Source organism: Lepidochelys kempii, chromosome 12 (genome assembly GCF_965140285.1).
Source record: "Lepidochelys kempii isolate rLepKem1 chromosome 12, rLepKem1.hap1, whole genome shotgun sequence".
NCBI lineage: Eukaryota > Metazoa > Chordata > Testudines > Cheloniidae > Lepidochelys > Lepidochelys kempii.
The window spans coordinates 7,869,084-8,011,198 of NC_136391.1; the positions used below are offsets into that span (position 1 = coordinate 7,869,084).

At 49.4% G+C, this 142,115-nt stretch overlaps 4 protein-coding genes across 5 annotated transcripts in view; all 4 read right to left on the reverse strand.

The window, feature by feature from the left end:
- Positions 1–26,256: 26,256 nt before the first annotated feature.
- Positions 26,257–43,488, reverse strand: LOC140896519 (cell surface A33 antigen). Its single transcript, XM_073308442.2, has 5 exons — positions 43,286–43,488; positions 37,452–37,784; positions 33,138–33,467; positions 27,362–27,475; positions 26,257–26,933 (listed from the first exon to the last, which is right to left on the reverse strand). The coding sequence occupies exons 1-5, from the start codon at positions 43,350–43,352 to the stop codon at positions 26,911–26,913; spliced, it is 867 nt and encodes a 288-aa protein (XP_073164543.2). The 5' UTR covers positions 43,353–43,488; the 3' UTR covers positions 26,257–26,910.
- Positions 43,489–53,589: 10,101 nt separating this feature from the next.
- On the reverse strand, positions 53,590–85,042 carry LOC140896520 (cell adhesion molecule CEACAM2). 2 transcript variants are annotated; one of them, XM_073308444.1, is made up of 9 exons: positions 84,778–85,042; positions 77,535–77,867; positions 72,807–73,124; positions 71,734–72,063; positions 65,145–65,468; positions 64,078–64,407; positions 55,696–55,809; positions 55,181–55,227; positions 53,590–54,629 (listed from the first exon to the last, which is right to left on the reverse strand). In XM_073308444.1, exons 1-9 carry the CDS (start codon positions 84,869–84,871, stop codon positions 54,468–54,470), a joined length of 2,052 nt encoding a protein of 683 aa, XP_073164545.1. In that variant the 5' UTR covers positions 84,872–85,042; the 3' UTR covers positions 53,590–54,467. The 2 variants fall into 2 exon arrangements, with proteins under 2 accessions (XP_073164545.1, XP_073164546.1); XM_073308445.1 differs by lacking the exon at positions 65,145–65,468.
- A 15,718-nt stretch (positions 85,043–100,760) lies between these two features.
- Positions 100,761–103,387, reverse strand: LOC140896521 (C-C motif chemokine 17). The gene is made up of 3 exons (XM_073308446.1): positions 103,242–103,387; positions 101,782–101,896; positions 100,761–101,137 (listed from the first exon to the last, which is right to left on the reverse strand). The coding sequence occupies exons 1-3, from the start codon at positions 103,306–103,308 to the stop codon at positions 101,017–101,019; spliced, it is 303 nt and encodes a 100-aa protein (XP_073164547.1). The 5' UTR covers positions 103,309–103,387; the 3' UTR covers positions 100,761–101,016.
- A 26,171-nt stretch (positions 103,388–129,558) lies between these two features.
- Positions 129,559–142,115, reverse strand: part of LOC140896156 (uncharacterized) — a 14,937-nt gene continuing 2,380 nt past the window's right edge. The window contains exons 2-3 of the mRNA XM_073307426.2: positions 136,062–136,185; positions 129,559–134,219 (exon numbers count right to left, since the gene is read on the reverse strand). Coding sequence (XP_073163527.2) covers positions 132,872–134,219; positions 136,062–136,185 — 1,472 coding nt within the window. The 3' untranslated portion in view covers positions 129,559–132,871. The remainder of the gene's footprint in view (positions 134,220–136,061; positions 136,186–142,115) is intronic.

The window sequence follows — 142,115 nt, forward strand, 5'->3', positions numbered from 1 at the left end:
CACTGCTCCGTGTCGAACTGCTTCGCCAGCCGTCCCGCAAACTGCTCCACAATATATCTTCAGGCTCCCCCACTACTTAACACAACACTCAGTGATTTCAGCGCTTAGGTGAATTCAGCTTATAATAGGGGAGCCCCAGTGCTGGTGCACTGTCAGCCCAAAGTGAGCTCAGCAGCCTATAACTAGACTTCTAATGAAATCAAAATTAGCTCTGATATTCCACACTGGAGAGAGGAGGAAGTGCAATTAGCATGTAAGGCCCTCACCAAGGGGCCCATGCCACCAAGTATTAATACTTGTCCCCAGCCTCTCTCCATTCACACAGTTTTGGAACCCATGACCCTTGCCTAGCGAGTGCTACTTAGATGATGGTGAATCCCTCCATCGTAACAAAAGGCCACGTACAGTTCCAAGCACAGTTCCCATAATCAGGGTAATAACAATTTATTCTTCCTGCCCCAATAACAGAGACACTGGGGATCCCACAGCAGCCAAAGTGACCATTTGGGCAGCTATGGTCTCATTCTAGGCGTGGTGGGTGTGCCTATGCAAATGAGATCGGCCCCTGAAGTTCTTTTCCACAACTTGCCACACCTCACCACCAGATGTCAGGGTGGAGCTCATCCTGACATTGCTTACATCGGTTTCAGGCCCCACAACAACGTTTTGGGCATTGCCCTGTGGTTTGGGTTCAGCATGTGGCTGCGAAGCTGATTGGGGGGGGCAGGAAGTGGACGCGGGGGGGTGATAGGCAGGCAGCAGGAACTGGAGGATAAACAGAAGTGCACAACTGAAGTAACGTGTTGCTGGCCCCTCTCCCTTTTCCATCCCCTCCAGCCGTGTGCTACTAATACTAACTGACCCTGTCCCGTGTTCCCTGGTCATGCTCCCAGTCCCCCTGGGGCAGGTGATGGAGTTCTGATTCCCAGAATGCCTGCAAGGAGATCTACAGACCCCACGCTGGGCAACACAGGGGGAATGAGCTCGTGTGGGCCAAACCAGCACTGCCCTGAGAGGTGCCAGACTTGGAGGGGGGGGTTAAAGGAGAAGACAACACAGCTGGAGTAGACTGCAGAGGACAGAGGCTTCCGGCCCCCAGCTCCCGGGAAAGGGCTGGCTGAAGGCAAGAGCTTCGTGGATGCCCGATGGCTCCCTGAGCTGAACCAGTCCTGGGGGACTATTATTCGCTGCTAGCCTGTGAGCTCAGTTACATTGCTCAGGAAGCGGTGGCTCCCCCTTGCCAATGGAAGAGCTGTTTTGGGGTCGTTGACCACTCCTTTCAGAACCGCTCATCAGTGGCTTGGCCAGAAGGGCTCTTTTGACCACAGCAGAGGGGCAGAGTGCTTGGATGTGGCCGACCAAAGGCCTTGCCCTGGCCCCTCGGGGCATCCTGGGAGAGGAACGTGGTAACAGTACCGCTGTGCTTCCTGCTTTCCCCTCGACTGGTGCACCCGGCCATTTCCCCTCCTCATCCCGCGGGGGCAATGCACTCGGCTGTTCCCTCTCTGGGATGGCAGGCTGGTCTCCCCTGTGCTGGGGCCCTGCTGGGGTGGAAGAGCGACATGGGGCTGGGCCAGGCTGCCTCTGAGGGGGAGGAGCAGTGCACCGGGGAGGGATTCTGCCCTGCTGCGTGGCTGAGAGCAGGGGCCGGGCAGAGGGCCACAGGACGGGTTTATAGAAAATGCCATAAACGAAGGGAGACAAGTTCTCTCTAATGGATTTTATTATCAGTTTCTAAATGGCCCAAAGGGCTGGTCCCTGCTCGATGCCCCAGAGGAAGGCGAAAAACCTCCAGGGTCTCTGGCCAATCTGCCCTGGAGGAAAATTCCTTCCTGACCCCAAACATGGCGATCAGTTTCACCCTGTGCATGCGAGCCAGGACCACAGTGGGGAAAGGACCCACTGGTCACAGTGGTTACACACCCTGTCCCACGCCCCTCCAGGGGTTGTCTGTGTCCCAGTACTAACCAGTGGCCAGTGCTTTCTTCTTTGCTTCCATCCCAGCAGATGGGACCAGCTGCTCCCCTTAGCCCAAGAGGTGATCCCAGGCAACTTTTGAACATAATTTCTTGAATACTGACCACACTGGCTGTGTTTCCTTCATCTGAAAGTCTAACCAAAGCCACGGATGTCACTCAGAAGTGACAAGCAGGCTCATCACCTCCTGATAAAGATGAATCCCCTGAGGTCTGCCATGCCCCTGAGCTCCTCTTAGATCCTGAGATGTGTGATCAGCTGTAACAAACCCTTGATGCAATGGAAGTTAGCAATTTTGTAGAGCTGATTGTATGCTCATTTGGTAGACTTACCAAATGCTGCTTACCTTTACTCAGAGCCAGTTCTTTTCCTTTATTGAATGAAGGGTCTTTTTCATGGTCTCATATATTGTGAGATCCAATTGTCCTTTCAGGTGTTGGATCTGTTCAGCTCCATTCCTATTCCTTTGTGCTCAAATCCTGAGTATCTGTAACTCTTCTCCTAAAAAGACAAATCAGCTTCACAGCTAGTTCCTGCAGAGCACAGCTGTGGCTGTAGAGATCAGCATTTGACAGGTTACTTGTTTGCTTATTATCAGTTTTACAGGCCCATAAATGTACTCGATGCATCATGATCTGCTCCATTGGGCAATAAGAGAATCCTAAGTGCTCACCTCTGTCAGTGATGGTCTCCTGCATGGGTTTGTAATGTGACGGTGATAAGGGATTGTCTTCCTATTCTAGTCAAGGAAGGCAACTTTTTTCCCTCTCTGCAAGTCTGGAAACATGTGTTCCTGTATTCCTAAGTAACATGACTGCTTATCGTCCTCAACCCCTGGGAGATCAGATCAGCTGCATTTCTTTCACCTGAAGGGAAACCAGATCCATTAATTTCTCCATTATGAGGTGAGTTCCTTACCTCTTGGCAGCAGTGTTGAGTTTCACTGGTTTCCTTCCTGTAGATATCTCAGATCTTCTCGGAACTTCCTGAAGTTTTCCACCCTCAAAGTTCAAATCAGCTGCATTTCTCTCATCTGAAAGTATAACAGGATCTATTCATTTCCACCTGAATGTTAAAGAATTGTGCTTTTTTCCTTCCCAACTAACATGCCTGGTTCAGCTAGTTGCATTTGCAGTAATCCATTGCAAGAGCACAACAGCCCTCTGGTCTTCTTCCCTCTGGAGATGTGCGATGTATGACCTATTTATTTGGTCTGTAAGTGTTGCTTTAGCATGAGGTTCATTTGACAACCAGGGAAACTTCAATGCTTACCTCCATGTCTGTGTTCTGCTGACTTGCTTCCTATTCAGATTTGCAACTAGCTGAACTATTTGAAGTGACTGTTTATATTCTGTTTGTTGTTCCTTGAAATAACAGCATCTTCTCATTGGAGTCCTCCATGGATTGAGCAGCTGGCAAGTCCATGTTGCTTTGGCTTGGCTCTGCTTTTCACACTCTCCCCATGACAAGTAAGGTCCACCACAGTTCTTCTCCCTGAAAGAAAACTCCACACCACTTGATATACACATGGATGTTTGGAGACTGGTATTTCTTACCTCCTGGCCCGGGACAGCCACTTACCCTCACTTCTCCCTTGTAGGAATGGCCACCTGATCTGTTCACATCTCAAATTAGCAAAACCTGACAATTATTTATTATTATTCATTACCAGTTATGAAGAGTCATCAATAGAAACGGTTCCTTAGCATCCAGATCGTTAGGCTTCTACAGACTTTCCCGTGCTCACCTACTTGTCAGTGATGTTTCACCACAAGGCTTTGATTCTTCGAGGTACAGCCAGCTACACTGGTTACAACCTGAAGCGTATAATTGGCTGCTTTCCTCTTTCTGAGCTAGAAGTAAAAGATTCTTTTCTTCCCCCTCGCCAGGTAGTGTTACCTGTCTATTAAATTCAGCAACCTCTTATCTTCTCTCCTCCCCCCTTAATGGTCAGACCTTCATTTCACCTGAAAATAGAAATAGAGCCAGTTATTCCTGCCCCTGTGCTGAGAGGAGGTGCGTTCCTTACCTCTTGATAGAAATGATCAATTCCCCTGACTTCTTCTTCACATTTGATAAATAAGCAACAATGATCAATTCTTCACAAAGAGAATCAGCTGGACAACTCATCTCTGTAAATATAAGAGCAGGTTAAATGCTCATCTTCACACTCTGGTTAGTTGCACATTTTCTGTGATACATCCTTGTCGGAGCAACCAACCATTAGCCAGGAAGGAGAAAAGAGCAGATGTCATGATCATCGGTTAGAATTACCGACTTTCCTTACCTCTGAACAGGTAACTCCCACTTTTTTATTGCTTTATTCAGGACAGCAACTTCTTCTGCCCTTTCGAGAGGTGACTGTTTCATCAGTTACATTTCTTCCACCTGAAAGTATGACCAGAACCATTGACTGTTTGTTTGGGCAATGGCGTATTGTATTTCTTACCTCCTTAAAGGGATGGATCCCCTAATTCCTTCCTGTATCCTAAAGCCATCTGTCATCCTTGCATCTCAAAATATGACCTGCTGCAAAGATCAATGTTTGACAGAGTATTTTTGTCAGAGAACAAATGGCTGTACTGCTTTATCCTTTTTCTCTCCTTACAATCAGCTGTTTTCTTACCAATCTCGTAGGTATAAGTGGCTTCCTTAGTCACGTTCCCTTCTTTAGCAATGGAAGCAGGTTGGTCTGAGAAGTTCCAACTCCATCATCCCGGTCCCTGTACTCAGACCAACAGGCAGCAGCCATGTGCTCTGGGCGACATCCTGGTGTAAAATGCTGCAGCCCCTGGTGACCGACCCAACAATCACTGCATCACAACAGTCGCATTTCATTGTCACCACCTCCTCATCTGGGCAAAGTGACTTGCCCCCCATCCCACCAGGGGAGCTGTAGGGGGAAGACTCTGGCTGGCTCTGAACTCTCAAATGAGTCAAATTACACTTTAGATCTAGACTCACCAGCTGGGGCTCTGTCTGTGACAGTGAGTTCTAGGGTCAAGAACGTCTCCTTTCCCTGTGACATGGATGGAGTGGGACTTACGCAGCCCTCACCTATGAAAGCTTACGTCATCGTTCCCTTCCCCTGCCTGTCTCCACCTCTGGGTTTGTCTCGGTCACCACCCCTCCGGTGGAATGTTCCACTCCCATCAGAATGGGCGTATTCTGAGCAGGGCTGAGTTCCTGCATCTCTCTCGGGAACCAGTGGGAGCTGCAGGTGCCCAGCCCCTCTCAGGACTAACCCTGTTGGCTGCATTTCATGGCACCGTGCTGTGCCCTCCATCTTGTGGTCTAGGCCGATCGCTGCAGACCCACCAGGGGACTGACAGCCAGCGCCTCCTGTACAGGGGAATCCAGGCAGGGGTTTCAGTGTTAGCTGGAGATGGGCAGATACCAGACCCATCACTCCACCCTTCCATGGTCGCTGGGGGCTCTGATAAAAGGACACCTGTTATTGGCTGTGTGGGTCTATGCGTTGTCCTGGCTCTGGCCAAGTAGCTGGCCCAGCAGACCTCAGTCAAACTGCCCAAAAGACCACAGACTCGTTCAAAGCTGGCTAAGCGCCTTTGCCACCGTTGTCAACAAAGCTCTTGTACTCGCACCCCATAGACTCTGCGTGGACACTGGGACACGGACGCCCATGAGAATGGACCAGCTCAGTCAGCAGTGGGACTTTCCACTGCCCCCTTGGCCAGATGTGCCTTCTGTGACCTCTCTTTTATACACTGATACAGACAAGTTGTGTATTACCCCTCTCACGTGGTTAGGTACCATCCTGTAGCTGTGGGTTTGAACCCTAGGAGGGGTCAGTGTGTCCCTGTAAGATCTTTGGGGAGTGACTCTCCTGAAGCGGGGGAAGGGAGTGCTGACACAGCCCATGCAGCAGGGGAGCTGTAGCCACAAGCAGGCTGTGGAGCGGAGGCCCTGGAGGACTCGGCAGCACAAATGGCATTTGTAGCCACGGCTGGTGGTGCCTCTTGTAGGGGGAGAGGCAGAGAAGTGATGGGCTTTCCCTGTGCTAATTCAGGAAGGAGCAGTGAGTGCCCAGTAAAAAGGGCTCTTCGCTGAATTTCCCAAAATCATGTCTCTGAAAAACCAGCTCTGTCCTGTCTCCAGAGGACACTGCTTAATACTTTTAAAGTTTTAGAGTTCATGAAAAGGGGTTCCCTGACCCAGGCAGCGCTCAGAGCTCCGTGTGTGTGGTGGGGTGGGGGACATGGGGACCCAGGTGGAGCCTCCAGAGCCAAGGCGAAAGCAATGATCCTTTGCAGAAGGGGAAATGGGACACGCGTTTTATGGTTCCCGTAGTGAGGGCGGGAGGTGCCCCAGGAGCACTGGAGGCTGCAGGATGGAGGTACCGATGGTTCAGCGACAGAAGGAGCAGCTGTCTGCAGGACATCAGGCCACGGGGGAGGAGAGGGGTGGCCTGAACCTGACGGTCAGGAACTTGAGGCAGAGCTGGAGACACTGTGTGCAGAGACCTCGAAACCCTGCAGAAGATGAAACTCTTGCGACTGACTGAGACGAAGACTGGCGTTAAGGAGTGTTAATGAAGGGGGCAAGGCAGCATCTGGGCCTCTAAAGGGCAGAGGGCATTCCCGAGAGGGAGGGGCTGTGAGGAGGAACTGGCTGAGGGAGACTTAGGTAGGAAATGGCAGGAAGCATCTGCCAGAGTCCCCGGAGATGCAGAAAGTGAGCTGAGAAACTGTCTTGATTTGTTCCGCTTTGGGACTAAACTGAATCAGAGCCTGGGTGTGGCAGTGAGCCCTTGTCAAGCGGGGGAGAAGCCTGGCCGTGCGATGGTTCCCATTGCGTCCTCTGGAAGCAGCTTCATGTAGTCCTAGGCTGTGACAGACGCTGCCTTCAATCCAATCTCCCCTCCCCTGCCGGGGTCTCCATCACTCTCCCCACACATGTGTCTCTGTCCCTGTGTCACTGGCCACACGCTGAGCTCCTGCATCTCCCTCTGAAACCAAAAGGGAGCTGCAGGTGCCCAGCCTCTGTGTCTGCCCTGTGCCTTTGTGCCGTCAGCCCCCTTCTGCTTTCTGTCTTGAGGTGTTTGACCCTGGCTAATGCTTAGGGCTGCAGTTTGTGTGGAAGCCTGATGCACAGTTAAGCTCTGCCCGTCTCCATGAAGGGAGGGAGCAGCTCTTTGTGTTGTCGGTGGGGCTGTGATCATCAACGCGCAGAATGTGTCACGTGTTGGGCTCTGGGGTTTTAACTGGTGGTTTTATAGCCCTGCAGCCAGCTCCTCCTAGGCAGGCCACGTACAGACCGTGGTGCCGTGATCGGGCCAGGCTGAGAGAGGCCGGAATCATCACTCCACCGCTCCATGATCTCTGGGGGGTTATAATAAAATGAAACCCTGATCTGACCTTCCTCCCTCCACCCTAGGTTTGGGTTCATTTTGCCAAATAGAAGCTGAAAAACAAGACCACAGCCTGCCCCCATTTTGTTCTTCTCTACTTTTAGGTTCCCTCCTGCACTGCAGTTTGTGAGCCACACCTACAATTCCCATGGTATCTTAGCACAGGATGTCGCATTCTCCCCCCAACCGCCTTCCCAAGGTACGAGTCACTCCTATTGACTTCACCTTGGAGATGCTGTTTCCCTGGAGGGAGAATCGGGCCCCAATAGCTTTCAGGACACGGGTTTATAGATGTTTTAGACCCCACAACGACGTTTTGGGCATTGCCTTGTTGTTTGGGTTCAGCGTGCGGCTGCAAAGCTGATTGCTAGGGGGCAGGAAGTGGACGCAGGGGGGGTGATAGGCAGGCAGCAGGAACTGGAGGTTAAACAGAAATGCACAACTGAAGTAACGTGTTGCTGGCCCCTGTCCCTTTTCCATCCCCTCCAGCCGTGTGCTACTGATACTAACTGACCCTGTCCCGTGTCCCCTGGTCGTGCTCCCAGTCCCCCTGGGGCAGATGATGGAGTTCTGATTCCCAGAATGCCTGCAAGGAGATCTACAGACCCCACGCTGGGCAATACAGAGGGAATGAGCTTGTGTGGGCCAAACCAACACTGCCCTGAGAGGTGCCAGACTTAGAGGGCGAGTTAAGGGAGAAGACAACATAACTGGAGCAGACTGCAGAGGACAGAGGCTTCCGGCCCCCAGCTCCCGGGAAAGGGCTGGCTGAAGGCAAGAGCTTCGTGGATGCCCGATGGCTCCCTGAGCTGAACCAGTCCTGGGGGACTATTATTCGCTGCTAGCCTGTGAGCTCAGTTACATTGCTCAGGAAGCGGTGGCTCCCCCTTGCCAATGGAAGAGCTGTTTTGGGGTCGTTGACCACTCCTTTCAGAACCGCTCATCAGTGGCTTGGCCAGAAGGGCTCTTTTGACCGCAGCAGAGGGGCAGAGTGCTTGGATGTGGCCGAGCAAAGGCCTTGCCCTGGCCCCTCGGGGCATCCTGGGAGAGGAACGTGGTAACAGTGCCTCTGTACTTCCTGCTTTCCCCTCGACCGGTGCACCCGGCCATTTCCCCTCCCCATCCCGTGGGGGCCATGCACACGGCTGTTCCCTCTCTGGGATGGCAGGCTGGTCTCCCCTGTGCTGGGGCCCTGCTGGGGTGGAAGAGCGACATGGGGCTGGGCCAGGCTCGCTCTGAGGGGGGAAGTATTGCACCAGGGAGGGACTCTGCCCTGCTGTGTGGATGGAAGCAGGGGCCTGGCAGAGGGCCACAAGACGGGTTTATAGAAAATGCCATAAACGAAGGGAGACAAGTTCTCTCTAATGGATTTTATTGTCAGTTTCTAAATGGCCCAAAGGGCTGGTCCCTGCTCGATGCCCCAGAGGAAGGCGAAAAACCTCCAGGGTCTCTGGCCAATCTGCCCTGGAGGAAAATTCCTTCCTGACCCCAAACATGGCGATCAGTTTCACCCTGTGCATGCGAGCCAGGACCACAGTGGGGAAAGGACCCACTGGTCACTGTGGTTACACACCCTGTCCCAGGCCCCTCCAGGATATTGTCTGTGTCCCAGTACTAACCAGTGGCTAGTGCTTTCTTCTTTGCTTCCATCCCAGCAGATGGGACCAGCTGCTCCCCTTAGCCCAAGAGGTGACCCCAGGCAACTTTTGAACATAATTTCTTGAATACTGACCACACTGGCTGTGTTTCCTTCATCTGAAAGTCTAACCAAAGCCACGGATGTCACTCAGAAGTGACAAGCAGGTTCATCACCTCCTGATAAAGATGAATCCCCTGAGGTCTGCCCTGAGCTCCTCTTTGATGCTGAGATGTGTGATCAGCTGTAACAAACCCTTTGACACAACATAAGTTAGCAACTTTGTAGAGTTGATTGTATGCTCATTTGGTAGACTTACCAAATGCTGCCTACCTCTCCTCAGAGCCTGTTCTGTTGCTTTATTGAATGAAGGGTCTTTTTCATGGTTTCATATCTTAGGAGCTCCAATTGTCCTTTCAGGTGTTGGATCTATTCAGCTCCATTCCTATTCCTTTGTGCTCAAATCCTGAGTATCTGTAAATCTTCTCCTGAAAAGACAAATCAGCTTCACAAGCTAGTTCCTGCAACGCACAGCTGTGGCTGTAGAGATCAGCATTTGACAGGTAACTTGTTTGATTATTATCAGTTTTACCGGCCCATAAATGTACACGATGCGTCATGATCTGCTCCTTTTGCAATAAGAGAATCCTAAGCGCTCACCTCTGTCAGTGACAGTCTCCTGCATTGTGGGTTTGAAACATGACGGTGATAAGGGATTGTCTTCCCATTCTAGTCAAGGAAGGCAACTTTTTTCCCCTCTCTGCAGGTCTGGGAACATGTGTTCCTGTATTCTTCAGTAACATGACTGCTTATAGTCCTCAACCCCTCGGAGATCAGATCAGCTGCATTTCTTTCACCTGAAGGGAAACCAGATCCATTAATTTCTCCATTATGAGGTGAGTTCCTTACCTCTTGGCAGCAGTGATGAGTTTCACTGGTTTCCTTCCTGCAGATATCTCAGATCTTCTCGCAACTTCCTGAAGTTTTCACACCCTCAAAGTTCAAATCAGCTGCATTTCTCTCGTCTGAAAGTATCACAGGATCTATTCATTTCCACCTGAATGTTAAAGGAATGTACTTTTTTCCTTCCCAACTGACATGCCTGGTTCAGCTAGTTGCATTTGCAGTAATCCCTACAAGAGCACAACAGCCCTCTGGTCATCTTCCATCTGGAGATGTGCGATGTGTGACCTATTTATTTGGTCTGTAAGTGTTGCTTTTGCATGAAGTTCAAAATTATGACAACCAGGGAAAATTAAATGCTTACCTCCATGTCTGTGTTCTGCTGACTTGCCTCATATTCAGATTTGCAACTAGCTGAACTATTTGAAGTGACTGTTTATATTCTGTTTGTTGTTCCTTGAAATAACAGCATCTTCTCATTGGAGACCTCCATGGATTGAGCAGCTGGCAAGTGCATGTTGCTTTGTCTTGCCTCTGCTTTTCACACTCTCCACATGACAAGTAAGGTCCACCACAGTTCTTCTCCCTGAAAGTAAACTCCACACCACTTGATATACACATGGATGTTTGGAGACTGGTATTGCTTACCTCCTTGCCCGGGACAGCCACTTACCCTCACTTCTCCCTGGTAGGAATGGCCACCTGGTCTGTTCATATCTCCAATTAGCAAAACCTGACAATTATTTATTATTATTCATTACCAGTTATGAAGAGTCATCAATAGAAACGGTTCCTTAGCATCCAGATCGTTAGGCTTCTACAGACTTTCCAGTGCTCACCTACTTGTCAGTGATGTTTCACCACAAGGCTTTGATTCTTCGAGGTACAGCCAGCTACACTGGCTACAACCTGAAGCGTATAATTGGCTGCTTTCCTCTTTCTGAGCTAGAAGTAAAAGATTCTTTTCTTCCCCCTGGCCAGGTAGTGTTACCTGTCTATTAAATTCAGCAACCTCTTATCTTCTCTTCTCCCCCCTTAATGGTCAGACCTTCATTTCACCTGAAAATAGAAATAGAGCCAGTTATTCCTACCCCTGTGCTGAGAGGAGGTGCGTTCCTTACCTCTTGATAGAAATGATCAATTCCCCTGACGACTTCTTCACATTTGATAAATAAGCAACAATGATCAATTCTTCACAAAGAGAATCAGCTGGACAACTCATCTCTGCAAATGTAAGAGCAGGATAAATGCTCATCTTCACACTCTGGTTAGTTGCACATTTTCTGTGATACATCCTTGTCGGAGCAACCAACCATTAGCCAGGAAGGAGAAAAGAGCAGATGTCATGATCATCGGTTAGAATTACCGACTTTCCTTACCTCTGAACAGGTAACTCCCACTTTTTTATTGCTTTATTCAGGACAACAACTTCTTCTGCCCTTTCGAGAGATGACTATTTCATCAGTTACATTTCTTCCACCTGAAAGTATGACCAGAACCATTGACTGTTTGTTTGGGCAATGGCGTATTGTATTTCTTACCTCCTTAAAGGGATGGATCCGCTAATTCCTTCCTGTATCCTAAAGCCATCTGTCATCCTTGCATCTCAAAATATGACCTGCTGCAAAGATCAATCTTTGACAGAGTATTTTTGTCAGAGAACAAATGGTTGTACTGCTTTATCCTTTTTCTCTCCTTACAATCAGCTGTTTTCTTACCAATCTCGTAGGTATAAGTGGCTTCCTTAGTCACGTTCCCTTCTTTAGCAATGGAAGCAGGTTGGTCTGAGAAGTTCCAACTCTATCACCCCGGTCCCTGTACTCAGACCAACAGGCAGCAGCCATGTGCTCTGGGCGACATCCTGGTGTGAAATGCTGCAGCCCCTGGTGACCGACCCAACAATCACTGCATCACAACAGTCGCATTTCATTGTCACCACCTCCTCATCTGGGCAAAGTGACTTGCCCCCCATCCCACCAGGGGAGCTGTAGGGGGAAGGCTCTGGCTGGCTCTGAACTCTCAAATGAGTCAAATTACACTTTAGATCTAGAGTCACCAGCTGGGGCTCTGTCTGTGACAGTGAGTTTCAGGGCCAAGAACGGCTCCTTTCCCTGTGACGTGGATGGAGTGGGACTTACGCAGCCCTCACCTATGAAAGCTTACGTCATCGTTCCCTTCCCCTGCCTGTCTCCACCTCTGGGTTTGTCTCGGTCACCACCCCTCCGGTGGAATGTTCCACTCCCATCAGAATGGGCGAATTCTGAGCAGGGCCGAGTTCCTGCATCTCTCTCGGGAACCAGTGGGAGCTGCAGGTGCCCAGCCCCTCTCAGGACTAACCCTGTTGGCTGCATTTCATGGCACCGTGCTGTGCCCTCCATCTTGTGGTCTAGGCCGATCGCTGCAGACCCACCAGGGGACTGACAGCCAGCGCCTCCTGTACAGGGGAATCCAGGCAGGGGTTTCAGTGTTAGCTGGAGATGGGCAGATACCAGACCCATCACTCCACCCTTCTATGGTCGCTGGGGGCTCTGATAAAAGGACACCTGTTATTGGCTGTGTGGGTCTATGCGTTGTCCTGGCTCTGGCCAGGTAGCTGGCCCAGCAGACCTCAGTCAAACTGCCCAAAAGACCACGGACTCGTTCAAAGCTGGCTAAGCGCCTTTGCCACCGTTGTCAACAAAGCTCTTGTACTCGCACCCCATAGACTCTGCGTGGACACTGGGACACGGACGCCCATGAGAATGGACCAGCTCAGTCAGCAGTGGGACTTTCCACTGCCCCCTTGGCCAGATGTGCCTTCCGTGACCTCTCTTTTATACACTGATACAGACAAGTTGTGTATTACCCCTCTCACGTGGTTAGGTACCATCCTGTAGCTGTGGGTTTGAACCCTAGGAGGGGTCAGTGTGTCCCTGTAAGATCTTTGGGGAGTGACTCTCCTGAAGCGGGGGAAGGGAGTGCTGACACAGCCCATGCAGCAGGGGAGCTGTAGCCACAAGCAGGCTGTGGAGCGGAGGCCCTGGAGGACTCGGCAGCACAAATGGCATTTGTAGCCACGGCTGGTGGTGCCTCTTGTAGGGGGAGAGGCAGAGAAGTGATGGGCTTTCCCTGTGCTAATTCAGGAAGGAGCAGTGAGTGCCCAGTAAAAAGGGCTCTTCGCTGAATTTCCCAAAATCATGTCTCTGAAAAACCAGCTCTGTCCTGTCTCCAGAGGACACTGCTTAATACTTTTGAAGATTTAGGGTTCATGAGAAGGGGTTCCCTGACCCAGGCAGAGCTCAGAGCTCCATGTGTGTGGTGGGGTGGGGGACATGGGGACCCAGGTGGAGCCTCCAGAGCCAAGGCGAAAGCAATGATCCTTTGCAGAAGGGGAAATGGGACACGCGTTTTATGGTTCCCGTAGTGAGGGCGGGAGGTGCCCCAGGAGCACTGGAGGCTGCAGGATGGAGGTACCGATGGTTCAGCGACAGAAGGAGCAGCTGTCTGCAGGACATCAGGCCACGGGGGAGGAGAGGGGTGGCCTGAACCTGACGGTCAGGAACTTGAGGCAGAGCTGGAGACACTGTGTGCAGAGACCTCGAAACCCTGCAGAAGATGAAACTCTTTCGACTGACTGAGACGAAGACTGGCGTTAAGGAGTGTTAATGAAGGGGGCAAGGCAGCACCTGGGCCTCTAAAGGGCAGAGGGCATTCCCGAGAGGGAGGGGCTGTGAGGAGGAACTGGCTGAGGGAGACTTAGGTAGGAAATGGCAGGAAGCATCTGCCAGAGTCCCCGGAGATGCAGAAAGTGAGCTGAGAAACTGTCTTGATTTGTTCCGCTTTGGGACTAAACTGAATCAGAGCCTGGGTGTGGCAGTGAGCCCTTGTCAAGCGGGGGAGAAGCCTGGCCGTGCGATGGTTCCCATTGCGTCCTCTGGAAGCAGCCTCATGTAGTCCTAGGCTGTGACAGACGCTGCCTTCAATCCGATCTCCCCTCCCCTGCCGGGGTCTCCATCACTCTCCCCACACATGTGTCTCTGTCCCTGTGTCACTGGCCACACGCTGAGCTCCTGCATCTCCCTCTGAAACGAAAACGGAGCTGCAGGTGCCCAGCCTCTGTGTCTGCCCTGTGCCTTGGTGCCGTCAGCCCCCCTCTGCTTTCTGTCTTGAGGTGTTTGACCCTGGCTAATGCTTAGGGCTGCAGTTTGTGTGGAAGCCTGATGCACAGTTAAGCTCTGCCCGTCTCCATGAAGGGAGGGAGCAGCTCTTTGTGTTGTCGGTGGGGCTGTGATCATCAACGCGCAGAATGTGTCACGTGTTGGGCTCTGGGGTTTTAACTGGTGGTTTTATAGCCCTACAGCCAGCTCCTCCTAGGCAGGGCATGTACAGACCATGGTGCCCTGTTAAGGCCAGGCTGAGATGGGCCAGAACCATCACTCCACCACTCCATGATCTCTGGGGGGTTACAATAAAATAACACCCTGATCTGACCTTCCTCCCTCCACCCTAGGTTTGGGTTCATTTTGCCAAATAGAAGCTGAAAAACAAGACCACAGCCTGCCCCCATTTTGTTCTTCTCTACTGTTAGGTTCCCTCCTGCACTGCAGTTTGTGAGCCACACCTACAATTCCCATGGTATCTTAGCCCAGGATGTCGCATTCTCCCCGCAACCGCCTTCCCAAGGTACGAGTCACTCCTATTGACTTCACCTTGGAGATGCTGTTTCCCTGGAGGGAGAATCGGGCCCCAATGGCTTTCAGGACACGGGTTTATAGATGTTTTAGACCCCACAACGACGTTTTGGGCATTGCCTTGTTGTTTGGGTTCAGCGTGCGGCTGCAAAGCTGATTGCTGGGGGGCAGGAAGTGGACGCGGGGGGGGGTGATAGGCAGGCAGCAGGAACTGGAGATTAAACAGAAGTGCACAACTGAAGTAACGTGTTGCTGGCCCCTCTCCCTTTTCCATCCCCTCCAGCCGTGTGCTACTGATACTAACAGACCCTGTCCCGTGACCCCTGGTCGTGCTCCCAGTCCCCCTGGGGCAGGTGATGGAGTTCTGATTTCCCAGAATGCCTGCAAGGAGATCTACAGACCCCACGCTGGGCAATACAGAGGGAATGAGCTTGTGTGGGCCAAACCAACACTGCCCTGAGAGGTGCCAGACTTAGAGGGCGAGTTAAGGGAGAAGACAACATAACTGGAGCAGACTGCAGAGGACAGAGGCTTCTGGCCCCCAGCTCCCGGGAAAGGGCTGGCTGAAGGCAAGAGCTTCGTGGATGCCCGATGGCTCCCTGAGCTGAACCAGTCCTGGGGGACTATTATTCGCTGCTAGCCTGTGAGCTCAGTTACATTGCTCAGGAAGCGGTGGCTCCCCCTTGCCAATGGAAGAGCTGTTTTGGGGTCGTTGACCACTCCTTTCAGAACCGCTCATCAGTGGCTTGGCCAGAAGGGCTCTTTTGACCACAGCAGAGGGGTAGAGTGCTTGGATGTGGCCGACCAAAGGCCTTGCCCTGGCCCCTCAGGGCATCCTGGGAGAGGAACGTGGTAACAGTACCGCTGTGCTCCCTGCTTTCCCCTCGACCAGTGCACCCGGCCATTTCCCCTCCTCATCCCGCGGGGGCCATGCACTCGGCTGTTCCCTCTCTGGGATGGCAGGCTGGTCGCCCCTGTGCTGGGGCCCTGCTGGGGTGGAAGAGCGACATAGGGCTGGGCCAGGCTCGCTCTGAGGGGGGAAGTATTGCACCAGGGAGGGACTCTGCCCTGCTGTGTGGATGGAAGCAGGGGCCTGGCAGAGGGCCACAAGACGGGTTTATAGAAAATGCCATAAACGAAGGGAGACAAGTTCTCTCTAATGGATTTTATTGTCAGTTTCTAAATGGCCCAAAGGGCTGGTCCCTGCTCGATGCCCCAGAGGAAGGCGAAAAACCTCCAGGGTCTCTGGCCAATCTGCCCTGGAGGAAAATTCCTTCCTGACCCCAAACATGGCGATCAGTTTCACCCTGTGCATGCGAGCCAGGACCACAGTGGGGAAAGGACCCACTGGTCACTGTGGTTACACACCCTGTCCCAGGCCCCTCCAGGATATTGTCTGTGTCCCAGTCCTAACCAGTGGCTAGTGCTTTCTTCTTTGCTTCCATCCCAGCAGATGGGACCAGCTGCTCCCCTTAGCCCAAGAGGTGACCCCAGGCAACTTTTGAACATTATTTCTTGAATACTGACCACACTGGCTGTGTTTCCTTCATCTGAAAGTCTAACCAAAGCCACGGATGTCACTCAGAAGTGACAAGCAGGTTCATCACCTCCTGATAAAGATGAATCCCCTGAGGTCTGCCATGCACCTGAGCTCCTCTTTGATGCTGAGATGTGTGATCAGCTGTAACAAACCCTTTGACACAACATAAGTTAGCAACTTTGTAGAGTTGATTGTATGCTCATTTGGTAGACTTACCAAATGCTGCCTACCTCTCCTCAGAGCCTGTTCTGTTACTTTATTGAATGAAGGGTCTTTTTCATGGTTTCATATCTTAGGAGCTCCAATTGTCCTTTCAGGTGTTGGATCTATTCAGCTCCATTCCTATTCCTTTGTGCTCAAATCCTGAGTATCTGTAACTCTTCTCCTGAAAAGACAAATCAGCTTCACAAACTAGTTCCTGCAGAGCACAGCTGTGGCTGTAGAGATCAGCATTTGACAGGTAACTTGTTTGCTTATTATCAGTTTTACCGGCCCATAAATGTACACGATGCGTCATGATCTGCTCCTTTTGCAATAAGAGAATCCTAAGCGCTCACCTCTGTCAGTGACAGTCTCCTGCATTGTGGGTTTGAAACATGACGGTGATAATGGATTGTCTTCCCATTCTAGTCAAGGAAGGCAACTTTTTTCCCCTCTCTGCAGGTCTGGGAACATGTGTTCCTGTATTCTTCAGTAACATGACTGCTTATAGTCCTCAACCCCTCGGAGATCAGATCAGCTGCATTTCTTTCACCTGAAGGGAAACCAGATCCATTAATTTCTCCATTATGAGGTGAGTTCCTTACCTCTTGGCAGCAGTGATGAGTTTCACTGGTTTCCTTCCTGCAGACATCTCAGATCTTCTCGCAACTTCCTGAAGTTTTCACACCCTCAAAGTTCAAATCAGCTGCATTTCTTTCATCTGAAAGTATCACAGGATCTATTCATTTCCACCTGAATGTTAAAGGAATGTGCTTTTTTTCCTTCCCAATTGACATGCCTGGTTCAGCTAGTTGCATTTGCAGTAATCCCTACAAGAGCACAACAGCCCTCTGGTCATCTTCCATCTGGAGATGTGCGATGTGTGACCTATTTATTTGGTCTGTAAGTGTAGCTTTTGCATGAGGTTCAAAATTATGACAACCAGGGAAAATTAAATGCTTACCTCCATGTCTGTGTTCTGCTGACTTGTCTCATATTCAGATTTGCAACTAGCTGAACTATTTGAAGTGATTGCTTGTTTTCTGTTTGTTGTTCCTTGAAATAACAACGTCTTCTCATTGGAGTCCTCCATGGATTGAGTAGCTGGCAAGTGCATGTTGCTTTGTCTTGCCTCTGCTTTTCACACTCTCCACATGACAAGTAAGGTCCACCACAGTTCTTCTCCCTGAAAGTCAACTCCACACCACTTGATATACACATGGATGTTTGGAGACTGGTATTTCTTACCTCCTTGCCCGGGACAGCCACTTACCCTCACTTCTCCCTGGTAGGAATGGCCACCTGGTCTGTTCATATCTCCAATTAGCAAAACCTGACAATTATTTATTATTATTCATTACCAGTTATGAAGAGTCATCAATAGAAACGGTTCCTTAGCATCCAGATCGTTAGGCTTCTACAGACTTTCCAGTGCTCACCTACTTGTCAGTGATGTTTCACCACAAGGCTTTGATTCTTCGAGGTACAGCCAGCTACACTGGTTACATCTTGAAGCGTATAATTGGCTGCTTTCCTCTTTCTGAGCTAGAAGTAAAAGATTCTTTTCTTCCCCCTGGCCAGGTAGTGTTACCTGTCTATTAAATTCAGCAACCTCTTATCTTCTCTTCTCCCCCCTTAATGGTCAGACCTTCATTTCACCTGAAAATAGAAATAGAGCCAGTTATTCCTACCCCTGTGCTGAGAGGAGGTGCGTTTCTTACCTCTTGATAGAAATGATCAATTCCACTGACTTCTTCTTGACATTTGATAAATAAGCAACAATGATCAATTCTTCACAAAGAGAATCAGCTGGACAACTCATCTCTGCAAATGTAAGAGCAGGTTAAATGCTCCTCTTCAGACTCTGGTTAGTTGCACGTTTTGTGTGAAACGTCCTTGTCAGAGCAACCAACCATTAGCCGGGAAGGGGAAAGGAGCAGATGTCATGATCATCGGTTAGAATTACCAACTTTCCTTACCTCTGAACAGGTAACTCCCACTTTTTATTGCTTTATTCAGGACAGCAACTTCATTTCTTCCACCTGAAAGTATGACCAGGACCATTTACTGTTATGGCAATGGCGTATTGTATTTCTTACCTCCTTAAAGGGATGGATCCGCTAATTCCTTCCTGTATCCTACAGCCATTTGTCATCCTTGCCTCTCAAAATATGACCTGCTGCAAAGATCAATGTTGACAGAGTATTTTTGTCAGACAACAAATGTCAATGATTTGTCACTGGATTCGTTTTGTAACGGTGAGTATAAATGCACATCTTCTGTGGGATGAATGGCTGTATTGCTTTATCCTTTTTCTCTCCTTACAATCAGCTGTTTTCTTACCAATCTAGTAGGTATAAGTGGCTTCCTTAGTCACGTTCCCTTCTTTAGCAATGGAAGCAGGTTGGTCTGAGAAGTTCCAACTCTATCACCCCGGTCCCTGTACTCAGACCAACAGGCAGCAGCCATGTGCTCTGGGCGACATCCTGGTGTGAAATGCTGCAGCCCCTGGTGACCGACCCAACAATCACTGCATCACAACAGTCGCATTTCATTGTCACCATCTCCTCATCTGGACAAAGTGACCTGCCCCCCATCCCACCAGGGGAGCTGTAGGGGGAAGGCTCTGGCTGGCTCTGAACTCTCAAATGAGTCAAATTACACTTTAGATCTAGAGTCACCATCTGGGGCTCTGTCTGTGACAGTGAGTTTCAGGGTCAAGAACGGCTCCTTTCCCTGTGACATGGATGGAGTGGGACTTACGCAGCCCTCACCTATGAAAGCTTACGTCATAGTTCCCTTCCCCTGCCTGTCTCCACCTCTGGGTTTGTCTCGGTCACCACCCCTCCGGTGGAATGTTCCACTCCCATCAGAATGGGCGAATTCTGAGCAGGGCTGAGTTCCTGCATCTCTCTCGGGAACCAGTGGGAGCTGCAGGTGCCCAGCCCCGCTCAGGACTAACCCTGTTGGCTGCATTTCATAGCACTGTGCTGTGCCCTCCATCTTGTGGTCTAGGCCGATCGCTGCAGACCCACCAGGGGACTGACAGCCAGCGCCTCCTGTACAGGGGAATCCAGGCAGGGGTTTCAGTGTTAGCTGGAGATGGGCAGATACCAGACCCATCACTCCACCCTTCCATGATCACTGGGGGCTCTGATAAAAGGACACCTGTTATTGGCTGTGTGGGTCTATGCGTTGTCCTGGCTCTGGCCAGGTAGCTGGCCCAGCAGACCTCAGTCAAACTGCCCGAAAGACCACGGACTCGTTTGGTGGCAAAGGCGTTTGGCCAGGTTTCTTGTCGACAAAGCTCTTATACTAGCACCCCATAGACTCTGCGTGGACACTAGGACATGGACGCCCATGAGACTGGACCAGCTCATTCAGCAGTGGGACTTTCCACTGCCCCCCTTGGCCAGATGTGCCTTCCATGACCCCTCTTTTATAGACTAATAGAGACAAGTTGTGTATTACCTGTCTCATGTGGTTACTTACCACCTTATACCCTGTAGCTGTTGGTTAAAACCCTAGGAGGGGTCAATGTGTCCCTGTACCATCTTTGGGGAGTGTATTTATTCTATAACTCTGTAGCGGGGTATTCCTGTTCTACCCTTCTCAAAGGTTTTTACTGACCAGCTAGTGCCTAGTATTTATTAGGAGTGTCTGTGTTTTAGCAACACCAACTACATCTTTACCAAGTTCATGTACTGGACAGTGAAGGTGTAAGCAGTCATTTGCTTTGTAGCATGGCCTGGCTCTTACTCATAGTCTGACTTTGGCTGATTTTTGGTTCAGGCCTCATCTTGTACCAGGCCCTGTGTTTCAGGCTTTTTCTGCTACAATACCCATATCTAAACCATCCCAGGTTTGGCTTTGGTTTTTCCAGCCTATGAGTTTGCAAAACCAAGCCCCAAACCATCTCCCCTCTTGTTCTTTAGTGTTAGGGCCTCTCCAGCCTTGTCTGTGAGTGACCCCCCTGTAACTTGGGTTGCCTTGAACTCCCAGATCTGTTGTTCACCCTGATCCCCCAGGCAGGAGCAACCCCCATTGATTTCCACTTGGAGATACTCTTACCCTCCAGTCAGCATCAAGCCCCAGCATTGCTGGCCTGAACCTCTCAGAAGGTTGGGCTTATAGAGTTTGCAAGTGAGCAAAGAGTCAGCTCTGCAAACTAATTCTACCACAACCATTTGTACTTCACTGTGTGGTTTGGGTTCAGTCTGTGAGAATTAGAGATGTGGTCAGAGGCTATTGAGCGTCAACAGGAAGTGAAGATGAAATAGAGTTCTTCAGCTATATTGTAGAGGGGATCTTAATAAGAGCTAGAACTGAAGGGAAGGGAGAAGGAAAGACAGATCTCTCAATGGTCTCTGATTATCTCACTCAGAAACCTAAATCCATAAAACACAAGCAGGAAAGAAGATAGAAGCAAGCAAAATGCCACTTCTAACAGTTCAGGATGTGCCCCAGTGTTCCTTATGACCGATTTATGGAAATATTCGACAGTATGAGGTTGATGCATGGGGCATATTTATATCCTTACTCATTGTTTTTCAGTGTGAAGGATTTTGGTAACTGTGGAAGACCTAAAGACTTTGAAACCAAACTAACCATTATGGATAAGGTCTTTAGAACTAATTAGGGCCCTGGTTACTCCAGGGCCAGCTGGATCTATTCTGTGGCAAAATCCTTGTGCTCTGCGTGGGTCGAGCAGGTCGGAAAATTTTGCAGAAGCTTCATTCACCCTGTTAACAATTAATATTTTAAGTGAATTGGAGTATAACAGAATCAGGGCAGCAGCCCCTGCCCGGGTCAGGTTTTCCATTCCATTATCTCACCCTGCCCTTGTGTTTTCAGCTTCAGTCTTCCGAAGACTCTTGACAACATGTAACCGCAGGCAAGAAGCTGGAGGGTAAGCACATCAGCCAGCTGTTTTCTGCTAGAACAATCGAGTCAAATAGATAGCAGTGTGGACACTTATATTGTCCTATTTAGAGCTGTAGGCCTAGAGTTTAAGGCCAGAAGGGACCATACATCATCTAATCTGACCTCCTATAGATCACAGGCTACTAAACAGCACCCTGAACCCGCGCCCTTGGCTTTGGGCCAAGAAACAGAGCCCTGGTCATAACCATAATAACCTTGAAGATGGACGATCTGGTCCTGTGTTTGTCCAAAGCACAAGGAGAACAGGTCAGGGCAACTGTACCAGTATTCCCCTCCCCTGGTCCACCAAGGGCACCTGTTCTAGGCTCCAAGCTCCCAGCCGTCACTGCTGTTGGGGAGACTATTTTCCCCCCTGCAGCGAAGTTGAGACTCACGGGGATGGAACCTCCTGCTGGTCCTCTCAGGAATTAGCTCTCCAGCATATGGAGCGCCCTCTGCAGGCCAATGTCTCACCTGCTGCTGGCCCCCGTGTCCATCCCTGACCCCGGTGCCCCTTTCCTCAGGGTTCTGCCCCTAGCAGTACCCCCTTACTCTGGGTCTCACCTCCCAGGGGAAGCCCCAACCCTCTCACCCACCTTGCCTCAGTGGCTACTGCCAGTCATCATCTAGCCCCTGCTCACTGGGGCAAACTGCAGTCTGTCATGGCTACTTATCATTGGCAAGGAGGTTGGACCAGTTGCCTCTGCCTAACCCCAGGCTGCTCCTCCCAGCCTCCGTAGGCCTCTGTCAAGGCCTGCAGCCTAGGGCATTGCCAGGCTGGAGCTCCCCAGCTGCTCCTCCCTTTCCCCAGCACTGCTCTGTCGCAAGTACCCTGCTCCCAGGCAGCTAGGTCCTTCTCCTTCCACTGCTAGAGAGAGATTCCTTCAGCTCCTGGCCCACAGCCCTCTTATCAGGGCCAGCTGGGCCCTGACTGAGCTGGCCACACCTGTGGTCAGCTACTCAGGTGCTTTCACTCCTTTTCCCAGCTATAGCCTTCTCTAAGGCTGCTTTTAACCCCCATTCTGTGGGAGTGGAGCAGCCACCCCACTTCAACCCCCCCACACACTCCCCCTTGACTGGCATGTTAAGACTGAAGAGCCCCCCCTGATTTACACTTTGATATTCTTCACAACCCAGCCTTCTTCCTCTCACTAGGCTATGTCCAGTGTATTTCCCACAATTACAAGTTACCAAACAGCTCTTTCTAAGCAAGCACCGATATTCCTAAGTTGAAAGCATTACAAAAAACATTAACAACACTAAAGGAACCAACACCCATGCTAAGACGTTTACCAGAGGTCATCCCAACTTCAGTCTTGGGCTCTGGTAGCGGTCAGTCCTTCCAAACCCACAACTGGGTTTTCCCCATGGAAGAGTGGGGGGTAGAGACACTGGCTGAATAAAGGGACAGAAGTGAAAAGGGAGAGAGAAGAACTAGGTTGAAGATGAAGAAATAATTGATAATGGGGTGCACTGGTATTTACCTAGCTGGGGATGACTGTTGCATGAACAAACTCCAGAAAGGAAGAGAGAAGAATGGACAAAGGAAGGGGTGGATAAAGGAGGGAAAAGAATAATGACTCAATTTAAACTCTTGGAAAACAATAAAATCTATTCAGAACTGGAACAGATTTTGCTTCTAGCTCTTGTTCTAGGTGTCAACCTATAAAGGCTAAGAGCTGCTGGCTGCAGTTCAATATCTTAGCTAAGATGGTATAAAATAAGAGACAATGGCTTTCCTAGATGCTGTCCTCCCCATCTCAACACATGGCAGCAAGAGCATGTGAAAGACAAAGGACCATCACTGAAGTGTGTCTGGGGGAGAGGGAGTGGAAGGTCTTTTTTTATACCCTCCCCCTCTCTGCGAGGATTACCTCCACCTCTTGCTGGGGTGCAGACAATCCATCTGTGGTTTATGGGAGATTTGAAGCATCTTCCAGGTGAACTGTAAATCTTTTGTTCACGCTGTCTTTGTACGTGAGGGATGACATGCAAATCTTTTGTTTACATTCCCCACTCCCCACTGCTAGCAAATGGTTGCTTCAATAGGTAATAGTTTTCTAACACCCGTGGTCAGTCCTTTGTTGACACTGGGGAGCTAGTCTGTGGGCATTCTCCAGAATTACAACATGTTTCAGTAACCAACAGAACAAAAGTTGTATAATGCCATATACATTGTTGATACACACATCTTAACAGGACAATGATGCTCAGCAGATTATGAGTTTTCAACTGATACCTCACAAGGCCTACTTTGTACAAAATCTATCATAACCCTATAGAAGTGGTGAACATGGGGTACAGGGTCTCACACGCAAGCAGTGCTGTTTGGTATCTTATAGATATAGCAATTACACCTATTATCTTCCTCTGAAAGGAGGCAAGCAGATCTCCTTGGCCGACCTGTCTGTGCTGGGAAATATAGTGAAGGCAGGACATTGCACAGCCTGGAAATACCCTGGTCAGAGGGGAGAAGGCTGCAGTCTCCACCCAAGAGGTGATAGCTGGGGAACAGGTGCCCTTGCTGGGCCACTGAAGTCTAGGTGCAGTTGCCTGAACTGTGACTGTGCAGATATTTTTGTTCTCAGGAGTAAAGTAACCCCAGGCTGAATCCCACTCTCTCCTCACTTCCCCATCCGTGCTGTGTCTTGCTAATTCTTCTCTTTGGGGCATTTTTGCAGGCTGATTCTCTCTTCTGCATCTGGGTTTCCTGTTGTCTTTTACAGCATCCCGTGTCTCTCTGCAGGGCTGTATACTGTGAAAAATTGAACCCAAATCATGGGGAAGAGCAAAAACTTTTGTTGCTCAACTTCTACCGCTTCCTTTCTTCTCGGGGGAATCCTGCATGAATCCAGCCTTGCCAAAGCTTAATGGTATCAGGCCATCCCTGCGCAGGGCCCTCATTCTCTCCCCCCAAGTTACGAGTAACCCCCATTCAACTTGTGTCCCAGGGCATGTGGGGAAATAGCCCCCAAGATGGTAACGATGACACTTAAACTACAAACCGCTTAGGGTGCGGGGAGAGGGGGGATCTGAATGCTAAAGAAGAGCAAAATGATGCACAGCCCTAGTTCAGGGTTTCAAAAGTCTCGTCAGTTTACGGTCTGTTTTGTAAACTCAGAGTTGGCTGGGCTCTTTCTCCCATTTTATCTGGCACCTTAGAGACTAACACATTTATTTGGGCATAAGCTTTCATGGTCTAAAACCCACTTCATCAGATGCATGGAGGGAAAAATACAGAGGCAGGTATAAATACACAGCACATGAAAAGATGGGAGTTGCCTTACCAAGTGCGGGGGGGTCAGTGCTAACAAGCCAATTCAGTTGAGGTGGAAGTGGGCTATTCTCAATAGTTGACAAGAAGGGAGGAAAATTACTTTTGTAGTGCTAATGAGTTCAATGCAATCAAGGTGGCCCATTTCAAACAGTTGACAAGAAGGGGTGAGTATGAGCAGGGGGAAATTAGTTTTGTAGTGACCCCCACCCAATCCCAGTCTTTATTCAGGCCTAATTTGATGGTGTCCAGTTTGCAAATTAATTCCAGTTCTGCACCTTTCTCGTTGGACTCTGTTTTTGAAGTATTTTTTGTTGAAGAATGGCCACTTTTAAGTCTGTTATTGAGCGTCCAGGGAGATTGAAGTGTTCTCCTACTGGTTTATGAATGTTACAATTCTTGATGTCAGATTTGTGTCCATTTATTCTTTTGCATAGAGACTGTCAAGTTTGGCCAATGTACATGGCAGAGGGGTGTAGTTGCTGGTGACTATTTGCTTCAGGTTCTGGGGCTGTGAGGACTGGTTTGTCTCCCAAGGTCTGTGAGAGTGAGGGATCGTTCTTCAGGATAGGTTTAGGAAAGAGTTTGCTCTGTTTAACAGGAACAGCGCCGCACACCCATTGGTAGATGAGCAATGCCCTTGGAATGCAAGGGGGTCAAACTTGGGAAGGGAGAAAAATAGTGGTTATATTATCAAGTGATAAGCGGCCTCAGGCTAACCCAGGACTCTTGTTACCCTATGGCCTGATGTATCTAAATGCTGTGAGAGGGACCCTGGATTCTGCAGTGCTCAGGTGTAGCAGGTTGGAAATCCCTCAGCTGCTTCATTCATGTTTTACTGAATTCAGGGTGAAGGGGGGAATGGTGTGATGCTTTTTTAGTGGAAATGTAGAGGCTGGAGCACAGTTCTGCAGCAAGGTGAGGGCAGGGGCTGGAGTCTGTGAATATAGAAGCATGGAATACACAGGGACCCAGTCATAGCCATGGTAACCTTGGAGGGAGGGGTGTTGAGAGAGGTGGGGTTGTTGGTTTTTTTTTGGTCTGGGGAGGGATTGAAATTAATGGGAGCAGGATCTGGCCCAATATTTGTACTGAGTACAAGTCAATACAATCCTTGTGCCATGGGACCTGCCATCTGTGAAGCCACTTGCCACTGTTCAAAGAGTGACCCAGCAGAAATCTTTCTGGTTAGGATGCAGAAAGAAGAGGATGGTGAATAATGCAAACAAAATTATAATGCTTTTATATACATCCATGGTGCAGCCTCATCTGAAATATTATTTTCAGTCTGTCACCTGCTCTCAAAAACGATATGGGGGCGGTTTTCAGAGAACAGCGGTGAGGGAGATCCAGGTCACTGAAAAACTCTACTAGGAGGAGAAATTGAAAAGACTGAGATTGTTTTCCTTTGAAAGGTGATTGAATAGGAGGGGACATGTAAAATGCTAACTGGTCTAGTGAAGGTAGATTGGAAACTTCTGTTCTCCCTGTCATGCAACATGAGAACAAGAGGAAATTAAACTAAATTAGAAGGTGGGAAATTCAAACTGATAAAGGGAAATACTATAACATAATGAGTGATTAAACTGTGGAACTCACTGCCACAAGAAATCAGTGCAGGCAAGAGCATAGAAAGATTCAAAAAAGGATTGCATATTTATAGGGACATCAAGAATAGCCAGAGTTATCAGAATTTTATTAAAACACGTTGGAAGTGCATAGCCTTAGGCCTCGGGTGTAAGACAACCTAACTATTAGAGCAGCATAAATGTAAAACAATTAACAAAACCTGTTGTAAAATCATGGTCCTTTTATACAGGCTTCAATCCTGCAAACCAGTTAAGCACATGCTTAAGGTACACTAATAACTAGTTGACTTCAGCAAGGGGGCCATCTGAACCCATGGAACAGCAATTCCCAGCGAATGTGTTTCCATTTCCTCTTTGACGGACAAGCAGCTGAACCAATTATAGGGAAGAGTTTTTCGCCCTTGTTCTGAGCATCTTCACTTCAAGGGTTCCATGAGCCTATAAAGCAGGGGCGGGCAAACCTTTTGGCCCGAGGGCCACATTTGGGTGGGGAAATTGTATGCAGGGCCATGAATGGTGAGGTGTGGGAGGGGGTGCAGTGTGCAGGAAGGGGGTGCAGGGTGCCGCAGGGGGCTCAGGCCATCAGCAATCACCGGGTTCTACTGCCTCACAGAGGGGTGTCAGAGAGGAGTCTTTTTATTCTGAACCCCTGTGAACTCCCTTTCCAGTTATCCAGCATCTCCTCCCCTCCCTTCCATGCAGTTCAAGGTTTATTTGCAGATGCAGAATCTGGCAGGCTGGTTGGTCAACACGGTGTTTGTGGGAATGACTGGGTAACCGGTGTCTGAGAGCTCCATCTCCAGGTGTACGCTGCAACAGCTGATCATCATATTGTCCGGCTGACAGCAGCTGTGGAAAAATGAGACTCGGTAAGTTAGAACCTAAAGAATACTCCTGCAGTACGTGCATCACATTTGGCCAAGTGGTGGCACTAGCCAGCCAGAAATAAACATGGCCCATTGGACAGACGCAGCGATAGGGAAAGATCGTCGGTGCTGTGAAAGGGAGACCTGCGAGCTAAAGGCCTTCAGGAACATTTACAAGAAGGAGACCTAAACTCTGTGCTTCTAATTCTGAGAGACACAGATTTAACGTTAGGCACAAACTAGAACAGACAGGCTGAGAAAACAGTCCCAGCCAGGTCTGAAACAGCTTTTAGATTTCAACGCAGTGGGACTGGGAAGATGTCCAGAAAGGAAAGGCAGAAGGACCTCGTGTATAACTCAAGCTCTGTGGCTGACTCTGCACAGTGACTGCGTTGAAGACATTTCACTCACCCCTCTTTTCTGAAATCGCACACTCTGTAACAATAATCACAGCCAAGGTTATAACAAGGGCCCCGAGAACCATCCGGATGATGAGAACAACGTGGGAGGCATTGCTCCTTTTATCTGAAATCAAGAAAAACCTGTCAATGTGGGATGCAGGGACCGAGAGAGGGACAGATTTGCCTCTAAAGGAGGGATAGAGTCGGATGGATAAATAGAGACAGCAGAGACAGTTTAAAGATGAAAAACTCTCTCTCTTCCCCCGCCCGCTTAATTTCCCATCCCCCTTCTGTGTCACAGCCAGTTTGCTTGGCCTCCCTTTTTGCCAGCAGGTTCCTCTTCATATGCCAGCTGCTGGGACCTGTGGGGTCGTCGGGATGGGTTCAGCCCTCCGCCTAGGGGAACCTTTCCATGAGACCAGCCAGCATGCTGACTCTGCCGCAGGAGTAGGAAATCCCTGGCAGAGCAAGACACTAGAGGCCTGGCCAGAGCCCTTACCGAGAGCAACGCTCCCTTAGCTGACCCCATCTATGGATTCCACCCTAGACTCACAAAAACTCTACCAATTCCCCTGATCCCAAGGGGAAATGGCTTCATTAACCCTGCACCTACCAATCCAAAGGATAAACGTGACTCCATACCTAGGCTAGGGGAATGGATCTGTCACTGGGCAGGGATTGGCTCAGTAGGGGAGGAGGGAAACCAGAAACCCTGCAAGGTTTATATCTCTTAACAGAACAATAGAATAACAGGGGGATTCTGAATGTACACATTATCTAAAGCTCCTTGCCAGTGGTCGCCATTACAAAATCAGCATTTACCCCAGTCAGCACACAGCAGTGCTGAGATGCCACTCTGCTTCCTGATGCTTGGAACTGGCACCAGATTGCAGCACTAACTAGACCCTTCACCTCCTCCACAAAACAGTAATTCTGTTGACAACTGCTGAACGTGTGTCTTTACACAAGCATCAGGTTCAGCTGTGGGAGTCAGTTAAATGCATTAAAAAAACCCCACTCTAAAAGCTCCACTGCGCAAACACTTCCCCCTCCTGGGAGAGGATGAGCGAGACTGGACCACACCGGGCAGATGCTCATCACATTGCTTGATCCATGGCTGGAAGCTGATCAAGCCCCGATTTTTTTTAGCGGTATTTACGCATGGCAGTGAGAGTGGAGCAAAGTCTATGTGATGTAGCAGCCTGCATTCCATTTTCAAAAGTGACTTAGTGCCCCATTCTCTTCCAGTGAGAAAGGCTCCTAAGTCACTTAGGCCTATTGAGTGCAGCAATGCCTCAATACCTTTGCAAATCTGGGCCTCAGATACTGCAGTAAAAGAACCTATGTAGAGAAGAGGAACAGATTCTCAGGTGCACCGAGGGTTGCTCCAGATGCCTTTATGCCCTGCCCTGCCCAGTCTTTGGGGGGCTGTCATAAAGAAGCTTAGTCCTGGGCATAACATAGAGCAGCTTAAAGGAATCCTTGCCAGTGTCTGTCTCTGGGGCTCTCAGGCAGGGCTTAACTTGTCATGAAAGAGGTGCCGGGGCTCAAGCAATTTTTGTTTTTACATTCATAACTGATGCAGCAAGCCCAGGAGTGCCGGGGCTATGGATTTCCAAGCCTGGCAAGCCCTGGCACAGATTAAGCACTGCTCTCAGCACTGCTTTGCCTGCTCCTGCTCCATCTCTCTGTAGGAAACTGATAGTATCTGGATCTCATAGTAGGAAACACATAGGAGACTGCTGACACTTACTGATGGTCACCTGGGTTCCGGCTCCTGACACAGACAGGTTCCTTGCTGTGTTCCCCACCTCACACATGTAGGTTCCTGTATTAGATGAATTCTCATTCTTCAAAGTGAGAGAGGCAAACCCATTGACAAATGCAGGGTTGTGATCACATCGCTCTCATTTACCAGCTCTTTCTTTAGTCTCTCCATCCCATAGTTATACCATCGCACACACATGGTGCTGTGGTTGACTGTCTTGAATGTACATGGTAAGTTCTGAGCCTTCTAAATCACTGAAACTGGCCGGGGCTGCTGAGGGTGGTTCTTTGGTTGTAGGCATGGAGACTTCTCAGGTACTTGTATTGTCTCCTCAGTCCCAGCACCTCCCTCTAGTCTCTCTGAGGTTCCCCCTTAGAGGTCGGTCGTGACTCTGAGTCTGAGAGATGGGGGATGATGAACTTGCAGATTCTGAACCCCCTGCGGGGAGATATACCCAGACACTATGGGTAGGTTTCTGGATGAGACTAAGGAGAAACGTGGAGTAGAGGTGGCAGATTGGTTTCCTGACCTTAATCCATTTTTGTTGTCTGCTCAGTATAGGATGAGATGTGTCCCTGTATCTGAGTTTGACAGATGGAAGAAGTGTAGATTGAAAAAACTGATGACCAAAGTGCATGTCTCTTTTACCAATGGAAATGTTGGGAATTAAAGTATATAGGAGAATTTGGTGGTTTTGTTTGAGGTTGGGAGCAGAGGGGGTGTTTTGACTTTTTCTTGCTTTTTCTGATGAGTACTGGTCTGATGGATAATTTTATATGGGGCTCTCTGAATGTGAATGGGTGCAGAGACATTTTAAAAATGTATGGCTCTTTGAATACCTATCCCAGAAAAAGGGGGACGTTTCATTTTTTCAAGAGACTCACACAGATGCTGCAACCAAACTGATGTCTTGCTGATTGGAGAGAGGAGATTTTTCTGAGTCATGGTTCCACAAGCACCATTCTGTTTGCGGATTTGGTGAAACCTCATTCGATGGCTGTGCCAGGCTGTTTGTTGATGGTTTGAGCTATTTTAGAGCAATCTCGTCTTTTTTTGATGAATGTCTATTCTCCTACTGTAGGAAAAGACCGGGTGTATTTTTTTCCCAGAGCTTGGATGCTCTTTTGACAAATTGTTTGACAAGTGATATTTTAATTTGGGGGGGGGCGGTTGATTTTAATTTTACTCTTAATTCCTACCTAATCTCTCATTATCTGGAACCACATCCACTGAGTGCTCAGGAATTCTCTATGGCCTGTTTGGACCGTTTTTCTGTTTTTACTCATCACTTGTCTCATTTGCTAGCTAGTTGTATTGTCCCTACTGGGATTTCAGATCATGGTTTGGTCTTATTTGTGTTGTCTCTTCCTTCTGTGCCAGACCACTGTCCATACTTACATTTTAACACTCGCCTTTTACAAGATGTGCACTTTTAGCAGCCTGGGTTGCCTCAAAGAATGTTTTCTCTCCTTGTGGCAATGGTGGGAGGGGGGTAAAGTTAATATTTCAATGTTTTTGTCAGCAAAACATGAAGCAGACCTCCCTAGGCCTTTGCTGGAGTATGGAGAAGTTAGAGTTGGGGATCATGGAACTGGAAAAAGCCTTTCATGGCAGTAATGATGCTGGGTTGCATGAAAGCTTGAAATATGAAAACCAGCACTTGTGAGACCTGTTTGATAGCAAAGTTCAGGGTGCACTGGTAAGGAGCCCGATATCAGGGCCTTTCCAAATGGATGCACCTACTCGGTTTTTCTTCAGCCTGGAAAAGGAACATGTGGAGCAGAAAATGATTGGCCACCTCAAGACGTCAACAGGCAGAGAGCTTTCAGATCCTGCGGAGATTAGGAACTTTGCTGTGAATTTTTTTCCTCAGACCTGTATGCAGCAGAGCCAGTGTCCATCTGAGACTTGATGGTTCCTCAAGGCTCTACCTAGGGTCTCAGCGTTGGATGTGGACAGACTTGAGCACAACCTGACACTCTCACAATTGACTTCTGCCCTAAATGGCTTTGTTCCAGGGAAGGCACCTGGTATTGATGGTTTGCTTGTTGAGTTTTTTAAGGCCTTTTGGACCCTTCTTGGGCCTGACTTACTCCAGGTGTTTCAGGAGAGCATCAAAGAGAAGATTCTGCCACTCAGTTCTCATCAAGTGGTTCTTACCCTGTTGCCTAAGAAGGGGGACCTTGGGGAGGTGGAATAATTGTGGACCTGTATGGTCTAAGCAAAGCAGGGACAAACTTTTTTCAAAGGCCTTGACAAATAATAGAAAACTGTGATTGGTTCGGTCATGCAACCTTATCAGATATCTTGCATTGCCAGCAGGTCCATTTTTGATAAACTTTTCCTATTGCCGGATGTAATTTCAGCCTCAAAAATGTATGATTTGCACATTGGGTTGATTTCCCTTGGTCAAGAGAAGGCTTTTGATCATGTAGATCGTGGATATTTGTTTCGTATCCTTTGTGCTTTTGGTTTTGGGCCCACGTCTGTCTCCTGCATTCAGGTACAGTAGAACCTCAGAATTATGAACACCTGAGTTATGAACTGACTGGTCAATCACATACCTCCTTTGGAACTGAAAGTACACAATCAGGCAGCTAATTTTAGCTGGGTCTCATGGATATCTCAGCTGCCAAGCTCAGTTTTCATTCTGTTCACTGGGTTTCTCCGTTTTTATCAGAGGTGGAATCTGCCCTTCCTAGGGGTGGTATTGCCCATCTGTTAGGTGCCTCCTTGAGCGAGCCATTCCGGATTATACTAATGTTTCTATACTCTGCTTATAGGATAGCGAGAGTATTTCAACCATTCTTTAGCACAGATTTTACCAGTGGAAACCGAAGTACCTCCAGGGCTAGTTGGCAGCTGAGTAGGAGTTTTGAGGATCATAGTGGCACCTAACCAATGGACTAAGGCCTAAACCCCTTTGTGGATGTAGTCTTTAATCTCTCTGTCTCACTTCCCAATCTACTGTTAGTACGTCTGCCCATTTCTCCCACCCTTTGTCTGTTGTCCTGTTTATTTAGATTGTAAATTCTCTGGCATGGGGATTCCCACTATGTACAGCAGAGCTGATGGCAAATTTTCTAGCAAAACTTAGATTTGTTGGGAAAAGCCAAGGCGCACTGAAGCAAAAGGTTTCACTGACTCTCTTACAAATTCAACTAAATGTTCACCGTGCTCTGTGTGCACCCCCATCCCAGGTTCCCCCTTTCTCCCCCCCATGCCAGGAGTTTTGGGTGCACCCCCGTTCCATCCATACCCCCATTCCAGAGTCACCCACTCCCAACCCCGATGACAGGGTCTCTGTGACTGCCCTTTGTCCCTTCCTCCACCATTATTATTTCTCCTCTTTCTGACTGGGAGATAAATCATTCTGGGTGTCAACATGTTACACTCCATTGGTGGAATGAGCAGAGATGAGACACGAATGTTGTTCTACTGGAAAGTGTTAATTGGTGCCATCAATTTAGTGTGACCACATGTCTGGCCTTTATAGGGATAGTCCCAATATTCAGGGCTTTGTCTTATAGGCACCTATTACCTCCCACCCCACCCCGTCCCGATTTTTCACACTTGCTATCTGGTCACTCTGCATCAACTGGTTCTTTGATCTAGACAGTTACAGAGGTGGCTTTGCTGGAAATTTTCCAAAGTCCCTACGTGACTTAGGAGCCTAAGTCCTGTTGGCAAAAGTGACTGATTTCAATGGGAGTTAGGTGCTGAGATGCTTTTGAAAATCCGAACGACAACTTTTGGTGCCTAAATGCTTTTAAAAATGTGGCCCTGAGTGCCTAAGACCCCTCTGAAACTTGGAGGCTCCTAAAACACTTAGGTACTTTGAATTATGTTACCTTCAATTTCTTACAGGCTGGAGCCCATATTTTGTATGGGTTACTTGTACACACCTGAGAATTCATACCTGCTTTTGCCAGAAACAGTCGTTTACTCTCTGTCCTTTAGGCTGTCATTTGCTACCTCTCACCCCATGAAGATCAGATAGGAAAATCCTGGTACTTACGAGTAATGGTCACTTGGGTTCCGGCTCCTGACGCAGACCAGTTCCTTGCTGTGCTCCCCACCTCACACACGTGGGTTCCTGTATCGGTTATGTTCACGTTCTTCAGAGCAACAGAAACAAAACCCTCTTCCAAAGCCAGGGCTGCTGAGCCCCAGCCTCTTTCACTCATCAGCTCCTTCTTCGTTCCCCCAGTTCCGTTGTGTTTATACCATTTCACATACAAGGTGTTGTGTTTTTTCAATACCGTGAATCTACACTCCATGGTGAGATCTGACCCTTCAGACACCTCGATATTGACTGGGGTCTGATTCACCGTCAGCTTGGGAAAATCTGCAGGAGAGAAACACAGACGATTGCAGGAGAATTTCAGTGGCAAAGGCTGATGACTGGGGATGTATTAAATAAATGTCTCCCCCTCCAGTATTTTGTGTTCTTTTCCCAGCCTGGCCATTTAACATCCCCTTCTTATCAGAGGTTAAAGTGATGGTTTCACATAGTTCAATTCATAGCTTTATGATGCATGGCAAGACTTCTGTTTCTGGCCAGGAACCAGCAAACCATCCCCTCATACCCACCCCCACCCCCACCCCGAATGTTCAGTCTGGAGAAGTTGCCTCCTGCAATATGGATCAAGGGCTGTCACTCTTGTCTGTTTAGAGTGTAAATTCGTTGGCAAAGGGGCTCTCTCACTATGTCCATGTACAGTGGAGCTGATTGCAGATGTTCTGGGAAAACTTAGCTGAGACTGAACATGCCAATGCGCTGAAGGGAACCGATTTACCAAATCTTCTACAGATTTGACTCTACTTTCGTCAAAACACACACAGGTTTCTGTTGGTGTTCCAAGCTCCACAGGGTTCAAAAAAGAACTAGATAAGTTCCTGAAGGATAGGTCCATCAATGGCTATGAGCCAGGATGGGCGGGGATGGGGATGCCAGAAGCTGGGAATGGGTGACAGGGGATGGATCACTGGATGATTGCCTGCTCTGTTCATTCCCTCTGGGGCACCTGTCAGAAGACAGGAACTGGGCTAGATGGACCTTTGATCTCACCCAATAGGGCTGTTCTTATGTCCCACGAGCCTCAGCTCGGGGAGTCAGGGAGTCGAGTCTCGGGGCAGATAGGCTCCCCACTCTGTGGCAGAGCCAGGTCTCTAGGGGCTCTTGTTGTCTGCTAGGCTCCCTGCTTGAGCCAGGGCTCTTGGCACTTCCAGTGTCCCTGCCATGGAGCTGAAAGCCTGGAAGTTCTAGGACCAGCTCCCAGGGGGTGCAGCTGTGGGGTAGATCCACCATGCAGACTGCCCCGGGCTGGGGATCCCAGGGCTCCTAGAGTCCTGGGCCAGTGACTCCCCAGGTTGCTCTACTCCTGAGCAGGCAGCTTGTAACTGGCCTCTGGGACTCTGGAAGCCCTTGGGTCCCTGGCCCTGGTGCAGTCCTTATCCGTCTTGATTTGGAATGAAAGCCAGTTCTGAAATAATGAAACTTCTCACAAACTGAACCCGCCAGCTCTAGTGTACAGGGCCTAGCTCAGTGGGCCTGACATGTTGGTTGAGGACTCTAAGCACTATTGCAAAGCAAACGTTCAATAATAACCTATTACTGATCATACAACTTCATCCTGACTCTGCTAAACCCTTTGTGGGTTTGGGTTAGACTCTTTGCAGGCTAAACTAGAGGGATGCCCACATTTTGTTACATCTGTAGGTCAAGCACATTGCATGCACCAGGGACTCTTTGCATCCCTCTGTCCCCCACAAGGTCCCTGGGTACCACCCTCCCATTCCCCTCTATTTCAGGGACTCCCTAGCCCCCACCCTCATGCCAGGAGCTCTGTGTGTCCCCCATTTCTTCCCCTGCCCCCACCCTGTGCTACAGTCCCCAATTCTGCTCCAAGCCAGGAGCTCTGTGCCCTAATTTTCTCCCTTACCACCATTCCAGAGTCCCCCATTCTCCCTGCATGCTCGGGCCTTTGGATGTACCCTCACTCCAGCGTTATTCCCAGACCAGGTCCCCCATCCTCCCCATGTCAGGGGCTTTGTGTGCTTTCCCCTCCTCCCTTCCCCACTATTGTTATTTCTCCTCTTTCTGACCGGGACATAAATCATCCAGAGTGTCAGCATGTTACACTCTACTGGGGAAAGGAGCAGAGATGAGATGGGAATGTTTTTCTACTGGAAAGTGTTAATTGGTGCCATAAACTGGTTCTTTGATTTACACAGTTACAGAGGTGGCTTTGCTCCAAGCTGTTACTCTGCTAAACGGGGAGCAGGTACTCTGTGTCCCCCGCTTTTCCCCTTTGGGTTTTCTGATTTCCCCAATATCAACAGAGTTCTGCCCAGTGATGCCTTCAATACTCCCTGAAATTTTGGAATTGATGGGCTGCGGTGTTCCAAATTATTGCGTCACAGACAAAGAGAAATGCCATCAAGTTGAGTGCACTGTAGCTGTGTCAGTCCCAGGATATTAGAGCGACAAGGTGGGTGAGGAAATAGCTATTATTGGACCAACTTCTGTTGGTGAGAGAGATGAGCTTCCAAGCTACATAGAGCTCTTCCTCAGGTCTGGGAGAGGTCCTCCCAGCATCACAGCAAAATGCAGTGCTTAAACTCCTGCATAGATTTCCACCACAACTTCAACAACCAACACCTGGACAGCCAGACATTAAACTCTGTGGAACACTCCCACACTAGCATCAACTTCCTGGACACCACCACCAGGTTCAACAATGGAACCCTACAGACAACCCTAGACAAGAAACCACAGATCACCCTACCTCGCTCCCTTCATAAACCCCGTAACCACCCCAAACAACCAAGAAATCTGTAATCTACAACCAGGCATTCAGATAGCACAGAATACGCTCCTAGGAGAAAGTCTGGGATACACATCTTAATGCATTCAAAACTGCCTGCACCAACTCAGGGCATTCTACTAGAGCAGTAGATTGCATCCTAGAATGGGCTGTCCAAGTACCCTGAGAGCACATGCTTAAAGAAAGAAATAAAGCCCCCTCTGACTGCACACCAGTTGCTACCTACCATGCTATGCTGGAACCCATACGGGGTATCCTCAAACAACTATAACCCAGACTCGATGGGGACCACATCCTGAAAAGTCTTTCCTGAACCCCCACTTCTGACCTTCAAACAACCCCCCAGCCTCTCCAAGGGCAACATCAGAAGCAAGCTCCCCACAGACCAGGACAGACGACTCAAAGCAGCACCAGATCCTGCCAGAACAACAGCTGCAAAATCTGCGGACATATCTCCACTGCTACAATGATCAACACCCCCCACAACACACCTTTCAAGATCCTACACAAGCCTATCACAACCTGTGGGGTACCTCATCCCACGCACTAAATGCCCCAACAACAACTATGTGGGTGAAACCAGACAATCACACAGGAAAATGATACAAGACAAAACCACCTTGTCTCCTGCGGGGAACACTTCTCACAGGTCAGATACAGGGTAGTCCTCGTCCTCAAAGGGAGCCTACACAACACTTTCAAAAGACGAGCCTGGGAGCTTAAATTCATAACTCTGCTAGACAATAAAAATCATGGACTGAACAGACACTGGATTTATGGGTTATTACAACAATCTGTAACCCCCTAACCCCTCTTTTTGTCCTATGACCCCAGAAGTGTTAACGGGCCACCCCGCCTTGAATGGTCCCTTGAAATGTGTTAACTACTTATACTAAACCAGCCATTCAACCTTGTATTTACCTGGGACACTCTGAGTAAGGGCACGTCTACACTGAAAACACTTCATCAGCACAGATGCACCACTGTCTACACAGGAGGTTCAGTCGGTGTAACTAATGACGTCGCTCAGGGGTGTGGATTTTTCACACCCCTGAGCAACGTAGTTATTCTGACATAGGTCTGTAGTGTAGACCAGACCTAAGTTTCCAAGAGCTGAAGACAAGCTCTGTGTAAGCTTGAAAGCTTGTCTCTCTCACCAAGAGCAGTTGGTCCAATAGACGATATTCCCTCACCCACCTTGTTTCTCAAGTTGCATGTAAGACCTCACAGGCGTAGCCAATTAGAAACCTCCCCCCACACCTAATCTCAAAACAGTTTTTTAATATATGGGGCTTGACCCTGCATTCCTTGTGCAAACAAAACCCCCACAGAAATCAGTGGAATGCAGGATTAGGACCATTGTACGTACCACAGAATGTCCCCCAGTTTTGCCCACTGCTCTGCCCTTTTCACCACCTGCCCCAGCTCTCTGGGACAAGGCCAGTGTCCTGAGCACCCCCAGAAGGGTTTTGTAGAACAGAGAAGGAAATGCTGGTATTTACCATCGATGGTCACTTGGGTTCCATTCCCAAGAGATATCCCATGTCTATTCCCAACCCCACACACGTAGGTTCCAGAATCTGTGACGTCGGCTTTCTTCACAGTGAGGGAAAGAGATCGCTTTTCTTTATCTGCTGATAATATGATTTGATCTGTTCCATTGCACACCTCTTCTGTTACATTGTTTCTGGTTTTATTCCATGCAGCAAACCACTTGACTGAATTATTGCTTGTGTTGAATGTACACTCGATGGTGAACTCTGACCCTTCCATTGCACGGATATAAGGGGGCGTCTGATTCACCACTAAGACAACAGTAGTATTTTCTGCAGCTCCTGAAACACAAAGTTCAGTGTCACTAGATGAAATTATTGTAACAGGAGGAAGAATTAAATCAAACATGATTTGGAAATGATCCACTGCAAAATGTTTCCATTTCTCTATAAGGAAACCAAGTGCACGAGCATGAACTCTCTACTGAAGGCCATGGCATGAAGTTCAGAGTGGGAAGGGCTCAGACTGGGCAGTTTGCACAGGCCTGCCCTACTGGCACTGTTAGCCGGCCTGCCCCACTGGCTACAGCCTGCCATACGGGCTCCATGGGGCCTCTCCCTAAGTGCCATCGAGAGAGCACTGGCTGGATCCTAAGGATCTAGAGAGAAGCCCAGATGCAGAGAATTGGGCCTGCAGGCCCCAGGGTGGAGTGTCTGCTCCAGGGAGGCAAATCTCAACAACAATGGGCCAAACAAAGACTTGGGGGGAGGGTTCAATGAAGGGAGATAGAGATGGGAGACAGGAGACAAAAGGAAGGTGGAGGGGGGAGAAGACTGAGGGAAAGAGAGAGCTGGGAGTGGAGAAGAGCGGATGGGAGAGAAAAAAGAGAATGTGTGCAAAGGAGGGGAGAGGGATAGAAAGATGGAGGGGGCCTAAGGAAAGGGGAAGTAAAATAGACAAAGAGAAAGGAATTGTGGTGAGGAAGGAAGTATGAGATGGAAGGAAAGGACAGTTCATGTTATTATTTATTCCCATTGCACCTAGAGTCCTCAACCATCAGTAGAGCCCCACTGTTGTAGGCCCTGTACGTACGTACTGTAAGAGACCATCCCTGCCCTGAGGAGCTCACTGTCTAAACAAAGAATGGGAGAAGAAAGACACAAGGGGGGAGTCTACATAGTCCCTATGCACCGGGGCACCGCCAGCCTGTTCCTGGTGTGGGGGCTTTGGTGGACGAGACAGAAAATTGGAGAGCTGTGCCACCCCCTTGCCACAAGGCCCCACCCCTCTCGATGGCCCTGCCTCCTGGCCAGGTCAGAGGCAAGGATCGGGCAGTGCGGGGCGCTGGCTGTTCACAGCCAGTAAGAGCTGCCGAGGTGGGGGGGGGATCTGACTCCAGGGCCAGCAGAGTCCTTGGGGAGCAGCGATTGTGGGGCCGCGGCCCAGGAGCCTGGGCTGGAGCAGGTCAGTCTGGTCTGCTGAGGGGAGCCCTGAACCCTCCACCTGCCCTGGGCAGTGCCCCCTGGTGAGCGAGGACACGGGGCAGGGGCTGCTTTCAGGCCCCCCGGTCCCTCACTCAGGCTTACTTCTCTGCTGCTGCTGGAGCTGGGTGCCTGGCCAGCAGCCACTGCTTTCCCCACTCTGCCGTCAGAGCTGGGCAGCTGGAGAGCAGCAGAAGCTACTGGGGAACTAAGGGAAATTTTGGGGATGGCTACAGCCCCTGAAAGCCTGCCCCAGTGCTGCCCCGCCTATGCACTAGACCATACCACCTCCTCCTAATTATTATTATTTATTATTAAGCAGTACTGCTAATGAGCACAGCACTCTGCAGAACAAAGAGCAGGACGATGAGTGGTATCATCTGCAAACTTTATAAGTGTACCCTCGATGCCATTATTTAAATAATTTAAGAACATATTGAATATCACTGGACCCAGAATTGATCCCTGTGACACCTGTAACAGGGTTGAGACTCGCCGGTGTGGCACCTCCTTCTGGTCGTTCGGGAATTGCCTCATCCAGCAGTCGACACGCCTCCTGGTGGCCAGTGTCTCACTTGCCAGGCCCCTGTGTCCCTCCTGGACCCTGGTTTCCCTTACCCTGGGGTTCTGCACGCCCCGATGGTCCCCACGCTCTGGGTCTTCCCTCCCAGAGGAACCCCCAACCCACTACGCCCCCGTTGCCTCAGTGGCTACTGCCAGGCATCATCTAGCCCCCGCTCACTGGGGCAGACTGCAGTCTGTTATGGCCACTCATCATTGGCAAGGAGGTTGGACCAGCTGCCTCTGCCTAACCCTGGGCTGCACCTCCCAGCCCCAGGACCTGCGTAGGCCTCTGTCAAGGCCTTAGCCTGGGGAGTTGCCAAGCTGGAGATCCCCAGCTCCTCCTGCCTTTCCCCAGCCCTGCTCTGCATCAAGAACCCTATTCCCAGGCAGCTAAGTCCTTCTCTCTCTAAGGCTGGAGAGAAACTCTGACCCAGCTCCTCCCTTAACTCTTAACCTAGGTAGGGTGACCAGAAGTCCCGATTCTACAGGGACAGTCCCGATATTCAGGGCTTTTTCTTATATGGGCGCCTATTATCCCCTACCCCTGTCCTGATTTTTCACACTTACTGTCTGGTCAACCTATAACAGGGGTAGGTGTGGCCTGATTGGGTGTGGCCCCAGTTGTGGCTGCTTCCCCAATCAGCCTAGCCTCTTTCCATCAGAACGGGGTAACTGCCCCGCTATAGACCCCACTAGATATGCCCTTGCACCATGACTATGAACCACTGATAATAACTACTCTCTGGGAATGGTTTTCCAATCAGTTATGCGCCCGCCTTATAGTAGCTTCATCTAGGTTGTATTTCCCTAGTTTGTTTATGAGAGACTCATGGGAGACGATATCAAAAGCCTTACTAAAGTCCAGATATACCACATCTACTGCTTCTCCCCTATTCACAAGGCTTGCTAACCTGTCAAAGAAAGCTATTAGGTGGGTTTGACATGATTTGTTCTTGACAAATCCATGCTGACTGTTACTTATCACCTTATTATCTTCTAGGTATTTGCAAATTGATTGCTTAATTATTTGCTCCATTATCTTTCTGGGTACTGAAGTTAAGCTGATTGGCCTGTAATTCCCCAAGTTGTCCTTATTTCCCTTTTTATAGAATGGCACTATATTTGCTCTCTTCCAGTCCTCTGGAATCTCTCCCGTCTTCCATGACATCTCAAAGATAATCGCTAATGGCTCAGATACCTCCTGAGTCAGCTCCTTGAGTATTCTGGGATGTATTTCATCAGGCCCTGGTGACCTGAAGACATCTAACTTGTCTAAGTAATTTTTAACTTGTTCTTTCCCTATTTTAGCCTTAGATCCTACCTCATGTTCACTGGCATTCACTATGTTAGACGTCCAATCACTACTAACCTTTTTGGTGAAAACTGAAACCAAAAAGTTGTTTAGCACTTCTGCCATTTCCACACTTTCTGTTACTGTTCTCCCCACCCCCCTTTTCCCCCACTGAGTAACAGGCCTGCCCTGTCCTTGGTCTTCTTGCTTCTAATGTGATTTAGCTCAAAGAAGTTCTGGGCTTGATGCAGGAATTACGAAGTGAGATTCTATGACCTGTGTTATGCAGGAGGTCAGTGTAGATGTTCATAATGGTCCCTCCCTGGCCTTAAAAATCTATGAAACTATGAATGCCTGAAACACAGGCCATTATTCTGCTGCACCTTCTGCAGTCAGTTCTACTGTGCAAAGTGTGTGTAAAATACAGCAATTCTGCTTTGTTTCCTTTGCACAGGTGCAAATGATGACACAAGATGCAGGCTTAGACGCGGGACGGGGGACGGGGGGCGGTGTCAGGTTCACAGTGTCTGCCCAAAGAAGCACAGGCCTGATTGAGATCTTAACACCAATTGTACCCCAGGTCATGTCTACACAGCACACCAAGCCCGGGCTCTGACTCAGGTTTAAGCCCAAGCCCCCCTTCCATCCCCACAGAAATATGTCTGACTCTGGCTCACAGACCCTGCTAGGGGGTGAGTCAGAGCCTGAGTCCCACTGTGACACAGGTCAAAGCCCAGGAGTGTTGCAGTCTGGATGCAGCTGAAGTCTGGGTCACCAGACTCTGGTCTGGAGGATCCACCAACACTATCCCACAACCCCATGGGGCTGTGCTTCTCAGCCCTTCCATCCCCAAACTTCCCTTTTGCTTCCAGGGAACCAGAAGCAACCTCCTGGTCCAGATGCAGCTGCCTGGCGTTTAACCCTTCATTTCTACGTGGACTGCTCACCTGGAGACACAATCAACCCCAATGTGCATTGGCTATGGCCAGTACTAAGGAGCACCACATCAAACTCGCCGCTAGCTGGCCAAAGGAACAGAGCCCGATTCTGGTTCACTTCTGGTGCAAGGTGAGCAAGAGGTTCGACGTCAGCAAGAGCACGAGAAATGATGGTGTCTACAAAACTGTGAGCAGCTGACGGCACTGGGCCGCAGAACCATGCGGAGAGCGTGGCCTGTCTGAGAGGAACGGTTAACGGAACGGGGGCAGTGAGGGAGGCTTGTTACAGGTCAATGCACTGTGACTGTGATATAAAGTGGTCCCAAGCAGGGTGGTACTGAGGCCAGGGAGCCTGTTGTGGGGTCCTTAGGGCAGTGGGCCCCAAACTGTACAGGAATGTTCGGCAGGAGGGGCTAGGTGGGGCCAAGGCCAGTCCCCATGGGGGTCAGGGAGGGGGTGCTCCCCAGCCACAGCTAGGGCCCTGGGCCCCAAACTATACAGGAATGTTCGGCGGGAGGGGCTAGGTGGGGCCAAGGTCAGCCCCCATGGGGGTCAGGGAGGGGGCGCTCCCCAGCCACAGCTAGGGCCCTGGCTGCAGCCCCACTCCCAGCCCCAGGGGCAGGTCCACTCTGAGCCTTATCCCCAGCCGCAGCCCCGGCTTCAGCCCCCAACTCCCAGCCCTGCAGCCTGGGCCACAACCATGGCTCCACTCCCAGCCCCAGCCCCAGCTGCAGCTCTGACCCCGCCCTTGGCTCCCGGCCCCGATTGCAGCTCAGCTCTCCGCTCCCAGCTGCGGCTCCCAACCACGATTCCCGGAGAGGACCCAGACACGTTCCATCTGGGTACGGGGGTGCAATGGAAAAAGTCTGGGGACCCTGCCTTAGGGTGCTGGCAGGGGAAGTGGGATGGGAACCCTGGAGTTAGCTGCAAAAGGGGACTGGGGCAAGGTGGAATCGTTCACAATGGGGCTCCTCAGCACGAGCAGGAGTGGCAGAATCTAGGGTGATCATAAAACAGCTTCTTTACCAGCTTTTCTGACACAGCAGCCACTGATTTGTGTCCACAGACATCAGTGGAGTTCTGCCAGCCGGGAATTCAGATCAGTACGTTGTTTTTTCAGCTATGACCTGGTCTGTGCGAGAAAAGCTTTGCGACTCTAACTATACCAGCAAACCCTCCTCGAGGAGACACGGCTTATGGCAGGGGGGGAAAGTGCTCTTGCTAAATCCAGCTCCCACCAGTTCCTTCATCAAAATAAGCTACTCTGGGAACAGCACTTTCCGGCTGGTATCACATCTACACTGGGGCTTTTGCTGATACAGAGCATCTTCATAAAAATCACACCTCTCATTGACAGTGCTGTCCTGGCAAGAGTTTCTAGCGTAGACCTGGCATAAGAAGAAAATGCTGTCAATTGATTTTTTTAATGGTGATGCTCAGACCAAAACCAATACCACAGTCGTTACCTCTCTACGCCCTTTAATTCCATAGAAATATTTGTTACAGTTCATCCCTCCTTTCCCTCCGAACACTCGCTCCTCTGAAAGCGTCAAACCCCACAAACTCACCCATCCTCAGAGACAGGAGAAGTGGCCAAAGCAGAGAGAGCCTTTCCAGCTGGGCTCTCATGTTCATTAGAGAACCTTTCCCTGGGCAGCACTGTCAGGGTCCCTAATTGAGGAGGTGTCAGATCTGCTGCTAAAACAGCCGGTGCTCTTATTTCTTGCAGCTCATTGTCTGAGGTAACACCAGAGCCGTTGTTGCACTCTCTCTCCCCGTCCCCTTTCCGCGCTGGCTCTTGGGAACTCTCCTCTGCTCTATGGTATTTTTTTCTGCAGATTCTTTGTTCCACGTGTGAATTTCCTGCTAGTATCCCCTGCCCACTTCCCTATTCTGTCACACTGAACGTTCTCAAATCACACGGTGAATTTAAAAATATTGCGGTTGAATAAATTTTTTAAACTTCCTCTCTTCTCTAGAAAACTCTTTACTAACCCAAAAAGAAAAGGAGTACTTGTGGCACCTTAGAGACTAACCAATTTATTTGAGCATGAGCTTTCGTGAGCTACAGCTCACTTCATCGGATGCATCTAACCCAGTCTTCCCAAAGTTTGAACGTATCAGACCAGCAATGCCCGTGGCCCTGAATCTCCCTCTGCAAGGTCTGAGTAATTTCTATTCCAGTTGTGTCCTCTCAGGCGGGGCATGGATCGGGGTCCCGAATAAAAAATATACCATTTAAAATACAGGTGTCATTCCCAAAGAGTGGTGCAGAGGGGTTGTAGTACAAAGAACGAGCAAAATGGAGGGGCAGGTTTAACTTTGCTTTTGAAAATCTCATCAGGTTCTATTCCCCTCTGCAAAACTAAACCCCCAACCCAGACATGGGTCACACCTGAATCCTATCTTATCTGAGCCCCCAAAGATCATGAAGGGTTTGGGTGGGCAGTTCTGCTGTTGGCCCATCAGTCCCTCAGACTGACATGCTGCCTGCATATGGAAGGCTTTGGTAGCTGCGGCATTAAATCCATGATTAAGAATGGAAATCCCTGATGCCTAATACATGCCACCACGTCCAGGAGATGGCAGACCCAGGTGCACCGATGTGAGGTCCCTTCATACAAAATGATGCAACTTAACTCTGCATAGGAAATGACTAACACCTGGCAATCTAAGTTTAAAATGAAGAGTATGTTTTACTTAACAAGAAGAGCAGGGCGGCATCCACTGGTAAATAAGCAATGCCCCAAATGGAGGGTAAGCAAAGCAAGGGGTCACAGCTGTGAAGGGAAGAGGAGAGCCGATGTGACAGGGAATGTCCCTGGTGATAGTGTTTGGGAAGAAGGCAGCACCGTTGGCCATGCGTGTGTAGATGTGAGCAATGCAACAGGTGTCAGCTGTCACGATGGAGGCAACGAAGTATGCCACACCTGTCAAGAGGAAGGCAGTGCAGATGGGCAAAAGGAAATCTCACGTTACTTCAGACAGACTAAGGCGAGATCTACACTAGGGGCTGTCTTCCGTGTCTAGGCCTGTGGTTGTGCAATCACCCCCCATTGTCGCCCAGAACCAAGTGTCTGCAGGAAACAGAGAGCGAGGGAGCTAGGCCACCTGAGGGGTGTGGTGTACATGCCTCCGGCTGTGGCCTGGCCCCGTTCCCATGCCAACTGGCAGCATGGACGGGAGGTGGGGGGGGGCGGGAAGGGAGTATACCAGATCTCGCGTTTCAATCGTCCTCCACCGCCAGCCCCACAATGCACTGAATCCTTTTCTGCCTGGTCCTTACCCAAGCTATAAAGGGCCAAGTCCCTCGTTTTCACCCGTAGGCATGAACTGTGCTGATCACATCAGCTTTCCGCTGCACTCTTTTGATCAGCACAGGTGAACCTGGCTCCTCCAAGAGCAGCCACCTGGCTCACCGGCCACGCGTGCGTGATGCTGATCAGCGTGCGGTCGGAGTACACCGTCCTCCCCGACATTGCCCAGAGCAGCGGGAACATTCGCCTGTATCAGGACTCTCCAGGGAGGCTGGAGCAAGTCAGACACTTGAGGCTCCTGCAGCAGAGAGCAAAAGGCTCCAGCAGTTGCTGCGGGAGGACTCGTCATCGTCCATGGCCCCCTCTATGACGACCTGGACCCGGTGCTGTCAAGGGCTCCCAGTCCACAGCTCACGACCCCTTCCTCAGCCCTGCGGCCTCATTGGCTGACGGGATGCTGATGAGGGCCAGGGCAAGGAGGCAGCAGGAGCTGCAGAGGAGAGGACTGGAAGAGCCGGAGGATGAGGACCATGTGATTCTGCACCTCTACCCAGAGAAGGTGGATGAGGAAGCCCCCCCCCCTCCCCCCACAACAAGCCCAAGGAGAACCTAGAACTGGTAAGTTTCAATGGACCCCCCCCACCCCAATATCCTTCTTGCTCTGGTGCTACATTCCTGATTTTAAGCCCGACTCCACTTCAGTCCTTAAATGGCCCCTGAGCAAGACGCGGCTATAGATCAATGATTTTATTGATTTCCAATCAACCATTATTAGACCTTTCGCAGAAGCTATAAAGCAGATTATTAATGAACAATCGTGCCCGGCTGTCTGGGCATTTCTTGGCCAGCACGCTGGCGGTGACATCCTGGGGCTGCACAGACTGGGCAAAGGGAGGGGGTGGGTTTAGAAGAGTTCCCGTTGTAGAAAACGTACAGTTGTTTGTCTAATAGCCGTTTCCTTTGTCCTTTCAGTTTCAGTGTTTCAGTTCTCTCCTCCCGCCTCCCCTGCTGCACTCTTTCTATCCACTTACAAAGAGGAGCTGCACAGAACAGAGGTGGAGTTAGGTCCAGGGAGGGAAAGCGGACACTGGTTATCTGAGAAAACGTTAGTCCCAGCCGTCCTTTCTCCCTTGGAAGATTACAAAATCCTACTACCCCTGTCCCTGGTGTCTGGCTTCTCCCCGCACTGAGCCATGCTGCACAAGTTCGGAAATGAGGGTGTGTAAGGAAGCCGGTCTGGCAGTTGGAGAAACACAGTGTGATGTCCCTTTGCTCTGGAGAGGTGAGGGGCTTGTGGTGTGGCGCCGAAGCTCCAGGGAACCAAATAAAGGAGCAGTGTCTCTTTCTTTCCCTGTGCTTTCCCCTGTTGTTAGGCAGGCACAGAGGCAGGATTGCTGGAGCTAGAGGAGGGCACAGGGTGCTCCTGGCTGGCCAGAGGGAACTGCAGCACCACAGAGAGCTCAGTGCTGGCAGGGACTGGGGGAGCGAGAAAGGGCTCCTGGCTGGCTGCTGGGCCTGAACTTAGGTGAGCCCTGAGGTAAGGGTGAAGCTTTGGCAAAGGCTGGGGCCATGGGAAAGTGGCCCAGGGAACTGAAAGCAGTGTAGTTAAAGGGACACGGTGGCATGTGGCTGCTATCCTTAAGATCCCTGGACTGGGACCCAGAGTAGTGGGTGGGCCTGGGTCTCCCCCAACCCTCCAATAGGCCACTGTGGAATTGGCTTACAGTCAGACAGTGAGAAACCCCCAGAAGGGGAACTGAGCTACTTTGTGGCCCAGCTGGGGCCAGAGTAGACCAAAAGGGCGAAACCTTTGCCTCCAGGGAGGAAGCCTTGGAGGTACGGCCTGATACCAGGGCGGGGACTATTTAAAGGTTGCAGACACACCCAACCAGAAGGGGGCGCCCATGAGAGGTGGGTGCCATGCCATTACACACCGATGAACCCGTTCATGGAGCAGACGGCACACCATAGGGAAGGGGGCATTCCCTAATGGAGAGACTGAGAGAGCTGGTAGCCAAACAAGTTTGGGGTCCATCTGCTACCGTGGCCACTGCACCTGTCTGAACCACTACCACCATCCCCCTACTTCAGCCCCCGGGTGTGTGCCAATGTTCCCTCAGGAGCTTTTCCAGCAGCTGGACAGGGTGTGATGGTGTCCCTTGGCACAGGCAGATGTCATCCTTTGCCTCCCTGCTGTGCCAAGATACATGCGTATATCGCATCCCTGATTTCCCTTGCATGCTGGGAACCAGGACCAGTCTGCACATGGGTGGGATCCGGCTGTCTGTACGGAGTTTATAAACCTCCAACCTCCGGAGTTTATAAATTCCAACTGACTTCAATAAGGTCAGGATTTCACCCATTATGCATCCAGGTCTGAGGCTGCTCAGAGAGGGCAAATTAGACATTGCCCTAATGTCTATATCTAAGCTTCAACCCTGGCTGCATATTCACTCTTAGCATCAGCTCTGAGTCAGTTTTGTCCGTCTATCATCAGTTGCCCCTGCCCCTGCCCCTCTGCTCTGCCAGCTCCTGGCATCAACTGCCGCCGCAGGGTCCTAGCATCCCCCAACACTCATGCCAGGGCAGGCTGCCCCAGGCTGCCCCATGCTGCCCCTGCCCTTCCCCCTCTGATGGACCCTTCCCTTTTCCGGCAGGACCTTCCACCAGCACAGTCCCCTCCAACCCCCGCCTACAGTCACTGCTCCTGCCCTATGCTGGGCAAGGGGCAGCCCCACCCCCCACCCTCCAGTGAGGCTACAGTAGGGGAGAAGACACACATGTGATGGCAGCCCCCCGCCCTGCACCTATGATAGGGGATTCGAGGGGGCTTCCAGGACCTGAGAGGGGCCTTAGGAGCACATGCAGTGACAGTGATGCAAGGTGAGTGTCCTCCTCTCTTTCCCCAGCCAGGGGCAGCCTGCCTGCACCCCAAACTCCTCATCCCCCACCCCGCAGCCAGAGCTCTCACCCCCCTCCCCCGCACTCCAACCCTCTGCCCCAACCCTAAGCCCCCTCCTGCACCATGAACCCCTCGTACCCAGCCCCATCCCGCAGTCCTCAGCCCCGCACCTCAACCCTCTGCCCTAGCCCTGAGCCCCCTCCCACAGCCCAAACCCGTCATCCCCAGTCCACCCAGAGCCCTCAAATTTTTACATTATTTTAAAATATATATATCGGCTTACAAGGCAGGTATGTGTGGGGGCGGGACCCATTCTGGGCACCACCAAAAATTACACAAACCTGCCACCCCTAGTGCCAACTTGCCCTAGGCATTTTCAGAACGTGGTCCGGGGCAGGGTGGGAGGGTGGGGAGTGGATCCCGCTGTAGTCCCCTATGAGGCCTGTATCCTCATCCTCCTACTCCCCGTAGATTACTGCTTGAAAGAAGCCTTTCCGGGCAATCACAAACATTTCTTCTTTTTACTTCTTCCGCTGTATCCGCTGGTTTTTTAATGTTTATTTGCACACAGGAAATATTAGCAAGTTAGCTCTCAGAGCCCCTTGACGTCTGTTCTCTAACAAAGAAAAGTGCAATTGAACAAATAACGTCAGTGAAGTTTCATAAAATTGCTGGATCAGGAACAAAATGGCTACACGGTCATAGCTACGTCGGTAAAAGCGAGAACGCGAATAGCCAACCATCCTTCATTACAGTGGTAATATCACGGCAACAGTGTCACTCCAAAGGAGAACCTGTGCCAGAAGGGCAAAGCCTGCTCGCAAGCGTTCAGGCCCAGATCCTCCAAGGTTGCAGGTGCCTAACGCCCAGTGATTTCTCTGGGCATTAGGTGGCTAAGCGCCTTGGAGGATCTGTGCTTATCGCCCTCCCGGTGCAGGGCGCTGCATGTGTAATGGGACAGGAGAACTTGAGCCTGCCTTTTTGGAAGAGCTGCTCTGTAGCTGCCGAGTCCTTCCTACCCAGCTGCAGTAGCCAGCTGTGCACTTAGCTCCGTGCTCCCCTTTTACCGGAGCGCTGTACAAACGCGACGTGTAGGCAGCGTTGGTGTAGCCACGCGGGTCCCAGGGTATCAGCGAGACAAGGCAGGTGAGGTCATATCTTTTATCCGCTCAGCTTCTGTTGGTGAGAGACAAAAGTTTTGGAACTACCCAGAGCTCTTCTTCACCACATATTCTGGGGGGACTGTGCCTCGCTCTCTCACCAACAGAAGTTGGTCCAATAAAAGACAATTGACCGGTCCCTTAGAATCTGTGCTAACTGCTTATGCTAAACTATTGGTTTGCTCTTGTTCTTTGCGGTGACACTCTCAGCACCTTGCCCAGGCCCGAGGAAGAGCTTGGTGCAACTGGAACGCTCGTCTCTCTCTCTCACCAGCAGACGTTGGTCCAGGAAAAGACATCACCTCGCCCAGCTGTGTGTGTATTAGGAGACAGTCAAGGCAAAAAGCGCCACCTACTGGCACATAAGCTATTCATTTAGGATCAGTACTACCTATACTTCAATAAGGGCGATGTTCTTCACCGGAAATGAGCGCTGATTCCAGCTCTTCCCAGTCTCTGCCTCATTAACATGATGTGGAATGAGTGTGTTCTCATACGTGACTATCTGCCCACACCCTGCTCCTTTTATACCCTGTGAACAGAGGCCATGCGCAGGGGTGCTGGAACTAGGGGTGCTGGGGGGGGGTGTGACAACACCCCCTGGCTTGAAGTGGTTTCCATCACATATGGGGTTTACAGTTTTGTTCAATGGCTTTCAGCCCCCCCACTATACAAATTGTTCCGATATCACTGGTGACGTATGGCGGGGGGGGGGGTGGCACACGGGGTCACATGCCCCCCAGATTTGCTGCTTGGTTTGTACTGAGCATGCTCAGTAACATCTGCTGAAGCCGCTGCCCTCACTCTGTGCCCCCCCACACTGTCAGCAGGTCCGAGTCATTTCTGCTTGTGAATAAGGGTGAGGGCATGCCAAGGCCTGGCGAGTTCCTGCTGTTCAGTGCATGGGACTCTGCTCAACCTCTAACTCTTCTTCTCCCCTCCCCCTCTTGGATGCCAGAGCAAAACCTGATACAGCTCAGTGGAGTCAAGGCCTTTGTGAAAAAGGCAGCAGCCCGGGCCAGTGCTTCGGGAGAGGGTCGGGGTGCACAGGGCGGAGAACCCAAAAGGAGGAGAAAGCACAGATGGCAGGAGAAGGTGTGAAAACTCCTCCCTCTGGTTTCACTTTTGAGCAGCCTCATCCTCTAGGTAAGGGCAGCAGCAGAGGCAAAGAGCAGGTAAAGGTACAGGAAACCAGCTGATGTCTCCTACCAACCTGTCTACTGCCCGCAACAGAAACACCCACAGTGTGGGAGAAGCAGGGATAGCCTGTGAATTGACTCCAGGGCAGGAACTTTTACAGGCAGGCAGACAGAGACTATGCAGATGAGATTCTCCACTCTGGGGAACTTGCAATCGAAGGAATATCCTTGATTTTTGCCCAGGAGCCGTGCGGAAAGTTCCCAACCCCATTCTCCAGTTGGAGCACCGGAGCGGGGCAAGACCCCAACCCCGCTGCCTGGTGGGAGCTCAAGGGATGGATTAAAAGTTCTGATGGGCTGGACACGGCCTGCGGGCTGTAGTTTGCCCACCCCTGTTTTAGACAATCAGCTGGATATGCAGCAAGATCTCTGCACACTTGCAGTGTGTTCATTTTCATTTGCCTCTGTGTTACTTTTAAAGGTTGGCAGATCATAGTTTCTGTGAGACCTTGGAAGCCAAAAAATCCTGCCACACCAGTAGATCCAGGATGATGGTTACGGGCACCTCTGTCCGAGAGCATTTAGAAAGCGTCTTGTTTACAAAATCCTCTTTAAATGTTATGGAACCAGATCCTCGTCAGTTATGACTCCATGGAGGCTCTGACCCAAACTACAGTCAATGTACGTAGCTTTGGCCTTAGCCTGGGGATGTCAACAGGATATAATGTAGCTTGGTGCTCAGCTCCCTTGGCTTTCACTGAGAGTTGTGCCTAAAACTCACACTGGACTTTTTAGAAATCCTACATTTTATTCAAATATGCTGCTTTTTAAAATAATGGCATAATTAATTTCCTAGTGGAAAGAAGAAAGACCAAAAATAAAAGAATTTTTTTTTCTAGTTAGTTGTTTTCATCAACATTGCTCAACTTCTGATTTCTTGCCAAACTCTCCCTCTTCAGATAGGCTGATACAGATTCTGGTTCAGTTAAGACTAAAAAAGCCCTGGCAGCAGCAGGAATTTACCCTTTGACTTTACTTCCCCCTTTCACGGTGACTCATAAACTTCACTTTCCCACAGCAAACAGCAGTAGTCTTTGCTGAGCAGGATCTGGCTTTTGCTAATGGCAAAAATAAGAATAACGCACTGTCTTGTCCATAACCGAAGTTGGCTATTTCCAATCTTGTGGCATTTGAGGCATTTTAAGAAGCCCTTAAGTGGAAGTATTTGGTGTGGTAAGAAGTCTATGCAGTGTTGCACAGCAATGGCCTAAACCATCAGCAGTAATTCCGCTGTAAGCTGTAGTGTTTAGGGCAACCACTGTATATTCTGTATACAGCTTAGTCATTCAGTGTGGTGTCTCTCAACCTCCAACTGTCATAAGGGGGGACTAGACAACAGGGGATAGATCACTTGAAATTGCCCTGTACTGTTCATTCCCTCTGAAGCATCTGGCACTGGTCAAAGACAGGACACTGGGCTAGATGAACCATTGATCTGACCCAGGATGGTCATTCTTATCTATATTGTAAGGCACATGTACAGTCTTGGTGTAAATGTGTGAAAAACTTAATGACTTCAGCCAGGCTTGAATTTGGTCTCCACCCAGCATATGTGGTGTTGGTGATGGGTAATTAGTCACCCAATTCTTCTTCTGGAAGGACTGCCTCTGCAGATTTGCCCTGGGTGGATCTGCAGAGGTGATATACCCAATGAACAACAGTTACCACTGAATAACCCATCATTCGCATTCATGAAACTGATGTGGCTAAAGACCTACCCCACATAAGGGGCCCAAGCCCCTTATGCAATTTGATAGCTGCCTTTTCTTTTGGGAGTTCAGTCTTGAAAATGGCTGATGCCATGTCTTAGTTAATAATGAATTGATGCAGGTGTAAGCAGAGTCAGGATGAGCTTCACCCTGACACCTGCTGGTGAGGTGTGGCAAGTTGTAGAAAAGAACTTCAGGGGCTGATCTCATTTGCATAGGCACAGCCACCCTGCCTAGAATGAGGCCATAGCTGCCCAAATGGTCACTTTGGCTGCTGTGGGATCCCCAGTGTCTCTGTTATTAGGGCAGGAAGAATAAATTGTTATTACCCTGATTATGGGAACTGTGCTTGGAACTGTACTTGGCCTTTTGTTATGATGGAGGGACTCACCATCAACTAAGTAGCACTCGCTAGGCAAGGGTCATGGGTTCCAAAACTCTGTGAATTGAGAGAGATTGTGATAAGTATTAATACTCAGTGGCATAGATCCCTTGGTGAGGGCCTTACATGCTAATTGCACTTCCTCTTCTCTCTACTGTGGAATATCAGAGCTACTTTTTATTCTATTAGGAGTCTCGTTACAGACTGCTGAGCTCACTTTGGGCTAATGGTGCGCCAGCACTGAGGCTCCCCTAGTACAAGCTGAATTCACCAAAGAGCTGAACTGACTAAGAGCTGAAATCACTGAGCGTTGTGTTAAGTAGTGGGGGAGCCTGAAGATCTATTGTGGAGCAGTTCGTGGGGCGGCGGGAGCTGCTTGTGGAATGCGGAGCTGGTGGAGCGGCGCGGAGCCCTATGGAGCTGTGGGGCAGTCAGCTTCAGATCATATAAGGTGCCCCTTACATCGCTCCCCCCCCCATCTCCACCCAGGTTGGGAGGTAAAGCTCCGCAGTTAAACTTTCAAACTCTGGGGCTGCCCTGACCAGGGACAGAGACTTTTGGGTCATTGGACTTTTGGGTGATTTCGGGTTGCTGGACTCAAGAACCAAAGGGAAAGGACACGACTCAATTTGCTTGGGGTGGGTTTTTGCTCATGGGTTGTGTTGTGAATCCTGTTGGTGGTGTTTCCCCAACATAATGCCACATTGTTTCTCTCTATTATTAAAAGGCTTTTTTGCCACACTCAGACTCTGTGCTTGCGAGAGGGGAAGTATTGCCTCTTGGAGGTGCCCAGCGGGGGTGGTATATATTTGTCCCAGGTCACTGGGTGGGAGCTCGAGCCAGTTTTGCATTGCGTTATTGGAATGGAACCCCTAGATACTGAACCCGGCCCTTGTTGCTGCCAATTCTGATGGGCAGAAGGGTTACACAGGTATTAATAATAAGCAGAACATTCTACAGGTGTTCACACGGTTGCTATGCTGTTTCTTCTGGTTGTATCCTTATGGCCATCCATGAGTTGTGGTCTGCACGGGTTATATCTCATTCATCTGCAGAAGTCATAAAAATCAATGCATTATGGGGAGACTTTAAAAGGCACTCCTGTTGATTTTTTGGGGTCTCTCCATTTTTGGGAGCCCAACAGCCCCTTTGGTTATTTTTTCTGGGGGTTTATCTAAAATTATTGGGGATATTTTCAAAAGCACAATCTACTTAAACCGCTAGAAATGATGGCATGTTTTTTTTTAAATTACACATTTCCTTTTTAAATTTACAATAAAGCCACGCAGACACAAGGGGACAGATCCATTCCTGGTGTAAGTAGGTATAACTCCATTTATATCAGTGCAATTGCACACACTTAATCCTGAGCTAAACTTGCTGTAAAAGCTTTAGTTAATATTTAAAATCTGCTTGCAAAGCAATTCATATTGTTGTTGTTCGGCTCTTAAGTGGGTGGAATCCAGGGAAGCTTAATTCACTCCCAACAGAGAAACCTACTTTGTGCTTAGAAAGATGAAACAATCGTGTCAGTCTTATTCATGAAAGTATGGGAAATTGCTCTTGAGCATTTTCAGCATTACTGTACATTCTTCAGTGTAGGGAGCATGGCTCTTCGGAGGCTTTTCCTTCCTCATTCAGCACACTTGGCACCTTCACTGGAGGACAGGGCTTCCCGCAACAAGATGGCAACATATTCCATACTTGGGTGGCTCAAGGGCTTGGCTCTCGGTCACTTGTTCAAATACAGTGCTGGTAAATAGCAACTAAAAGTTGCAACACTCTGATGGCTGGTGAGTTCGTTAAATGAATTTCTGGTCTCGACTCAGTTCCTAGTGAACCACTGTCCACAGCCCGGCCCATTTCCTGGCTACAATCACGGCACATAGGCCAAGAGTAGGTGGGTTAGAAGAACTCGCCATTTGCTCACAGAATTGGTCTCTCCACATCAGAGTTGAGGCATGTTGGTGGAGCAGGAAACGAGGGAATCTTGCGTTGCTGCCTGTTCTGTTCATAACTAGAGGACTTTGATCTCCAAGGACCATCATTTACTAAGAACTAATTCGTTGTTTCATGGAGACTTGCATTTAACAGACGTGAAATACTGGTCACCCCTCTGTTAATTCCCACTAGCTCTTCCCCTAGCGATGATGAGGGTTGACTTTTGCGTAGATGACATTGTCATCTCTCTGTTTTGGCCGTATCTTCACTTCCGTGTAAACAACATCTTCCTCCGCTTTTGCGTCCCTTTTGTGGAAGTTCAAGTCAACGTAAGTCACCTCATCGGCTGGTGGAGGGGAAGACTGCAAAGCAAGAGGAAAATGAGTGAAGACTGCTCGTTCCTTTCATGCCCATATCATACTGTTATAATGCTAGACCATCTTCCACTGACACAGGCACTATAAAAGGGTGTGCTGACTTTTTAGGAAGCTGTATTCTGATTATGAGATACCTCTAAAGTTCATGGAACAAATGCAGCATTCTCCAGTATTTTGAGGTTTCTGGAGCTGCATAAGATTCCCCCTGCCTTGAACTTCCCAGTCCAACTGCCTGGAACCAATGCTGCATTCTCTATTATCGCTGAAGATCCTGCGCAATCGCTAATTTATGTGCTCTTTATCTTTGCTCTAAGGCTAATTAATTCTTGATTCCCCTCTAGCTTTTTAAATGTCGTACCACCCCTGATCCTATTCAGGACTAGTGCTGCATTTTCTGTTACTCTGAAGTTCTTGGAGCAGTCTGTAAAAGGAGAACCGATTTCTTTATTACCTTGTATTCCTGGAGTTGATGCTCAATACCCCTATGCTAGAGAGAAAAATTAAATGCAGCTCTTACGATAAGCTCTCCAACTCACCGTCTCCATCTGAGTCATCTCTGCCTCTGACCTGCTTTGAAGTGGTTCTGGAAAAAAAATGAAGTTGTGGCCAAGCTGGTAATTCTCTGATGACCTTTGGGTCACTTCAATGAAGGAGGTAGTTGTCAGTCTAGTTAGTTCATAGTGGAGCAGTATCTACATCCCACACGTTCCCACCAAGCAATTGCCAATAATTGGCGGCTTTGTTGGCAATCCAGCCAAAGGTGGAATAGACGTGGAGACTGAATCCACCTTTCACACCTTGAGGTGCTTCCTCAGGTCAGGGAGGAGACATAGAATAGTCCTACCATTGCCCAGGCGGTATCTGTGCTTAGGTATGAGACTTCACTAACTAGGGCTGCCTGTTCACCACCGCTGCTGTACATTCACGGCCAAAAATTCCCCAAATTACTCCTTATTCAGCTAAAGGAAGGACACAAAGAAGAATCTATCGGCATCCTATGAGCTCCCTTCATACAGAAATTGCTTGCATTTATTGTCCAAGTAAATCTTACCTTTGGAGCACTGTCTCCATCTCCACAAAAGGATACCGAGCACCAGCAAGAAGAGAATTGTCCCAGCCGCAGCTCCAGCAGCAATGTAAGAGCTCATTAGCCATTGGTAATGTGCTGTTGAAAGAAACATTCATTAGCTGCTGTCCTACTAGACAGGCGCTACAGAGGCAGGGCAAGTTGAGTTATTGCACTCCCATCACCACTAGTTCTAGGGAAAGACAACACAGGTTGGGTCATGCATTACCACCTCTACAGGAGTCCTGCTGCAGAGTGGCAGGGGAAGATGCTGTGAGCTAGGTCACTAGACCACCACTACCTGAGGCATCCCGCAGCAGAACAGCCAAAGGAGAAAAAGGAAGCCGGGTCTCTGCTCCACCACTACTGGAAGAATGATAACTGACACCATCCTGGTGGATTCATTTGTCAGAAGATGATATTTGCAATGGGCTAATCAGTTAGGATAAAGTACGGACTTGCTTACACCCTCACCCAGAATCAAACTGGAACCTGTGCTGAGGTTCCACAAGATTTCTCTTATTTTAAAAAAAAAAATACAGTATTCTACAGTTATGGTCCAAACCACGGCAGTTTACAATAGTGGTACTGCAGTGAGTGGGTTTTTAGGACTGTCCTCTGTCTAGACACTTCTTGTTTTTGTCCAAGACTGAAAGCAGAACCAGCAATATACTGAGAGGCATTTCCATCCTGCTCAAAATGTGGAAACACTGGAAATCTTCTTACAAGAGAGCCTATCATGGTGAAATTGACTGTTCAACATGGGCGAGAAGAGCTTCTGAACCTGGAGGTGCTTCTCCGAACCTCTGAACCTTTTGTGATTCGCCCGTCACCACATGGCTCAGAGAATTCTGGTGGGCAGCAATGCTGTGCTGCTGTGCGAAGGACATCAGGAAAAGGGGAGGGTTGCAAGTACTTGAATGACAAAAAAAAAAAAAGAAAGGAAAAAGAGATGGGCAGGATCTGGAAAGCCACCGGGAATCACTGACTTCTCACTGCAAATCTTTCCATAGCTTTGCCTTCTCCTTCTGTTTGCCAGCAACTCCTGTCCAATCACTATCACACCATGCAAAGTATTAGCATTAGCTCTTCCTTTCCTGGTCCTTATTCTTCCCTAGGAAATACAGTGAAGATCTGAGAGGACAATGCTGCTATTTACCCTGGATGGTCACTCTGGATCCATTTCCAACACCATTTTTACCAAAGTCACATCTGTAGAGCCCGGAGTCGTTCCTATTGATTTTGATCAAGGTGAGAGAGGCCAGGCCCTTTGAGGAGTCTAGGACTGTTGTGACAATGCCTGTTCCATTCTTCAGCTCATTCTCGTGTCCATCAGCCCCCTTCTTATACCACGTAACACTGTACATGGTGCTGGAGTCTTTCACCACCTTGAACCTACACTCTATAGTGAGCTTTTTTCCTTCTAATCCATTCATTACGGCAGGCGTCTGATTCACCAGCAGGTCAACAGCTGCAAAGAGAGAAGCACAAGTGACTGTACCTTGGTGCAGGAACATTTCAGTTGATTGGTGTGTGTATATATACACATATGATTTATATAAAATTATATATACACATATATTTTAAATGTCATGGATAAAGATGACTGGGCAAGATCTCCAATGGGAGGAAGCAAGATTGCTACTGTGCGTGGAGAGTGTTTCTGCAGGGCTCTGCCAGTAATTTGTTCTCATTTGTTTGCTTTTGGTTCCTCTTTAATCAAGAAGCATGTTGAGATTCTTGGGTGCCTTGTGTTTCGGTGTGGCTAGAATTACAGGTCTTTCGTAGAAAATAGGTTCTGTTTTTCACACTCAGAGGCTCGGGAGGAGTTCTTGCTACAGCCCTCGCACCTGGGGTGGGGGTAATTTAAGAAACTCTCTGTGACAGCCTCATTCAGGGTTTCTTCCTATCCTGGTTGTGAAGTTCCAGAACCAGAGCCTTTTCTGGTGTAAATCAGCATCACTCCTTTGGTGTCAGCTGAGGATTTGGCTCACAGATCTGATGTGAAGGACACTCTTTGCAAGCAGGACTTACCAGTACAGAACATTCATTGAAATGTTCTCAAATGCTCTGGTCTTGCTATTTCAACCCAATTTACTCACCATCATCCAAAACAAACTGCACTACCCTGGAAGTTCTTCCCGTTTTTGGTTGTGGATCTAAGTTTTGTTTTGATTTTTGGGCAGAGGGAAGCTACTGACTCACATGATCAAAAGAAATCCTGACCCCTTGCTTCCTACAGCATCAAGAGATCAGAACGAAGGGGAAGCTTTTCCAATGTCCCTCTGGCCCCATCCCTTCTTGTTCATGCTTTTTACTTAAAAAAAATTAGACCTCACGTTTAAACGTGGAGCTCTGATATCCATGGAAAAACAATACCTTCCTGCAAGCAAAGAAGGATTGTATTAGGCATTGTAATACATTCTTCCTCTTAAGTCAGCCCCAGTGGTACGTGGGCATAGCTCATAATGCCCCATTATGGATCCATATAGAACAGGAACCCCCGCTCCATTGTGGTGCTTAAGGTCCATATATTACAGATATTCACAGGAACGATCACTGGCAAATGATGTTACGCAAAGAATCTAGCAGCTAGACTAAAATGTCATCCATTGACATATGACTAGTCAATACTCTTGGGCAATTCAGCCTCGCTAATTGGAGTCAAATCAATGATGGGGAAGCAGGGGATAGAGAAGAGTCCTCTATTCCCATCCCAAGTCCCCCCACGCCCCAATGATCATTTAAAGACCTCTAAGGAGCTGCAGGGTTGGCAATTCCTCCAGATGAGACATTGGTTAGTCAATAGCAACCCAATGCAGCAGAAGCCCTGGTATATACAGACTTATAAGAATAATAGGGCAGCATGCCAAGCCCAATACATCTATACAGCCTTATTTAACGAAGGCCAGTGGCAAATATTCAGAAATGCTTCAACAGAGCTGGAGTCAGGAATTCCCCCACCAACACCACAATGACAAAATTACTGTGTAGATTATGGGTCTGTTCAACAGCGGCAGGTGAGAAGCCAGACAATTTAATATTCTAGTAACATGAGAATTCTGAATAGGCAGTAATATAATAAACTATTTTCTCATGGTCACTATTAAAATGTCAGTACTTACCCATAAGGTGGGTGAGGTAATATCTTTTACTGGGACAACTTGAGAGAGACAAGGTTTTTGAACTTACTCAGAGCTCATCTTCAGCTTTGGGAAACTTAGCCTTTGTCTACATTACCACTTTTGCTGATGAAACTTATGTCATCATAAGTCGTCATCGACATGAAACTTATGTCGATTAAGGGGATATTTTTTTCACACCCGTGACTGACAAAAATTTTACCAGCAAAAGTGTAGGTGTGGAGAGCACTATGTCCGCAGGAGAGCTTCTCCTGCCGACATAGCTAACAGTGCTCATTGGCATAGGATAGGTGGTGGAACTAGGAGTGCCTGCTCTGGTATAGGGCGGTGCCCCCCGGGCTTTCTCCCTGGAGACTCTTTGCCTTATCAGTTCTTATTGCCCCAGCTAGGTCACGCCTTCAAGTTCAGTCCTCTTCTGGGGTAACAAAGTCCAGCAAATGGCCCTCTGCGGGGTCTTCAGCCCTTTAAATTCCAGCTCTGTGCTTGGGCTTCTAAATAAACTTGTCCCCTTCTCAGGGCTTTGGCCACCCTGACCCAGCCCCCCCCCCCACTACTCCGGGTCCCAAGCCAGGGACTCTACAAATAGCAGCCACGTGCTGCTTCCTGTCAAGCTGCTGTTGTTCCCTGGGCTGCTTCCCATGTAGTCCCTTCCACTTCACCCTTATCTCAGGGCTGAAGTTCTTAACTCCTCTTTTTCTATACCAAATGCCAGTGCCACCAGAACCCACCTCCTGGTTCTCCCTTGAGCTTCATCAAGGAGCACCCTTCCTTACTCCTCTGGACCCTGCCAGGAACTGACCTGCTCAGGCCCAGCAGTTCCTTTTAACTGAGCCTGCTGAGCTCTGATTGGCTGCTACCCTGCAGCCTTTCTAGGTAGGTCTGGAGGACCCACCTTCACTGCTCCTTTTCTGGGGCCTGGTGCACTCCCTCACACTGACCCACATTGTCTCTCTAATATCCAGGGACCCACACGGCTACAAGAACACTCCATAATTTACACACAGCCTATCTCTGAGATACCACTGCATCTCCCTGTCCTAGACTAGGAAGTAGCTGTGGGGTTTCAGTTACCATGTGGGAAGTGTGAGTCCGTGGTGACCACAGTGTACTATCCTAACAATGCAGATCAGAGAAGATAATGCTGCTGTTTACCCTGGTAAACTCTGGTTCCATTCCCACAGCCATTTTTGCCGAAGTCACATCCGTAGAACCCAGAATCACTCATGCTGGCTTTAGTCAAGGTGAGAGAAGCCAGGCCCGCTGAGAAATCTAGAGTTATTGTGACTGAGCCGGCTTAGTTTTTCAGCTCCTTCTCGTGTCCGTCAGCCCCTGTTTTATACCATTTAACAGAGTACTTGGTGCCGGGTTTCTCCAGAGCCCTGCATCTACATGCTATGTTCAGCTGTTTCCCTTCCTCCTCATTGACAAAGACAGGGCTCTGATTCACCAGCAGGTCAACAGCTGCAGAGAGAGAGAAACACAAGTGACTTCACCTTGATGCAGAAACATGTCAATCAGCTGAAGTATTTAAAGAAACAGTTTTTCTCTCCAGCATTTCAGGCCCCTTTATGAAGCTTGGCCATTAAAATATCCCCTGTAGGTGTTAAGAAGTTAACTGATGCGCTCCAGTTTGTAGCCACAGCAAGATTTCTGTGTTTCCCAGAAACAATTCTGGCCATTGACAAAAAGCAGGAAAATTACAGCTTCCTAAACATCATCTTCAAACGTCTTTTCCTATAAAGCCTTTTGATACAAAGTCATAAGCAGGACTCCACAGAAGAAGAGGCAAAGTGCCATAGCAAGCTCTGTATGTACTGTAGAATTCCTCTAGTCATGTGCTGGGATGATAACTCCTCTTCTGAGTCGCACAATGAGTGAATCTGATCTCTTTGCTGTCTTGTGTTCTAATTTCAGTGGAGACTTCATTTTTTCCCTCTGGAGAGTATTCCTGAACTTTTAGAATCATACGTGCTTTGAAGAGAACAACAGGAATTTATCTTGTTAGTGCCACAGAGGAAGAACCACAAAAAACCCTTCTGGGTACATGCCACTTCCAGCTACACTTACAGATCACTACAAGGGGAAATGAGGCTCCCATTAATGTGGCTTTGAAGCTCAATTTCCCTTCACATGGGAGGAGAGGTTTAGAAATAGGAGGTGTCACCAAACCCATCCCAAGAGATTAGCAAAGACAGCTGAGTGTACTTGGAGAAAGGGAAGAAGGAAGAGGACTAACTTAGGGTATGCTGACACAGCAAAGAAAAAGCCGCAGCTGGCCCATGCCAGCCAACTTGAGCTCTCGGGGATGAGGCTGCGGGGCGGTTTCATTGCTGTGTAGACTTCTGGGCTCGAGCTGTGGTCCAGGCTCTAGGGCCCTGCAGCGTGGGAGGGCAGTGAGGGGGAACTATAAGCTGCAGAGACTGAAAACAACCTCCTAAAAGTTCAGATCAGATAATATTCAGATAAGCATCCCGAGTGTGAAGGAATACACCAAATCTTTCGAGCTTTGTCCACCACCCCTGAGCTCGCATCTCACGCGCTCTCAAAAGGTGAAAAAACCTACCATAATATTAATGGTGTTATCTATGGTTATGGTGACGCTCAGAGAAATTAGTGGATTCCTGTGTTACACACTTAGATATGGGTGAGAGGGAAACTTGAGCTCAATATAGTTACTGGGGAGCGTTAGAGCACAAGGGGGCAAATGGCAATGAGGAAATTAAAACTGGCTGACGTTGGAAAGATGCTTGAGAACAGTTACTGAGCCTGGAGTGTGGGATGGGATTCGGGTCTTTGGATCTTTGAGGTTTGCACACTCTATCAGCTGCTTCAGTAGAACAGAGGAGACAAAGGAACTGCAAATTGAGAACCCAACTCCATTTCTCTTGTTTTAGAGTTGCGGACAAATTGTCCTCAGACTAATGTGTCTGGAAACAAACTCGAATTCGCATGTACAAACAAATCATCATTTCTGTACATGCATTAAACTGCCCCATGCTGGCATTTCCAGTTGTGACTCAGAACTATCACAGGTGAATACCGACATGCCAGGCTTCAGAGCATTTGCCAAGCACACCCTGATCTTGTGCTAGCTGTGTACATAGATGTAGAGAGCCAGTACCTGCCCAAGGAGTTTAAAATCGAAATAGACAAGACAGACAGAATCTGGGAAAGGAAATATTATCTCCATTTTACAGACGGAGGCTCAGGGAGACCAAATGACTTGCCTGAGGTCATACAGAGAGTCTGTGACAGTCAGAAATAAAATGAAAACAACCTAATTCCTAGTCTCCTGCTCGAACCACTACAATATACTGCCTTTCCGCACTGCCTCTGCTGTACCCATCTGCAACAAGGAGGCCTGCCCCATGGGATGGAGAGCCTGGGCTAAGCTAACCCTGATTACAGGATAAGTCCCACCTGAGCAGAATCAGGTGCTTCCAGTACAAAAGAAGCAGGAAGTTGCTGAGAAGGGGGCAAGCCCAGGAAATGGTGGCCAAGTCTGTGGACACTGCAGCGAGTGAGACAATGCCTGCAAGGTTCTGAGCCAGCAGGGGGAAAGCTCAAGAAGCAGGAGAAAGTGAGGAAAGGTCTCCAGGTGGGGAGGCCTGGGAGAGACCCAGTCCAAGCAGGGGAGAGACTGCCAAGGCCCAGTGGGAAAGGCCTGTGGAGGAGGACAAAGAGGAGGTGCTTTTTTTGAAGCAGGAAGACAGTCCCTCGGGGAGGTAGGGCTGTGCCCAGCTGAAGTTGGGATGAAGACAGGGTGAGTTTGTGTTGTGTTGTTTTGGAGTATCAGGAGCAACACACTGCACTGGGGCCTAGAGGGCCAATATGCCCCTGGGGACTCAAGTTACTGGACTGCAGGAGGTGATGGTTTGAACTAACTTTAAACTGAGTGAGTTGTTAAAGGGTCCTGAAGAGGGGGAAATGGGTCCGGTGCTGAAAAGTGGCCTCTGGCCACAAGTTGCTGCTAGAGAGCTGTCCGTGTTACACTCTCCCGTTCATAATCTCAGGGTGTCAACTGAGCATCTTCCACTTGCACCAGAAATCATCAGACCAATACACACAATATGTATTGCCGCTCCCTTTTCCCAGCACCATGTGCTCACCCCGTTGCCGGTAGTGAGAATTGTGAGCTCAGACGCAGCAATCGGCAGTAGAAATGTTGGGTCTATCATGACCGGGATGTGGGGTTTTCAAATGAGCTTTTTCCTTTTCACTTGGCAGATGGGAAGGATCCTTTAGAGCTACAACCAGCTCGGTGGATGGCCATCGAGAGTTACAGCAGAAGCTCTCTCTGTACGTATTGCCATGCCCCCACATTGCAGATGCCCCCTTGGCATAGAATCCTAGAGCCACAGGGTTAGATGGGACTGCAAGGGTCAGCTAGTCTTCCCCCCACCCCCCGCCAAGATGCAGCATTTGTTGTGTCTAAACCAGGGCGTCTGACACTTCACTGCACCGCGACCCCCTTCTGACCACAAAAATTACTACACAATGCCAGGAAGGGGGTACCGAAGCCTGAGCCTGAGCCCCATTGGCCCAGGCATGGGGAGGCGGGGGGCAAAGCCCAAGGGCTTCAGCCTCAGGCAGAGGGCCCGTAACCTGAGCCCCGCTGCCCAGGGCTGAAGCCCTCAGGTTTTGGCCCCAGGCAGTGGGGCTCGGGCTTTTGCTTTGGCCCCAGGCCCCAGCAAGTCTAAGCCAGCCCTAGCGACCCCATTAAAATGCAGTTGCAACCCACTTTGGGGTCCTGTCCCACAGTTTGACAACCGCTAAACCATCCAAGACAGATGCTCTCCAGCCTCCTTTTGAAAACCTCCAGTGAAGGCCCTTCCACACCCTCCCCGGGCCTCTGTTCCAAGCTCACAGTTAGGAAGTTTTTCCTGAGATTTACTCTAAATCTGCCGTGCTGTAGTTTGAACCCATCGACTCTTGTCCTGCCCTCCGTGGCAAGAGAGAACAACTTTTCTCCATCTTTTTTATGGCAGCCTTTCAAGGATTTGAAGACCGCTGTCATGTCCTGCAGCTTAATCTTCTCTTTTCCAAACTACACATACCCAGCCGTTGCTCATATGGCTGCATTCCATCCCTCTGATCATCTTTGTCGCTCGCCTCTGGATCTTACCTGCTTTTGCCTACAACAGTCATTCACTCTCTGTCCTTTAGGCTGTCATTCGCTATCTCTCACCCCATGAAGATCAGATAGGAAAATCCTGGTACTTACAAGTGATGGTCACTTGGGTTCCGGCTCCTGACGCAGACCAGTTCCTTGCTGTGCTTCCCACCTCACACACGTACGTTCCTGTATCGGTTACGTTCACGTTCTTCAGAGCGAAAGAAACAAAACCCTTTTCCAAAGCCAGGGCTCCTGAGCCCCAGCCTTTTTCGCTCATCAGCTCCTTCTTCGTTCCCCCAGTTCCGTTATGTTTATACCATTTTACATACAAGGTGTTGTGTTTTTTCAATACCGTGAATCTACACTCCATGGTGAGATCTGACCCTTCAGACACCTCGATATTGACTGGGGTCTGATTCACCATCAGCTTCGGAAAATCTGCAGGAGAGAAACACAGACGATTGCACCTTGATGCGGGAGAATTTCAGTAGCAATGGCTGATGACTGGGGATGTATTAAAATAAATGTCTCCCCCTCCAGTATTTTGTGTTCTTTTCCCAGCCTGGCCATTTAACATCCCCTCCTTATCAGAGGTTAAAGTGATGCTTTCACTTAGTTCGATTCATAGCTTTATGATGCATGGCAAGACTTCTGTTTCTGGCCAGGAACCAGCAAACCATCCCCTCATACCCACCCGCACCCCAAATGTTCAGTCTAGAGACATTGCCTCCTGCAATATGGATCATTATGTGAACCAGATCTGACATAAGAAGCAGCCCCAGGTTTCACCTATCCACAAATCAGACATGAATTCATGTCTAACTACCCTGTTATCTCTCACAAATTCCAGATTCCATGCATGCAGGCAGGCTTTGAATGTACCAATGGGTGGGCATGCAACATGGGCAAGCATACGTTTAGAGACTAATTTGAGGCCACGTGAAACATTTGGCTGTGAAGGATCTAAAATTGAAACATTGTTCCCCCTTAATACCATGCTACAGGGCTCTATCTAGCAAGGAATTTAGTGCTTGAGGGCAGGCGTGGAGCACCCTCAGCTCCCCTGGAAGGTGGAACTGAAGACACTCAACACCTTCCAGGAGATGTATGCTCTTGTTCTCATGTGCTCGCCCCCATTCCCCCAAGAAGATCAGGTAGGAAATTCTGGCCCTTACTCTCGATAGTCACTTGGGTTCCTGATCCATTATTATAGAGGTTCCTTGCTGTAATCCCCACCTCACAGATGTAGGTTCCTGTATTAGATGAATTTGCATTCTTCAAAGTGAGAGAGGCAAACCCATTGTCCAAATGCAGGGTTGTCATCACATCGCTCTCATTCACCAGCTCTTTCTTTAGTCCCTCGGTCCCATAGTTATACCATCGCACACGCATGGTGCTGTGGTTATTGACTGTCTTGAATGTACAATTCATGGTAAGTTCTGAGCCTTCTAAATCACTGAAATTGGTTGGGGTTTGATTCACCATCAGGTCGGTAATTTCTGCAGAAAGAGAAACACAGATGATGACCCCTTCGTTGAGAAATAGTTCAGTGTGCCAGCAGACAAGGGCAGATGTATAAAATGAATCTCTCGAGTCCTGACGTTCAGTTTCCCTTGCTCGTTTAGAGTTTAAACGGATGTTCTTTCGTTTGGCCCCATATAGAGCTCTATCGTGTATGTCAAGACCTTTCTGCTCTGTTTAGTGAGCAGGTAACCTCAGAGGCTTCAGTCTAGACCCTTCCAACAATGTGACTTCTTATCCAAACCTTGTGTACACCTGACATGCCTGCCAAATCCCTTACATTCAAAACCTTCTTGAGACCTATTTTGCTCCCCCAGCCCAATGCAGTAATGTAATGTAAGTCCTGCTTGCAAAGAGTGTCCTTCACATCAGATCTGTGAGCCAAATCCTCAGGTGATACCAAAGGAGTGATGCTGATTTACACCAGAAAAGGCTCTGGTTCTGGAACTTCACAACCAGGATAGGAAGAAACCCTGAATGAGGCTGTCACAGAGAGTTTCTTAAATTACCCCCACCCCAGGTAGGAGGTCTGTAGCAAGAACTCCTCCCGAGCCTCTGAGTGTGAAAAACAGAACCTATTTTCTACGAAAGACCTGTAATTCTAGCCACACCGAAACACAAGGCACCCAAGAATCTCAACATGCTTCTTGATTAAAGAGGAACCAAAAGCAAACAAATGAGAACAAATTACTGGCAGAGCCCTGCAGAAACACCTTCCACCCACAGTAACAATCTTGCTTCCTCCCATTGGAGATCTTGCCCAGTCATCTTTATCCATGACATTTAAAATATATGTGTATATATAATTTTATATAAATCATATGTGTGTATATATACACACACCAATCCACTGAAATGTTCCTGCACCAAGGTACAGTCACTTGTGCTTCTCTCTTTGCAGCTGTTGACCTGCTGGTGAATCAGACGCCTGCCGTAATGAATGGATTGGAAGGAAAAAAGCTCACTATAGAGTGTAGGTTCAAGGTGGTGAAAGACTCCAGCACCATGTACAGTGTTATGTGGTATAAGAAGGGGGCTGATGGACACGAGAATGAGCTGAAGAATGGAACAGGCATTGTCACAACAGTCCTAGATTCCTCAAAGGGCCTGGCCTCTCTCACCTTGATCAAAATCAATAGGAATGACTCCGGGCTCTACAGATGTGACTTTGGTAAAAATGGTGTTGGAAATGGAACCAGAGTGACCATCCAGGGTTAATAGCAGCATTGTCCTCTCAGATCTTCACTGTATTTCCTAGGGAAGAATAAGGACCAGGAAAGGAAGAGCTAATGCTAATACTTTGCATGGTGTGATAGTGATTGGACAGGAGTTGCTGGCAAATAGAAGGAGAAGGCAAAGCTATGGAAAGATTTGCAGTGAGAAGTCAGTGATTCCCGGTGGCTTTCCAGATCCTGCCCATCTCTTTTTCCTTTCTTTTTTTTTTTTTTTTTTTTGTCATCCAAGTACTTGCAACCCTCCCCTTTTCCTGATGTCCCTTGCACAACAGCACAGCATTGCTGCCCACCAGAATTCTCTGAGCCATGTGGTGACGGGCAAATCACAAAAGGTTCAGAGGTTCGGAGAAGCACCTCCAGGTTCAGAAGCTCTTCTCGCCCATGTTGAACAGTCAATTTCACCATGATAGGCTCTCTTGTAAGAAGATTTCCAGTGTTTCCACATTTTGAGCAGGATGGAAATGCCTCTCAGTATATTGCTGGTTCTGCTTTCAGTCTTGGACAAAAACAAGAAGTGTCTAGACAGAGGACAGTCCTAAAAACCCACTCACTGCAGTACCACTATTGTAAACTGCCGTGGTTTGGACCATAACTGTAGAATACTGTATTTTTTTTAAAAAATAAGAGAAATCTTGTGGAACCTCAGCACAGGTTCCAGTTTGATTCTGGGTGAGGGTGTAAGCTGGTCCGTACACTGACACTCTCTTGCTAGGCTGTAAACACAGCCCTGCCCAGAATAACAGTTGCACCCTGATCCTCACTCCCCTGCCAATCAGCTGAAGTATTTAAAGAAACAGTTTTTCTCTCCAGCATTTCAGGCCCCTTTATGAAGCTTGGCCATTAAAATATCCCCTGTACGTGTTAAGAAGTTAACTGATGCTCTCCAGTTTGTAGCCACAGCAAGATTTCTGTGTTTCCCAGAAACAATTCTGGCCATTGACAAAAAGCAGGAAAATTACAGCTTCCTAAACATCATCTTCAAACGTCTTTTCATATAAAGCCTTTTGACACAATGTGATAAGCAGGACTCCACAGAAGAAGAGGCAAAGTGCCATAGCAAGCTCTGTATGTACTGTGGAATTCCTCTAGTCATGTGCTGGGATGATAACTCCTCTTCTGAGTCGCACAATGAGTGAATCTGATCTCTTTGCTGTCTTGTGTTCTAATTTCAGTGGAGACTTCATTTTTTCCCTCTGGAGAGTATTCCTGAACTTTTAGAATCATACGTACTTTGAAGAGAACAACAGGAATTTATCTTGTTAGTGCCACAGAGGAAGAACCACAAAAAACCCTTCTGGGTACATGCCACTTCCAGCTACACTTACAGATCACTACAAGGGGAAATGAGGCTCCCATTAATGTGGCTTTGAAGCTCAATTTCCCTTCACATGGGAGGAGAGGTTTAGAAATGGGAGGTGTCACCAAACCCATCCCAAGAGATTAGCAAAGACAGCTGAGTGTACTTGGAGAAAGGGAAAAAGGAAGAGGACTAACTTAGGGTATGCTGACACAGCAAAGAAAAAGCCGCAGCTGGCCCATGCCAGCCAACTTGAGCTCTCGGGGATGAGGCTGCGGGGCGGTTTCATTGCTGTGTAGACTTCTGGGCTCGAGCTGTGGTCCAGGCTCTAGGGCCCTGCAGCGTGGGAGGGCAGTGAGGGGGAACTATAAGCTGCAGAGACTGAAAACAACCTCCTAAAAGTTCAGATCAGATAATATTCAGATAAGCATCCCGAGTGTGAAGGAATACACCAAATCTTTCGAGCTTTGTCCACCACCCCTGAGCTCGCATCTCACGCGCTCTCAAAAGGTGAAAAAACCTACCATAATATTAATGGTGTTATCTATGGTTATGGTGACGCTCAGAGAAATTAGTGGATTCCTGTGTTACACACTTAGATATGGGTGAGAGGGAAACTTGAGCTCAATATAGTTACTGGGGAGCGTTAGAGCACAAGGGGGCAAATGGCAATGAGGAAATTAAAACTGGCTGACGTTGGAAAGATGCTTGAGAACAGTTACCGAGCCTGGAGTGTGGGATGGGATTCGGGTCTTTGGATCTTTGAGGTTTGCACACTCTATCAGCTGCTTCAGTAGAACAGAGGAGACAAAGGAACTGCAAATTGAGAACCCAACTCCATTTCTCTTGTTTTAGAGTTGCGGACAAATTGTCCTCAGACTAATGTGTCTGGAAACAAACTCGAATTCGCATGTACAAACAAATCATCATTTCTGTACATGCATTAAACTGCCCCATGCTGGCATTTCCAGTTGTGACTCAGAACTATCACAGGTGAATACCGACATGCCAGGCTTCAGAGCATTTGCCAAGCACACCCTGATCTTGTGCTAGCTGTGTACATAGATGTAGAGAGCCAGTACCTGCCCAAGGAGTTTAAAATCGAAATAGACAAGACAGACAGAATCTGGGAAAGGAAATATTATCTCCATTTTACAGACGGAGGCTCAGGGAGACCAAATGACTTGCCTGAGGTCATACAGAGAGTCTGTGACCGTCAGAAATAAAATGAAAACAACCTAATTCCTAGTCTCCTGCTCGAACCACTACAATATACTGCCTTTCCGCACTGCCTCTGCTGTACCCATCTGCAACAGGGAGGCCTGCCCCATGGGATGGAGAGCCTGGGCTAAGCTAACCCTGATTACAGGGTAAGTCCCACCTGAGCAGAATCAGGTGCTTCCAGTACAAAAGAAGCAGGAAGTTGCTGAGAAGGGGGCAAGCCCAGGAAATGGTGGCCAAGTCTGTGGACACTGCAGCGAGTGAGACAATGCCTGCAAGGTTCTGAGCCGGCAGGGGGAAAGCTCAAGAAGCAGGAGAAAGTGAGGAAAGGTCTCCAGGCGGGGAGGCCTGGGAGAGACCCAGTCCAAGCAGGGGAGAGACTGCCAAGGCCCAGTGGGAAAGGCCTGTGGAGGAGGACAAAGAGGAGGTGCTTTTTTTGAAGCAGGAAGACAGTCCCTCGGGGAGGTAGGGCTGTGCCCAGCTGAAGTTGGGATGAAGACAGGGTGAGTTTGTGTTGTGTTGTTTTGGAGTATCAGGAGCAACACACTGCACTGGGGCCTAGAGGGCCAATATGCCCCTGGGGACTCAAGTTACTGGACTGCAGGAGGTGATGGTTTGAACTAACTTTAAACTGAGTGAGTTGTTAAAGGGTCCTGAAGAGGGGGAAATGGGTCCGGTGCTGAAAAGTGGCCTCTGGCCACAAGTTGCTGCTAGAGCGCTGTCCATGTTACACTCTCCCGTTCATAATCTCAGGGTGTCAACTGAGCATCTTCCACTTGCACCAGAAATCATCAGACCAATACACACAATATGTATTGCCGCTCCCTTTTCCCAGCACCATGTGCTCACCCCGTTGCCGGTAGTGAGAATTGTGAGCTCAGACGCAGCAATCGGCAGTAGAAATGTTGGGTCTATCATGACCGGGATGTGAGGTTTTCAAATGAGCTTTTTCCTTTTCACTTGGCAGATGGGAAGGATCCTTTAGAGCTACAACCAGCTCGGTGGATGGCCATCGAGAGTTACAGCAGAAGCTCTCTCTGTACGTATTGCCATGCCCCCACATTGCAGATGCCCCCTTGGCATAGAATCCTAGAGCCACAGGGTTAGATGGGACTGCAAGGGTCAGCTAGTCTTCCCCCCACCCCCCGCCAAGATGCAGCATTTGTTGTGTCTAAACCAGGGCGTCTGACACTTCACTGCACCGCGACCCCCTTCTGACCACAAAAATTACTACACAATGCCAGGAAGGGGGTACCGAAGCCTGAGCCTGAGCCCCATTGGCCCAGGCATGGGGAGGCGGGGGGCAAAGCCCAAGGGCTTCAGCCTCAGGCAGAGGGCCCGTAACCTGAGCCCCGCTGCCCAGGGCTGAAGCCCTCAGGTTTTGGCCCCAGGCAGTGGGGCTCGGGCTTTTGCTTTGGCCCCAGGCCCCAGCAAGTCTAAGCCAGCCCTAGCGACCCCATTAAAATGCAGTTGCGACCCACTTTGGGGTCCTGTCCCACAGTTTGACAACCGCTAAACCATCCAAGACAGATGCTCTCCAGCCTCCTTTTGAAAACCTCCAGTGAAGGCCCTTCCACACCCTCCCCGGGCCTCTGTTCCAAGCTCACAGTTAGGAAGTTTTTCCTGAGATTTACTCTAAATCTGCCGTGCTGTAGTTTGAACCCATCGACTCTTGTCCTGCCCTCCGTGGCAAGAGAGAACAACTTTTCTCCATCTTTTTTATGGCAGCCTTTCAAGGATTTGAAGACCGCTGTCATGTCCTGCAGCTTAATCTTCTCTTTTCCAAACTACACATACCCAGCCGTTGCTCATATGGCTGCATTCCATCCCTCTGATCATCTTTGTCGCTCGCCTCTGGATCTTTTCCAGGTTTTCTACCTCCTTTCCATACAGGGATGCATTCTATGCATGGATGAAGATGTTCTCACAGAATAAGAAGCAACTCTTTAGCCATAACATCAGTTTAGCTCCAGGTGCAGATGAACATTGGGGGCTGCTTCTTATCCCATCCAGTGCAATTGTGGTGCAGTGGTGAGTTAGGTTCATCACCCTCCTTAATGTTCTTATTAGAGGCCCGAGTCCTGGGAGGTTCGGAACACCCCTCTTCGGGGCATTTGGGGGAAATTTTCAAAAGTCCCTACGTGACTTAGAAGTGTAAGTCCTGTTGGCAAAAGTGACTGATTTCAGTGGGAGTTAGGTGCTGAGATGCTTTTGAAAATCCGAACGACAACTTTTGGTGCCTAAATGCCTTTAAAAATGTGGCCCTGTGTGCCTAAGACCCCTCTGAAACTTGGAGGCTCCTAAAACACTTAGGTACTTTGTTACCTTCAATTCCTTACAGGCTGAAGCCCCTATTTTCTATGGGTTACTTGTACACATCTGAGAATACATACCTGCTTTTGCCAGCAACGGTCGTTCACTCTCGGTCCTTTAGGTTGTCATTCGCTATCTCACCCCATGAAGATCAGATAGGAAAATCCTGGTACTTACGAGTAATGGTCACTTGGGTTCCGGCTCCTGACGCAGACCAGTTCCTTGCTGTGCTCCCCACCTCACACACGTACGTTCCTGTATCGGTTACGTTCACGTTCTTCAGAGCGAAAGAAACAAAACCCTCTTCCAAAGCCAGGGCTCCTGAGCCCCAGCCTTCTTCGCTCATCAGCTCCTTCTTCGTTCCCCCAGTTCCGTTGTGTTTATACCATTTCACATACAAGGTGTTGTGTTTTTTCAATACCGTGAATCTACACTCCATGGTGAGATCTGACCCTTCAGACACCTCGATATTGACTGGGGTCTGATTCACCGTCAGCTTGGGAAAATCTGCAGGAGAGAAACACAGACGATTGCACCTTGATGCAGGAGAATTTCAGTGGCAATGGCTGATGACTGGGGATGTATTGAAATAAATGTCTCCCCCTCCAGTATTTTGTGTTCTTTTCCCAGCCTGGCCATTTAACATCCCCTTCTTATCAGAGGTTAAAGTGATGGTTTCACGTAGTTCAATTCAGAGCTTTATGATGCATGGCAAGACTTCTGTTTCTGGCCAGGAACCAGCAAACCATCCCCTCATACCCACCCCCACCCCCACCCCGAATGTTCAGTCTGGAGAAGTTGCCTCCTGCAATATGGATCATTATGTGAACCAGATCTGACATAAGAAGCAGCCCCAGGTTTCACCTATCCACAAATCAGACATGAATTCATGTCTAACTACCCTGTTATCTCTCACAAATTCCAGATTCCATGCATGCAGGCAGGCTTTGAATGTACCAATGGGTGGGCATGCAACATGGGCAAGCATACGTTTAGAGACTAATTTGAGGCCACGTGAAACATTTGGCTGTGAAGGATCTAAAATTGAAACATTGTTCCCCCTTAATACCATGCTACAGGGCTCTATCTAGCAAGGAATTTAGTGTTTGTGGGCAGGCGTGGAGCACCCTCAGCTCCCCTGGAAGGTGGAACTGAAGACACTCAACACCTTCCAGGAGATGCGTGCTCTTGTTCTCATGTGCTCGCCCCCATTTCCCCAAGAAGATCAGGTAGGAAATTCTGGCCCTTACTCTCAATAGTCACTTGGGTTCCTTTTCCATTCCCAGAGAGGTTCCTTGCTGTGATCCCCACCTCACAGATGTAGGTTCCTGTATTAGATGAATTTGCATTCTTCAAAGTGAGAGAGGCAAACCCATTGTCCAAATGCAGGGTTGTCATCACATCGCTCTCATTCACCAGCTCTTTCTTTAGTCTCTCGGTCTCATACCATCGCACATACATGGTGCTGTGGTTATTGACTGTCTTGAATGTACAATTCATGGTAAATTCTGAGCCTTCTAAATCACTGAAATTGGTTGGGGTTTGATTCACCATCAGGTCGGTAATTTCTGCAGAAAGAGAAACACAGATGATGACCCCTTCGTTGAGAAATAGTTCAGTGTGCCAGCAGACAAGGGCAGATGTATAAAATGAATCTCTCGAGTCCTGACGTTCCGTTTCCCTCGCTTGTTTAGAGTTTAAACGGATGTTCTTTCGTTTGGCCCCATATAGAGCTGTATCGTGCATGTCAAGACTTTTCTGCTCTGTTTAGTGAGCAGGTAACCTCAGAGGCTTCAGTCTAGACCCTTCCAACAATGTGACTTTTTACCCAAACCTTGTATACACCTGACATCCCTGCCAAATCCCTTACATTCAAAACCTTCTTGAGACCTATTTCGCTCCACCAGCCCAATGCAGGGCAAGAGAGACAGTGGTCAATTCTCCTTCGTTACAGGAAAATGGGATTCCCTAAGGATGTGGAATGGGCAGTTCTGAGATGTGATGCACTTCTGCTGGAAATGGCAGGGGAGTGAGGATCGGGGTGCAACCGTTATTCTGGGCAGGGCCGTGCTTACAGCCTAGCGAGAGAGTGCCAGCAAGTCTTTATTTACTGGTTTTACTGGTGGAAACTTCAGCAGTTCCAGGGCTAGGCGGCAGCTGAGCAGGGGTTTTGAGGATCTCCGTGGCACCCAGATGTTGGATTTAAGGGCCTAAAACCCTGTGTGGATTTAATCCTTTAATCTCTCTGTGTTCCACTTCCCAATCCACTGTTAGTACGTCTGCCCGTTCTCCCCACTCTTGTCTGTTTAGAGTGTAAATTCGTTGGCAAAGGGGCTCTCTCACTATGTCCATGTACAGTGGAGCTGATTGCAGGTGTTCTGGGAAAACTTAGCTGAGACTGAACATGCCAATGCGCTGAAGGGAACCGATTTACCAAATCTTCTACAGATTTGACTGCACTTTCGTCAAAACACACACAGGTTTCTGTTGGTGTTCCAAGCTCCACAGGGTTCAAAAAAGAACTAGATAAGTTCCTGAAGGATAGGTCCATCAATGGCTATGAGCCAGGATGGGCGGGGATGGGGATGCCAGAAGCTGGGAATGGGTGACAGGGGATGGATCACTGGATGATTGCCTGCTCTGTTCATTCCCTCTGGGGCACCTGTCAGAAGACAGGAACTGGGCTAGATGGACCTTTGATCTCACCCAATAGGGCTGTTCTTATGTCCCACGAGCCTCAGCTCGGGGAGTCAGGGAGTCGAGTCTCGGGGCAGATAGGCTCCCCACTCTGTGGCAGAGCCAGGTCTCTAGGGGCTCTTGTTGTCTGCTAGGCTCCCTGCTTGAGCCAGGGCTCTTGGCACTTCCAGTGTCCCTGCCATGGAGCTGAAAGCCTGGAAGTTCTAGGACCAGCTCCCAGGGGGTGCAGCTGTGGGGTAGATCCACCATGCAGACTGCCCCGGGCTGGGGATCCCAGGGCTCCTAGAGTCCTGGGCCAGTGACTCCCCAGGTTGCTCTACTCCTGAGCAGGCAGCTTGTAACTGGCCTCTGGGACTCTGGAAGCCCTTGGGTCCCTGGCCCTGGTGTAGTCCTTATCCGTCTTGATTTGGAATGAAAGCCAGTTCTGAAATAATGAAACTTCTCACAAACTGAACCCGCCAGCTCTAGTGTACAGGGCCTAGCTCAGTGGGCCTGACATGTTGGTTGAGGACTCTAAGCACTATTGCAAAGCAAACGCTCAATAATAACCTATTACTGATCATACAACTTCATCCTGACTCTGCTAAACCCTTTGTGGGTTTGGGTTAGACTCTTCGCGGGCTAAACTAGAGGGATGCCCACATTTTGTTACATCTGTAGGTCAAGCACATTGCATGCACCAGGGACTCTTTGCATCCCTCTGTCCCCCACAAGGTCCCTGGGTACCACCCTCCCATTCCCCTCTATTTCAGGGACTCCCTAGCCCCCACCCTCATGCCAGGAGCTCTGTGTGTCCCCCATTTCTTCCCCTGCCCCCACCCTGTGCTACAGTCCCCAATTCTGCTCCAAGCCAGGAGCTCTGTGCCCTAATTTTCTCCCTTACCACCATTCCAGAGTCCCCCATTCTCCCTGCATGCTCGGGCCTTTGGATGTACCCTCACTCCAGCGTTATTCCCAGACCAGGTCCCCCATCCTCCCCATGTCAGGGGCTTTGTGTGCTTTCCCCTCCTCCCTTCCCCACTATTGTTATTTCTCCTCTTTCTGACTGGGACATAAATCATCCAGAGTGTCAGCATGTTACACTCTACTGGGGAAAGGAGCAGAGATGAGATGGGAATGTTTTTCTACTGGAAAGTGTTAATTGGTGCCATAAACTGGTTCTTTGATTTACACAGTTACAGAGGTGGCTTTGCTCCAAGCTGTTACTCTGCTAAACGGGGAGCAGGCACTCTGTGTCCCCCGCTTTTCCCCTTTGGGTTTTCTGATTTCCCCAATATCAACAGAGTTCTGCCCAGTGATGCCTTCAATACTCCCTGAAATTTTGGAATTGATGGGCTGCGGTGTTCCAAATTATTGCGTCACAGACAAAGAGAAATGCCATCAAGTTGAGTGCACTGTAGCTGTGTCAGTCCCAGGATATTAGAATGACAAGGTGGGTGAGGTAATAGCTATTATTGGACCAACTTCTGTTGGTGAGAGAGATGAGCTACATAGAGCTCTTCAAGCTACATAGAGCTCTTCCTCAGGTCTGGGAGAGGTCCTCCCAGCATCACAGCAAAATGCAGTGCTTAAACTCCTGCATAGATTTCCACCGCAACTTCAACAACCAACACCCGGACAGCCAGACATTAAACTCTGTGGAACACTCCCACACTAGCATCAACTTCCTGGACACCACCACCAGGTTCAACAATGGAACCCTACAGACAACCCTAGACAAGAAACCACAGATCACCCTACCTCACTCCCTTCATAAACCCCGTAACCACCCCAAACAACCAAGAAATCTGTAATCTACAACCAGGCATTCAGATAGCACAGAATACGCTCCTAGGAGAAAGTCTGGGATACACATCTTAATGCATTCAAAACTGCCTGCACCAACTCAGGGCATTCTACTAGAGCAGTAGATTGCATCCTAGAATGGGCTGTCCAAGTACCCTGAGAGCACATGCTTAAAGAAAGAAATAAAGCCCCCTCTGACTGCACACCAGTTGCTACCTACCATGCTATGCTGGAAGCCATACGGGGTATCCTCAAACAACTATAACCCAGACTCGATGGGGACCACATCCTGAAAAGTCTTTCCTGAACCCCCACTTCTGACCTTCAAACAACCCCCCAGCCTCTCCAAGGGCAACATCAGAAGCAAGCTCCCCACAGACCAGGACAGACGACTCAAAGCAGCACCAGATCCTGCCAGAACAACAGCTGCAAAATCTGCGGACATATCTCCACTGCTACAATGATCAACACCCCCCACAACACACCTTTCAAGATCCTACACAAGCCTATCACAACCTGTGGGGTACCTCATCCCACGCACTAAATGCCCCAACAACAACTATGTGGGTGAAACCAGACAATCACACAGGAAAATGATACAAGACAAAACCACCTTGTCTCCTGCGGGGAACACTTCTCACAGGTCAGATACAGGGTAGTCCTCGTCCTCAAAGGGAGCCTACACAACACTTTCAAAAGACGAGCCTGGGAGCTTAAATTCATAACTCTGCTAGACAATAAAAATCATGGACTGAACAGACACTGGATTTATGGGTTATTACAACAATCTGTAACCCCCTAACCCCTCTTTTTGTCCTATGACCCCAGAAGTGTTAACGGGCCACCCCGCCTTGAATGGTCCCTTGAAATGTGTTAACTACTTATACTAAACCAGCCATTCAACCTTGTATTTACCTGGGACACTCTGAGTAAGGGCACGTCTACACTGAAAACACTTCATCAGCACAGATGCACCACTGTCTACACAGGAGGTTCAGTCGGTGTAACTAATGACGTCGCTCAGGGGTGTGGATTTTTCACACCCCTGAGCAACGTAGTTATTCTGACATAGGTCTGTAGTGTAGACCAGACCTAAGTTTCCAAGAGCTGAAGACAAGCTCTGTGTAAGCTTGAAAGCTTGTCTCTCTCACCAAGAGCAGTTGGTCCAATAGACGATATTCCCTCACCCACCTTGTTTCTCAAGTTGCATGTAAGACCTCACAGGCGTAGCCAATTAGAAACCTCCCCCCACACCTAATCTCAAAACAGTTTTTTAATATATGGGGCTTGATCCTGCATTCCTTGTGCAGACAAAACCCCCACAGAAATCAGTGGAATGCAGGATTAGGACCATTGTACGTACCACAGAATGTCCCCCAGTTTTGCCCACTGCTCTGCCCTTTTCACCACCTGCCCCAGCTCTCTGGGACAAGGCCAGTGTCCTGAGCGCCCCCAGAAGGGTTTTGTGGAACAGAGAAGGAAATGCTGGTATTTACCATCGATGGTCACTTGGGTTCCATTCCCAGGAGATATCCCATTTTTGTTCCCAACCCCACACACGTAGGTTCCAGAATCTGTGACGTCGGCTTTCTTCACAGTGAGGGAAAGAGATCGCTTTTCTTTATCTGCTGATAATATGATTCGATCTGTTCCATTGCACACCTCTTCTGTTACATTGTTTCTGGTTTTATTCCATGCAGCAAACCACTTGACTGAATTACTGTCTGTGTTGAATGTACACTCGATGGTGAACTCTGACCCTTCCATTACACGGATACAAGGGGGCGTCTGATTCACCACTAAGACAACAATAGTATTTTCTGCAGCTCCTGAAACACAAAGTTCAGTGTCACTATTTGAAATTATTGCAACAGGAGGAAGAATTAAATCAAACAAAATTGTTTGGAAATGATCCACTGCAAAATGTTTCCATTTCTCTATAAGGAAACCAAGTGCACGAGCATGAACTCTCTACTGAAGGCCATGGCATGTAGTTCAGAGTGGGAAGGGCTCAGACTGGGCAGTTTGCACAGGCCTGCCCTACTGGCACTGTTAGCTGGCCTGCCCCTCTCGCTTCAGCCTGCCGTATGGGCTCCATGGGGCCATCGAGAGAGCACTGGGCGGCTCCTAGGGATCTAGAGAGAAGCCCAGATGCAGAGAATTGGGCCTGCAGGCCCCAAGGTGGAATGTCTGCTCCAGGGAGGCAAATCTTAACAACAATGGGCCAAACAAAGACTTGGGGAGAACAGTTCAAAGAAGGGAGATAGAGATGGGAGACAGGAGACAAAAGGAAGGTGGAGGGGGGAGAAGACTGAGGGAAAGAGAGAGCTGGGAGTGGAGAAGAGCGGATGGGAGAGAAAAAAGAGAATGTGTGCAAAGTAGGGGAGAGGGATAGAAAGATGGAGGGGGCCTAAGGAAAGAGGAAGTAAAATAGACAAAGAGAAAGGAAATGAGGTGAGGAAGGACGTATGAGATGGAAGGAAAGGACAATTAACGTTATTATTTATTTCCATTGCACCTCGAGTCCTCAACCACCAGTAGAGCCCCACTGTTGTAGGCCCTGTACGTACGTACTGTAAGAGACCATCCCTGCCCTGAGGAGCTCACTGTCTAAATAAAGAGTGGGAGAAGAAAGACACAAGGGGGGAGTCTACATAGTCCCTATACACTGGGGCACCGCCAGCCTGTTCCTGGTGTGGGGGCTATGGATGACCAGACAGAAAATTGGGGGGCTGTGATCCCCTTTGCCACAAGGCCCCACCCCTTTCAATGGCCCTGCCTCCTGGCCAGGTCAGAGGCAGGAATCGGCCAGTGCAGGGTGCTGGCTGTTCACAGTCAGTAAGAGCTGCTGAGGTTGGGGGGATCTGATGCTAGGGCCAGCAGAGTCCTTGGGGAGCAGCAACTGCGGGCCAGGGCCCAGGAGCCTGGGCTGGAGCAGGTCAGTCTGGTCTGCTTAGGGGAGCCCTGAACCCTCCGTCTGCCCTGGGCAGTGCATCCCGGTGAGCGAGGGCAACCAAAACCACACTGTTTTTGACAAAATATAAAACAGATTTATTAACTACAGAAAGGTAGATTTCCAGTGATTATAAGTAGGAGGCGTAGAGATCAGAGTTGGGCCTTGCCTACACTGGCAAATTTCTGCGCAGTAAAGCAGCGTTCTGCGCTGTACTCCCGAGGGTCACACACGGCCACGCCACTTCGTGCGCAGAAACGGCACACTTGCAGCGCTGTAAACCCCCCCCCCCCCCCGATGAGGGACGTACAGCTTTCTGCGCTGTGTCTTTCTTTCTGGCGTGTCTCGTGTAGACACTGTGGTGAGTACAGCACTGATTGGCCTCTGGGAGGTGTCCCACAATGCCTGTTCTCGCCTCTCTGGACGTCGGTTTGAACTCCCTGCCCTCCCTCCTCAGGTGACCAGCCATCATCCCCACATTGTAAATTCCTTTGGCATTTTGAAAGTCCCCTTCCTGTTTGCTCGGTGATGCGTGCAGAGGTCTCAGTGCATCTTTCCAGGTGGCCAGGCCTGCTCCACGCACCAGGCGATCCCCCGCTTGGAGCAATGCCGAGCTGCTGGACCTCATCAGCATTTGGGGAGAGGAGGCTGTCCAGTCCCAGTTGCGCTCCCGCCGTAGGAATTATGATACCTACAGACACATTTCTTGATGCATGATAGAAAGGGGCCATGACCGGCATGCATTGCAGCGTAGGGTCAAAGTGAAGGAGCTGCGGAGCATCTGCCACAAGGCGCGGGAGGCAAACCGCCACTCAGGTGCTGTGCCCACGAGCTGCCCGTTCTACAAAGAGCTGGACGCGATACTCGGCGGCGACCCCACCTCCACTGCAAAGGCCACTGTGGATACTTTGTTGGCTCCTGTGCCAGTCGAGAGTGGACCGAGCCAGGAGGAGGAAATCTTGGACTTGGCTGTGGAGGGGAAGGGGGACCCAGAGGCAGAGGACAACTCAGAGGTCAGAGATGCATGCAGCCAGGAGCTCTTCTCTACCCCAGAGGAGCCGAGCCAGTCACAGCTGTCAGAGACTGGCAACATGCAAACAGGAGAGGAGGCCCCTGGTAAGTGGATCTGATTTTGAGAATCACTGAAGTGAGTTATTGGGGGTAGGAGGGTTGCAGGAAGCAGGCTTGTTTCCCAGCGCATGCCTAGTCTGAGCAGCGGAACAGGGTGTTGATTGACTCCCTCACTTCACGGGAATCTCCCTCCAAGATCTCCAGGAAACTCTCATGGAGATACTGGGCAATCTGCTGCCGCAGGTTCCTTGGCAGAGCTGTTTTGTTTCTTGCCCCATTAACGTTAACTTTCCCGCACCACTGTGCTGTCACGGGGCTGGGTGGGGGGGACCACTGCTGCACACCGGCGAGCCACACAGGGGCCAGGGTGGAAGCCGCAGTCTTGGAGAAGACCCTCCCTGGATTCCCTGCTCCCCCTCAGCAGCGAGAGATCTTCCATAATGAACACAGCCTGTGGAAAGTGTGGGGACAAGAATGATTATCAGGCCCCCCCTACAGTGCTGGCTCGCCCCAAGAGCCACGTGCCCAGTGTACAGCAGCGTCCTGGAACACTGATTTCCCCTGCCCTTGTGGCTACTCACCATGTTAGAGGTCTTGTGGCTCTTGTGTGCTTGCCTGGGGTCAGCCAGGTAGCGACAGGTGTCTGAGGACTGGCTGTGTTTTAAATCACTGAATCCACGGTCTGTGTGTTGCTAAGAATACTGCTTCTGTAAAATGTTGTGTATAAACTTCACAGAGATGACCTTGGGTGCCCAGTGTCCCTGTTTGTTATCGGCGGCAGAACGGCTGCACAGAATTAGAAAGTGGCCAAGAAGAACTAAGGAGGACTTTCTGCCGCCAGGAAACAGGAATTGAAGGAGTGGCGGGACAGTGAGAAGAGGGACCAAAAGGAGAACGCGGCGCGCCAGAACGAAGCCACGGAGCGGCTCTTAAAGGTTATGGAGCGCCACGTGGACACGCTCCAGGCGCTATGAGCATTGCAAATTGAGCAGCTCCACGCCCACGCTCCCCTGCAGCTGCTGTCGCAAAGCTCTTTCCCATGCGCCCCCCCAGACACCGCCAACACACTCTTATCAACCTCCTGGCTCCAGTCTCTACCCCCAGCCGTCCACTCCTCCCCCCTCACAGTCCAGCACTGTGGACTCCCCCTGCACTCAACACCCATCCCTCAGACAGTGCAAGCTCATTAATTAGTTTGCCACTCCTACAAAGGGTAGTAGATATGTAACAGCCCTTGTTAATCTGAGCTGAGATTCCCCCAACATTTCAGCCCAAACCACACTGATTTAGATAAAATATAAAACAGATTTATTAACTACAGAAAGACAGGTTTTTAAGTGATTATAAGTAGCAAGCATAGAGATCAGAGTAGGTTACATAAGAAATAAAAAAATTTAATCTGCAGTCTAAATTCTACAGAATAAGCAAGATTTGAATCAAGCAGTTTCTCACTCTAGTAGATGTTACAGGCAGCTCACAGTTCTTAATACACAGGCTGAATTGCCTTTCAGCTTGGGACCAGTCTCCCCAGTTCAAAGTCTTGGTCTTCCAAATGATCTTCCAGGTGTTGAGATGCAGGAGGAGAGAGGCCCCGTGGTGAAGTCATCAACCCTCACTTATACTTTCTCTCCAAGTGCTAGAACGATGCTTGCTGTGACGTGGGGTTAGGCAGTTCCCATTGCGTATGTGCCCTCCCTGAGGAGTCTCTCGGAGGGCCACTGGGAGAGTGGATTCTCCTTCCTTCCCACTCTGGCCAGTGTTCGTTGCTCCCAACCTCACTACATATTTTAGTAACGCGCACATGGCAAAAGTTGGTGACTTCAGATACAATGATAGTGCCTACAATTCATCAGGGTATTAATGTTCAACCGATCAAGATTTCTTAAATGATACCTCACAAAGCATGCATTGTACAAAACATCGAATCGTGTCACCATGGTGAATATGGGAGTTCCAGGGTGCTATTTTGAGGTACAGAGTGAACATGAAGAAATTGAGCTCACGAAAGTTTATGCTCAAATAAATTGGTTAGTCTCAAAGGTGCCACAAGTCCTCCTGTTCTTTTTGCGAATACAGACTAACATGGCTGCTACTCTGAAACAGTAGAACATGGGGGTTTGGCCAGATCGGGCCCTCTGCGCTATTTCCAAAGGTGTGCCTCGCTGGCTGCACTGGTATTTATAGCCGTGCTACCTGGGCGTGTAATGTCTGTCCGCGCCACACTGCCGTGAGGGTAGATGTGCCCTGCGTGAGAGGAAGAACACCATGTCCAGAAATACCAGATTAGCGATGATGATTGAATCCCTAAGTAATGTGCAAAACAGCTCTTTCTATCGCTAGAGCAGTCACGTTTGCACGCATGCAGCCTGAGACAGGACTGCCACGAGCAGAGGGCAGTGGCTTGGCCCAGGCCAGGAATGAGTGGGTGAGGAATGAAGAGACAGAAGCAAAGAAAGTCGAGGAATGACCTATTTTTGAGGTTGTGATGATGATGACTTATGCGTCTTCTAGTGACACCCAGAGGATTCGGGCCACATATTGCCAGGCCCTGTACAAGCAAACAGAAGAGACAGTTTGCCAAATCTAAAACCGGTCTGGAAATTTCCCCCCTCAATTTCCTAGGCCTCAATTAGCCCAAATATTTAGGGAAATATAATCAACTGTAAAATGTTAAGCTGTTCAGGGCAGAGTTGGACAGTAGCCGTATCAGTAAACTAACGCATACACACAATAGAGACAAGTGCCACGCTTAGGAAGGAAAAATCAAATGCACAACTGCAAAATGTGAAAAGGATCTGGGGGTTACAGTGGATCACAAATTAAATATGAGTCACCAATGTGGCACAGTTGCAAAAAAGGCTCAGATCAGTCTGGGGTGTATTAACAGCAGTGATGTGTGTAAGCCACAGGAGCAATTGTCCCGCTTTGCTCAGCACTGGTGAGGCCCCAGCTGAACTTCTGTGTTCAGTTCTGGGCAGTGGGCACCACACTTGAGGAAGGATGTGGACAAAGTGGACAGAGTCCAGAGGAGAGCAACAAAAATGATAGAAGGTTTCGAAAACCTGACCCAGGAGGAAAGGTTGAAAAAACTGGGTATTTTTAGTCTTGAGAAAAGAAGACTGTTTTCAGGCCCACCTCCAGTCTTCAAATATTAAGAACTGTTTTAAAGAGAACTGAGATCAATTGCTCTCCGTGGGCACTGCAGGTAGGACAAGGCCTAGTGGGCTTAATCCTCAGCAAGGGAGATTTAGGGTAGATACTCGGGAAAACTTTCTAACTATCCGGGTAGTTAAGCTCTGGACTAGGCTTCCAAGGGAGGTTTTAGAATCCCTGTGCCTGGAGGTTTTTAAGAATTGGTTAGACAAACACTTATCAAGGATGGTCGAGGTTTACTTGGCCCTGAGTCAGCATAGGGAGCTGGACTTGATGAATTCTCAAGGTCCCCTCCAGCCCTATGCTTTTATGATTCTCTACCAGTACCTTCCGACTCCTTTCCCCCAAATGCAAGCTCTGTGGGTGGAAGGAGCAATGCAGCCAGGCCATGCCGCCCTCGTTTCCCATCCAGGGGAGTTTTGGAATGGGAGGAAATCTTATTGAATGCAGACTGCATAAAATGACGTAAGTTCACAACCCAGATAGTTTCCCTCAGAAAAGGAAAGTTCAGACACCACTTGTGCCATGATACCAGATACTTCACAAGGCAGAAATACGCAGATAAGCTAAGCACCGTTTTGCAGTATAAAAATCACTCATTCCATAGTAATTAACCTTTAAATTGCTTAGTGTCTTAAAACAGAATTGGCAGCTAAAAAGACATTATGTGCTCTGCAATTTTAGATGATATTCAGATGTCTTTATAGTATTTATTGTATGAGTTAGATGGTTCCTGCACAACAAAACTATACCAAAAATCCAATTCCCACCTTTCCAGCTGCTTGGATTTACAGAGACACAATCAACTTGAAACCTAGTCAATGGACAAACAAATAAAGTGTGAGTATTTTTAGGCACTACCCATGCCTCTGAGTCTCCCCTACCAGTTTTTGTGGTTATAGTCAAATGAGCTTGTTTTTTTCCAAGTGAAAGACCCATGCAAATTGCAAGTGTAGCTGGCTAAAGCCATGATCCTGAATCACTGCCACACAAGCAGACCCTTGTGCCTGCGCGGATCTGATTGATCTAAAACAACTAAGCAAGGGAAACCGTGAAACTGGCCGTACAAAAGTTGTTGTTAAATGCATCAAGAAAACCAATTTTCAAAAATATATAGTCATATTTATCTCAAATCTCTTTCATTTATATTGCTGGTACAGACTAAAATAAGTTCAAAAGTTTTCAAAAAGATGTGTGATTCCACCCCCCCCCCTTTTTTTTTTAAGTTGATGGCAAACTAACTAGGATAAAAAGAAGTTGGGAACATTGGGGCGGCTCAAGCGTCTAATCCTGCACTCTTTGAAATGGCCAAACCAAAAATCCAAAGAGAAAACCCCCCAAATCCAAAGACAATCAGAAACCTGTATGTCATTGGCTCACACCATTCACTCTGCCAGTTCCCATGTGCTTCGGGTATCACCCGCTTACAGAGCTTCTATGAGTACCCTGGGAGAAAGGGTTTTATTGGGTTTCTTTCTTTCAGAAGCTTTTACTTTGCAAGCAATGGAGACTCCTGACTCTGACACCGCAATGAAAACACATCATTCAAAGGGGAAACTCACCCATACGCAGACAAAGGTGGAAGAGCAAAGGCAGAAAGATGTTTGCCAGCTGGAGGCTCATGTTGGCTTGTACAATGTAGTCTTTCCTTGGCATAGACTCTGCAGCCGCCACTGTACAACAGGGCCTTCTATGAGCCACTCGCTGAGTCTGAGGTTTCCTGTCTCTCTCTCTCTCTCTACCAGAATATTCACTTCTTGAGCCTGGGATGTCAGCGAATGCTCACGCGCCCTCTCTCTCCTGCCACTATTCTGGAGATTGCTCTGTCTCTCCGCTCCCCCCTTTTCTCGCAGTTAGTTCCCCTTTCTACTCACATGCTTCCTCTTGTACTGGTTCCTTGCCATCACATATGATTTCGTACGTTAGTTCTATTTGTCGCTAGGTTCTGTATGCAGTTTCATGCTTGGTCAAAGAGAGAGCCAAAAAATTGTCCAAGAGGACTTTATTTTCAGCGGTGGCTTTCACAGGTCACTGTAATGTCTCCTAGAAACCTGCACCCAGCGATTCTAGTGACGTCTAGTGCCCCCACTCACTGTGACGTCAGGAGTATCTGGAGTGACAAGTCAAAGGGAGATGTTGCGAAACAAGTGTGGATCTAGTAGTGAGGGCCAGGGCTGCCCAGAGCAGGGGGCAAGTGGGGCACTTTGCCCCAGGCCCCCGGGCCCCGCAGAGTACTAGAGTATTGCGACTGTTTTTTATGGAAGGGGCCCTCGAAATTGCTTTGCCCCAGGCCCCCCGAATCCTCTGGACGGCACTGAGGGCAGCTTCCTGAGTGAGCCTGCTGCCTCTCGACACTTGGAAGGCCCACCCCGACATCTGTGCTCCTACTGGGGTCAGTGGCAAGACATTCAGCAGGTGCTGAATTTTTGTAGAAGACAAAACCGTGTGAGTCTGGGCTTTAGGGATTACGACACAGTCAGGCCGGACAGCTGCCGGAGGGGCTAGGGAACCAGCTATGTTAGCCCTAGAATGCTAAAGGCCCTTTTCCCTACAAGCTGGGAAGGGGTTACTTCAGGTCAATTAGGGACACCTGAGTCCAATTAAGGGCTGCCTGAAACCTGTTAAAATCTCTCCTGCAGGGGCGGTGGAGAGACAAACGGCTGCAAGGTTGAAGGCAGCAGGGGGATAGGTTTCTCCAGTGTACAGCCTGCACCCCTCCCCATAGGGGAGACACCCAAAACCCAGCGCCTGTTTAGGGGAAGGACTGGTGCTCTGGGGCCAGTGACAGGACAACACCTGCCCCAGTGAGGGGGCCAAGGCAAGGTATTCCCCTTTTGTTTCGGTGCATTATAAATTTTTTCCCCTTTGTTTGGCAGAGGAGTACTCTGCCTGCTGGGAAGGCTCTGAGAACCAAACCCCGAAGAGGGAAGACAGACACACTCCAGAGTGGGTGGCTGATTTCCCCCGGGCCCTGCCCTGCCAGAGGAGGGAGGGCTAAGTCTGGCAAGGCAGAAGGGGTGCCTTGCCACAGGGCGGAAATAACGTGATGAAAGAGTGGCAGAAAGAGCACTTCTGCAGCAGCGTTTTGACAGGATGGAGGAAGGATGGTGGCTGGGGAGCAAGAGGAGGAGAAGGTAGGAGCAAAGGGGAAGGTCCGTGACAAGGGATGCTCGGAAGAGGGGGTGGGCAATGTGTATTGAGAAGGAAGGATGGACTGTGAGGGTGTTTTTCAGGTCAGGTGAGTTAGAGATGGTGGCAGGACATCCAGGGAGAGGTGTCTTAGCGACAGGTTGAGATGCGAGCCAGTGCTGGGTTTACAGTGGCGCCATGGAGCCGGGTCCATGCTCAAAAGGGGCCCCGGCGTGCTCTGCTTGCCCTGTGCCCCGAGACCCCGCTGGCTTCCCCCCGCCCACCACTTGCTCCTCTCAGCCTGCCCGCCGGCTGGCCAAGAGCTCCTCTCTGGTCCCCCACCCCTGCTCCTCTCTGCCCCCTGGCTGGACCCCAGTGCATCTCCGGCTCCGGGCAGTCTCTGCTTCCCACCACCTGTGGGCCCCCACCTGTGCCCCCGGAGCTGAGCCAACTGGGGCAGAAGCCTGGCCTGTCTCAGCCAGGTGTGTGTGTGGGGGGGGAGGAGGGAGGGCTTGGCTGGGACCCTCCTGGCAAGTGCGTCTTGAGGGAGCCGGGCCAGGCAGGCCCTGGCCTGGCTAATCACGCCACTCCCAAGGGTCCGGAGCGATTCCCAGCCCTGGGACCAGCCCTGGCTGCACTGCCGGCTCAGCCCGGGAGACACAGTCGCCTCCCAGAGGGCCGGTGAGTGCGGCTGGGAGGCAGGGCTTGGGGGAGTGGGTCTGTAGGGAGTATGGGGGATTGCTGGGCTGTGAAGCGGTGGGGAGGATCTGTGTGTGTTGGGGCACTAGGGAGTGGGGGTTCTATGGGGGGTGCTGAGCAGTTGTCGTGGGGCTGTGGGAAGGGGTGGTGTTGTTGCCGGCACCCAGTGCCGAGAGGCTGAACAACAGCTGGAGTGGTTCGTTACCCGGTGTGCTACACCCAATAATCACAACGGGGTGGAGAAGCAGAAAAGTTTATTTGCAGCTGCAAAAAGGTACAGGGAGAATAAAATCTCAAATCCTGCACAACAGAGCAGGAAGTTACACAGGCTTTTATACATCCTTTTTTCCAGCATACTTATCCAATAGCAAGCTGCTCCAAGTATCCATATAGCCAGCCAATCCAGTTCCCAGCTAGTTCCCTGATTCTCTGTATCATTTGTTAAACTATACATAAAGCTGCTTTATTCAGCATTGTTCTTTCATATGTCCCCTGTTTGGCCTTGCTTAGTTTCAGGCAGTCTGACTCTGCAACATACTGTTGCAGATTCTCAGCATAACTGCTGTGTGTGCCTCCAGGCGGGGGGGCCAAGGACACTTGGGCCTAGCACACAGAGCTGCTGCGAGTGCCTCCAGGCAGGAGTGGGGGGGCAAGGACACAGGGGCCTAGTGCGAGGGGGCTTCATCGACACTCGTGGTCTTCCATCCCCTCGAGTTACCTAGTGGCCATGCCCCAGTGTTCCCAACAACTCCCCCCTTTGAGAACACTCAACAGCCTTGGCTCTGAGTTTTCTCACTTGGGCTACTTATTTCTTTACAATATGACTTTGCATAAGCACTTTGATAGCCCTGAAGAGAATGACTTATTAACTTTTGCAAAAGGGCCCTGACACATGATACCGCACAGCATAATACCAGTAATACAAGCAATACAGGAAAGAGAAATTTCAATAGCAGGCTAAATAAACCACCAAGCCAAGACGACAAACCCCAGCCTGAAAACAAGGTTTGCAACCAATCGTTCTCTGGGGCAGTATAGGCAACCTGTGCTCCGGCTTCGGCATGGGCCTTAGCCTGTACCACCTTTTCATAGATCTTATAACTGCTGTCATTTACATACACACAACATTGGGGCCCGATGAGGGCACAAACCCCTCCTTGGGATGCCAAGAGATAGTCCAAAGCCAGCCTGTTTTGGAGGGAAAACGTCCTGAGCTGCTGTACCTTTTTATTTAATGTTTTTACTGCGGACCCTAAATTACTGAGTCCTCTAACTCTAAGGCCACTTTCTCAAGTACCATCTGCAGCCTTACAGTATAGCGGCCTATGCATGCCAGGGCTGGCCCGGTAAACAGTGGCGCTATTCCCAGTACAGAGCACCCTACAAGCTTCTCGGTTGTGAGGGGATTCTTCATATTGCCCTCCAATGCCGTAGTCAGTCGCCGCAGGGTCTTTTCTCGTGACTCAACAGAGGTGTCTCGGGCATTTCTAATCTTTCCTTTGGGCAGTGTGGCAGTTATGGAAAGATGAGGAACTCCATGAGCTATATAACAGCTACCTGTCCAGTTGGCTGGCAGCACCTTGTAAGCCTTTCGGCCACATACAAAATAGTGACCCTGTAGGGCCCAATAAGGACTGTTTTTTAAGGGGATTCCTGGGATATTTAAGGCTGCTTTGGCTGCTTTTTTAAACAATTCATATGCCCCTAGGGGGGCATCCCATCCTCCTGATTGGGTACAAGTGGGGGCATTTTTAATTGTGCCGTTTAAATTACACTCGCCATAGGGACCACTACAAACCCACCATTGGCTTGCTACATTGGAGATATTAACTGGACGGCAAGTTACATTTCCAAACCCCTTTTTTGTGGTAAGATTATTTGTAAGAGTTTCTCTAAAAGGGGAGGAACCATTACACCCACACTGTTGGCCTCCCCTGTTGGTCTTTATTCAATACCCATCAGCCCACTGTGTAATAACACAGGAGCTCTTTTCCACAGGATGCCCATAGGGATCAGATTGGTTTTGGGTAAAACATAACACTCCCTCAGTGAGTACTGCAACTGAATACTCCTGGTCCTGATAGGTGGCCTGCTGTAAAGAGGTCTTGTTCCAGAACGGCGAGTCCGTTCTTTCCTGCTCTTTGGTGGTGGCTAATTCTGCTAGGGTCAAGGGCAGCATGTCAAGGGGCATTCCCGTTTTGGGGGACAGTGGAGTTGGAGCACACACCCAGCAATCAGTCTGGTTTGAAGTAGCAACATGGTGCGCAAGCAAAACAAAGGAGTTATGCTCCCGATATGCACAATTTGGAAATACCAATACAAAGAATAACAATGTTACCCAATTAATTATTACCAGAGTCTTCCCAACCCAGGGTCTCCAGTACCTGGGTGGGCCCATTTTAGCATTAAGGTGCCCGCTATTTGTGCCTTTTAAACAGTAGCTTTAGCCCGAGATCGTCACTAGATGAGGAGTCAGCAGGCTGGACGGTCCACTGTCCTGCTGACGAGGGGGCGGTTACTGCCTTCAGACGAGAGGGATGGATCCAGTTCTTGTGTCCCTCGATCTTTGCCGCTGTATGGGAGATCAGCAGGACGGTATAGGGTCCTTTCCACTTTTCCTGGAGAGGCTCGTCTTTCCAGGTGCGAACAAGCACAGAGTCACCGGGCTGTAAGGAGTGAACGGGAGAGTCCAAGGGGAGAGGCTGGGAATCCTTGGTATACCTGTGAAGAGACAAGAGAACAGCAGACAGGGAACACATATACTGTGACAAAAAACCATTACCCAACTCCCATTCCCCTGACAGAACCGGGGTGCCATTCATAGGCCATGCCCTTCCAAACATAATTTCAAAGGGACTGAGCCCTAATCTACCCTTTGGGAGAACGCGGATACGGAGTAGGACGAGGGGCAAAGCATCAGGCCATCGCAGTGAGGCTTCTTGGCACACTTTTGAGAGATGCTGTTTAAGGGTCTGATTGGTCCGCTCCACTACCCCACTGGCTTGCGGTCTCCAGGGCGTATGGAGTTTCCAGGGGATCTGTAAGGCATGTGAGATGCTTTGGATGATTTTTGACGTGAAGTGTGTCCCATTGTCAGATTCCATCCACAGGGGGAGTCCAAAGCGAGGAACGATCTCCTTAACAAACTTGAGGGCCACTGTCCTGGCAGTGCAGTTACGGCATGGGAAGGCTTCTGGCCATCCGCTGAACCGATCCACTATAACAAGGAGATATTTGAACGCTTGGGTCCGGGGAAACTCAGTAAAGTCTATTTGCCACACTTGTCCGGGGCCCGGAGTGGGTTCTAGGCAGCTGGTGGCACAGGATGTCCCGGTCGGGGGTTATTCTTTTGGCAGACTAAGCAGTCCGCTTGTACCTGGGCAGCCAGGGGTCGGAGTCCGGAAGTGATAAAGTATTTTCCCATTAGCTGGATAAGTGCTTCCCTGCCAGCATGAGTGGTTTGATGTAGTTTCTGCAGCACTGGCCGGATTAGGCCCTTTGGTAGGAGGACCTTCCCTTCCGGGGAATGGAGCCATCCCTCCTTTTCCCGGAGACTGAGTTTGTCGGTTAGCTGTCTCTCCTCCCCAGAGTACTGAGGGGTTGGAAGCTCCCCTACTGATGGGATAAGGGCATGCATATGGGTGTTCTCAGCCTGAGGGGATGGCAGGGTGGCAGCATGCTTAGCCTCTCTATCTGCCCGGGCGTTACCTCTGGCCACATCTTGATCCTCCCTTTGATGGGCTTTACAGTGTACCACCGCCACTTCTGAGGGGAGTTGTACAGCTTCTAGGAGCCGGAGGATTTGGGGCCCGTACTTGACTGGGGAGCCTTGGGCTGTCAGCATTCCCCTTTGCTTCCATAGGCCAGCATGAGCATGCAGCACACCAAAAGCATACTTTGAATCAGTAAAAATGTTGACCCGCTTTCCTTTTGACAGTTCAAGTGCACGGGTCAGGGCTATTAGTTCGGCAAGCTGGGCAGAGGTCCCAGCAGGCAAACCTTCAGCTTCCACAGTGTCATGGAGGGTCACAACAGCATAACCCGCCCTCCTTTGCCCATTTATTACAGTACTGCTACCATCAGTGTACCACTCATAATCTGCATTTGGGAGAGGTACATCCTTTAAATCCGGACGGCTGGAGTACTGGACATCTATGATCTCTAAACAGTCATGTTCCTGTTCCTCTGTTTCTGGCAACAAGAGAGTGGCTGGGTTAAGGGAGGGGCAAGGCTGTAGGGTGACTTCAGAGTTCTCTAACAGCTTAGCCTGGTACCGAGCAATCTGAGCCTGGGTGAGCCAAAGCCCTCCCTTTGCATCCAATAAGGCTCGGACCATATGGGGAGTATAGATTTGCATAACCCCTCCCAATGTTAGCTTTTTAGCTTCCTTAAGCAATAGGGCAGTAGCTGCGACCGCCCGTAAACATGCCGGCCAACCCTTTGCAACCTGATCCAATTGCTTAGAAAAATAAGCCACAGGACGCTTCCATGCTCCTAACAGCTGTGTAAGCACTCCTAGCGCCACCCCCCTTCGTTCATGTACATACAACTGAAACGGCTTAGAGAGATCCGGCAGGTCCAGAGCTGGGGCTTCCATCAATTTTCTTTTCAGGATTTTAAATGCCCTGTCAGCCTCTGGGGTCCAATAGAAGGGGTCATGATCTGCTCCTTTTACACAGTCGTACAGGGGTTTAGCCCACAGTCCAAACTCTGGGATCCATATCCTGCAAAAGCCTGCCATACGCAGAAATGCCCTGAGCCGCTTACAATTATTTGGAGAGGAACTTGACAGATTCCTTTCTTTTTCTTGAAAGCTGACGCTCCCCTTGCCTTAGCTGTAACCTGATCCCTCTCCACCTCAGACCACAGGGTTGGTTCTCAGGAGGATATTACAGTCGTCTCAATCGGCTTGTGACTACTGAGGCACACCTTAAAGACTGAAATAAACCTGCTTGCGTTCGTTGAGAATTCCCCAGCCTGTGTTTTAAAAGCTGCTAAGTCTATTGGATTGAATGGCACATGGGTTTAAACTTGCATAGTGGTAGCCTGACGTCCATCTGCCCCTGGGCAAGCCACAACAGTCTCGGTAAGCAAAGAATAGAGTCCCACTGAGGGGGCAATCTCTGTAACCCGAGGCATCCTACCCTTATAAGGTGGGAGTGTGGGGGCCGAAGGGGACACCGGCTCTGCCATTACAGTGGGGGTTGGGGTCTGGGGACTAACATTTGCTGCTACCAAACCAGTTGGAGTCAGATTACAGTGCTGTAAAATATCTGGTCGAGTACATAAAGTCAGAAACAAATGCACATACATATGTTCATTCCATTTACCCATTCACTGACAAAACAAAAGTAATTGGAGGATCGTGTTGTAATTAATTGACCCTCCTGGTGGCCACCACTCCACTCCTGGTCCTCTAGTTGATATTGAGGCCAGTCAACTGTACAGAATCGTTTTAATTGGCTCTTAGTCATCGGATCCGCACCAAATACCTTCCAGTTTGCTAGAATGCACTCTAGGGGCGTACACCGTGCCCTAACCTCTGAGCTCTGTCCCTGTCCCATACCTACAGGGTAACTCTGGGCGTCCCCAGGTTCCAACAGAGCATATAATCCGGATTTTAAAAGGATCCTACCTGATCCAAGGGACCGGTTCTTCACCGTGGCCCTGCAGCTGCTCCTCCCCCACGTCTAAGGAACCGGTTCTTCACCGTGGTCCACAACAGCTTCTCCACTATATGAGTGCGTTGCACCGTTGTGCCCTCTGGGGTCGATCAAATCGCGTCTCCTCCGAGGCCCCCGATGAACTCACTGGTGCGCGCTGGGCAGCGGTTCTCGCCGCAATCCTCGACCTCCAGGAGGGGTCCGGGCAAGGCTAAATTGCAGCCTCGAGCCCACCCAGGGACGCCAAAAGCTGTTGCCGGCACCCAGTGCCGAGAGGCTGAACAACAGCTGGAGTGGTTCGTTACCCGGTGTGCTACACCCAATAATCACAACGGGGTGGAGAAGCAGAAAAGTTTATTTGCAGCTGCAAAAAGGTACAGGGAGAATAAAATCTCAAATCCTGCACAACAGAGCAGGAAGTTACACAGGCTTTTATACATCCTTTTTTCCAGCATACTTATCCAATAGCAAGCTGCTCCAAGTATCCATATAGCCAGCCAATCCAGTTCCCAGCTAGTTCCCTGATTCTCTGTATCATTTGTTAAACTATACATAAAGCTGCTTTATTCAGCATTGTTTTTTCATATCTCCCCTGTTTGGCCTTGCTTAGTTTCAGGCAGTCTGACTCTGCAACATACTGTTGCAGATTCTCAGCATAACTGCTGTGTGTGCCTCCAGGCGGGGGGGCCAAGGACACTTGGGCCTAGCACGCAGAGCTGCTGCGAGTGCCTCCAGGCAGGGGGGGGGGGGGGCAAGGACACAGGGGCCTAGTGCGAGGGGGCTTCATCGACACTCGTGGTCTTCCATCCCCTCGAGTTACCTAGTGGCCATGCCCCAGTGTTCCCAACAGTGTTGTGCAGGGTCCTGTGCATTTGTGGGTGGGTCTGGGGGGGGGGGCTAGGCATAGTGGGTCCAAGGGGCCTCTGGCCATAGGGAGTCGGGGGGGCTGGGGTGTTGGGCGGGGGGGGCTGTGTGGTGCGGCATAGGCCTGCCCCTGAGGGGAAGGGGTTTGTTGCCAGCACAGGAGCAGCTGCTGATGGAGGGGGAGAGAGGCGAAACCGGAAAGCACGGAGGAGCTGAGGATGAAGGAATGACCAACAATAGCAAAGGGCACCGATCGAGCAAGGACCATGACAGAGAAAGGCTTTTAGATTTGGCCAAGAGAGGCTCATTGGACTCTCGGGAGCAGTTTGGGTGAGCAGAAAGGGTTGAGCCAGACTGCAGCTGATGCAGGAGAAGATATCAAAGCAGAGGGTGTGAGCTGCATGGTGAGGGAGTGGGTAAAAGGAGAGGGAGGCAATGGGCCAGTCCTTGGAGAGGGGAAAGGGGTCAAGAGAGGGTTTTATGAGGGAACCAGTGGCTGTTATAAGGGGGATGGAAAGTTTTGGTATAGGCATATCATCAAGAGGATGAGGGAGGGCACGAGAGAAGAAGATAGTGAAGTCAACAAGGCGGGGATAGGGACAATGGGACAGGAAGAGGAGTCGGAAGAAGAGGGACATCTCCAGGTTAAAAATGAGCATGGTGGAATGGGAGGAAACTGAGGCAAGTTTGGGGGGATTGTAGAGAGGAGAAGGAAAGTCTCACCAGAGACCCTCCATTTTCTCTTTGGGGAAGCTAGTGAGACCATGGGCAGAGAGGGCAGGGCGCAAACGATGTGAAGAAAGAATCTCAAACTGAACTAGAGCCTCCTGGATTTAAAAGAGGGGACTGCTGTCGGGGTGCTGTCCGTGACCGGGCCAGGACCTGGGAACTCCCTCCCTGCTCCCTTGGCACAAAATAAGCCAGATCTATTGACCTTCAGGGCATTCTCCAAAGCCCCTCACTTTCCCCGGGCATCTGGGGAAGGAGGGGAAGCTGAGGGTAGGGGTATATGTGTGTTGTGCAGAGTCTATCCCGTCTCTGGTTTGGTCTGGCTGTTTAAGTAGGACTGTTTAGCGTCTGTCAAAGGCTCCGAAGGGCCCTCAGGAAGGGGGTGTCCTATTTTTTTCTAGAAATCTAGCTGAACACAAAGACAGACGTGATCACATTTTGAACACCTGCAATCTGCCGTGGGCAGTGTCTGGTGCATGGAGCTGGGAAAAGCATGACCACTTTCTATGAAAGCTTATGCTCTAATAAATTGGTTAGTCTCTAAGGTGCCACAAGTACTCCTTTTCTTTTTTCTATCTTCAGTCTCACCAGTGGAGATTTCTCATTTTCTAGAAATCCTATGGCACACACAGAAGGAAGTAAGAGAGAAGAAGTGAGACTGGGTGGAGACAGATGGGCCAGCAACCTGGGAGAGGATGTTGCCTGGCATAAGTGTTGATGAGCTAGACCGAGGGAGCGAAATGTGAAAGAAGAGCCCAGAGAAGCCTGATCACAGCCATAGAGAGAGAAGTGATGGTTGGAGTGAACGTAGAAGGGCAAACTGGGGCAGGCTGGCCAGGAAAGGGCTAGAAGCAACAGGAACAGAGAATGGGAGCTTGAGACCGTGGTTCTGGGTGGGTGAGAGAGGAGGGAGCAGCTGTAGAGGCTGAGTGAGATGGGGAGTGTGGGGAAGAAAGGGCAGGGAGCAGGAAACACGGAGAAGTGGAAGTGGAGTGAGGTGGAGCGGGGTTGCTGGGAGACAGCGGGAGGTAAGGAGGAAAGCATGCGGTAGGCATAAGCTTTCTAATGGACAAGCTTATGGGGGAGCTCAGACAAGCCCAGAGCAGAGAGGGGGGAATGGGGGTATGTGTGGGGGGCGAGTGTCGTCAGAAGACAGAAGTTGAGGGTGGATGAAAATCTGCAAGACCAAGAGGATGCATCAGCAGGTGGATGCTGAGGTGGGGCATGGAGAGCAGGTGGCAGGGCTCATGGGTGCAGGGTGGGAAGCCAGGACAGCAAGATGGAGGGTGATGGTGGGGAGAGACAGAAGTGACTTTGGGTCAGAGAGCGCCACAAATCCTCCATGGCGTGATGCCTTAACGCAGCATTGGGCTGCCTTTTTCAGGCTGTCATATCAATGTCCAAGGTGACGTGATGGCACAACATGACCATCCCAGTGCTTGGCCAGCAAGTCACACTGTGAGTCTTGGCCTCCCTGCATCTCTGTTCGATGGCAGCATGGCTCTCTCCAGCCTGTCAAGCTAGGGCCTAATGAGGCTGGGCACTGGGGTCCCAGTCATCAAGAAGGAGAGGCCCAGGTGTGGGGGCATGTGGTTCTGGTCATAAACCCTGCTTCCCTAAGAGGAGACTCGTGCCTGCATGTTTGCCCTCCAGTCAGTGAGCCTGAGGCCCACTAGCCCATGTTGTGGGGAAGTTCTTGCCTAGCCCGGCCTGAGTTTGCGCATGCCCTCTCTCTCTCTCTTGCCTATTTTTACATTTCCTGCAGTCTGCCACAGGAGCTAGATGCAAATCAACCTTTGTGCAAATTCACCACTCAAGAAATTCAGTCCATGTTTCCTTCCTCATCTAGGAAGAGCTAAGGGAAGTGAGCGCCTTCTGCTCCATGCATGGCTCTAAATTTCCTCTCTGCACACCCTTGCTGAAAAGGCCTTTATTTACGTGCCTGAATATGGACACTGGAGGCTCCCAGGTATGAAAATGTTGGCCAGTCTTTCCTTGCTTTTTAAGAGCATGGGGTTACAATGCAGGCTTTTGGGGCCTGATTTCCAATTATTCCCACCATTCATATTCCCACTGCAATTTATTCTCTACTTCCAAGGTCCAGAAGAGGCCATGGGAAGCAGAACATAAGTTAGAGCAACCATGAGGTTGCTCTGATTGACACCCTAGGAATCTGCAGGAGCCTTGTAGTCAACAGCAGCTTTCAGGGGATGTAACAACTGCTTCAGCCTGGACAATGACCTGCAAAACATTCAGCCCTGGCATAAGGTAGTGCAACTCTACTGGAGACACGTCATGTGCTCACTTACAGCCGGCCCAATTGTGGTGCCTTGGAGGCTGCTTTTTGCAACAGCAGCAAAATGAATGGTGGGAAATTGCATCATCCCCATTTTAGCGACTCAGTGCTGGGAAAGGCTGAAAGAACTGGCTTTGATCAGAAAACCAGCCAGTGCCTTTCGGCTAAAGCACCAGCACTTCCAGAAAGTTACCTCCCTTTTCACTCTTATCCCGAAACCATTCTATGGCTTCCTAGTGCTTGAAATAACCTGAGTGCAGGAGAGACAGGCATGATAATGTAGCACTGACAGAACCTGGTCGTCAGCGGGCAGGATCGAATCTGGAGCCATGAGCCAAAAGCCATATGGCTCTTAGCTACGGCTGTAGAACAGACTCATAATCTCTCTCTAAGGGGTCTCTGAACCACTAGATAGGACAGAACCCCACACCCAGGAGGTGTGTGGGTTACAATATGGCAACCAGGACAAAAAGGCAAGCAGCCAGTGAGTCTTCCATGTGCCTGCTAAACCCAGCTCATCTTGTTACTAGATTGGTTACTCAGCTCCAAGCAGTAACACTTGTGCAAATGCACAGAAGACCATAGGACTGCTGCACAAGTGTCAGGGAGAGCATAAGTGAGCCTGCTGGCCCTTTAGTGCTGGCGATGAGGCATAAGGAGGAAAAGGCCCAGCTTCATTCTCTGAGCCCAGGCTCCGTTTAGAGGCCTGGGAGCTGGGAAACAAACCCATGTTTTTAATTGTAAACTGAGCACATTTAATAGTGGGTCCCTGAGATGGCAAACATGGACCCTTAAAAGGTATTTGCACAGGTGCCTTTCAGACTGGACATGCCCTACCAACAGGAAAGGGACAAATCTGACTCCAATGGAGCCAGATTGTTTGTTTTTTGAAGTAAAAATGAAAGTTAAGAAGTGACCTGTGAATTCTTAAATGTCGGGTAGCTTCTCAGTCTGAAATACACCTTGTCAACAGGGCTTAACTAGCTGTCTGTAAACACTCCAGGTCATAAAACAGTTCAGTGGGGACAGGCGGTGAGTGGGAGGTGGCTGGGGCAGAAAGGGTGCCCCCAAGTTAGCGGTGAAAGTGAATTAAATACAAGAGAGGCAGTCCCCGCCCCTGCGGTGTATTGACCCTGGGGAAATCCTGTTCTCGGCAGCTCACGTTTCATGCGTCTTCTCTCTACCGTCACATGCAAAGCCAGCAGCACAGAGCCCTGTGACTTTGGTTATGAGCTGCTGGAGGAAGTTTGGAAAGACGTTCTGTAGCTTTACATGAGGGGAGAGAAGTGGATGCTCGAGGCCAGCAGAGGGTTAGATGTGAAAGGGGCTGGTGTCAGCATGACTGCGGGGGGGCCAAGGAATGGAACGGGCTGCTATACTTTAGAAGGGCCTGATGTGGGCAGCAGAGGCTCACGAATGGCAGACCGATTGCTACAGGCCAAACTGAGTGGAAGCAGCCTCTGGGGGTGGGTGCCCAGGTTGCAACTGTACCATCAGCAGGGCAAATAGTCCAACCCCCCCAAAGTGAGCCCACTGGTTTGTTCCCGCCCCAGGCGGTGGACTTCATTTGCTGAGTTGTCGTCCTGGGTTTTCAAAGCAGCACCGTAGACGCTATTGCTCAGGCAACAAAACCAGCAGCTCCTCCCTGGATGACACGCCCAGACATGTACACTGCATCCTGGCCCCTTTTCGGAGAGGATACAGGGAGCACAGCCTGGCCCTGATCCAATCACCCGGTGTCCTGCTGTTTGCTGCTCTCTGTGCGGAAGCTCACGAGCAAAATCGCTTGCTCTTCAGTCCCTGCCACCAGCACCCCTGTCTAGTTTGGTTGCCTGCCTTTCCATGGAGCACTCTTGTCCATGGAATGATAAACTCAGGGCTATTCTGGGACCTGGGGTGGGGGGGGCATGCAAAATGGGAGTGGCATGCAGACATAGCCCTGCCCATCATTACTTACAGAAGGTCACCCCCGCAACACCCCTGAATGCTTCTGCCATGCGACACCCGCCCTGGAGCCTAGTTTGGATGGCATGAGGCACTTCAAGCACAGTTCAGTTCCTGAGAGCGGAATACAGCCCAAGATCTTCGAATGGCTCAATAAAAAACCCAGAGCACTTAGGGCCTGAGACTAAGGCTCCGACCCCCTGACCGATGCTGAGATTTTAATACATAGAATCGTAGAAGATTAGGGTTGGAAGAGACCTCAGGAGGTCATCTAGTCCAACCCCCCCTGCTCAAAGCAGGACCAACACCAACTAAATCATCCCAGCCAGGGTTTTGTCAAGCCAGGCCTTAAAAACCTTTTAAGGAGGGACATTCCACCATCTCCCTAGGTAACCCATTCCAGAGCTTCACCACCCGCCTAGTGAAATAGTGTTTCCTAATATTTAACGTAGACCTTCCCCACTGTAACTGGAGACCCTTGCTCCTTGTTCTGTCATCTGCCACCACCGAAAACAGCCTAGATCCATCCTCTTTGGAACCCCCCCTTCAGGTAGTTGATGGCTGCTATCAAATCCCGCCTCACTCTTCTCTTCATGTATCTCTGTTTGCTGGACTGTAGCGCTCCTGGCATGTGTGGGCTGCTTTTCCCTCCATTATCAACTCCGCTCCCTCGTGCATGCTATCTGCCTCCCCCGGAGAGGCCATCAGGGGCCATTCCCTCTGGGCTGTGCACCCCAGTGAGCTTGCTGTGCTTATGGGGCTTGGGGAGTCTCTTTTTCCACGCGCATTTTGTCACTCCAAATCCTTTCTAAATGTACTGAGGTTGTGAGAGCAAGCAAATAGGGGCTGGGGGGAGACAGGTTTAGCCATGAAGCTGAGGTGGGGGCAGGGTTTCTATCTATGTGGTGCTGACGGGCAGGGCTCTTTCCAGGGAGCTGAGGGGAAGAGGGTCAGCGGTGGGGCTGTGTCCTCATTCTTAAGCACTTCCTGGAAGAGCTCAATTCCCCCCTTTGCCCACAGGATGGCAGTGTGGCCCAAAGAATAGGGCACTGGCCTGGGAGTCAGGGGATTTTGTGTCCAGTCCTGGTTTTGCCTCTGATCCGTGGTGTGACCTGGGACAACCTGTAACCCTTAGCAGCTGTGCTAGCAAAGATCTCACTGCCCAGCTGAGTGCTGGAGCATTCAAAAATCTCCTTTTCTCCTGTGTGTGTGTGTGTGTGTGTTTATATGAACTTTTTGGCACGCGCCACAGAAATACACTAAGCGGATTTTATGGCTCCACCCCAGGCCTATGGCTTATACAGGGAAGCCAGTTCCTGCTACCTTACAGCCCCGGTGGCGCACCTCTACCTGGGGTTCCACGTGCTTTGCTGGCCCCCTAATCCCGTGGAGAAATGGCAGCCCCTCCTTTTGTGTGGAGGCAAACAGTGGAGAGATATTGGGGGGTGCAAAATGAGTGCAGAGGAGTGACTCCCATGGGGATGGAGGTAACCTGTGACTACACGCAGGATGGACCTATAAGAATAAATGGTCCGGCAATGGCAGTGAAGTAGTCACAGATGGGGAATATCCCTGGCTCTGTTGAAGGATTGGGCTAAACCAGGGGTTCTCAAACTGGGGGCCAGGACCCCTCAGGGGATCGCGAGGTTATTACGTGGGGGGTTGTGAGCTGCCAGTCTCCACCCCAAACCCCTCTTTGCCTCCAGCATGTTAAATATATAAAAAGTGTTTTTAATTTATAATCTATAACACGGGGGGGAGAGGGGGTCTGTCTCAGAGGCACCAGTATAAGAGTTTGAGAACCACTGGGCTAAACTCTGCATCACCCTGTTTGAAGGCAGGTGCCAGAGATGAGAAGCTGGAGGCCGGGCAGCATTTCACTGATCTGTAGCTTCCCTTGATCAAACACCTCTTTGACAAGGGAGCCAGTTGCCCAGGGCACATGCATATCGTGCCATGAGGAATTACCTTTGATTGGGTGGTGGCTTTTTTTTTTTTTTAAATTCCTACCCCCTGGCCTGCCCCCTACTGGCCTCCTTTGCTGTGCACAAGTGCAATAAGCTGCAGCACTGCCCCCTGCTGCTGGAGCTGGGAGTTTGACAGAAAGGAGCCCCCCCTCCCCCCCAATGAGGCTTCCTGATTGTGGCTCTTTCAATGAATCAGCCCGACCAGCCGTTAATGCCAACCTGTGAGGAGCATGAAAAACCACAAACGCTTGGAGTGTAGCAATGAAGCTTTATTATTTGTGCGTCTGTTACAGCTTGTGGGTGTTCTTGCAAGGACACTTACAGTCTGAAACACAGCGTATCTGGCTGCACTGCACGGTGTGTCCTTCTGTAAGTGCACAGAGCTCGCTCTCTCAGGACTGAGCTATCTGTCTGTCAGTGCTGAATCAAGAACAGTCCAGTGAGGTATATGGAATGAAGACAGGAAATGTTCAGAGACAAGGGGAGGCAGTAGGGTCTGGGGTGGAGCGTTTATTTGTGATTCTCAGAACGTGAGGTTTGTTTCCTCTTTGCCTGCAAGGTTCTGATTGCCCTCTTCACCCAAGGCTTTGAGGGGTCAGCACAGACCTTGCGGTCAGCACGGGTCTCCAACCTGCAAATGGAAAAGCAAGAGAGCTCATTTTAAAGGGGTGCCTTTGTATTTTTATTTGGAAACATCCTGTCCTACCCTTTCCTTGCATCAGTTTCCCACACCCTTGTCTGTCTTGTCGATTTAGATTGTAAACACTTTGGAGCAGGGACTATAATTTATATACGTATCTACAGTGCCCGGCACATTGCGGCCATGATCAAGACTGGGGCCTTTAGATGCAATAATAATGCAAATTAGTATTAATAAGTGCTATGCCGTTCATACAGATAGCTCACCCTCTTGAGTCTTGCTAGGCCGTTTCTTTCAATAATACCCTGCAGCAAAATTACTTCTCACTTCTGGAGATTACACAGTGTGAGCTGTAGCTCACGAAAGCATATGCTCAAATAAATTGGTGAGTCTCTAAGGTGCCGCAAGTCCTCCTGTTCTTTTTCTGGATTCAGACTAACACAGCTGCTACTCTGAAACCACTCTTTTTATAAAGAAAACCTCCCGTATACAAGAGCTTAATGTGACCCTGGGGTCTCTGTAACCTGATGTGACAGCTGGCATCTCAAGCTGACACCCTCTCTGGCTTGCCAGTGAGGTGCGCTGTAACAGGGTCGGAGGACAATCAGCCCCTGGAGGGGGTGGTCTTTACTTACACAACAGCTTGTAAGTGACACTCGCTGGGGGTATTGTAGAAATCCACCAGTTTAGCAAGCTGAATGGCTCCAGTCACGTAATCAAAGCAACATTCCTTGGGAGTAGGTGATTTGGCTGTGAAAGAGAGAGTTAGTTAATCCCAAAGCCATTGCATTAGAACTGACTGGTATTGGGATTTCTCAGGGTCTTTGTTCTCACTTTTAGTCACCTCCGAAAAACTACATTAAACCGGTGAAAACACAGTCTCCACAGGAGTGGGAATTCCCAGGTTAAGATGCAGGTACTAAAGGCAGTTAAGTTTAAGAATCTCTGTCCATTTTGGCTACTGTATTGGAGACCTGAATCTGAAAGCGCAAGTTAAAGTTAATGGCGAAGCTGCATATGGGAACACACCTGGGCCACCTGGTACTTCACTGGTGTCATTCTGAGACGCACTCTGGCTACAATGAATTTCACAGTTACACTGGTTTGAGCTCAGCTCTGGCTGTGATTCTCCAAACAGACTAATGATTTCAATGATTTTGGGTGCACAACTTGAGATGCCTTCAAGAGGCCTGCTTTTCAGAAGGTGCTGAGCACCCCACATCTGAAAACTAGACCCCTGGAAAATGTCTCCCTTTGTTTACCCAGAACTTCAGGTACCCAAACTAACTTGGCACTTTGGAAACTGTGGGTCAGATTCTCCTGATTCAAAAAAGCCCAGCCTTTAGTTTAGCACTTAAACTAAAGGAAACTCTCCATTAACTGTTAGCAGTATAGGACACATGACACACAGTTGAATAAAACTAATTCCATGCTGTAGGGGGCAGTGGTTCAAATACACAGTAGCCAGTACATTATAGTCATTAGAAACAAATTTGCTGAAATGTATTATTTTGGCTTTCCCTCCCTTTATTCTCTAGTACTTAAGGACACTTCCATGAAAACAGATTTTTGTTTCCTAAAAGCTTGCTCTCTGCTGCTGTGTAACCCCAACCTGAAGTCAGAATCCTGTGTCTGTCATGTCACAATTACTTGCCCTGGGAATGATCATAAGGTCACAAAAGGAGTATGGCAATCAAATGGGGGACTAGCAGCAAGAGGAGATGAACCCTTAAACACAGATCCTATTTACATGCAAATCTCGTTAATAAAAGAGGAAGGCATAAAATCTTAATGTTTATATTCAGCCCTGCCATAAGTGGGTGCAATTTCCATTGACTCCGTTGAGAGCTGGACCTGCTCAGTTCAGGGCTGAATTATGTCTAGTCTATTTTTCTCTACTATTATTCTCTAAGGTGGTTTCTATAACCCTCCCAAAAACCACGGCTGCAGGCCACCAACTCCCTAATTCCAGACACTTGGGGCTAGAACCTTGGCTGATGTAAATCGATATAGGTCCACAGATTTCAATGGAACTACTCCTGTCTACACCAGTTGAGGATCTGGCCTCTACTCCTGTATCAAGGTTCCTACTTACCTGTTGCATATTGATAAGAAACCCCCAGGATGAAGGCGGCTAGGAGAGCTGTCCTCAGGCTGATCATGGTAACTTTGGAGTGGGTTGTCTTCTGCTGTAGAACTGTTCCTTTCTTCCCCAGAAAGCTGTGAAGTTAGACCTTGGAGGCAAAGGCAGGCAATTTATTCTGTCTGTGCTGCCTTCACAAGCCACGTGGTAGAGTTCAGGAGAAAAACCAACCCGGAAAGTGTGGAGAGATTCCACAAAATGTGTCTGATTTTAACTCATGAGGAAGGAAACCCTGAGAACAGCCCTGGAAACCAGAACACCTCACTTCTGCATTCTGAGTAAACTAGCCAGTGTTCTGAGAGCCTGGCTTCTGCCAGCTTTGGCTACCACTTGCAGGGTGACCTCCACACACTCCCAGTCCTGGATTTCCTGCACAAAAAGGTGTATCCAGCCCTTTTTTGGGCAGTTCAGCTATTTTAGCTCTGTCACCCCGTAAGGAAATAATATCGAGCAGTCTGCTACTTTAAATGGAGTTACCACCCTGCCCAGTTGAACCATACCACTGGATTAGTTTTGATTAAAGAATAAAATCGTTTTATTTAACTACAAAGAGAGAGATTTTAAGTGAGTGCCAAGTACAAGGCATTGAAGCCAGAAATAGTTACAAGAGAAATAAAGATAAAAAGCTTTCTAGTGCTAAAACTTAAATTAGACTTGGTTCAAGATAAAATCGGTACCTCGTGCTTCCAGCAACAGGGCTGATCACATTTCACATCCCCATTAATTGCGCAAACCTATACAATAGGTGGAAGGGTCTTCCTGAGCTCAGCTGGTGACCAGTTTATATCATGGAGGATGAGGACTGATAGCAAGTATAATTTGGGTCCTCTCTTGTGTAACCACAGATGCTAGGCTTAGTGGCTCGACAGTCTGATCCAAGTGCTTTTCAAACTCTGGACATCACCGTGTTCCAAAAAACACTTTATGTCCTGCTCTAATGACCTGATGACCTACTACAAACTGCAGTGGGGAAGGCAAGGGAAGCAAGAGGCTGGAAGTGGGATGTGAGATGATCTCTCTTATGGAAGGACCTTTGCAGTGTCCAGGGGTTATCCCCTCCCAATACCAGACCAGGCTTTAGGAACAGTCAAAGAACAGTCCTGATAATCCATCCCAGATTTTATAAGGAGCCCAGTGGTTGCTGGGACGAGTTTAAGAGTTAGGCCAGGTCTGCACTACAGACCTATATTGGTATAACTACCTCAACTCAATTGCAATAGTGAAGAGGGTGAAATATCCATCCTCCTGAGCAACATTGTTATCCCGACCTAACCCCCGGTGTAGACAGCTCTCGGGGAGGAGGATTAACTATGTGGACAGGAGAAGCGCTGTGCGTGAAGACAAGCCCTTTGTGTGTGGAATAAAACCGTGGTGCTTAGCTCTGCCTAAGCTGGCCATACAAACACAAGTCCTGTGATTACAGACATTGCTGAACCATAGCCTTTCCTTTCTTCTGCCTTCGTTTCTTCTTAGTTCTTCTGGCCGTGAAGTCGTGTGAGCCAGTGGACCTTGAAGACAAAATAGAAATCAGGAGTAAATCCTGAATTAAACCAGCGAATAGCATGCAAAGGCTTGTCTTCTTGTACTGGAGCTGTGGAGAGATGAGCTGGAAGAGGGTTCTTTGCTGACTTCGCAGCGAGCTCAGGAATGGAAGATTTGATATCGGGTGGCACATTGCATCCAAATAAGGTTACTTCATCATTGGCCAGAGATGTGCATGCTTTTTTCCAAGGCAAGGAGGCTCAGTTTCTGCCTGGCAGGAACCCAGTTGCTCCTGGCTTTCCCTAACGATCCAGGAAGGGCTGGGGTCTGAATTGCAGGCAGTGAGTCATGTCTCTAAAGTGTCCTGCAGATGAAGTTGTGGATGATGGTGACCTGGTTGTTGGCCTAGGGGAACCTGATCCATGTGTCTTGGGAACCCTTCCCAAATGCAGGTGACTGTCCCAGAGAAGGAGGACAATAGCTTGGGCCTAGGTTCTGCTGTGGATTGCAGGCACTCACAGTTGATGTAAATAATAAGAATGTAATGAGTATTCACACCAAATATAAAGCACAAATATATATATTCATTTCAAGGAGTCTGGTGGCACCTTAAAGACTAACAGATTTATTTGGGCATAAGCTTTTGTGGGTAAAAAGACCACTTCTTCAGATGCATGGAGTGAAAATTACAGATACAAGCATAAATATACTGGCACATGAAGAGAAGGGAGTTACCTTACAAGTGGAGAACCAGTGATGACAAGGCCAAATAAATCAGGGTGGATGTGGTCCACTCCCAATAATTGAGTAGGAGGTGTCAATACCAAGAGAGGGAAAATTGCTTTTGTAGTGAGCCAGCCACTCCCTGTCCCTATTCAAGCCCAAATTAATGGTGTTAAGTTTGCAAATGAATTGTAGCTCTGCAGTTTCTCTTTGAAGTCTGGTTTTGAAGTTTTTTTGCTGCAGGATGGCTACTTTTAAATCTGTTATTGAATGTCCAGGGAGATTGAAGTGTTCTCCTACTGGCTTTTGTATGTTACCGTTCCTGATGTCCGATTTGTGTCCATTTATTCTTTTATATAAAGACTGTCCAGTTTGGCCAACGTACATGGCAGAGGGGCATTGCTGGTGCATGATGGCATATATCACATTACTAGATGTGCAGGTGAATGAGTCCCTGATGGTGTGACTGATGTGGTTGGGTCCTCTGATGGTGTCACTAGAGTAGATATGGGGACAGAGTAGGCAACAGGGTTTGTTACAGGGATGGGTTCCTGAGTTAGTGTTTCTGTGGTGTGGTGGGTAGTTGCTGGTGACTATTTGCTTCAGGTTCGGGGGCTGTCTGTAAGCGAGGACTGGCCTGCCTCCCAAGGTCTGTGAGAGTGAGGGATCCTTTTCCAGGATAGGTTGTAGATCGTTGATAATACTGGAGAGATTTTAGCTGGGGGCTGTACGTGATGGCCAGTGGTGTTCTGTTATTTTCCTTGTTGGGCCTGTCCTGTAGTAGGTGACTTCTGGGTACCCATCTCGCTCTGTCAGTCTGTTTCCTCACTTCCCCAGATGGGTATTGTAGTTTTAAGAACGCTTGATAAAGATCTTGTAGGTGTTTGTCTCTGTCTCAGGGATTGGAGCAAATATGGTTGTGTCTTAAGGCTTGGCTGGACACAATGGATTGTATGATGTCTCCTGGATGGACAGAAGCCCAGATCCTCAAAGGTATTGTTAGGAATCCAAAAAACTTTGAAGCTCTGGGCCAGAGACCCTACACTTGGCCCTCAGTTCCACAGGAAGTGAGCAAAGGGCAGGGGTGACCTGCTCCCAGTCAAACTGTGTTGTTGGAGTGGTGAACTGCTGAATTCTTTCACCACTTGCAGTTTGCTGGGGACTGATGCTTTGAAACCCAGGGCGATTGCATTGCTGTAATCCAGAGGGTGGTGATGAAGGCCAGGTCTTCTCGCCAGGCTGGGAGGCACTCTCCTAGCCACCCAGAGATGGTGCAAAACTTTGGTAGAGAACTGGACCCTCTGAGAGCTCTGCCTCTGTGAGGGGTTGCAGAGGAACCCCTAGACAGTGAGCTGATTGTAGGGTTTGTGGGGACACATCCTAGAGCAGTGATCACCCTGCATGCTGCAGACCCTTTGAAATGCCTCCTTTTGCCTACGAGCACAATCTCTGTTTGGTTTTAGCAGCCCTTCCTCCCCCGGTGCGGCTATCGGTCAGTTGCTGTGCTAGCTGGACGCCTGTGGTGTTACCTTAGATTGTGAAGCGCAGATCGAGTTGTGTAGCATCAGCATCATGCTGGCCACTCAGCTACGGAGTCCTGTGGAAATACTGAATAGAGTCACGGAGAGAACTGAGCCTTTCGGGACTCAGGCCGGGATGGGTCTAGTGGCTGAGGTGCAGTTTCCCTTCGCTACCCCCGGCCTTCAAGGAACAATTCAAACCATGTTCATGAGATTCCTTGAACCCAAGCCCACCTCCCTCAGGCCACGTTGTGACAGACCCTCCTGAGTGCTATGGAGAGGTCCACGATGTGAAAGAACTGACACCTGCCCCAGACCCATGGGCAGCAAGACCATCCATCAACCCAGGACATATTGAGGCAGGGGCTATTTTGGCTGTAGAGGAGGAGGTGTGAGGTGACGTGGGGAATAAACAGGTCACCTTGGGCCAGATCCTCTGCTGGTGTAAATCTGTATAGCTCCCTTGAAGCCCACAGAGCTACATCAGTTTACACCAGCTGAGGATCTGGTCCATTGACCCTCAGAAGCAGGCCCCATTCCCTCCCGACCACCAGCTGCTGCTGTAGCATTGCCATGCAGTTAAGCAACTTGGCAGCTCCCGATAAGCATTGTTCTCCCTGGGTTGCACAAGCATGTTCAGATTTCTTCATTGCAGGGGCGGGGTGTCCAGGGTAAGGAGGGCAGGAGGGGAGGCTTGATTTGCAACCTTAAACCTCTAGAAGCTTGAGAATGTCCCTGCTGCACTGGCTGTGGTTTCCTTTTCATCTGAATTGAAATTCTGCGGTGTATAAGCATCAGGAAAAAAAAAAAAGAAACACCCTAATTCTGCAAATAGGGAAGGGGAAATTCAAGGGAACGTGTTCTGGCTTGACCCTTAAATGCACTGTGGAAAGAAGGGGTCAGGGAGAATGTGCACACAGGACCATTGTTTCATCCCCTGTCCTGATTGAAACAAAGCAGGGAACAGATACAGATCTCTAGACACTTCCTTAGGGAGGATACCTGCCAGGTCAGCACAGGGTCAAAAAGAGTCCAGCCCAAAATATGCAGGTAGCAGAGCCCTAACCATTCAACTCCCTTCTACCTGGGTTTTACTTCTGCTTTCCCCTTCTCTCAGTAGTGACTCTGAGTTTAATTCACCCCTGCCTACGGGGCGTTTAAACCCCACTGAGAGCCAGGACCTGGCTCAAGTAATAATAGTTCGTAGATCTCAGAGTGCTTTACAAGGGAGGTCAGTCTCCTAATCCCAAGGTATACATGGGGAAACTGAGGCACAGAGTGATGAAGTGACTTGCCCAGCCTCATGGGGAATTAAATGGTACCTAGGCCTCATGCTGGCACTCTGCATTTCACCCTCTGTCCACCTCCGTTTGTCCATCTGTCCCTCTGTTTTCTTTCTCACTGGCCACTCACCTGGGTCCCGAGCTGCTGCTGCTGTAGTTTGTGGCTCTCAAAGTGTAGTCATGTATTTTTGGAACGATCTTATTGACCCTTATTTAAAACAGGGGTTGTCAACCCCATGAGTTCAAAAACCATGAGCGTGGCTTGCAAATCATGACATTTTACGAAATCATAAAAGTGGCCTTTAGGAAAATATCACGAGGTTGGCAATCAAATCGCAAGAGTTGGCAACGCTGCGGAATCACCTCCTGTGCACGGCGGATTCGCCGTATTTCACCTGCAGATCAGTAATCAGTCAACAGAACCCAACCCAGGGAAGCAAGCAGTCACACTCCTGACAACAAAATACATGCCGGGAGCTAGTGAAGAACCTTTGTTCTTAAGCTAATAATGAGCGAGGGCCTGGATGCACAAAACGAGTTAAGCGTTGTGACGCTGGCTGTCACAGCACCTGCCTGCTAGGTGCTTAGAAGATCACTGCGGTTCACAAACCGCGAGTGAGGAGAGGGTTCACAGCTGGGAATCACTAGCACATGGGCCCCCCTGCAGGCTGGATTTAGGTGCTGATCTCCATGAGGGGTGGGGCTGAGCACACCCCCGCCCCCACTGGTCATCGTCTCCCATTGGCTAGTTTAGGCAGCCCTTCGAGCCCATTGATTGCAATGGCAGTTAGGAGCCTTAAACGCCTTTGAGTTTCTGGGCCAATGTCCCTTTTCCCAGTGAGACGCTACAGGAGTCTACCCCCGTCTTCCTTCGTGCTGGAGTGTTCTCTAGGAACAAACGCCTTGTTAACATGTGCCCTGTGACAAGGTCTACCAGGCCGTTGTGGCTCCCTACAGGAGACCCCGGGACCCTACTATTCCGCCCCCCTCCCCCAGGAAGGAGCAGCGAAGGTGAGTTCTCCAGACCTGCCTAGAGAGGCCTTACGGAAGCAGCCAATCAGAGCACAGCAGGCTCAGATAAAAGGCACAGCAGGACCTTAGCAGGTCAGTTCCTGGCTGGGACCAGAGCTTATAAGGAAGGGAGCATCTCTCTGGCCCAAGGAGCTCAAGGGACAACCAGAGCTTGGCTCTAGCTGCATTTCTTAAGCTGGGAGAGAAAGACCCTGAGAACTTGACCCCTAAAGTCGGGGGTGGCGAAAAAGAGGCCCAGGGAAGTAGCAGCAATGAATTGAAGTGAGAGGTATGGGGCAGCTGCAGATAGGCTCCCTGAGTTCAAACCCAGAGTAGAGGGTGGGCCTGGGTTTCCGCACAGCCACCGACAATGTGGTGTAAATCCTGAGAAATGGACAAGGCTCATCTGGAAGCCTGAGAGAAGGGCTGAGTTTAAAGGGCCCAGAGCTGGGGCTGAAGACCCTGATGTGGGCAGATGGACAGTTCTTGGTGGGCTGTTTGCCATTTTGACTGAGCGGCCTGGCTGGAGGGTTGAGCCACTGGTGACCTGCCAATGGAGGCTGATAACCTACAGGGGGCACCAAGAGTGGGGGAAAAACTTCGGTCTCACACGCAACAGCAGGAGGTGCTCAAGAGATGAGCACTCTCCTTACATGCCCCTGAATAACAGCCTCAGATCGTTCAGGGTTTCCCTTTAGTGCAGAGAAAACTCCACACTTTAATCTTTTACACTTCCTTGTTCTGATTTTGTTTTTTCTGCTTTGTACACTCACACAGGCCTGATTAAGTCCATTAGCACTCCCATTGATTCCTGTGGGACTAATTACACTCTTAAAGTGAGTACTTACAAGCTGAAGGCCCTTGGGCCTGGATCCTCAGAGGTATTCAGGTGCCTAACTCCCATAGACTTCAGTGGGAGTTAAGTGCCTAAATACCTTTGAGGATATTGGCCTTGCTGAATATTAGGTCTAAAACTTGCAGCCCTCTGGGGAAATGCCTGCCGGTGTCAGCTGGAGTCATTGAGAGTCTCTTCCGAGTAAGGGTTGAAAGATTTGACCCCCACTTATATTTTAAACAAGGGTCAACTTTCTGAGATTGCAGAGCTGGGACAGGGGGCAGAGTTTGGCTGGGAGCATCCATGTGGTGCCACACTTCTAGTCATTGCTACGGTTATTACGCCTTTGTTTGCAGCCGTGAGCAAGGCGCTTTCCAGACACACAAGAAGGACTGGTCCCTGCCCCAGGGTGCTCACAGGCTAACGCTGGCCAGACAGACAAAGGTCAGGGAAGGTAAACAACAGAAGGGATTTTCTACAGAGATTAACCAGACTTGCTGAAAGCAAAAGTGGTCTTTCACGGGTCTAAGTGATTAGAACAGCATCTGTTTCTGATACACTGTTATGTCTAGGCAGCCTATTCTCCTTTCCTGGGGGTGGGGAAGAGAATATCTGGGGCCAGAACCTGATCTCATTTAAACAGATATAAATCCAGAGCAGCCCTATTGAGTCCATGTAAATGAGATCAGAAATCCCTTAGCATTACTTGATATCACATACATTGCTCTGAATTCTGCTCTGTCTGTGTAGCCCCAGCAAAGCTAATGGGGAGTTGTCTGGGTAACCGAGAGCAGAATTTGCCTTGCTGTTTGCATATAGATGGTTCGTGAAACACTACAACAGACTGTCTTGCATCCTGCAGTAATGGCGAAGAAGGAGAAATTATGTTTGAAAGTGAAGTTGGTTCAAGCATTCGCTCTTTGATCCACCCCCTCTGTGTTTTGCCCAATATTCCATGTCTTGCCTGCAATCTCTAGAGGCCTTGTGCAGCTCGGGAGTTCCCTGTTCAGTGGGCCCCTCTATTCCTGCCCCGGAAAAGGGAGTGGGTCCGGGAAGCATTGCAGCGAGGAAGAAGAGGGTGGTGCACCAGGAGTTATGCTAGCCACCTCTTTTGGTGGGGTTTGCAACCTCATGGCTTCCCTGACTAGTTCTAGTGTAGAGGAGATCCTGGCGAACACTTGTATCTCCTCGCTGTAGGTTACCCCCAATATGGCCAGGCAGAGAATCAACACACACACACATCAAGCTGAAGGACTCTCCCTCCAAAAAAGAGAGTTTAGACGCTCACCTGATACTTCTCCCAACCTTCCCAGAATTACCTTCTTCCTGCCTCTTTCACTTCATAGAATCATAGGACTGGAAGGGACCTCGAGAGGTCATCTAGTCCAGTCCCCTGCACTCATGGCAGGACTAAGTATTATCTAGACCATCCCTGACAGGTGTTTGTCTAACCTGCTTTTAAAAACTTCCAATGATGGAGATTCCACAACCTCCCTAGGCAATTTATTCCAGTGCTTAACTACCCTGACAGGAAGTTTTTCCTAATGTCCAACCTAAACCACCTTTGCTGCAATTTTAGTCCATTGCTTCCTGTCCTATCCTCAGAGATTAAGAACAAATATTTCCCCCCCGCTCCTTGTAACAACCATTTATGTCCTTGAAAACTGTTATCATGTCCCCCCTCAGTCCTCTCTTCTCCAGACTAAACAAACCCAGTTTTTTCAATCTTCCTTCATAGGTCATGTTTTCTAGACCTATAATCATTTTGGTTGCTCTTCTCTGGACTTTCTGCAATTTGTCCACGTCTTTCCTTAAATGTGGCTCTCAGAACTGGACACAATACTCCAGTTGAGGCCTAATCAGCTGGGAGTAGAACAGAAGAATTACTTCTCGTGTCTTGCTTACAACACTCCTGCTAATACATCCCCGAATGATGTTTGCTTTTACTACAACAGTGTTACTGTTGATTCATATTTAGCTTGTGATCCACTATGTCCCCCAGATGCCTTTCTGCCGTACTCCTTCCTAGGCAGTCATTTCCCATTTTGTATGTGTGCAACTGATTGTTCCTTCCTAAGTGCAGTACTTTGCATTTGTCCTTATTGAATTTCATCCTGTTTACTTCAGACCATTTCTCTGGTTTGTCCAGATCATTTTGAATTTTAATCCTATCCTCCAAAGCACTTGCAACCCCTCCCAGTTTGGTATCATCCGCAAACTGTATCGGTGTACTCTCTGTGCTGTTATCTAAATCACTGATAAAGATATTGAACAGAACTGGACCCAGAACCGATCCCTGCGGGACCCCACTCATTATGCCCTTCCAGCATGACTGTGAACCACTGATAACTACCATCTGGGAATGGGTTTCCAACCAGTTTTGCACCCACCTTATAGTAGCACCATCAAGGTTGCATTTCCCCTAGTTTGTTTATGAGACGGTCAGTCTACCCGAGGTGAATTGACTCCATTCCCCTGCTCCCTGCATCAGCTTTTCTTTCTCAAACCCTCTGAGCCCCAACTCCTCCCAGATCCCCAGTTCTCTGACAGTGGGTCTCATGTCTGGAACTCCCTGGGCCCTGTCCTCAGATCCACTGCAGCCCCTTTGTACCACTCCAACTTAACCACTCTTCCCCTGGAGTAGGGCAAAGGCTGGAGCAATGTAGAACTGACATAGCAACTTTATGCCACACCTCCACAGTGTGGGGGCTGGAGAAAAGTGAAAATTTGTCTTTCTTGCTGCTGGAATAGTGGCTGGGGCTGCCAGGCATAGGTTAGAGCAGCCCTGGGGCTGCTGTAACTTATGTCAGGGGTCATGCTAACTCTCAGGTGGCCTCTGAATAATGGAGCCACAACTGATGTAAAGCTCTTGTTCCAACCCTCTCACCCTCTCCTCTCCCTCCCTTCATGTCCTGCACTGACCACAACCTGCCAGGCACGGGAGCCTCTATTTGGGCTGCTGAGCAGGGTTAGCCCCACCTGGTCTAGACGCCTGTTCCCACCAAAGGAGATCTGCTGCGGCTACTTCCGCAGGGGGGAATTTCACAGAGACTTCCGCATAGCTGCCGTCCTAGGCTGTAGCTGTACCTGAGACCACAAATACCCAGGCTTAGAGTACTGCCGGACTGTGTATAGGTGCAGTGTGCCAGTTGGCCACTGGAGGACGCCATTGCTCCAGGAATAAGGCGTCACGCAGCCCGGCAGCACGGCTTCCAGCTCATTGGAAAGCCATTTCCAGTTACTAAAGCAATTAGCGTGAAAAAATCAATAAGTGCCTAAATTGCGGTTAATTGACCATCCCTTGGTTAACCATACCCACTTGTGTGTCCCGGTACATGAACAGGGCACAGGGCTAAGACGGCCCTGGCATCATTACGGCCTCCCGCACAGCAACGGCAAGCCCCCTGGAGCATGTGAATGGCGTCCAAAGGGGACAGCAGTGACCTGAGGGAGGATCCAGGCTTAGCAGGGAGACCCTGGAGATCACACGCATGTCGCCTGCACAGCAGGAGAGTTTGCTGGCCCTGATGTGGCAATATGGTCACAAAAGACTTGCTGCCCCTGGGTAGGGGTCTCTGCTGGAGGCGTTCATGCAGGACCGATAGTCGTCTTCGGTCACGTCCACCTGCGGGCTTAAACCTCCCGTCAGCCAAGACCTTTCTCAGGGACGCTGCAGCGAGTGGAAGATTCCCCAAGAGCGAAAGCGTGACTTTGGGGCCAGTGCTGGAGCCGGGCAAGCAGGGGGCTGCGATGCTCACTAGAGAATGCCAGAGGGAGAGGAGGAGGACAGGCGACAATGAGTGCACTGTTCTGTTCTCCTGAGCTGCTTGGCTGACGAATGGAGCGACTGGCCACTGCCGACATGTGGTGTACTCTGTGTGTGTCACTGCTTTGAAGAGACAAGCCTGCCTAAGCGCCTCACGATTGCGTGAGGGAGCATGCCCTCCTCTCTTCTGTTCCGCTGACAGCCTACGGTACAGTACGCTCATAGGACCTGCCCCGGGGACCCGTCTAACCCAGTAACCTGCCTTCAGTCGTGACCAGTACCTGCTGCTTCAGATGACGGTGCAACACCCACAATGCACCTGGCCAGCGGTGCCATGCTGGGGAATTCTTTCCCGGACCCCCAGGGTGAATCCAGAGGCCCAAACCCGAGAAGTAGTCGGGGCCTGCACTCCTCCCGCCACCAATGAGAGTCCAGCGTGCTCAGCAATGCTCAGGCTTAGCATTACCCCCGAACAACCCAGCCATCGCTGGTTCGTGCCTCTCCTGCCTTCAGCACCTAGCGTGACTGGGCCCCAACTGAGTTCTCTCTTGGTCAGCTTTCTGCCTCTCCCCAACCCCCCTAGAATCTCCTATAACCCCACTCTCCCTTCGGCTGGACTCAGCTTGCATTCCTTAGCCCCCGGGGGCCACACTGAACTAGGTCCCTCCTGAAGCCCTTGGCTCCACTTCCATTCATCATACAGCTGCTCTTTCTATCAGCTGTATGGAGTTCTGGGAATTTCTTGGGCCAGTGGGACAGAGGTGAATTTCCTTCCTTCCCTATCTCTCCCCTGCGATCAGCTTCCCTAGCGTGGCAGGGCTTGGTGTGGAGTTCCCCTGCTGTGATATCTCCCCTCAGATCCTTCGCAGTGCTTTACTCCCCTGCTACATTAGAGGAATTCCCCTGCTTGCTTATCTTCCCCCACAGGTTTACCTTCACAGTCCTCCCAGCGCTGGTCATTACCAGAGTCGCCCTGCTTTCTCTTTGGCAGGTGGTGGATGGGAAAAGCACACAAAGCTTCCAGCTCGGGCATAAAAGAAAGGAGATGGTGCTTGAATGCCAGAAGACTGGGATGTGTAAATCAAAAGCCATGTTGGAAACTATGACAGAGCCCGGCCAGGATATTACACAGCTGGAACGGCGTTGAGGAGCAAGAACAAAGGGCCCAGGCAACTTTCGGTGGCATGCAAAGCTGTGTTCCCAAAAACAAGACCTCAGCAGCTGAGCAGTTTGCAAACACATGCATGGTCAGCTCCAACTGCTCATTAGGCAAACTGCTCTGCATGTGTCCTCTCTCTTAGGCTCCCACTCAGACAGGAGGTCCATTGGGACAGACAGCACACCGGCACGGTCGGTTCTGGGACACTGGCAGAACGGTGGGTGCAATGACCAGACACTAGCTTTCAACACATGTGAACGGATCCTTATGGGGCTCATCACACGGTTGGGTTCCTCCTCGCTCTCCATTCCTTTCCATTCACAGACCAGAAAAACAAGGCCTCTCCGTCCCAATAAAAACCCTTCCCCAAACAACAATCAAATCCTGAGTCCCAAACAGGACATTAGGTGGAATCTGGTCTTGTTCCCTCCCGGAGTAGCTATTCCTTTCTTCTGGCCTTTCATGCTGAATCCAGTAGAGTTTAAGGGCCCAGCTGCATCTCCTCTCCAGCCACTTACCCCTTCCCTGTCTGATTGCAAACCTTCGTAGACTGAGTGAGGATACCAAGGTTTGGGGTTTTGTTCTACTCAGACAGCCTCATTCCAACTTCCCAAGGGACTTGTACAGGGGCGAGCAAACTTTTTGGCCAAGGGCTGCATCAGGTTTCAGAAATTGTATGGAGGGCCAGTTAGGGGAGGCTGTGCCTCCCCAAACAGCCAGGCATGGCCCAACCACCGCCCCCATCTGACCTCCCCTGCTTCTTGCCCCCTGACGGCCCCCACCCCATCCACACCCCCTGCTTTCTGTCCCCTGGCTGCCCCCGGACCCTCCACCCCTAACTTCTCCCTGCCGCCCCATCCAACCCCCCGCCCCCGCTCCCTGACTGCCCCCAAAACCCTTGCCCCCATTCAACCCCCCAGTTCTCCGCCCTCTGACTGCCCGCCCCCTGTCCACACCCCCACCCCCTGACCACCACCCTGAACTCCCCCACTCCCTGCCCCCTTACCGTGCTTCCTGGAGCACCAGTGGCTGGTGGCACGGCTGCACCAGGACAGGCAGCCGCGCCGCCCAGCTGGAGCCAGCCATGCACCGCACAGCACAGAGACCAGGTCAGGCCAGGCTCTGCAGCTGCACTGCCCCAGGAGCTCCCAGCCCCACCGCCCCGAGCATTGCACCAGCGGCACCGTGAGCTGAGGCTGCAGGGGAGGGGCCAGGTACTAGCCTCCTGGGCCAGGAACTCAGGGGCTGGGCAGAACGGTCCTGTGGGCTGGATGTGGCCCGCGGGCCGTAGTTTGCCCACCTCTGGACTTGTAGGACACAGATGGGAAGTCTAGCCTGTCACAGGGCTGTCTCAGTGGGCCTGAGGTTCTCTCTGGCCATGCCACATGACAGGGCTTGGTTCTGTCTTTGGCTCCCTGAGCTGGTGGGGGCAGGAAGTGCCGTGGAAGAAGAACACTCAGCCCCCTCAGGGGAGCAGCATTTCTCCTGGCTCCAGAGCAGCTCTGCAAACTGAGCTTCTGCACTCATCACCCTTTCCCCAAGGAAGGTCACTGCAAGGTGGGACCATGAGGGAGGAGGAGATCATTCTTCTCTGGAGGACAAAACAGGCATGAAAAAAGGAATGATTTCTAGGCTGTTTAGTGAGGCCAGAGAACAAAATTTCGAGGCACTGGGGATAATCCAAAGAAAGGGGAAGTATCCCAATGTCCTCCACTGCCACCGTAAGAGAATGCACAGACATTCGTCCAGCTCACAGGGGCAGTGTGAGTGTCACATGAGAAGCCAAGCGAAGGACAGTAGGTCGGGTAGGAGCTTGGGAAGTTCTGCTAGGGGACCCCTGCACTCTATAGCATATGGAGCACATAGCACAGACCCCCTCTGTGTTCCAGGAACAAGCCGAATAAACCCAACGGCCATGAAGTTAGCCCAGGTTTCTCACAAGAGCAAGTGTAAGCCAGGGTAGGACACTGGTCAGTTCTACAGGGGCAGCCAGCCCAATGTGAAGTGCTCAGTAAAAATGCTGGTTAGAATATCAGGGTTGGAAGGGACCTCAGGAGGTCATCTAGTCCAACCCCCTGCTCAAAGCAGGACCAATCCCCAATTTTTGGCCTGAATCCCTAAATGGCCCCATCAAGGATTGAACTCACAACCCTGGATTTAGCAGGCCAAAGCTCAAACCACTGAGCTATCCCTCCTCCAATCTAGAAGTCCAATGCATTATCCATTGTGCCACAGAGTTCCTTATTTCCACAGCCTTGTGGCTTAACAATAGCGTCCTCGTCAGGTGGGGAACACTCACCCCATCCTTCACGCCGAATTGCAGACAGTGTCTGGCAAGCGGAGTTGCTATTGGACACACTGGCGATATTGAAACACCCCATTGAAACCTGATCCACGGGGCGTTTATTCTGAATGCCTTGCAAATGTTGGGGCCTGGTCGGGGAAGTGGGCAGAGCCGGGCTAGACAAGTGAGACAGAGGGGCTAGTGGATTGCCAGGTTGGAACATGTGTCCTGCTTGCAGGGTAAGGCAGGCACCTGTTTCTGCAGGACCACGGAGTGTTTGTTACATCTGCTGACAGGCTTGGACACATGCAGGACTTAGCTGCTGGACCCAAGTCTTTCAGTGCCCCTGGTGCAATCCTGCTAACTCCAAAGGAAAGGAGCCAGGGTTTGCAAAGTGCTTTATGCTGCCCTATGCCGCACGCAACAAGGTCATCTCAGACAGGCCGATCTTTGTCTTAGATGAGCGAGACATTGTAAAGAACAGTGCGTCCCCTAGCCACCTGCACTGAGCTGCACGCAAAATCGCTGCCCCTCTCTGGAAACAGCCGAGTCCACAGAGATTTAAAGGGGCAGCACACCGCAAACAAAGCCATTGCAGTCACTAAGCAAAATGCATTGCCATTCCCAATGTAAAGCACGATAGAAGGGCTAACGGTTATGAATTGGATTATTTCCTTTTTATGGAGCTCTCCCCTCCCTCCTCTGCCCCTTCCCTAATAGCACCTGCGGGTACAGTATGCAAGCGACTTCCTCTTCCAAGCCAGACTCTTCTCCACAGAATAACCTGGCTTGTCCGCCGAGGGATACCAAGAGAGCCTGCTTAGGCCTCCCATTCTTCCCAGTGTAACCCCCACGAGCGATCCCAAGGGCCAGTGGTGTGAGAGGCAGCCCGGCTGCACCTCAGACTTGCAGTCAGGAGGCAAGAAGGCCAGTGCAGAAAGGATTTGCACGGGTCAAGTCCTCTTTCTGACTTCCATCCCTCTAGGCCGGGTTGTGCTACCCAGAAGTGTGTTAAACAGATGGGGAAGCAAAACCTGAGCCACACACAGCCTTGGCTAGGCTCGGCTCTGTATTAGCTTCCTCAGAGAATGTTGAAGTACGTAATCAACAGCTCTCGCTTCCTCATACTCTCACAAGGCAAGGCAGGAGGACACATTGGAGGGACACAAAGGGGGGCACCAACTAAACAGGGGGGCACGTGCGCCCCCCCCCCCCACGTGGCCTGCACGTTAAGGACAATTACATTATTCAGTTGCATCTGTCCCATTGATGATGGGAGATAATTTTTAAGTCTTCTGAAGTTCCGGATGATACAGGCACAGTGAGAAGGACTTTTATTAGGGCTTGTCGATTCATCGCAGTTAACTCACGCGATTAACTCAAAAAGCATTAATCGCCGTTCTAATCGCACTGTTAAACAATCGAACACCAATTGAGATGTGTTAAATATTTTGGATGTTTGTCTACATTTTCAAATATTTGATTTCAATTTACAATGCAGACTACAAAGTGCACAGTGCTCACTTTATATTATTATTTTATTACAAATATTTGCACTGTAAAAATGATAAACGAAAGAAACGAAAGAAATCTTAAAAACTACAAACCAAGTTTATAACCGTAAAAAAAAAAAACAATGCAAGATAATAGTAGCAGCCATACAGGCTGGCACAAAAAAAAGTGGCCGGAAAGGAAGGGGCCGTAGACGTAGACGTTCGGGCTCGCAAAAAAAACGGCTAGGCCGCAATCAGTGTGCCTTTTGCAAAAAAAAAAAAAAAAAAAAACACTGGAAAAATGAATGCCCAGAGAAGAAGTGTGCCCCTGTGATGGTGGCAAAAAAACAGGAATAGGGGTGTCAAAAAAGACAGACCGTCCTTCCACCGGAACCCCAAGTAAAGATTTGGGTAAAAAGTTCCCAAACTTAAAAAATGTACCCCTCCCAAATGCAAATCATAAGTGGTACACTAATAGTAGCAGGACTGTAATAAATGGGCAAAAAAGGGCGGGTTATGCTGTCGTGACCCTCCATGATACCGTGGAGGCCGAGAGGTTGCCTGCTGGGACCTCTGCCCAGCTGGCCGAACTAGTAGCCCTGACCCGTGCACTCGAACTGTCAAAAGGAAAACGGGTCAACATTTTTACTGATTCAAAATATGCTTTTGGAGTTCTGCGTGCTCATGCTGGCCTGTGGAAGCAAAGGGGAATGCTGACAGCCCAAGGCTCCCCAGTAAAGTATGGGCCCCAAATTCTCCGGCTTCTAGAAGCCGTACAACTCCCCTCAGAAGTGGTGGTGGTATACTGTGGAGCCCATCAAAGGGAAGATCAGGATGTGGCCAGAGGTAACGCCAGGGCAGATAGGGAAGCTAAGCATGCCGCCCTGAAATCCCTACAAACTAAAAATGCTTATATGCATGCCCTTATCCCATCAGTGGGGGAGCTTCCAACTCCTCAGTACTCTAATAAAAAACAAAAACAAAAAAAAAAACTAGCTGACAAACTTGGTCTTCCGGAAAAGAAGGAATGGCTCTGTTCTCCGGAAGGGAAGATCCTTCTACCAAAGGGCCTAATCCGGCCAGTGCTGCAAAAACTGCACCAGACCACTCATGCTGGCAAAAAAGCTCTTATCCTGCTAATAAAAAAATACTTTTTGACCTCTGGACTCCGACCCAGGCTACCCAGGTAACTGTGTAGTCTGCCAAAAAAATAACCCTCAACCAAAACATCCAGTACCACCAGCTACACTGGAACCCGCTCCAGGCCCCAAACTGGTTTGGCAAATAAACTTTACTAAGTTTCCCTGGACCCAAGGGTTCAAATATCTCCTCGTCTTGGTGGATCGCTTCAGTGGATGGCCCGATGCTCTGCCCCTTGTTCTGCTCCGCATCCGCGCTCTCCCAAGGAGTAAATTAAAACTTAGTCCTTTTAAAATTATGTTTAAAAAAGCATGGCCTATAAATAAAACACCGGTTCTGGCAAAAAAATAAAAAAATGGGGTGTGGCTTTTTGTCTCAATATATGTGCTCTCTGTCTGATGTTTTTTTTCTCTCCACAGGTACACCAAAAACTTCCAGCCTCTTCCATTAAATGTCCCTATCCACTCTTTGCAGCCAGGCGACTCTGTGCTTGTTCACATCTGGAAAGACGAGCCTCTCCAAAAAAAATTAAAAAAAAAACCCCACACCGTCCTGCTGGTTTCCCACACAGCAGTAAAAATAAAAAATTACAAAAACTAAATCCATCACTCTCGCCCGAAGGCAGTGCCTACTCCCTCGTCAGCGGAACGGTGTGTTAGGGAAAAAGGGTTCCCCTCCCGTCTAGGGTTAGGAGGGTAGCCTTCCCTGGACTTCTGTATTAGCCAAACAAAACACAGAGTCTTGGCTCTTTGATAAAGTGAGGCACTTTATTGCTAGCAAATACGACAGCTGAAGGGCTCACCAATTCCTTTTCAGAGGAAAATGGTGAAGCCCCGAACAAAGAACAGGGATGAGCTTTTATAGCTTGGTTCAACATACATTGTGATATCTCTTCCAGTTCGAACCGGTTAACCCAGTCTGTTTGAAGTTCTGGGGTAGGTAAGAGCATGGAGGCTTATCTGTATAAGGAATTCTCTCCCCAAAAGCAGGGAGTGCAGGTTACACACAGTTCACATTCTTTCTATCCATAAACAAAGTAGAAAGGACAGATAAGCATAGAAAAAAGACAGCAGCGTAGCTTTACATGATTATAGGGTCGCTTTCTGGGTTTTTTTCCCTATCAGGTGAACCGTCCAGCCCATCACCACTTTACCCTCCAACAATCTTAAACTCAAGTTATTATTTAAAAAAACATAAACAAAGGGGGGGGGCCCTATCTAAAAAAGCGTATACACCATAAAGGCCCTCATAGTGAGTGTCATTTGCCTGGTGTTCCCCATCTCTCTCTCTCTTAAAAAATAAATAAATAAAAACTGTTAACCAAAATATAAATACCTATAGGGCTCCAAAAATAGCCTTTGCCCCAAAATTTAATCTTTCAAACTGCTAAATATGTTCCCAAATCGCCTACCATGCAAGCAGCTTTCCTTAAAAAGCAACCCCCCCACAACAGGTCTAATCTCTGCAACCAGTGGTTAAAATCAAACGCCACTCGGTTAGAGCGGCCCACCCTAGTGGCCAACTGTACTAGAAAAAGAAAGTTAAGCAGCAACAATGCTATTTGTCCCCTTCTGCAAATGCCACTATTCCTCTGTATAATAATTCTAGCCAAAACACAAGCAAACAGCTTCAATATTATCCCCCCTCGGTAGCCGCAGGTGACAAATTGGGCCACAATAAAATAATCGCGAATAAACAGTCCTTTTAGATCTATAGTAACTCAGCCTACAAATGGCTACCCCACCATTAGCATAAAGGCTGTTGCCTAAAATACCTTACCCCTCCCCTTCAGGCCATGGCCCGACTCCCGTCTGGCCGTCCCCGGCATCGGCAGTCTCTGTATGCCACCCCCGTGCCCATTAATAAAAAAAATAAATTTCATATAATCCTTCTCCCAGCATATAAAATAAATTAATTAACCAAACTCTAGCATCAGCTCTCTGTATTCCTCACCAAGTTTGCCAATCATACCTTAGCCATAAAAAAAAAATCTTAACTCAAAGCTTTATCAACTCCAATTGCTGTCCCTGCAAAACCGTCAGGCCTTAAACTATCTTCTGGCTTCTCAGGACAAAATGTGTGCCCTTATTAAAAATGAATATTGTACTTATGTCCCAAAAAATGCACAAACCATTAACAAGCACATCCTGTCAGCCAAACAGGCTTTTAACCAATAAACCACTCCCCCGCCCAAAAAAAAAAAAAGCCCACTGTTTTGACTCACTTTGGGGATGGATGCCTACCCTAAAAAAAAAGCACCGTTCGTCTCCTGTTCGTAGGTGCAGTGTTGTGTATTATTACTCTTTTCCTGCTTGCTTGTTGCAGAATGCTACTGCAGAAAATTTGTACCTCCCGCTCCACAAAAGCCCCATTATATCCTCTTATCAATGTTTCTAATTCCTCAGCGCTTAACCAATTATTATCCTCAAAATATAAAAAAACTCAGTCACAAACTTATTAAATATTCTCAAAAAAAACCATTAATAACACTAAACATTGTACGAAATAACTCAAAAAAATGAAAAGCCACATAATGCCCAGGAAGCTCCCCCACGCTAGGCCCAAACAAACCAAAGCCTCTCCACTCCATAAACTCTCTATAATCCTGCCAAACTATAAAAAAACGAATATAAAAACAAAAACCTGCAAAACCAGTTTAAAACAAACAGCCTGCTCTCAAAAACAACCTTCAAACAGCTCCGGCCAAAATAAACATATAAATAAAAAAAAAACATTTTGCACTAGCTTTCTGCAACACAAAAACAAATGCAACCAAATAAACCAAAACTTACATAATACTAATAATAAACCATCTCATTAGCCGCTTTCGCTATATTATTATACAAAACCATAAATAATTAATTATATATGCTTCTATAACTAAATTAAAATATATATATATATATATATATATATATAAATTATATAATATAATCTGCAGGCAAAGCTGCAAAATCTAAACCAGCTGTGTCTCCCTGGGCCTGTTTGCAGCTGCAAATAAACTCTCTGCTTCTCCACCCCGTTATAATTATTGAATAACGCACACCGGGCAACAAACCCCTACTGTTGCTTGCCTTAGGCACTCTGTGTCGGCAGCAACATTGAATGTCACAAGCCATTTTCTTGCCAAGTCACCCAATTTTGTGGGATCCCTTTGTAACCCTTTGCAGTCTGGTTTTGACTTAGCTAAACCATCTTGAGTAATTTTGTATCATCTGCAAACTTTGCTACCTCCCTGTTTACCCCTTTTTGCAGATCATTTATGAATATGTTGAACAGCCCTGATCCCAGTACAGACCCCTGGGGGACACCTCTATTTACTTCTCTCCATTCTCAAAATGGGCCATTTATTCCTACCCTTTGTTTCCTGTCTTTTAACTGGAGTGCCTGGGAATGCTAACGATCCTTAATTGAATTTAATGACAAGCCTTTTGTTATCGTAATCACCCTAGCTCTGTTTATAAACAAACTCCCTGCACCGCGGGGCGGAGTTGTTAGCAGCGCCCTTGCGCCCCCCCCCCCCCCAGGCGACTGGGGAGGGGCATGTGACCCTTCCCCCCCACACACACACACACCCCTGCAGGAAGCTGTGCAGCCCTCCCCGAGGCCATGAGCCCTCTGCATGAGCTCAAAGGTGCCGGCCATGTTTGTAGTCCTTGCCCAGGAATTACAATCACTGGCGAGGCAGGGGAATGCTTGTCTACACTATCCTAGCACCACATTCTTCTGAAGGAGAAGTGAACCTCAAAAGGTTCAGATGAGCACCCACCCTTCTGGACTCTGAAGCTTTGCAGCATGATCCAAACTTCAGGCAGGTGCAACCTCATGCTAAATGAGCCCTTGGTGATATTAACGTGACTCCCAAGTAGAGGTCCAGGGCCTGGCTGGTTGCAGAATAGGGACTGGGCAACCAGTTTGGGTAAATGAACATTTCCTTGGACTGTTATCCATTTCTGGAACTGAATGGGGCCAGAACCTTTTTCTGAGGGAAGAAATGGTTTATCGACCTTCAGTTCTGCCTTGCCAGAAGCAGAAATGCTGGTGTCTCACAAGAAAGCATGTTCTGTGCAAAGATTTTGGGCAGCATGTGGTCCACAAAGTGCAAACACATGGGGTGCAACCATAGCCCCATTGAAATCAATGGGCGCTGTGCCATTAACCGCAATGGGGCAACCATTTCACCCATGTTATTTAAGTCCCAACTTCACTTCTCCTTAGTTCTGGCATTTGCCTCGAGACCTTGATATTAATTATTCATCTTGTTGGGGACACTGGGGCATGGCCACTAGGTAACTCGAGGGGATGGAAGACCACCAGTGTCGATGAAGCCCCCTCGCACTAGGCCCAAGTGTCCTTGGCCCCCCCGCCTGGAGGCACTCGCAGCAGTTCTACTGAGGATCTGCAACAATATGTTGCAGAGTCAGACTGCCTGAAACTAAACAAGGCCAAACAGGGCAGATATGGAAGAACAATGCTGAATAAAGCAGCTTTATGGATGGTTTAACAGATGGTACAGAGAACAGGGGAACTAGCTGGTAACTGGATTGTCTGGCTATATGGATACTTAGGGCAGCTTGCTATGGGATAAGTATGCTGAAGAAAGGATGTATAAAAGCCTGTGTAACTTCCTGCTCTGTGTGTAGGATTTGAGATTCTGTTCTCCCTGTATCTTTTTTGCAGCTGCAAATAAACTTTTCTGCTTCTCCACCCCTTTGTGATTATTGGGTGACACACACCGGGCAACGAACCTTGCTGTTGTTCGCCTCTGGCACTGGGTGCCGGCAACAGCTTTTGGCGTCCCTGGGTGGGCGACAAGGCTGCTATTTAGCCTTGCCCGGACCCCTCCTGGAGGTCGAGGATTGCGGCGAGAACCGACGCCCAGCACGCACTGGTGAGTTCATTGGGGGCCTCGGAGGAGACGCGATTTGATCGACCCCGGAGGGCACAACGGTGCAACGCATTCAAATAGTGGAGAAGCAGCTGTGAATCCCAGAGTTTGGACTATGGGCTAAACCCCTGTATGACTGCGTAAAAGGAGCAGATCATGTCCCCTTTCACTGGACCCCAGAGGCTGACAGGGCATTTAAAATCTTGAAAAGGAAGTTGATGGAAGCCCCGGCTCTGGGCCTGCCGGATCTCTCTAAACCGTTTCAGTTGTATGTACATGAACGAAAGGGTGTGGCCCTAGGAGTGCTCACACAGCTGTTAGGAGCATGGAGATGTCCCGTGGCTTATTTTTCTAAGCAACTGGATCAGGTTGCAAAGGGTTGGCCGGCATGTTTACGGGCGGTCGCAGCTACTGCCCTAGTGCTTGAGGAAGCCGAGAAGCTAACATTGGGAGGGGTTATGCAAATCTATACTCCCCATATGATCCGAGCCTTATTGGATGCAAAGGGAGGGCTTTGGCTCACCCAGGCTCAGATTGCTCGGTACCAGGCTAAGCTGTTAGAGAACTCTGAAGTCACCTTACAGCCTTGCCCCTCCCTTAACCCAGCCACCCTCTTGCCAGAAACAGAGGAACAGGAACATGACTGTTTAGAGATCATAGATGTCCAGTACTCCAGCCGTCCGGATTTAAAGGATGTACCCCTCCCAAATGCAGATTATGAGTGGTACACTGATGGTAGCAGTACTGTAATAGATGGACAAAGGAGGGCGGGTTATGCTGTTGTGACCCTCCATGACACTGTGGAAGCTGAAGGTTTGCCTGCTGGGACCTCTGCCCAGCTTGCCGAACTGATAGCCCTGACCCGTGCACTTGAACTGTCAAAAGGAAAGCGGGTCAACATTTTTACTGATTCAAAGTATGCTTTTGGTGTGCTGCGTGCTCATGCTGGCCTATGGAAGCAAAGGGGAATGCTGACAGCCCAAGGCTCCCCAGTCAAGTACGGGCCCCAAATCCTCCAGCTCCTAGAAGCCGTACACCTCCCCTCGGAAGTGGCGGTGGTACACTGTAAAGCCCATCAAAGGGAGGATCAAGATGTGGCCAGAGGTAACGCCCGGGCAGATAGAGAGGCTAAGCATGCTGCCACCCTGCCATCCCCTCAGACTGAGAACGCCCATATGCATGCCCTTATCCCATCAGTAGGGGAGCTTCCAACCCCTCAGTACTCTGGGGAGGAGAGACAGCGAACTGAGAAACTTGGTCTCCGGGAAAAGGAGGGATGGCTCCATTCCCCAGAAGGGAAGGTCCTCTTACCAAAGGGCCTAATCCGGCCAGTGCTGCAGAAACTACATCAAACCACTCATGCTGGCAGGGAAGCACTTATCCAGCTAATGGGAAAATACTTTATCACTTCCGGACTCCGACCCCTGGCTGCCCAGGTACAAGCGGACTGCTTAGTCTGCCAAAAGAATAACCCCCGACCGGGACATCCTGTGCCACCAGCTGCCTAGAACCCACTCCGGGCCCCGGACAAGTGTGGCAAATAGACTTTACTGAGTTTCCCCGGATCCAAGGGTTCACATATCTCCTTGTTATAGTGGATCGGTTCAGCGGATGGCCAGAAGCCTTCCCCTGCCGTAACTGCACTGCCAGGACAGTGGCCCTCAAGTTTGTTAAGGAGATCGTTCCTCGCTTTGGACTCCCCCTGTGAATGGAATCTGACAACGGGACACACTTCACATCAAAAATCATTCAAAGCATCTCACATGCCTTACAAATCCCCTGGAAACTCCATACGCCCTGGAGACCGCAAGCCAGTGGGGTAGTGGAGCGGACCAATCAGACCCTTAAACGGCATCTCTCAAAAGTGTGCCAAGAAGCCTCACTGTGATGACCTGATGCTTTGCCCCTCGTCCTACTCCATATCCGTGTTCTCCCAAAGGGTAGATTATGGCTTAGTCCCTTTGAAATTATGTTTGGAAGGGCATGGCCTATGAATGGCACCCCGGTTCTGTCAGGGGAATGGGAGTTGGGTAATGTTTTTTTGTCTCAGTATATGTGTTCCCCGTCTGCTGTTCTCTTGTCTCTTCACAGGTATACCAAGGATTCCCAGCCTCTCCCCTTGGACTCTCCCATCCACTCCTTACAGCCTGGCGACTCCGTGCTTGTTCGTACCTGGAAAGACGAGCCTCTCCAGGAAAAGTGGAAAGGACCCTATACCGTCCTGCTGATCTCCCATACAGCGGCAAAGATCGAGGGACACAAGAACTGGATCCATCACTCTCGTCTGAAGGCAGTAACCGCCCCCTCGTCAGCAGGACAGTGGACCGTCCAGCCTGCTGACTCCTCATCTAGTGACGATCTCGGGCTAAAGCTACTGTTTAAGAGACACAAATAGCGGACCCCTTAACGCCAAAATGGGCCCACCCAGGTCCTGGAGACCCTGGGTTGGGAAGACTCTGGTGATAATTAATTGGGTAACATTGTTATTCTTTGTATTGGTATTTCCAAACTGTGCGTATCGGGAGCATAACTCCTTTGTTTCGCTTGCACACCATGTTGCTACTTTAACAAACCAGACTGATTGCTGGGTATGTGCTCCAACTCCACTATCCCCCAAAACGGGAATGCCCCTTGACATGCTGCCCCTGACCCTAGCAGAATTAGCCACCACCAAAGAGCAGGAAAGAACGGACTCGCCGTTCTGGAAGAAGACCTCTTTACAGCAAGCCACCTATCAGGACCAAGAGTATTCAGTTGCAGTACTCACTGAGGGAGTGTTATGTTTTACCCAAAACCAATCTGATCACTATGGGCGTCCTGTGGGAAACAGCTCCTGTGTTATTACACAGTGGGCTGATGGGTATTGGATAAAGACCGAAAGGGGAGGCCAGCAGTGTGGGTGTAATGGTTCCTCCCCTTTTAGGGAAACTCTTATGAATAATCTTACCACAAAAGAGGGGTTTGGAAATATAACTTGCCGTCCAGTTAATATCTCCAATGTAGCAAGCCAATGGTGGGTTTGCGGTCCCTATGGCGAGTGTAATTTGAACGGCACAATTAGAAACACTCCCACTTGTACCCAATCAGGAGGATGGGATGCCCCCTTAGGGGCATATGAACTGTTTAGAAAAACAGCCTTAAATATCTCAGGAATCCCCTTAAGAAACAGTCCTTACTGAGCCCTACAGGGTCACTATTTTGTATGTGGCCGAAAGGCTTACAAGGTGCTGCCAGCCAACTGGACAGGTAGCTGTTATATAGCTCATGGAGTTCCTCCTCTGTCAGTAACTGCCACACTGCCCAAAGGAAAGATTAGAAATGCCCGAAATACCTCTGTTAAGTCCTGAGACAAGACCCTGCGGCCACTGACTACGGCATTGGAGGGCAATATGAAGAATCCCCTCACAACCGAGAAGCTGGTAGGGTGCTCTGTACTGGGAATAGCGCCACTGTTTACCGGGCCAGCCATGGCAGGCCTAGGCCGCTATACTGTAAGGCTGCAAATGGTACTTGAGAAAGTGGCCTTAGAGTTAGAGGACTCGGTTAGTGATTTAGGGTCAGCAGTAAAAACATTAAATAAAGAGGTACAGCAGCTCAGGACGTTTTCCCTCCAAAACAGGCTGGCTTTGGACTATCTCTTGGCATCCCAAGGAGGGGTTTGTGCCCTCGTCAGGCCCCGATGTTGTGTATATGTAAATGATAGCAGTTATGAGATCTATGAAAAGGTGGTACAGGCTGAGGCCCATGCCCGAGCCGGAGCACAGGTTGCCTATACTGACCCCGAGAGTGATTGGTTGCAAACCTTGTTTTCAGGCTGGGGTTTGTCGTCTTGACTTGGTGGTTTATTTAGCCTGTTATTGAAACTTCTCTTTCCTGTATTGCTTCTATTACTGGTATTATGCTGTGCAGTATCATGTGTTAGGGCCCTTTTGCAAAAGTTAATAAGTCATTCTCTTCAGGGCTATCACAAAGTGCTTATGCAAAGTCCTATTGTAAAGAAATAAGTAGCCCAAGTGAGAAAACTCAGAGCCAAGGCTGTTGAGTGTTCTCAAAGGAGGGAGTAGTTGTTGGGGACACTGGGGCATGGCCACTAGGTAACTCAAGGGGATGGAAGACCATGAGTGTCGATGAAGCCCCCTCGCACTAGGCCCAAGTGTCCTTGGCCCCCCTCCCACCTGGAGGCACTCGCAGCAGTTATGTGTGCTAGGCCCAAGTGTCCTTGGCCCCCCTTCTTGGAGGCACTCAAAGCAGTTCTGCTGAGGATCTGCAACAATATGTTGCAGAGTCAGACTGCCTGAAACTAAACAAGGCCAAACAGGGCAGATATGGAAGAACAATGCTGAATAAAGCAGCTTTATGTATGGTTTAACAGATGATACAGAAAACAAGGGAACTAGCTGGTAACTGGATTGGCTGGATATATGGCTACTTAGGGCAGCTTGCTATGGGATAAGTACGCTGAAGAAAGGATGTATAAAAGCCTGTGTAACTTCCTGCTCTGGGTGCAGGATTTGAGATTCTGTTCTCCCTGTACCTTCTTTGCAGCTGCAAATAAACTTTTCAGCTTCTCCACCCCGTTGTGATTATTGGGTGACGCATACCGGGCAATGAACCCCTGCTGTTGTTTGCCTCTGGCACTGGGTGCCGGCAACAGCCTGACTACATCCTTTGATGAAGACATTGACTTTTGTCATAGAATTTTATTGTTTTTTTCCTATGAAAATACAAAACAGAATAGGATACATTTACCGGGCACATGACTACATCTTAGCACACGCCAATCCTTTTCACCTTGTGCTTTAAATTAAATAACACTTTAAACACTACAGAGAATGCAATTGAAATCCATTGTTTCCATCACCCCAATAGAACAAAGGTCCACCCGCACCCTGCCAAGATGACCATTGTGCGGGATTTTTTAAAGAAATAATAAGCCCGAGCCTGCACCAGTAAAAGTCAACGGCAAAATTCCCCTCTGATTTCAGTGATGGCGGATTGGGCCCAATGTGAGCTTGCATTTGCTAAGAAACTGCAACTGTTTAAAAAAATTACTAGCCTGTTATTAGCTGAAAGTAATTGAAAAGTTCCGCCAACACGCTGGCCAGTTAGCTGTCCCAAGAACTCCCGAGCTGCCTTATCCTGCACAACATGGATGCTTGCAGCCCTGCGTGTAAAAATGACACTTAGCACAGCTAGGGGCAATCAACTCTGCCTGGGTGAGTGTGGACTGGATAAGGGGGCATGGCCAAGAGGCTAGAGCACCGTGGGGGAGGGCAAACGTGCTAGCAACACCTGCTCGACAACTACCCTACTTCTAGAGGCATTAGGCTTGCTCCTGCCCGGTGCAGACCACACCTAAGGGTCACTGCACCCACCCCTGCAATGGAAGGAGCCAGCTGTTTCGCCACACACCGCAAGGCACCGTAACAGTTTCGATCAAGAAAGGAGGACTAGCCATTGCAGCAGATGAATGCCCTATACAAACAGCTGCAGGAGGCATGTAGGGGGCAGAATCTAACTATCTGAGACAGCATTGGGCCAGGACACTGGAACTAAAGCCCCTTCTCTCACAAGAAGTGTCATGGGATCTTTCAGTGGCCCAGACCTCAGTTTTAGGTCTGCACGTCTCACATCAAAGTGCCCCTTAACAGCCTCCTGGGTCATTAATCCAGTACTGGCTTAGTGGGAAGAGGGAAGACAATAGCTGCTCAGTCACCAGTCCTCCTTCCTGCAGTATCTAACTCCAGCTAGTCTCATTGCTGACTCAAGCCCCCTTAGGTCATAAGACTGGATGCTGAAGGGAAAAAAAAAACAATACAAGCCTCATCAGGTATTTATACAAGTGACTTCTGTGATGAAGTCCATGATCATTGCGTTAAGCCCCTCCTTGCTAGAACACCTAGAGGACACAGTTTTGAACTGAAAGCATCTATCAGTCCCAGACCTCGCTTACGTTCACTAAAAAGGGGCGGGTTTGGAGATCAGTAGCCTGCACTCTGCATTTGCATTACATTTCTAAAAATATGGACAATAAAAACAAAAGGCTAGATTTTGTATTTAAAGGACTATCCTTTGTACATCATTCTGACAACCGATGGGTTCCTCTTCCCATAGGGCTAAATTCACCCCCCGTGCATGAAGGCCTATGTACTTCGAAATAGGGCTAAAGTAATGCATTAGTCACTGGGTACTGGCCCTCTGCACAGGGTTGAATTTCACACATAAAACTCAAGTATAAACCATATCTGATCACACTCTGAATCCCTTGTACCAAGTTACCTCCAGCCCCCGCTACAAAACTAACAACCAAGGGGAAGGGAACTGGATTACAATCAAAAACAAATATTGTTGGGATGAATCCCATCAGCCCAGCTTCTGGGTCAGAGTTCCCCTACAAGTGTGTCTGCTGGTTCCTAATTGGGGTAACCTCAGTACCTATGCCTTGTCTATCTTGTCTATGAGGTCAATGGAAATTTGTCCTGAGTGAGGACAATAAAAATTGAGTCAGGGACCTTCAGGATTTGGCCCACCGGACTTAGATTCTGTAATGTCTAGGTGTATGAAAATCAATAACCGTTTGCATAAAAATCTGTTCTATAGTAGCTTTACAGTGCTTTAATACCATGGTGATAGATGCTATATATAAGCCTGCGACAGATAGATACAGAGGTGCATTAGTGTAGGAGTTTTACACCTTCCTCTGGATCAGCCAGCGTTGGCCACTGCCAGAGACAAAATACTAGACTAAATAGATGGTGGTCTGTTCCAGCAGACTCGTTTCTGTGCTCCTAAGTCCAAATGTATTACTGGGTGCTCTGAAAGTAAACTACCCATTCATTGTCTTTTGTAACTGTCAAAGAGAACGGCTCACCAAGCAGACTCCGCACTGGTTCCACATGAAAAAAAAAATCATTAGATGCTTGGTGTCTGGTGGCTTCTTTGGTTCCCAAGTATCACAATGGCTCTTTTTTATATATACAACAGCGTGTCTTTGTTCTGTAAGATCACATCCGTGCTAGGAACTGGTTAGGTCCAGGGACCACAGCTGGAGGAGAGATTTGATTCGCAATGAGTCCAGTTTTTCAATGTGGGTGCTTAAAGTTAATCCCCTGAATCCATAGTTAGATACCTTAATTCTTGTTTTAGCCAATTTTTCACAGGTGCCAACTTGCAGGTGCTCAGCATTCTGTGAAAATTAGGTCACTAAGTGCTAGAGTGACCAGACAGCAAGTGTGAAAAATCGGGACAGGGAGTGGGGGGTAATGGGCACCCTATATAAGATAAAGTCCCAAACATTGGGACTGTCCCTATAAAATCAGGACATCTGGTCACCCTACTATGTGCTGATTCTTAGTTGCCTAAGGTGGGTGTTTAGCTGCCTACATCTGGATCCAGAGGCCTAACTGTAGGCAGCCACATTGGAAAACTGGACTCAAAGCGGTCAGGTCCGGTAACAGTTATTGGCATGGCTGGCCCCTGAAGACCGGAACAGCCAGCAACCAGTTGAGTGACAACTCAGGTATCACTCAAACAGAAGCGAAGCAGAGTGGCACCACATGGGGACCCAAAGTGCAAGGAGCGAAGCAGCAGAGAGGTGACAAGAGCAACGTTTGGGGCCACACTCTTAAGGCAGGGAGAGGATCGAGGGGGTGTAACATTCGGCTTGACAGCAGCTTGGTTGGGATTTTAGCTGGATCGTGCCAGAATGGAGCTATTCCAATACCGGCTCAGAACCATGCCTTTGACACCGACTGGCAAGCAGCGGCTGAGTTCTCTACAACGGCTGTCACCTTTGCATATAATGACGCAAGATAAAAGACAAGTGACTCAAGTTTCCTTAGCGTCTCTCTACCTCAGCCCATTTGCCTTGCATTGTTTTTTGGCTTAGTTCAGTATAAACCTGATTAGTGCCAGGTTTAGCCTCCCTGCTCCCGCTTACAGTAATGTCCTAGAGTCCACCCACTAACAGTAGAAACCCAAGTCCACGCCGTGAAGGATTCAGACGGCTTCCATAGCATATTCACTAGTTCGAGAGCGCTGCTTATTAAAGAGCAAGCCTTGTACCATTTCTTTAGCTGACTCTTCAGGGCAGTCTTTGGGCTTTACATACATCCATACAGCGGCACTGCAAATACCCAGAATGCTCACCAGCAAAGCAAGTTTGAGGATGTGGGTTTGGGATGCAGGCAAAATGCTGGACGCCAAGGGACCATCTGAAGGCCCCTCTGCTCTGTTCTGAAGTGTGAAGCTTTTGAAGGAAAGCTCTGACGTTTCTGCAGGTGAAATGGATTCAGGAAAAGCGCGAGAAGGATCTCTCTCTCCTAAAGGAGATAAGTAGCTACCTGTGTGAGCATCAGCCGTAGAGTCACTGACAGCATCTCTTTCATCACCACTGTTTGGACTGACAGAACTACTTTCTCCTCCAGGAGATGTGGGGTGTGGAGTGGATCCGTTGGTGGTATCACTTCCTTTTAGAACAGCTGTGGGTTTCATGGTAGAGTTCTCAGTCACTTGCCCCATAGATGCGAGGCCTATAACAGGCTTGCTGGGAACAGATTCTAGTGGAGAAGGTATTGTCAGGAACGTAGGCGATAACTCAGCAATCTCAGGGCCATTTACAATGGATGGAGCATCTGAAATAAGTCTACTGGGAGCACTGGCAAGTCCATCAGCTGTTTGATTTCTAGTAGAGCCTACAGAATTATATGTCGGTCGTATGGGACTCTCAAACCCTTTGATGACAGGGGTGGGATCTGAATGAAATCTGCTGGGAGCTGTGCCAGGTATATCAGTTGTTGGACTGATAGTAGATCCTGTGGACTTGTTTCTAGATCCTACGAAACTCTCAGAGCTTTTCATGACAGGGGTGGGATCTGAATGAAATGTGCTGGAAGTGCTGTCTGGTACGTCAGCTGCTGGCGTTGTAATAGATCTTATGGAAACTTTGCTGCCATTGGCAACCGGCTCAGGGTGGATAGTAGATGGAGTAACAGTCGCTTGTAATGCAGAGGAGGATTTTGAAGAAGACCTCTTGGCCTCTTGCCTAGACAATATGGCTATGTTGGGCTCCTCCGTCCTCACAACAGGAACATGTATTGCTTGTGAAACGGGTATGCCAGCCCCATGAGTGAGCCTGGCCGGAATACTGGGCGGTGTTGGTTTAGAGACGGCATCGCCCACTAATCTGTGAAAAACGCCTGCCCCTTCTTGCACCACGGCAGATTTGACGGTGCTTGAAAGTGGCGGATTCAGAGGGGCACTTGCTTGGTTTAGCTGTCGGACTGCTTCCTTCACCCAGCTCGCCTCTGGATCTACACAGAACTCTTTATTCTTCTGAGTGACAAATCTGAAGAGAGACCAGAAACAGCAACAATCACAAGAAACAGAAAGGAAGAGCTGATAAATATGCAAAGCCTGGATAAAAACAGCCATGAGGAAGCTCAGGCTACCTTGGCAGAAGCTAGAGACATTCCATTTTCCCAATGCCTTCTGAAAGTTAAATATAGCCATGTTCTGGTGTACAGGAGATAGAGATCTAATCAGTTGGCATTTGAGTCATGATTTGATGTGATGAATAATTTCCTGAGGATAGACTTTCTTTTTCCTTTTCGTTGTTAAAGTAACTATTTTGAAATGGGGCAGTTGACCCGATTTTCACCTGAGGATGCTGTAATGAAGTTAAAAGGGGCTGACTGTGTAATCACATATAGGGTCGGATCCTGTTCCCACTGAAACCGAAGGGAATTTTGCCACCCGCTGCAATGGGAGCATGGCCAGACTGTAACATTAAAGTACAATTCTGCTCTGTAAAGTGGCTGCAAATATGGCATCATGGGGTTCCATGTTTGTGCCTCACTGACGCCAGATTGTTATTTATTATTTAGCACCTACAGGCCCCTACTGAGATCAGGGCTCTGTTGTACAACATGTACAGAACTAGAGACAGTCCCTGGCCCAAAACATTTACCATCTAAATAGAGCAGATAAACAGTGGGAGGGGAAAGAGGCAGGTCACTCGCCAGGCAGGGAACAGAACTCAGCTTTCCTGACTAGAGCTGGTGGGTTTTTGGCTCAATGCAATTTTTCAGAAATTTCCCCTTTCCTGGGAAATGTTTGACTTTTTGTGCAGAAACTCCCCCCCCCCCCCCAAAAAAAACCAACCAAACAAAAAAACCGAATGCCCCAAACCTGAAGAGCTTTCAGCTGGAAACCGAAATGGAAAAGCTGTGATTTGGAAATTCTGCCATGGTGCCTCATGGGAGTTGTATCCTGACTGCCTCATTCCCCCTCCCTCCACCCCCTGGGGCTGGATTCCCCAGCTAGACGACATCTCCCATGAGGCACTGCAACCAGGGACTTCTATGATGTGTTGCATCAAGAGGGGAGAACAGTGCAACATGGGAGATGTAGTCCATCCAGGGAGCCAAGGCCATTGAGGAAAATGGGAGCTTGAAGCACCCAAACTACAGTTACCATGAGGCACCAAGGTATCATTTTTAAATCAAGACTTTCATATTTTCAGCTGAAAGGTTTATAAATTAAAACCACATGTAGCAATTGTCAGGTTCCAAGACCTCCTTCAGATCCCACCCCTGTCATCAAAGGGTTGAGAGTCCCATACGACCTACCTATAATTCTGTAGGCTTTTAAAACAAATTAATGAGTTCCCAGGGGCTCCCAGAGTGGAAGGCTGGACTTGTGCTTAAGGCAGAGGCCTACTCTTCAGGTCCTGATTCTGCCACAGGCTTCCTGTATAACCTTGACCAAAACACTTAGGCTTGGTCTACACACTACCCATTCATGTCAGTATAACTACATTACTCAGGGAAAATCCACACCCCAGAGCAACGCAGTGATACCGACCTAACTCCTGGTGTAGACAGCACTGTCGACGGGAGGACTTCTCCCGCCGACATAGCTACCACCTGGCCGGGAGGGGGAGAAGCTCTCCTGTCGACGTAGGGAGCGTCTTCAATAAGCGCTCCTGCCTCACTATGTGTGTGTACAACAGCTAGCATGATGGGGCCCTGAGTTCAGCTGGGGCCTGTGGGCAGTTTCCAGAATGTGTTTTGCACCAAAACGAGGCCCTTTGCAGGATTTCGGCCCATTTATTTTCAGAGTTGCAAATTAAATTAATCGATTCTGAATTTAATATTAAAAGAGGACCACATGGTAGAAAAGTACTTACATGATAGCGGCTTTAGGACATGATGGTTCTGTCTTCCTATAGGTCTTCAACCGTTTCTGGGGTATTTCTGTGCTTGAAAATTTGGTGCATAATTTTTTGCACTTCACAGGTGCTTTGGGTTGTCCTAAGGCAAAAAAAAGAAGAAAAAAAATCAAGGTTAGTGTCAGCTCATGCTCTGGATGTAACGAAAGCTGCAAATCATCCCCTTTCTCCTCCTGCCTGGAGAAGGGATTCCAAAGCCTGCTATCAAATTTTGCAATCTTAAAATGACGTGTGCTGCATCAGTGAAAACAAATCCTAGCAAGAACGTTCTCGTCAGGGCTAAGTGAGTGCTGTAAGAATGGAGGGGAAGACCCTAGCAAAAGCATGTGAAAACAAAAGATTCTTGAGCCATCATTAAATAAAAGCCCCCAGTGGGCTCTGGATGGATGGGGAACGCACAGAGACGCTTGCTTGCGGGTCCGCAGTTCAAATCTGAACGGCATCGTCGCTAAATGCCCCAATAGCAACTATGTGGGTAAAACCAGACAATCACCACACTCCCAAATGAACTCACACAGGAAAATGATAAAAGACAAACACACTGCATCACCTGGGTGTGAATACTTCTCACAAAGAGGTCAGACCTAGCGTGTCCTCAGCCTCAAAGGAAACCTGCACATCACTGTCAAAAGATTAGCCTGGGAGCTTAAATTCATAACTACATGAGACACTAAAAATCTTGGACCGAATAGAGCAGGGCTGGGCAAATGTTTTGCCCTGAGGGCCACATCTGGGTATGGAAATTGTATGGCGGGCCATGAATGCTCACGGAATTAACAATCCAGGTTCAAACGGAGACAACATAAGTTTGTTTCAAAATCAAACTGCCGTTTTACAAGATTGGACTCACTGTGAAAAAACTGGGCCCTCTCTCTAGCCTGGATTTGTCGGGCGTCAGCGTCCAGTCATAGGAACTCACTGAAATTCACCAGCCCCCCTGCTCTCAGAAATTGCCTCCCAGGTAGATCCCGATAGCCCACAACTGAGTCGCCTCTGGGTGCTGGGAAAGTCACCTAAGCCAACAAGTAGCAGGCACCTGGGCTTGCACCTTCCAGGCTCTGATGGTGCATGAGGCATGTTTGTGTTGGGTTGCTGGAGTAACATGTGTGTCCTCACGCCCATCACGCAGGAGCACTGGGCGGGCAGAGCGAAGCAAGCCCCTGACCCCACTCCCTGGCTGGAGCACCGGAGCGGGACAGTGGAGCTTGAGGGGCCGGATTAAAAGGTCTGACGGGCTGGACGCGGGCAGTAGTTTGCCCACCCCTGGAATAGAGACACTGGATTTATGGATTATTACAACCATCTATAGCTCACTAACAAGCCTCTCCCCCTTTCCTCCCTCTGACTGGAGGGATGTTAACGGGCCACTTCACCGTGAATGGTCCCTTGAGATAAGCGGTAACTACTTACGCTAAACACTCTGTTCCCCCTTGTATTTAGGGGTGACACGTCCCTTTCCCAGCCCTGCAGAAGAGCTCTGGGTAGCTCCAAAGCTGGTCTCTCGCACCGACAGAAGCTGGTCCAATAAAAGATATCACCTCCCCCACCTCGTCTCTCTTGGTGGCATTTGTGAAACAAATTAAAGGGTCTCAGTCCAGTTCCTAGTGGCTCGTGCCTTAGTCACGAAAGCAACTGCTCCAGCGGCCGTTGGGTGGCCCCTTTGTTGGCCCCCTCGGGACAAAGGTGGCGGAGGATGAGGGGCTCTACAGGGCAGGGCTGAGGCCGGATCATTGACGGGGCAGCATGAGGTACACGTGCTCCACTGCTGCCAAACCTGTCCATCGCCTTTTCCCCGGCAATGGCTCCCCTACAGACAAACTCCACCCACCTCGTCTCTTAACGTAGGGTTTTCACACAGGCGCCTATCGCCATAGCGCGTATGTCTGCCAAGCAGCTGGAAGGGTGCCGCCCAGACGGGGTCGCGCCAGGTAGCGTGCTAAAAATAGCTGCGTGACGGCAGCGGCTGAGTCCATGCCCCCGGGGTTGGGCAGCCTGGTACTCGGGGGGGCTCGCCTGAGAAGGTGTTCGTGCCGCGCCGACTACGCGGTGATTTTTCGCACTCTAGCTCGAGCCAAGGCCCCTCCCGCCTGCTCTGTAGGCACACGCTCAGTCCCTGCGCACTCCCTAGGATCTGGGGAAAGGTGCAAAGAACACACCTTTGGCGACCTTCTCTGAGGTTTCCCATAACGATCGCCCGTGCTGAGGTATTAACATGCTAGCCGTAGAAACCACACGCGTCGCCTTTCTAAGACGCGGCTCCTGAAAACATAACGCTGCACAAAGAGCAGCTTGCTCAATACGGGCCAAACGGTGCAGTCCCTCCTCCCACCGGGGAGACTTTACTCCTGCAAGCGGGCCCAGTGACTTCACTGAGGCTACTTGCCGTGCAACGGAAGCAGCGGTTGCACAATGAAGCATTGTGTGTGCCTTGGCCTTAGAGCTTGTTTGGATTGGCATGTCTTCCGCGCTCCCTTGAGGTAAATTAAAAATCATTGCTTCAGCCCAGTAACTTTCTCTTGGTCATTTTTGTTCCTGAGTTGTTTGTGCGTTCCTGTGAATTAGTTCAGCCGAGGCCAAATAGTCAAAGGGTCTTCCTTCACAATCAGCCCTACTGGAGGACTAGGCTGGGGTGTCTGGTTTTATTCCATTTCAAGGAAGTTAAACAAATATCTCCTGTAGTAAGTGCAACAGAGTCATCAAACATTCAACATCAAGGACCACATTCTGCGACGGCAGGGAGGGACCCTTTGGCAAGCGAGAGGATTGCTCACAGAGTAACGTGCTACTCCACAGGAGCAAGGTCGGGGGGAGGGCAGGGTCTGACCCTTAGCCACTGAGGTACGTCTGCGGTGGAATGAAAGACTCTGCGGCTGGCCAGGTGTCAGCCAACTCAGGCTCGGGCTGCAGGGCTAAAAATTGGCTTGGACTGGAGCCGGGGTTCTTGGACCCTCCCCCCTTGTGGGGTCCCAGAGCTCGGACTCCAGCCTGTGCCTGAACATCTGCGCAGCAATTCTGCAACCTCAGCCAGCTCTCTTATTGCTGTGCATACATCCCCTGCGTGCACGCCCAGAGAGTAAAGTATGGCTTGCCGGGGGAGAGGTGGTTCGAATTGGGACGCGACTCTAAGGGGTTGGGCTGTTTGCTCTCCACAGGGTGTATCTGGCTGGCTGAGCCTGGCTCTGTAAGCACTCTGCAGCCTATACACCCCAGTGTTTAGCTCTCGGTGTGACAGTGGATGAGTAAAGGTGACCATTTGTACCATTAGTGCTACTACTGTTACACAATTGCGACAAATCTTGTGCAAAGTATGTCATGTAAGGTGTCAGTGGAAAAGTTATTATCTGCTAAGTATGACGATCCTGCTTAAATCCATGTGTCGTCTTTATATCTGAAGTTAGGAATGTATTTGCATCTCAGATGTGTTTGTTCCTGGGTGACACCTCTCGAATAGATATACATCAAGGCTAGACAGCTCTGTGTCGGTGGGCCATCAAGGACACTCAGCTCTCACAATGGGCCATAAAAGAAACTCATCCTGTCCAGATAGCTCTCCCTGAGGATGCCTCAGACACCAAAGGGGCCAATGGCCAAGCCCTGTGAGTCAGCCAACCACGCAAGGACATGTGATATGTTCATGTGACCCTGGACTCCATCTTGGGCCAGTAACTTTCCACAAACAGGGGGCTGTGCGGCTTTGTTTGGGACAGTAATTTTTCCATGCACATGGCAGAGGATATGAAAAGACACCTGAGACATCGCTGTTTTGTTTTCATTTTATGCTTCATTTCTCTGGACTGGATGTCTAACTAGGACTGAGGTGAATGATTCCAGAGAGACTTTTGCAGACTAGTAGTTTATTCCATCATGGCTACAAACCTGATATAAGACCTTTGCAATCACTTGCATGTATATGTTTCCTTTAACCATTCAATAAGACAGAAGTCCACTTTTGCTACCGGCTTGGTGTAATCTAATGCTAGAATAACCACCAGTTTGGGGTGAGTCTGTCCTATTGCTCAGCAGTCTGTCCTGAATCTAGTATTCTCAGCTGTGCCCCACTGAGTATAGATTAATCTGTCCCCCCTCTTCCCAGCCAGCATTACCGGGGATGTTCTGAAACTTGTGGGGATACTCACAATTACTCCCACTGAGCTAGGGTCTGTGCTGGCCCCTCAGGAGCTGCTGTGCCGACAGAAGAGAAGGAAACGCAGCTTTAAGCTAAACTGCCTGGATAGTGCCTACTCCAGGGGTTAGTAGCCAGTGGGCTGCTCCACGACCCCCACAATTCCAAGTGCTACAGCCCCACCCCTTCCCAACTCCTCCTGAGGGCTGCAAGGGGGCAGTGTAGGGTGGTATGCCAATCCTGTGCCAGTGGAATCCTCTCTGGGGCCATTGCAGCCTTTCGTGGCCCTTATGCACCCCCTGAGCAGTGGGGGACCAGAATCTGAGCCATTCTTTTTATCATAAGTAGAAACAGGCCTGACCCAAGCCCCAGATCTGAACCTTCCCCTTCCATGAACTTTGGGGAAAGTGCGGATCTGATTCTATACTGGCCCCTGTCGCTGCAAAGCAAAAAACCCTGGCTCTGACATCCCCCAGCTTTGGACAAGTTCTTACTCTGGCCCACAGTGCAACTTGGCAGCTTGCTCCTCTTTCTGTTTATAAACATCTTGACTGGAGACGTCACAAGGGAAGTCAGACACACTACAGTCTTCTGCAGCTGCCTGCTGGCCCTGGGCAGCGTAATTATGACCAAGAAGGAAGCAAGAAGGGCAGAAGTCGCATCGTGAGAAAAGGAGGAGATCAAGATGATGGAAGGTTTAAAAATAATTAAAGCAAAACAAAATCAAATGCACACCCACATGAACTGGATAAAGCCCTATGGGACAGTCCTGCAGAATTTAATAGAACATGAGAACCCTTCTACAGGGGTTTTGAAATATCTTATTGATTGAATAGAGAAATCTACCCCTGCTCTAGAACTCTGTAGAATGGTTCAAACTATAAGATTCCCAACCTGGAGGTCATGACCACCCTGCCTTGCCCAGGCCCTATTGCTAGACGGGGTCCCAGTTAGTTGGGTGGAGGGGTCTTGGGATGGAAAAGAGAATAGCTCAGAATCACTGGTTTAGATAAACCTCCCTGTTAAATCCTAGATAGAGCCCACAAAGTGACTCTTTATTGAAATGCCTCTATGAGGAATATCACAGAGATCCCTGCTACTTCTAGCAGGACACAGCTTTTGCAATCCTAAGAAGAACAGCGAAAGTAATAGTCTGGTATGTACCATTATATGCAGCCAAGGATTCTGAAGGTCCTGTTATTTCTCAGTCTCTATACCAGCTCTTCTGTGGGGGCCCCCGGTAAAAGTTTAGGCTCCATTCCTGTTGAGCTAGGACTGTCTCTGATTACCATTTGTGACAAAGCGGGACTGTTCATAGTGTTTCCTCTGAATAGTGTGGGGGTGCCTCAGTTTCCCCAATGCAGTTCTTAAGTATCTAGGTGGTGGGATAAGGGTGTATGATCATTGCAGAGCCCTAGAGGGCAGGTGTGTGCAGGGGTCTGGACACAGAGAATGGCCGACACCCTGTTTCCTGGCAACTGATGGCCTGGCCCTTCCCCCCTGCAAGGTGAGAGCTAAAGGGTTGGAGAACAAAGGAATCAGGTGACCTCCTGGCCCGGGAAAGGGACAAAGCCCAGAGGAGGGGGGGCTGGAGAGAGTTTCAGTTTGGGGCTGGCTGGGGACATGGAGTGAAGTGCAGACGTGGTTGTCTGGCTCACTGCCCCCCAAAATAGACCCAGCTGAGGGGTCCTGTTCTCTGCACCTACAAGCTCTGTGTTAGACCATGTTCCTGTCATCTAATAAACCTTCTGTTTTACTGGTTGGCTAAGAGTCACCTCTGACTGCAGAGTCAGGGGGGGCAGGACCCTCTGGCTTTCCCAAGACCCTGCCTGGGCGGACTCGCTGTGGGAAGCGCACGGAGGGCCAGAGGATGCTGAATGCTCTGAGGT

What these genes read in the sequence shown, in the direction of transcription:
- LOC140896520 (XM_073308444.1), bottom strand. Translation starts at nt 84,871, where the DNA reads ATGCCAAGGAAAGACTACATTGTACAAGCCAACATGAGCCTCCAGCTG. An exon ending in AACCCAAGTGACCATCGATG is followed by an intron (nt 73,125 to 77,534) that starts GTAAATACCAGC and finishes CTCTTTCTGCAG; the next exon opens with AAATTACCGACCTGATGGTG. An exon ending in AGATGACTCAGATGGAGACG is followed by an intron (nt 54,630 to 55,180) that starts GTGAGTTGGAGA and finishes CTTGCTTTGCAG; the next exon opens with TCTTCCCCTCCACCAGCCGA.
- LOC140896521 (XM_073308446.1), bottom strand. Translation starts at nt 103,308, where the DNA reads ATGATCAGCCTGAGGACAGCTCTCCTAGCCGCCTTCATCCTGGGGGTT. An exon ending in TTCTTATCAATATGCAACAG is followed by an intron (nt 101,897 to 103,241) that starts GTAAGTAGGAAC and finishes TCTCTTTCACAG; the next exon opens with CCAAATCACCTACTCCCAAG. An exon ending in TGTCACTTACAAGCTGTTGT is followed by an intron (nt 101,138 to 101,781) that starts GTAAGTAAAGAC and finishes TTCCATTTGCAG; the next exon opens with GTTGGAGACCCGTGCTGACC.
- LOC140896519 (XM_073308442.2), bottom strand. Translation starts at nt 43,352, where the DNA reads ATGAACATGAGAGCCCAGCTGGAAAGGCTCTCTCTGCTTTGGCCACTT. An exon ending in AACCCAAGTGACCATCGATG is followed by an intron (nt 33,468 to 37,451) that starts GTAAATACCAGC and finishes TCTCTCCTGCAG; the next exon opens with ATTTTCCCAAGCTGACGGTG. An exon ending in TGCGATTTCAGAAAAGAGGG is followed by an intron (nt 26,934 to 27,361) that starts GTGAGTGAAATG and finishes ATTTTTCCACAG; the next exon opens with CTGCTGTCAGCCGGACAATA.